This window comes from Styela clava, chromosome 1 (assembly GCF_964204865.1).
Source record: "Styela clava chromosome 1, kaStyClav1.hap1.2, whole genome shotgun sequence".
Lineage (NCBI taxonomy): Eukaryota > Metazoa > Chordata > Ascidiacea > Stolidobranchia > Styelidae > Styela > Styela clava.
In genome coordinates this window covers 22,181,290-22,307,647 of record NC_135250.1, presented here as the reverse complement: position 1 = coordinate 22,307,647, position 126,358 = coordinate 22,181,290, and the positions used below count along the sequence as shown (strand labels likewise).

The following is a 126,358-nucleotide window of genomic DNA, read 5'->3' as shown; positions in this document are numbered from 1 at the left end:
TCTGCAATATTTGCAGCAGGAACTTTCATTTTGTGACACCAGAATAGCATGCGGTTTTGTGACCACACGCAATTTGGTTCATACGAATATCCAGAGTCCAGGATGGTCCAAGGTTGTCGGCTTCGGGGGAAACAAAATTATTTTTGCATTGTTCGCGGGCCACAATACAAAACAAACACTTTTATTGTGCAAACACATTGATCAGTAAATGTAAGTGCTTTTGAACATCGATAAGATCTTCAAAGCAAAATCTTAACTTGGAAAATGATCATTGCTCACACGATTCTGAAATGCCGTTATAAATTGTATTTTTTTCATCACCGACACAACTTTGATACATCAAGATATTTGATATATCAAGCAAGCAATGTGGTATTTTCTCTCCGACATCTTGTTAAAAATCTGTTTGAATTCATTACCTTTTTTCAAACTCATGTTTACAAAATAACTGCAGATTGGTTGATTACCGAATGTGAGGTAAAGGAGGGTAATTACTAAATTCTTCGACAAATGTACTGAATTTTTTGTAATACTGTATAGGCTGGTTGCATAAAAACACCCGGCATGAATTATATTGTTAGGCCATAACATTAATATATACTTATTAATCTGGCATTAACAACACTAGTCAATTCAGCGACATTAGTGATGTAACAATATGTCAAAAGATTTTTCTGGTTCATTTTATGAAAAAACAACATCAAAATGAATTATCCAATTACTCTCCGAATGCGACGCGGGCCACAGATTATGAAGCTGCGGGTCGCGTGTGGGTTTAGACCACCCTGATCCAGACTGTCAGAGTGGGGAAAAATTACCACTGACTCCGAGTTTAAAAAGTTTTACCGCCTACTTCGGGTCAAGAAACATTTTGACTGCGACTCTCAACTCCGGATTGTAAAAAAAATCGACTCCGACTTTAGCTACAAACCCGAAAAAAAATATCAAGTTTGGACAACAAAAACTGACGCACACGCCTTCTTTAGACTGTTAAGAACGCTTAGTAAATTCAGTACCTTATGAGATTCTGTAGAAAATTCTGACTTATTTTATCTCTTTGGGTGATGGCACCGTAAGTGCAAAGTACATTGATGTGTATTTCTAAAACTTGGAGCTATCTTACATATATATATGCATAGCGGATAAAGACAATGTCCCACGAAACTACTCAGAAGTGACACAAAATCTACGAAGAATTAGGTTTCAGGTGGTAACTGACGTACCAGACCTACGAGACACTTATTGGTCTTTATCAGATATATATAAGATCGACGAAACCTAGAGATTTTCCGTTCAATGCGATTGGGGAAGCAATCTTTGAGTGGTTGTTAATTCCACATAAAAAGAAGACAATTAGTACTCCCGTAGTATGTGTACCAGGTTAGGGTTAGACCATAATTTTATTTCGATTTTTCTTATTTTAGTTCCATTACGAGTTCGGGGACTGTCTGTGTTAGTCAAGTGAATATACCCCTGCTCATGGGTTTCAGTCGCTTCCAATAGATATTGAAAGCGTAAATATTAGGTTTTAAATATTACATGCTAGTTACATATCAAATGCGCTTTAGGAGTTTCAAAGATTCCAAGAACTACATTCTTCAGAATAAATATGCCTTTATTTATAAAAGTGATAAAATCAGCGTATTTCATATATATCAAACATATTGTTTTTTGAGAACAATTATTGCCTTTTCCTTGTCCAAAGTACCCGCATAACACCGCAGCCATCTTGGATCAGCTGAATATTGTATGTACGTATAGTGATACAACATTCCTACCGCCGTTAGATATTACTATGGTTCCATCACAGGTTCAAATCCCATGCCCACAACCTCACTCAGGGGATAATAAATTGGGTAGGCAACAATAAACCGAAAGATTTCTGTCCTTCCACAACTAAAGTAACTCCTTACACATATCAGTGGTTTGTGAGATGTTCGGGGAAGAAGTCGTATCGATACGTCGTACGTCGTATAAAAAATCTAGTTAATACTAACATTTAGTTAATACTTTTTATTAAGAACACGAGCGATGAATGAAAGATACTATGATATACAGTTTTGAAAGGTAAATCAACATACGAAACGTAATTAGATAATATATATGATACGAGTTGTATTTTGTTCTCATTTTTGTGTTCCAAATAATAAAAGAAAAAAGTTCGAAATTAATATTTCATAGGATTTTTTAAAATACTTGAAATTTTGAGTAAAAAGCAAAATTCTTGATTTTGTAAAGCATGAAATGTTGATATCCATATGATGAAGGACCAATTTTTGCAATTTCAAGTATGTTTATGAATCGCTAGTGCATGCCGTGTAAGTCAGTACAAACAGTATACATCTTGTGAGTGATGTACGTACAGTAAATAGATGAAGTTGACTTAGTGTGAATCCATGCCATAAAAATGTAATTTTTCACATACGAAATTCCACGTAATGAATAAAGATTAGAGTAACGCCACTGGCAACAAAATCTAAAATATCGGTAACAAAGTTTTCATAATTCTACACCATGAAACATCTCAATTGCCTTGTATTCCCATCTTTATGAACATAAAAAATACGTTGTTATTTTGCAAAAACAGTTTATATACTAATTTCCTAGTAAGCCGATGTTATCATCGACAGAGACGTCATTAAATATCTTGGACATGCCTTTGAAACCAATATGTTATGTGAGGCTAGTATGGAAATTGCTACATTCAATATCACAATGCTTCTTGTATTATTACAGTGAAAACAATGAAAAGCCGGTGAGATGATATATTCAGAGTTCATTGTGACGTGAATTCGGTTTCTCCGTTTCAGTATTTTTAGTTTTCTTGGGTTTTCCCGCATTTTTAAATTTCTTCTCTTTTCCAGATTTCTTTTCACAGAAGCCGGGCCTTCCTTCGATAGGGGTAAAACAAAGTCTTTTTTCTAGTCCTTTACCTTTGCTTTTTCTAAAAGTTTCGTAAACTATTTCCTCTCCAACGTCACCGACCAAGATTTGACACATTTGTTTGAATCTGAAACATTTAAAAATGTTAAAAATTGATAAGTGCATCCTATATTATTAGCTTCGTGGCAAAATTGTTTGTCTGGACAAGGACGTCGTGAGCACTTGAAGAGCTCTTTTGGGATTGGTATACTTTCACCAACACTTGAGACTCAACGGCCGGTGTAATATATACTTAAGACGCAGATAAGACAATATTAAATATCTACAATGATCATGATATTGTTCTAAAGTTTTGTGATTAAGACGTGACTGTCGATCAAAATCTGGCCACGTAACAAAAACTGCAGGGGTAATGGTACCGGAGACATTTGAAACATATACTAGAAAGAACATTTCGGTGCAATCATGCATAAACAAAAGTTTAAATTAGATAAATATTATTGATTTTCGTTAGAGTAATTAAGAAATTTATAAGTTTGCCTGCGATGTGCGTTTCTTAATAAATCGTCATGTTGACTCATACCTAAATGGCCATTTCCCGCCTCCTTGCATGATTCCCGGAATGTCCGAAGTTTCGAAACCGGGTCCGGATAATCTATTTACTCCTTCCACTTCTTTAATGCCGTACTGTTCCCAGCTGTCATCACAAACGCCTTCTAATAAATCTAAAACTCTATCTTCAGACAATTCTTTTTTGCCTTTCTTGATTGATGGAAATTTATCAATTTCTTTCTGTGATAAAAAAAAAAGTTTTGATTATCACGTGCATGGGCAATATTCAGAAATATATGAAACAGCATGAATTAGTATTTTTTGAAGGAATCAAATTTGAGGTAAAACGATCTGACACCACGTCGATTTCTGCCCATCCAGTCTATTTAGTTTCATACTGGATGAGATAACGGGTTTAGGTTTGTTATTGTTACCATCGGACGAACCACAACACGCCAACATTTTCGAATGAACACACGCGCCTAAGCCGTTTTAACCTGCATTTGTAATCTTTGTATAAAAGGTTAAAGTTTAAGCGATAAGCAAACCAGTCAATCTTTCAACACAAACAATGTAATAAATCGGCTCAGACGAAATTGTAAAACTGCGGTGTCAAAACCAGTCTTGTTGTTTTTTGTTGCAAAGCTTGCAGTTCATTTTTCATGACTACAACGATCTGATGTGTTTGGATAAGACAAATATTTTTTAGTCTTACCTCGAGGGTATCTGCGAACCGGAAGGCAATAATTCTGCAAGCATCGCACTTTAGGTAATTGGGCATGTGGATAGACATGGAGTCTTCGTCGCTCAAATCCGGTGTTCCCATACTGATAGACCCTGCCATTTGGGGATCATTCTTGTCTTTTTTGTGGGGATTAGGTGGAATTCTGCTAGGATCACCACTCAGTACCGTTTGGCTATTCACGCCAACACAAGTCAATAGAATGGCAAATAGTTGTAAGTAAGTAGCTTGCATAATTCAATTTATTACTGTAAATTAAAAGGACATATGAACACCATAAATAAATTCATGTACAATTTCGCACTTTCGCTTTGAATAAGGCTCTGCACTTGGTCGTAGAAATCTACCGGGATTTTATGGTTTTCCACGGCCAGCAGAAAACAGACATTACTTTTTACTTTGGCCCTGTATGGCCCAATGAAGATCTCGTATTTATTCGCACACATATATATATCTTGTAATTTGAGATTAAACCACTCACTAGCGGATGCTCACACTGGGCTTTGTTCGTAGCGAAATGCGTGTAAAACGCCATATAAAAATAGCCTGGTTATTAGTAAATACGTCAATGGTAGCGATTACATCAAAGTCAGGGATTGGTGAAGCGTACTTGGCTGGATTGACTGACTAGTCAGTCGTCGTAAGATTAGTATTAGATTCATTGAGATTGTTGCTATTTATACCGTAAAGTTTTCATTCTTAAAGGTGAGGTCAAGTTGTAGCAAGACTTGACCTAACTTGGCCCTATTCTCCGACTGAATATCACTTAATTGCTATCACTTCTCCGATCATCGAACAGCAACTCAGTTGAGTTTTCTGATGCCAGTCCTAGCTTACGAATTCTAACTCAAACTAGCAATTTTATGTCACCTTTTGTGTCAGCTAGTACCAATAGTTTTTGTATGAATAACTAACAGGCCCACACGTGCACTTTTGCGACGAATACCAGACACACACGTCATCTTTACTTTACAAAATGCCGCAAAACGAGGAATAGGCATCGCACACCATCCATTGTTTGTATCCCATAATCATTAACCAAGCGTAAACGCCCCCTCGCTCAAGCGTATACTAAAGGTAAACAGGTGATAATCCGGGAGGGTAGGATTTTTTAATGTAAAGTTTTAACATCGCTAGATGCTGGAACGTGGTAAAGTCAAAAAGTTTGAAGAGAATTGAATTACAACATATCATTATTTTTACGATATATATAGTTTGAATCGCCTTGCCAATGAGCGTTTCATTATACGCCATCGTTTTGTGTATGCACATTTTTATACAATTAGTCACTAGGTGTCATCATTGTAGCACTAAGAAATTGGATTTGCGGTACATGCTTGATAATGCCATTGATCTGATCAGGAAATGAAAAGTTCGTTAACTGCTGCCAGTTGTATGTTAAAGCGAGGCATAGATGAATAAGTGGAGGCTTTTTCGCAACATCCGGTTATAGGTAGAGTAGAATGCATCGTTTCAAAGGCTAAATTCCAACACTTCGATATCATCAGTGGTTCTTTTTCACGACAGTAGCAATGTCTTTTAACACTCATTGTACAATCCTCCCTTGTATAATGATTTATTTTTGTACGTGCTATTTTTTGTATTAGCACATTTGGTATGACATGATTTTGCCGACGAATATTCTTTAAAATTAGTTTGTAATTTACTTTGAAAACATGGTGCATCGAACAGTTGATTCAATTTCATGTGTAAATAAAGGGCTGAGTAGTAACTCAATACAGCCTATTTATCTTAACTAGTAAGGTGTAACATACACGTTTTCTCAGCTACCGTAAACTTGGGTTTGGTCTACGGCTTGACTCTCAAGAAATCGAATTTATGGTCTCTAACCTATAATATCATCATCGATAGATAAGTACGCAACAACGATGGTTTTAACATCGTAGGATGTTCCCAGTTGCTGAATTTAATATAAAGTCATTTCTCCGTCAAATCACATCAAGATTTACTAACATTTTCTCACTATTATAACTACCGCATATAAAATATGTTTGTTATATGACGTGACGTGATTCCGGCAATCGTGCTGTACCAGCTTTAGACACTACGCCATTATAGGTTATTATACAATCGATATTCCCTGATTAGTATAACGGATAGGTTCGTAATACATGTCTTAATGAAATAATCACGCTTTTGTCGGGCCTGGTTAAGATCTTTTTGTACTATAGGATTCCATGTCCGGTGTAATTGTTATGCTCTGAACTATGCGATGACACACACATATTGCGTCACACCAAGCACGCCCACGTCGTCAGCGAATCAAAACCGATAAAGGTGTCTGTGCCCATGAATACGACTGATTGTTTGAAGGACGCCTGGCACATTCGAACTACTTATAACCTGTAATTGGAGATTTCTGTTATAATTTTCTATTGAATCGGTTTCTATTGCGAGTCTTCCCAGCTGTTTTTGTTTAAAAGAACGTGTTTCGCAATGTCTTGAAGCGGATGTATGCACAAACACAATTCAGACTCGTGACGAAGCGGTCTGTGTGCCAATTCTACTGCCGATATAACGGTACTAGGGTCGTGTTAAGATATAACCGTTCTTTTGATGTTTAAAAGTAGGTAAACGTTAGTCAATTTATTGAATGGTAGCATAGTTTTATGAAAAAATGATTCAAAAACAAGAGTGATAGTGATAAACAGCAATTTAGTGTGGAAATATGATATGGATGGGATGATATGGATATGGATGATATGGAAATGGATATTTTATTATGTAAGACGACGAATTCCAGATAATTTGATTTAATTGCTGTAATGAAATGCACCTGAAAATGGAAGAGGTTGTACGAGTTCAGTATCGTAACGGTACGCAGATCAGAATTAAATGTCTGGCATTTGAAAGCTTATGGCAACATTACGCTATGCTTGCTAATTGATAAAGGAAAGGTTATTTAATTTACGAGTATACCGTTATGTTTAAGTCGGACTGTGACTTTGGAAGCGTGTTATTAAATGTAATTCCAAGGTGCGGTAATTGATTTAACCTCAGAACAATACTTCAGTTATTCAAGCTGAGCTGAGTTTAGACCACGAGAATTTAATCAGAAACTATAAAATAAACTATTTTCCGGTATGATTAACGAGTATGTCATTGTGTTCTCGCTTATATTCATGTATTATCACAATGCTCAAAAGGTTTAACCGAAAACTATATCGGAATATAGTAATATTATCGCAACTAATTTTGAAAAATAGCTTATTTTATCCCCAAATACCATAAGCACGCTTTCCGGGTTATGAAGCTTTTCTCCTTAAGTCATTTCGGTGTTTTCGATCAATATGAATCCACATTTTTGTAGCATAAATGGGAAAAAACGTGTGTATCTTATTGTCAACAAGGTCTTGGTCGTTTCACCAAACAAATTAAGGAAATGTTTTCACAAATAAGACCCATGTTGATGAGTCATGTTCACTTAGTCATGTTTACGGATTTACAACGATATTATGTTTGTCTAGCAAAGGCTACGCTTTGGGATTTGTTTTTCGGCTCCGGAGTATAAATATTTGTAATACTGTTAAAAACATGTGTACAAAAGAGTACAAAAAAACAATCATTTTTGCGTATAATGCAACGTACGGCATCTTTGCAAAAGTCATACCGCAGATTGACTGTCTAATAAAATTACATCAAAACTAATATGACTCGATGTATGAATCATTCTCGACATATAACGATTCAGATTGTGATAAATTTACTTCTGTTTTAGATTTTAATCTATTTTATTTTGTAAATTGAATTACGAAATTTGACAACATGGTGAGTTAAAATAATATTTATTGCAAATTCTTCAAGCAAAGTAATCAATTCAAACGTTAATCAATTCATACATTTTACTTGACGAATTAATGTCATCACTCTTAGGTCTTCTAACGTGTCACACTTGGGCTGGCTTTTACACGAGTTTCATTGATGATTAATTTTATCTCAATTGGCTACATATTTAACATATTCTAACATTCTGTTTTCAGAGCTACCACACCGATAAAGGCGAAAAAGTGAGTCACAAAATTAGTTACGATTTTTGTTGATGTTCCGGTGCTCAAAAGGTTCTGTGTGTGATATAATCTCAGTGAAACAAATGCACAATACATTGCAGGTCTGAAACAACCCCGAGTATATGGGCCATTTCAATGGCCTTTTCCTTTAAAGGCAAATTGTGCAGCCATATAGACAGCATAGATGCTACTTTGGTATGCGATCTCATTTTAATTATATGATAATGTTGGTATGCGATTGAGATAACGTTAAGCAAGTGAGATCGAGATCGCATACTAAAGTGGAACTTGCAGTATTGCTCTGCCAAAATATCGATAACGTTTTTCTCTAAAACTTATATATGTATATTATATCAATTCATCATTTTAATTACAGCATGAAAATGCAAAATTCAAATGCTTCGACCACCTTCGATTTTGGGTTGGAAATGCAAAACAGGTTTGTACATCAAAAGTGTATTTTTAAGCAAATAATTCCAATTTCTGTCTTTTTCTAACTTTTATATTATTAACGTTATGTTATAGGCTGCTGATTTCTATTGCATGCACATGGGTTTCAAACCGTTTGCCTACAAAGGATTGGAAACAGGAACCAGGGATGTTGTTTCACACGTGGTGAAGTAAGTATAGAACGTTAATAGTTCATTCAACATGATAATGTAGGAAGGCATGTGCTTCTTTCAATCTGCAGAATTTGCAAAATCATTCTATCTATAATATTAATATTTTAATTCAGACAAAATGACATTATCTTTGTATTTGTTTCGCCGCTGAATCCCGGAAACGAGGTCATGGGGTCATATCTTTCAAAACACGGTGACGGAGTGAAGGATATCGCTTTCACCGTAGAAAATTGTGAAATATTAGTTCAGGTTTGTACTGTTTTTACATCGTAATCAGTTGCCTTTTTTTTGAACAGAAATAAAATATTTTGACAACCGAACAATATTAGAGAAATAATATATGAGTATGTTCATTGATACCGGCAGATTATAAGAAAGTTTTAAATTGGGTGAATCTATGTTTTCTGGAATTCGTATTAACGTATTTTAGAAATCAGGTTTGAATGAATGATTTTTTTATAAGTAAATTAATAGTATCTTGTGATTTTTATGTTTATAAATAGAGGAATAATGCGCACTTAAGCTTTCATAAAATGGTCAAAAATTATCATCCAGTGTAACTAACATACACTGCGGTGGTTTAAAATTGCTGCAAAGAACGTTGCAAATATTCACGTACGCAATGTTTAGAAATTCCAAGAAGTCTTTATCTGAGTCGGTTTCAAATTCCAATAATGAGATCGTGTTTCGGGAGTTGATTGTGTTTAAAGTAAGATTGCGAAATTCTATTGAAATGTGGAAATGAAAGCTTGAAATCTCAATCCCAGGGCTATGAAGTCGGAGTTATGCATGTTTTCACCGGAGTGGGTGCTGAAATAGCATTTTCAAATCGACCGGAGTCGGAGTCAAAATTTTGAATTTCCCCGAATCGGAAGTCGAACTATTTGTTGGTTATAAATAAAAAATGCCGAAATTTTCATCAGAAAAAGAAAATCAGTTTATTAATTGCTCTTAACAGTCTATTAAAAAAGGCTTGCATGCGCAATAGTTTCCGTTATCAAAATTTGAGTTTGGAGATGGAGTAGGAGTTAAAATTTTTCTTAATCCGTATACGGGAGTCAAACCCGGAATATTCAAATCTGGGGTCGGGAGTCAATTGTAAATTTTTTCAGACTCCTCAGTCTTTATTTTTAAAGCTTCAATCTGAGCAAGGCTCTGTTCGAGTATCCACTAAAAACAACACTTAGATAATTTCATTTCTAACCGTATTCATATTGAAGTAGTTTGACTAGCTATTTACTCTTTTTAGAAAGCAAAAGAGAGAGGAGCAATAATCGTCAAAGACTTGTGGGAAGAGTCAGATGAAAACGGCACAGTTAAAATGGCAACTGTTCAAACGTACGGCGATACAACACACACTTTTATAGAACGAAGTAACTTCAACGGACTATTTTTACCCGGGTTCAAAGCACCTCTATTCAAACCGGAAATCTACGACAACCTGTGAGTGATTCTGAGATATTTTGTAGCACATCATTGTTCCAAATTAGGCTATAGACAAGTAGGGACGCTGTTGGCAAATTTTTGATTTATTTCATTTGCCACATCCAGACAGTAACCATAGCACTATTTTCATTTTCTTCTCTGAATATTATCTAGAGATATGCAAATTTGTTGCGAATAGTCACAAAAAATATGCGACGATTGCATTATGAGAATTACTCTTGCTATCACAGTATATCCTCTTATATATATATTTTTAAATATATTCAGGCCAGAACCGAATCTTAGATTCATTGATCACGTGGTAGGTAATCAACCAGAGAATGAAATGACTCCAATGGCAGATTGGTAAGTTTGTTTTGCTTGTGAAAACAGATTTTGTTACGTCACAACAGACATTGCAGATGCGTGTTAATAGTCACTGAAGTCCTGTTTTGCGGTTATGAGGACCCCGAAAACTGTAATGTAATTTTTGCTCTTGCATGAAACCAGGCTGTGGGGTCGAGAAAAATTCACAATCGACTCCTGTTTAAAAAAAATTGGACTCTGACTTCACAGAACTAACAAAATCACCGTTCGATAATAAAACTTTTGTGTATGCAAGCTTTTTTTTTTAGGAGACTGTTAAGAACTCCTAATAAACCTTGCTTTTTAGAATTCTGTAAGAAATTTCGACTAATATTATCTACTTTACTATTACCACTGAAAACATGTAATTTCGACTCCAGGCGCCGCGGACTTCAAAACTCCGACTCCGGGTAGTTTGAAACCCTGGCTCTGACTCCAGTAAAAATTGTGCTAAACTTTAATACCACACTTACGCTAAACAGGACAAGCGAAAAAATAATACTAGAAAATTGCAGTAGTCAATTGGTTGCATTTAGAAGTCCATGATATAGTCCATGTACATGATATAGTCATCGTTTTCTTGCATTAAACGCAACCGGATCAAATAGGAAAGATAGAGAGATAGTCTCGGATAACCCTAATTGATAGTAGGGGTGCAAATTTATTGAGAAAAATCCGCTATACTGTTAGTTAAAGTCTGTGCCAACATGAAGCTACTCCTATTTTTTCACCAGGTACGTTAAAAATCTTCTCTTCCATCGATTCTGGTCGATAGACGATTCTATGCTTCACACGCAATACAGTTCCCTGAACTCTGTCGTCGTTACCAACCACGAAGAAACCATCAAAATGCCGTTGAACGAACCATCGTTTGGAAAAAGAAAAAGTCAAATCAAAGAGTATTGCGAATACAACGGGGGAGCTGGAGTCCAACATATAGCAATGAACACGCCGGATGTCATTACTGCGGTGAGAATATACGATTAAGTTAAAAAAAAAAAAACTAACTGAAAATGCCGAATTTGATGTGCCATCAAACTGAGTAAAACAGAAAAATGAAAGTACTGTAAAATGAGTTAACAATGGTGACAGCACATTTGCACCCACGTATATTTGCACCCCTAAACTGCACATTTGCACCTGCATACTTTTGCACTCACCGGCATTTGCACCCGCACGGACATTTCCACCCATAGATTTTAGCACCCGCATGTGTTGCACCCATGTACATTTGCACCTACGAACATTTGCACCCATGTACGTTTGCACCCATGTACATTTGCACCCACGGACATTTACACTCATGAACATTTGCACCTATTCATGTATGGGTGCAATGCAATTGTTCATGGGTGCAAATGTCCGTAGGTGAAAAATGGTGCAGGTGCAATTGTCTTGTGTGCAATTTACGGGTGCAAACATAATGGAGCCGTGAACAACATATAGATGTCCAAATAGGCGATGCGTAAGTAAAGCAAGATCTTTCCTATTGGAAAAGAAAAATTCAAAGTTTGGGTAATCCGTAAATAAACAGGGTATTTCGCACATATTCTAGACCAGGGTGGTCCAAGGTTGATGGCCTCGCGGGCCACACTATTATTTTTGATGTTTTCGCGGGCCACAAGAGTGTCACTTATAAATAACTGCAGATTGATTGAATATCGAATTTTACCAAATTTGAAATACAGGAGGGTAATTACTAAATTTTCTGACAACATTTTTTATAATACCGTTTGGGCTGATTGCGAAAATCCACCCAGCAGAAATTATATTGTTCGGCCATAACATTAATATTTAGTTATCAGGCATAGCCAACCTAAGCTAATAGAATCTGCATTCGATTTTTAGTTATTTATGAAGCCTATTTTGCTAGCATATATTCCCGGCCCAAAAGATAGAAAGCCAGTTAACAATTTAGACTCTAGTCAAGCACATTATTCAACTTTGCTGGTTGCCTCATCTAGCAACAACACTAGTCAATTCAAAGACAATAATTAGTGAAGTAACAATGGGTCAAAATATTTTTCTGGTTATTATTATGACGAAACAACACCAAATTTTGTTTTGTTCGATTTTTTGTTTCCCCTCCCGCAATTGCAACGCGGGCAATAGATAATGAAGCCGCGGGCCACATGGGGCTCGCGGGCCTGGGTTTGGACCACCCTGTTCTAGACTCTAGAGCAGTGTTTCCCAACCTTTTTTAGTCGCGGACTATTTTCTCACCAGGGAAAATCTTTGCGGACTCATTGTGCGTTAATTGTAAACCCGAATTGTGTGTGAAGAAGCAATAAAATCAAAAACGACAGAATTTTACCGGAGTCAGTTTATAATCCACATTTATAAATTTCAATGAGAACCATAGCGAGGGTGCTCTATCATTGAGACATCGAAAACTGCTCGCTCTGGCAAACTCGGAATATATTATGTGATCACTGGCGACGATTCGCCGAGAAAAATTATAGGAAGGAATTTGCAGCTAAAATTTTCAAATAAATTCACTCTGATTATTATCTGTCGTATCTGCCGCGTTAGCTGTTGAATATTTTAACCAGCCCTACTCGCTAATTATTGACTCGATTAATTTTATGTGAATAAACTTGCCTTTTGTGTTTTATGTAAATACCAACGTAAATCGTAACTTGGCTGGTACTTAAGTCTGGTAAAAACGTTTCCGCCCCGCAATGAATTTGGCGACACTAAAAAGTTCAGTGACCTACATGAAATATACTACTACATAACTTTTATGCGCATAAACTTGCTATTTATGTTTTATGTAAATACTAACGTAAACTTGGCTGGTACTTAAGTCTGGTAAAAACGTTTTTGCCTCGCAATGAATTTCGCGACACTGAAAAGGTCAGTTACCTACATTAAATATACTACTACATAACTTCTAAAACGGTGTGGCTCGTTGAGGACTCATTCAAACGCTCTGCGGACTCATTTGGGACCGCGGACTCGGATTGGGAAACACTGCTCTAGAGAGAATATAACTTTTGTTAAAAGATACCTGAATTCTGAAACTTTTGATACAATATGTAAGGCTCAGTTTTTGAGTCACACTGCATAAATGCATGACTGAAAACACAACACACAAACAGTCGCTGCAAAAATCTAAGTTCCTATTGCTTGGTATAAGTCTCCATTATTTTGTAACAATCAAAATGACATTGTATCAGTTTTTATCAGTAGGCCTATGCAATTGAAAAATCCAACAAAAAAATAATAATAATTTATTAATTTAATTCCAGGTTCGAAATATGAAAGCTCGTGGATTAGAATTTTTATCAGTACCGGATACTTACTATAAGCAATTGAGACAAAATTTGAAAAACGCGAAGATCACTGTGGAAGAAGATCTTGATATTATTCAGGTATGCTTGATCATTACAGTTTTTCATATTTATACAAAACTCACCAATACCGCTGATCAGATGGTATTATTAAATATCATATTGAATTTATGTATGTAAAACACGGTATTGACCCCGACTCCGGATCGTAAAATTTCGACTCAGACTCGAGCTTCGAACTTTAAGAAAATCAAATTTTGGTAAGAGAAGCATTGGCCAATGCAAGCCTCTGTTAATAGACTGTTAAGAAGTTTAGTAAACTTGATGCCTTTCGAGTTTCCGAAGAAAATTTTGACTTTTATTATCATCATTAAAAATATCATCAACTCCGAAGAATTCAAAATATTGACTCCCGACTATGAAAATTCCGACTACGGCTCCGACTCAAACATGCCAAACTCCAACTCCACAGCCCTGGGTACACTATGATTCTGATTATATTTGACTTGTGTCCTGATTTCAAAAAAATGCCATTTGAAAAATGTGATGGAGCATTCATTTTCTTCCCTCATTTTATTATTATCATATTGTATCGCAGGAATTACGTATTCTTGTCGACTTTGACGAAAACGGCTACTTGCTGCAACTATTCAGCAAACCAGTTCAGGATCGCCCAACTCTCTTTATGGAAGTTATTCAACGTCACAACCACTCGGTAAGCATTCACTAATACCTTATGTAGCATTGCTTAAAGCAGGTTCTCGATCAAAGAGAAAGAGAGAGATAGAACTAAAAAAATACTTCAATAAAGCAGATTGCCTCAATGGATACGTAAATGTACTGGAGATCGTTTTCTACGTGGACCAACCAATAACTTCAAATAATCAGTAGTTATCAATGCTAATGTCTTATAGAAGATAATAAAATGTAGTTATTTAAGTTTCATTTGTAATCTCTTAGGCTCCTTTGTTAGGTCCCACATTTTACAGGTTTTGGTAAAAAGTCCATGCTTCCGAAAACAAATACCTTGCTAACTAATCCCATACCCGACATGTACTGGTAACCGGACGAGAGGCCGTGGTTCGCCATATGATTAAACCGTCTTATCGGCGTTCCCTCTCCCCGTGATAAATATTAAATCCTATTCTATCAATTGCGTCACCACACGGGTTTTTTATCTTTATTCCTCCGAGCACTACTCAGCGAACGGCACTGAATGCGTACCGGTACTTTGATGTACGACACTCTTGTATTTTTTTTATTTTAACATATTATATATATTCCACTTCAGGGATTCGGCGCTGGAAATTTCAAATCCCTTTTTGAAGCCATTGAACTGGACCAAGAAGCAAGAGGAAATTTAACAGTGGTAGAAAATGCCTGATCCAGCCCGATATTGTCTCACAAAAATAAAGTAATTTCAAACGCTTTAGCAATAAAGATTGGGTAATTAATAAACAACTTCTCTAAAAACAATGTAGATTTTTATGAAGATATTACTTTTTTAATATTTTAAAATTAGGCAAAACGGTATTTAATTGACAATAGACTACGCAACATTCGTTTTATAGCTGGTTCCGTAAAATAGTTACTATTATAAGTCATAATTATGTCTTATTAGACGTAGTTCAAAAGAGTTTGCGTACTCGTTTTTATAATATTATAACGCATTGCCCTGTACGCCGTTTTGCCACATACACAGTTATCTTTAATGTGAGTTGTATGCTTGATTATCTTGTACGTAACGGTGGACTTAAACTAGTTTTGTTAATCTGGTAAACCACTTATAATTAGGTATTCATGCAAATGCTATTACCTTCAAAATATTAAGAGCATTATTGTCGTTTCTCATAACGGAACATTATTTTTAATGGAACTTCATTGTTGTCATCCAGTGTCATGTATGTATGTTGAGTCTTTATTTGTTTTGTGACTTTTTATACCATTCATTTGTACTTCACATACCGATTTTGAGAAGTTTTAAAACTTTGCAACTTGTAAATTATTGTTTTATCTGTAGCATTGTGAAATGAGGGTTTTGTAAATTTAATATTAGCCTTTTGCATAGTAGTTTTTTGCAATAAACTTTGTCAAACTTACTACGTGTCATTTCCAATTTTAAGTTTTCACTGGTTGCGTTTATGCTGAACACCTACACTTTACATTTCCCTTGGCCAATCGCAGGCCAAGTTAAAGATTGGTATAAGCAAATATGATTTATATATGTATTCGAAAACTTAGTTTTGTGTTTCTCGTATGGTCCGCCTTGGCTCTACACTTTAATATTTTTCAATTCTAATTAATGATCTACTTCCTATCGAGGCAGAGCTGAAGTCTTCATTCCACGGAGTTTAGATTTACCGTTGGTATTTGGAGATCTATTATTTCCGTTAGTACGTTTACGCATTAAACACATTAATTAGTATAAAGTAAACTGTACGCCGTATGATCCTTACACAACTGGATTCAAATACCGGTAGTTGATTGCATATACATTCACACAGCGCCGCAAACAATATTTAATACCTAAGTTTCGTTTAGCTTTGGTTAATATAATTTAATTACAAAATGAGTGGGATATTTGTCTTCAGTACTTTAATATGATGTCATAAACGGCTTTTCATCTTTGTCGTCATCAATCTGAATGAATCGTTCTTTCTCAATGAGATAGGAAATCCATCCATCGCTGGATACATCACTACTATCGTTACAACTGCACTCAAATATCTTCAATTTTGAAATATCAGACGCCAGGGTAGCTTGATGTTCAAACTAACGCATTAATTTGTTAATGTTTCAATAAAATTTCATAAATATTACACAAATTATGATATATACTCCGAACCTATACGCCCAACGAAATTTCGGCATAAATTGAATTTGTTGTATTTCATTAGGTCTAACATAAGCAGATTCTAAACGTTTCCTGTCTATTTTAATCGGTGCAGTTGTTCGCATGAAACTTCAGTCGTTGCACTTATCGTATTTCCGTTCGTCCTACATAGACGTTGATTACCGTTGGGAAGAAGATTATTAATGAAGTACAATTTTCCTCGTATGTTCCTTACGTTTATTACATTTCATTCAAATAATATAGACAGTCTCTTCGCCTGAGTTACGGTTTTTAATTTATCAACGTTTGACATAATCAGGCGTGCGTATAAAGGATAAGTGATATAAAGATATATATTACGTCTAGGAACCATGGCATATTATAGGAGCAGACAACCCGCAAGTATGTTTTTTTGCCACAACAATCATTGTTGCAAGAATGTTGGTTTGCGCGAAAGCAATTTCGCGAGAATGCAGTTTTGTCGGTCCCGACCGGAATGTTAGTCGTTGGTCCCGACTTGCGGGTTTCTGTGATAACATTTTCGCGCAAATGACATAAACCCATGTTTGACCTGGTAGGATTACCGGTAGAATAGCAGGTGTAAGAACGACGAGTTATTTTTTGAATTGAGTTTCATTTGTTTATTTCTTTGTTTCTAACAGTATGTAAAAAAAAGTATACTATGAGTGATATCAGTTCCACAAAATCAAGTTATGAGAGCCTGGAAGACGAGAGAGCTCAACTCATTGATTTATCCGATCTGTTACCAGATGGTTTGAGCGTGAAAAAACACAACAAACGATGGGGCATCCTGAGCATAATATGTTTGATAATGTTTATGGAAATTTTCAATGTGGGTATCTTTGGTTACATAAATGATGTGGTATCAGAATACTTTCATAAAGATCCGGGTGTGGTCGATTTACTGTCCGATTTCTATCATATAACAAGAGGGCTTTTTGGTTTTGCTCTTGGTATTGTCGCAGAGCATATTAATTTACGACTGCTGTCAATGATGGGCTTTGTTACTGCATTTACTGGTGCGATAATGGTATCAACAGGCATTTTCTCTCGCTCCAATTTTGCTATGGTAGCCATTGGTCAAATGCTCAACGGGATGGGAGCTGCTATATCAATTCCATCGACGCAAATGATGTCTAATAACTGGTTTCCAGAAAACGAACGAGCTACAGCAACCTCATTCGTCTGGGTTAGTCGTACGTCAGCTCGACTTGTGTCGAACATAGTTGCTACACAAACCTTTCAATATACACAGAGTGATAACTTTAATTCTTCAAAACCGATAACAATTACAGTAGATGAAACATTGATGACAGTTTTTAGAACTACGTTTCTGTGCATCTATTTTACTATTGCTTCCGTGGCGCTCATTTTCTTCGCTTGGACGCAATTTTATGTTACAGACTACCCACCAGGACACGTTGAAAGTACAACCTCGACAAATACATCAAGTTTTGACCCGCTCAAAGACTTTAAGAAAACATGGGAAGTTATTAAGGAACCTACTTTCATGCTGATGTTCGTTGAGTACATTTTATTTCTGGGAGGAGCACCTTTCATCTGTATTCTGTCATCATCAGTCGTTTTGCAATCTTTTCCAGAGAAGACAGACAAATCGCTGTCAATGATGCTCTGTGTTGCTTACAGTGCGGGATGGGTGACTGTCATAATAGCAGGACGAGTTTTGGATAGAATCAAAAGAAAACACAATGTTTTAATAGTGAGTATCATTGTCTCAGTTTTTGGAGACGCCCTTTGTTCGTATGGACTCTACTTTCACAACTATTATTATGTATTCGCCGGATATGTCATAAATTCAAGTTTTAGAGACGTTATGTACCTTTGTGTTGTTCACGCAAACGTTTGCAAAATGGCACGCGATGAACCAGTTGCCAGAATTCGGGTTTTTCTTCTCCTTACATTAACACGGGCAGTGACACCATTGCATGCTCTTTTTGTGAGATTTATACTTAATTACGCTGGAGCGCCTGTTTCAGTACTTTATCCCGTACTACTGGAAATTTCCCTAGGAATTCTGCATGTAAATCGCCAGGAATGAGCAAACGCCATTACAGCTTCATAGTTTTCAGCGCTATAGATTATCAACTTAATGAAAATTGTATAATCTGATCCCAAACAAGTCTATTTTCTTGTTATCAGAAATTTTGTGTCTTTTAATACAAATTATTAAGATCACTGCAGAGGCATCGGACTCCGCTTTTTGAAACATACGAATCAAGATTTCAGGCACAAGATAACGCGAGGAGACACTTTGCTCTAAATCAGACCGCGTTTTATTCGTGACTCGCCAAGGCACGAATAAAATAATAAAAAAATGCTAACATATCAGTGATAAAAAATGATAAAACCGGCCTTAAATTAATTTAACAATACCTAAACTATTATAATATACCGTCAGGGTCGCGAGGGCTCATATTCAAATTGTTAGTTTCGGGCTGGTATGGTAATTTTCCAAACTCCTAATCTTGGACGCATGTCTGCACCGCTGTGAACCATTATTCAGCTATTGGCTCTGACATCGTTTATGACATAACAATGCAACTGATATGTTAATTTGTCGCTACGTCTGGTCTCTTTCGGAAGTTTATCTGCAGACTGTTTTAGGGGTTATGCGAGAACTAGATGCTACTTTGTATTTTATTAGTTTCTCGCCCACAATACCGTTAAGAGAACAAAATCTTTCAGACTTGAAATAAAAGCCTAGAAATCTGAAATAACAATGGGGGAGTGTAAAAGTGCCTTAATGAGGTTGAAAGTTGATTGAAAAATAGAACACTGTCAGGGTGGGATTCCCTCCAAACTCTTTGGAACCGTAAAAAAAATTTACCGCATCATCCTAAACGTTTATGGTAATTCATATGCGTGTTTTTGCACTCTAATTTCATAAAATCGAGAGCCATAAAAAGTCCCTGATAGAAGTGCTTCATAAGTAAAGCCTGAAACTACACCAACAGAAGCCTAAAAGATTTGTTTCAGAAGTTTCTTATAGATACAAACATTGATCATATATCTGTGACCCACTCTCTTCTGTTCCGCGATAAAATCATAATTTTTGACCCATTCATTGAAAAAGGTTCGCCATCCCTGCTCTAGATCAATTATATGCGGAAGGACAGATTTACATTTTTGGAAGAAATTTTGACAATGGGCTCGATGTGGGTTCTGTCATTTGAGATTAATATAAATAAACTATATATACACTATTCGCTTTGCCACTACCAAACGTCTGTCAACAAACAAGATTGTTATTTTTTGCGCAAACATTTGCAAACAGAAGAGCAAAAATAATAATATTGAACAGTGTAAAATCAATATGGTTATTTTTAGCGATACATATTGATATTTTTAATTTCACTCTTTTCTTTTTAATAAACGGGTTTAATAACGTTTTGAGTAAGAAATTGGGTGATTGAGTTGGTTAATTCTTAATATGGCAAAATGTGAAGGATAGAAAGGATTTCTGCTTCGAGACAAGAATTTGAAGACTTGGTTCGAGAGTTTATTAAAATAAAATTGTAAACATTTGATAGTTTAATAGAAAAATGAGGAATTTGAAAATTTCACCATTTGTTGGTAAAAAGTTTGAGGTCGGAACTAGTGCAAATAATGTACGAGCTTTCTTACGAGGGCTGCATCACTGACAGCCTACAAAAAGGGTTTCGTTGCCATGCTTCATATGTTTTATTAATATTAATTCGGGGCATACAAATAAATATTAAGAGTTTGGATAGTGAGGGAGCCCAAGAAACTCTCAGAGGTAAGGTCTCTCTAAAAGTAGCTTAATAAGTTAAGTACAAACAACTAACAACAAAAGGGTTTTAACGGCACTCTCAATAAATTCGTACAGGGGTCAAAAAATACTTGGTTGGTCAAGAATCATCTTCTGTGCTTCGCATCTTGCAAAGATGGCAACTTTGTTCCCCGGGATACTTAACCATGATGGCGCATAGGATAAAAGAAATTGTAAAGCATATTGAAGCTACCAACATCATTATTCTTGAGTTTCCATAATAGGCAATTATGGGCCCACTTATCAATGCATAAGCAATGTTCCCTGCATACATCTGGCAAGCAAGTATCGCACAATCGATCCCGTATCCTCGCCTTGTATTCCCTGGACTTTTTGTCACATACTGTAAGTTGAAATGAAACATTAATGTGAAGTATATACAGTATCTGAATTGCCGAGTAAAAGTTGGTAAATACGTTCAACGTTAGACCCACATATCGTAGATCAAGCAGGTTTTCCTGGCAGTTTCTTTGACTGTGTTAGGCAAGGCATAGTCTAAACTTTAGACTCAAAAGTTTCCTAGTCGGAACCGGGGTGACTTATCCAAATTGGTTTTCGAAGTCACAGGTTCATATTTTCAAAGCGGGAGAAAAAGTCAATTTTTTTAATATTAACCAATAAGACACCAAATTATCTGAAGATATTTAACAGAATCGAATTCACGTCTTAGGCTCTATGATGAAAATATGGGTATCTTGTATTTGGAGTCGGATTTTTTTTTGCCCTGCAATCGGTATACGGAGGAGTACATATTTTTGGCAACTCGGATTCTGAACTACAGTCTCTTTTGGCATTTCCCAGGACTTATTCGCCCTGGTTCATAAATTCCTATATTGTCCTGTTAAACCATTTTATGTTTATGTTAAGGTTTGTTATACCAGTACAAATTATGACGTTTACCCAAGCACGAAAAAGGGCAGCAATTGATTTAAAAATTAAGCGCCCTCTTGTGATGTTATCCGATTTCTCACGCCGAATTTTTATCAGAAATGGCAATTTTGTTCCATTAAAGCTTGTCGAAATCGTACGTTTAATCACCTTTTCATCTCGATGATATTTTCCAACTAAAATGAATGGGAGAGTGTGAGCAGCGCCAACAGTAATTCCAATGGTCCAACTCGAAAGATACATAACGTAGTCATACGGGAATACAAACATTGCAGCCGCGGAAATAGCTGTCACTAATTGAGCTCCGGAATAAACGACACGTTGGGATATCTTGGAGAAGATGTCAAAGTATTCTAAAGTCACTGGAAATAATATAAATATAGATTAGTATCAGGTAGAGACTATAAATCGTCATGAATCAAAAATACACGAGTTTAAAAAAATTAGAAGTTGACCAATCCCCCAAAAACAAAACCCATAAATTTCCTAATTACTTCTACCAGAATGAAAACAATTTATTTAACCCTAGAATTTCTGTTTTGGGGACGCTTTGCACGAAAGTTATGTTCTCTCTAGACTAGAATATGTCCCAAATGACCTGGATTTTGTTTTATGGGGGTTACCCTTTATTTGCTGTACATTATTCGCTTAATACTAAATAATACTTAATAATCTTACTATATAACAAATCTACATTGTAATATAATGTTTTACGGGAATTCACATTTTAGCTTTAATAATATTGAACACAACAACAGGATATATCAAAAACTTGCCAGAAAATAAAAGCATTGACAGAGCATACATTGTCAAACCCCAACATCCTGCATGAACTCCATCGTTGTACAATTTGAACTCCGTGGAATTTACGGGGGCCTGTACCAACAAGATTTACATCATAATAATACAAACTTTAATAAAAAAAATAAATTCAGTCTGCAATCGTACTTGAATTTAGTTCAACGTGGAAAAGTCATACAGAAATCAAGAAAGAAATATGAATCCGATTGTTTTCCATTACTTTCTAGGTTTACTTTACGAGCATAACTAGAGCAGAACGTTCTTAAAAAATGTACCTTCACCAATGTAAAAACGTTTGTACGGCATTATGAGATGGTATTTATCAATATAGAATTTTAGGCCCTGGCTCTTTCAAGGCAACTAATGGCCTTTGTACGGAAAGTACGATTTCTTGTTCACAGTGAATAAATGAACATCTTTTATATTTTCCAAATAACTGAAGACATACCGTAGCATTTCCTCCATAGACCACGTTTCCAAATATATTTGTGTACCAGAGTAGTAAAACTTCGATTCCCGTATAGCTGGATAATAAGGACAAACACAGATAACGTAGTTCAGCAGGCATAGTGAAAATCGAAGACCACAGCTTTCCTATAGAGGCCGATGTTTCTTCATTATCTGCTCAAGTGGAGAAATTATTTGAGATGTCACCAAAGCGAAAATGAAAAGAATCCGGAATTTATGGATTTTCGTACTCTATATTACCTAATTGATCACTGCTTTTTGACCTAATTAAATGATGAAAAGATGTCGTACAGTTCAACTACTGAATATTTAAAAATTATTTAAGAGAAAATCCTGGTTTTCCCCACCGACAGCAAACGATTCTGTCAAAACGATTCACGAGCCCACTTTGTTCCCAATAAGTTGGAGCTGAAATTCGGCAGTTCATAAGACCATTTTCGTCAAATGCTTTTTTCATAATATAGATTCCTATACCAGCAACTATATATATCATACAAGGGCTGTGCTCGTCTAATAGGAATCGTGAATATCACGCACCAATATAGAGGTTATGAGTTATCAAACATATCTACCGCTCTTTGGCTTTTCTCCCAACTTGTGAAGTGGTACATTGTTATCGCGTTCATTTTTCATTTCTGCAACTAGTGAAGTCTTTTCAGTGTCACATCTCGTCAAACTCCGCTCTTTTATGCTGAATAAGGTCATAGCCGCAGAACCAAGATAAATTGTGACTGCAAATATGTACACCACCTTGGTTTGGAATTCAACAGTAAAATATTGGAATACGTCTCTCCACTTGATGCCATCAACTATGAATCCGAGTGATCCCCCAAGTCCTGGAAATATACGAGTAATAAATGATTGTATGGGCGAGTGTTACATCATGCCCTTGGAAATAAAAGACCTGAATAAAAGTCTTTCGTACCACTTTACCAATATTGTGGGAACATTGCATTATTAAGAAATCGACTCCCACTTTAGGTCGGTGGAGTCGAAGTTTGGCATGTCTTAACTGTAGTGCGAGTCTTATTTCCAAACTCCCGGAGTCGAGATTCCGAATTTACCGGAATCGAAGTCAGGATTCCAGATTATTGATGATGTGATAAAACGTAAAGGAGGTCAGAATTTTCCCAAGTAACTAAATAAAGCAATGAATTTACAGAGCGTTCAAGAAAGATTGATTTTTGTGAGTTTGGAGTTGAAGTCGAAACCTGGAATCGGATTCGATGGGAAATTTCCTCTGATATCACACCCGTGCCCCAGTTGCCGGTTTCATCTCAATGGCATGTTCCACAAATAACGATATTCAAATACAAATTTAGATATTCATCCGTATTCAAGATAGGAACTAATCTCACCCATAAAAAAAATTTGAATTGTAAAAGCTCGTTGTTGGTCAAGATCACTACAAACATCAAGTGTGTATGCGTGAAGAATTCCCTCAAGCTGATCAACGCAAAAGTCCATCACTTGTGAACCAATTACCCCGAATACTATTCCTATTATTCGCAGTTCCCTTACGGAATCGGTAAACAACAATGCTGCAAAAATAATTGAACGTGTTTATATTATTGGTGGAGGAACCCAAAAAAGTTTTCTTGGAAGTATTTGAACATGTTCCATGTTATAGGCCGTTTCGGGTAAAAATAAAAGGTAAGTAATGACGAAACACAAACTTGAAATTGCTGTGTAGTTTCTTTGAGTATTGACCAGAGCTCTCGCAACGAGTTGTCAGAGAAGATATATTTAAGTGAACATGATGGTATAATAATAATAATATTTATGAGCACACAACATTTGAGAAACATTATTGGACACGTAGTGGACATAACGATCGTTTCAATATTATGTTGTTGTTGTTGTTCTTTGACACGTTTTTAAAAGTCGCTTTTCTCTTCGAATACTGGACCAATTGCTTTGAAATTTTCAGTGGTTGAAGAAGGCTATTACTTTTTTTTTCGCTATGACGTCATCAAAATTATGTGACTCTACGTGTCCACATATTTGAGCATAGCTCTCTTGTTATACCAATGGTTTACTGGGAAGAGTTTCTTATAATCACAAAAGGTGAATTTTTGATTCCCGTGACGTACTGTTATCAGGTTATAACAAGGATGTGCAAATTACGGCCCGCGGGCCAAATCCGGCCCGTTGGATAATTAAATTTTGCCCGCCCGATGCTCAAATAGCTCAAGAAATTTGTTGAGATTGCGATTAATTTTAGTTTTGGCATGAGGCCTATTGTTTACCATTTTTGCTTTTGCAACACTCTAAGTATTGATCATAAAATGTAACTTTTTGCGTCACATTTCCATGGCCCGCCAGTCTAGATAGGCGAAATTTTTGGCCCGCGGTCCAAAAACCTTGGTTGGCACACGCCTGGGTTATAACAATTTCCTCACACACACGAAACAGCAAGTCACCGCACACGACAATACATGAAATCAAAAAATTGATAAGCATAAGCATAACAATTAGCCTGGCAAAAAATAAAATATCGATTTGAAAGTCTGTATTTGTTTACGCATAGAAATTGTTTTAGTCACGAAAAGATGGGTTGAAAATATAATTGATATTTGACCGAATTGAAATATTTCTACGCGCACACATACTGTGAATGTGAAGGGTCTTGTAGCCTATCACTGAAGTATCCCTCCACTGTCATAACCGTACCGAAATCTATCAAAACATTACGAAAATAATGTGTCTACCTAAGTCTTTGCTGAATATCAGTAACGTCAGTGCCACAATGGTTATTATAACAAAAAAGACAACAAAAGGCCTCCGTCTGCCCCATCTCGATTTACATCTATCGCTTAAACTTCCGAAAACGGGTCCAAGAAGAAGACCTGCTGTGGGACTACAAAGCCAAATATAGCTGTATAAGTGCTCCGGAACACCTGGAAATTTAAAGAATAGAATTTAGTCAGAAATTATCAACAATTTTCTGTTTCATCATGCTCAAAATGTTGTTCCCGTGAATATAAATGGCTTACCAAGTTGTAACAGCACTGGGGTGACTAGCACTACTTCTACGGCATAAAGAAAGTCCCGCCCGCTCATGATGGCTGCGTGCAGCCATAGTTGACCCCATGGCCGCCGAATGGGAATACTTTCAACTGTAGTACATGATTTGCTGCTGTCGCCTGCAAAGAATTGTTTTCATGTTAGAACGAAATCGTATTTGTTCTGTAGTAAATTACCTTTTTTTGGAGTACAGAATGCAATAGACAGGTTTCATTTAATAGGATATAAACAAATAAGTAGACTCGATGTAGACTACCGGTAACGGTACCGCCTGGTCGTTCGTTTTCAGTTGGTAACCACTTGCCAGAATCCATGTAGCAATTTCAGACTCGACAGCTATAATAACTTTACTAGCTATATGCTTTTCAGAAAGTATACTCGAAGCTTCAGGCGCAAGTCGCCTATCAAGTTTCTCATTACGTGGCCTTGATAATATCAAACGTGATTATCTATTGAGCACTGGTCTCAGCTGCTTCTGAATATGGTATCACACCAAGGTGTTGTATAGCGGATGACGCAGCAATCCAAAGTTACAAATAAATTATCTGAATCTGAACCCGATAATGGTATCATGAAAACGGGTAAAGAATACTGTTCTGCTAATTTGCACAAGATTCTTATGCAGAACAGTCATACCAAAAACGCTCAAACAAAAAAAGAAAATTCAACTAGCTCATACCTGTACTCATACTTTATTGTAAACTTATTGGAGTAATCTTCTCTTGCAGTGAATATTTTGATCTGATTGCAATAACACTCCTTGCGACTGATAACCGTGTCTTATATAAATATGCTCTGTGCTAAAGAAAAAGTAAATACAATGAAGACAGCGTAGGGTTTTGGTTTTTATTAATTCTGAAAAAACGTCTTGTTTTAAAACAAGTACTTGTTTTAAATCATTTTTTTTCAGTATTTTTTATTGAAATACCCCTCGCAACGCCGTGGAACTACGCCAAAACGTTGGTTCTGTGAGATACACGCGCTTCTGGAATAATAATTCCCAAACGTAAGTAAAAACTCTTGCTTTTTGACTTTCACTTCTGTCGGGTACATTTATCGCCAAATTTGTACCTACACCAAAGTCATAAGATTTTAAAATGGCTGTATTATTTGATCTTTGGGTATCAAATAGATTAAAGAAAAATTCGAAACCATTCGAAACGCCACAAATATCGATGACTTGCCCATACACGCCTCAAGCTGTAGACAATGCGTCCGCAAACGTGGTTGGCGCAAGAATGCGCAACCGATGAGCCATTACGACGATTACGTGAACCACTTTGTGACGAAACCATCTTGCAAAATACAGCCAAATAAACGAGTTTGTATACCATTGAAATACTCTATCCCTTTAACCTCAAAAACAAATGATACTACTTTAAATTAACCGAACGTAATATTGCCTTTGAGGCTATGAAATGAGGTTTCATAATTCTGTTTGTAAACTAAATTTTCCCTAGCATTTATTATGAGCAATATGAAAATCTGACTTTATATAGTAGGTATGCCTTCTATTTTTATCTGCCTGTTTTGGCTTGCCCTGACCAATTTTTTTTCCTGCAAAATGTGGCAGAGCATGTCTTTGCCCCCGTAAAGCAACGACCAACGCTTGGCTGAATTATTTGTGTTCGTTGCTGTAATTACTTAAGAAATAAAATAAAAACACGGTAGGCCAGTGTTCGAGGATGAGTGATCACGAAGTACGTTTTTGAAGTCGAACTACGATATTGAAATATTTTATAAGTAATAGGATGACATTATTCAGCTGTGAGATCGTGCAGCGTGTCAAAACGTCGACTTTAAATGTTGTTGTTTTTTCGAGAACAAAAATAAAAGTTTTCTTTTTACAGTGGTTCGGGCTCCGTAAATGCATTTATACCTACGCAATCACGTTTCTAGCTTGTAAAATCCCAAAAGATTTAGTGAAGAAAACGTTTGCCCCTGGTAGGGTTATCCTTAACGTTTTCATTTAGCGTTGTATGCGAATAGTTTTTTCCAATTCCGATGAATCGTAATTTAAAAAGTGCGCAAAACTTGCGACGGGTTCATAGTTTTACCACCACACACGCTAGTCTCTGCTCACGTCACTGGGGATAATATGCGCTGGACTATGTATGGCATTTCGAGCTTTCTGTTTCCTCCAGGTGCGACAGCCGGAGACAAGACCCTCAACTAGGTCTCCAACTTGATATTGGCTCGTTAAAGCGCTCCTGTCGTATCTGTCTTCCTTTCAATCCCTATGGCAATTCCGCGAGGCAGATCAACATCTAAGTAGGGTTGGGCATTTCGAATCGAATTATAAACTATTCGAATCGGTTCAGAGCAAAATTTCGAATCGTCGCCATCTTTGGTCGTTTTTTATTGTGTGTGAACGCTCAGCAATCCGTCTGAGTGATGTATCTTACGTTTTCAGTAATTCATTTGTTGACACTACCAATTACAATAAAAAAGGCGCGTATAATTACATTTTCTCATTTACTCCGAAGTTTTCGAGATTCGACTCGAAAAAAATATTCGATTCGGTTCTGAAATCATCAGGTATTCGAAAATGCCCAGCCCTACATATAAGCCCTCGAAACTCGATCGTCGTGAATCTGGCATTGTACGATGCTACAACACCCGGAAGCTCAATATCCCAAGTTGCGGGGTTGTTGTAAACGTAGTTTTGCAACATTCTTGTGCGATCTTCCAACGCCGCCATTTCCCATCAGATGATAGGCGGTAGAGCGAGTTTTCTTAAATCCCATCATTCAACTTAAGTCGGCAAAGATTCCGCTTTCGAAATTTTCTTCTTGGTCCGAATGTACCACTTCTGAAGCGCCATGAACTCTTGTATTGAAGTTTCGACGTTTCTTCTGCAGTCTTACTTTCCTTTGGCCAAGCCTGTAAGTATTTTGAAAATGTGTCAGTCACTACTAATAAATAACGGTTGTCGGTGCTCGTCTACGCCACAAGCACAGACTACGTCAATCGCAATTCTTTGCAGCACGACTCGTTAGATGGAATTAAAGAAGCTCTTGGATTTGTAGACGAACTTTTTCTAAATCCCCAATCGAGAAGGTCTCGCAACAATTCTTAACATCTGTTTGCCATTTCCACCAATATAAACTTTCAGCGACTATATCACAAGTAATTGTAAATTAAATGAAGCCAAATCTTCAGAATCATTCACTTTTCTATACATTACGCCATTTTTAACAACTATTTTATCAAACTGATCCCACAAATGTCTTAAAGCTGGAATCGTATGCTTAACTCTTTTAAAAGAAGGTCGTTTATCTGCAGCAGTCTAATAAAATACATCTGTCAAATTCGGATCAGTTTTCTGCGTTGCACTCAGACTGTCATCTGCCTACCCCAACTCTCGACGGAAATCTATGGAGTTCACCGTACACGCGCGTATGTCACCTTCTATCTTCCACGAAAAGTTCAAATGAGCGTCTTATTTCGGAAGATGTCCTCGAACTGGCCTTCGATTGATTGCGTTTGTATTTCCATGCTTCACACCTGGACGACGAAGAAAAGTAAAATAATAGGTTGCTAAATGTTCATACCATCTTACACACTGGTCATACGTCTCTTGCTGGGAGCATAATCATCGGAGTGGGGCATGATTATCTGTACGTATCTGACACGAACGGCCCATCAGAAGCAGCTTCTTAGTAGCATGAACAACGACTAGACGTTCTTTGCGCGTCGTGGAATATTTTTTCTGGGCTCAGTTAGGCTCGATCACCATATACCACAACGCTCTCACTATTTTTCCGTGTCCTCTTAGACATTTCTTGGAACTGGCCTAGATTCGACAAGTTTTACTCTATCAGGATCGGGCTTCATACCATGTCCGAGAAAACTCACTTCTTTTTTAAAAGAAAACACGTGGTCGGTTTCAGCTGCAAGTTTGCATCGACTAGCCTATGCAGCACTTTATCCAGCCTCTGCAAATACTAGTCAAAAGTACTAGAATATACAATTATGGCAATATACGCCAAAGCCCATGCCATTCTATAGGCACACCATGCAACACTGTGCATTAGTTTTGAAAACGAAGCAGTTGCATTAGATAAACCGAAAGGCATAACAGTACATTTATACAGCCCAAGATGGCAGCAAACCGCAGTCGTCTCTAGCGATGTCTTGTACATCGGCATTCACAAATAGTCAGACCGCAAATAAAGATTTTAACCGCAATTGGCGCCTGTAAATGATCAAGTCGGCGGTACAGGTCGTTCACGGCTCGAGCTCGTGTTCGATTCTTTCCCATAAATGGCACCGAATTTTAAAGTAGGCTACACTAGCTCCAGTATCAACCAGGACACAGACGTATACTATTTGGCACATTTGACGAGGCTTTTTGAGGCGGGGACACTTCTAACGGCGACCCGCCCCTCTTCCTCCCCCTACACATCGAAATCTGCGGTTTTGCGCCGTGGAAAATTGTTGCCATCGCGATCTGAATTATATTCGCGGTTACGCCTCTAATTTCATGGAAACACTGGCAGTCTCTTTAAAAATGTCCAATCTTATTACATAAAAACATCTCGTTCGATTGATCGGCCGTTGAATATTAAATTGTTGGGTCCTCGTGGCGCTCTCGAGATCTCTTACTCGAATCTTAACGAACCTCCGAACGCATCTGCATAATTTCTTTCATGATAGAATCTCTTTCCTCATTCAAACCGCAACTAGACTTCCCTGTTTTTAACGCATTAACGATCGCAATCTCACCATTCGGCTCAACATTTGCTGTTTCCATAGATAATAACTTCCTAGCGGCTTCATGAAAATCTATCCGCCTTCTTTTGCTGTTGTCTTTTTGTATTATGCGAACTGATGTCCTATTAGAAAATCTCCTCATTAAAGTATGGTACAAAATCCAGTTTTTGATATCACGATCTGATGGATCGGGGTAAGTCATATCGCCGAGTTCGGTTAAATTTAGAACATACTTTTGGCTACTTTCATGCTCCTCTTAATTATATTGAAGAGTTCCTGCCTCAACTTAGGCAAAAGCGATGGCCCAGATACGCTTGGCCGTATTCGCTCGATTATTTCGTCAGCTTCTAAGTCGTAAACATTTCCGTGACCATAGTTGATATCCCATTTTGTTTGACTATATAAACAAGTATCAACTTCAGCTTTCTCAACTCTGGTGGCACATCTAAACTGGCGCAATAAGAATCGAATCCCCTCATAAATTCGTCATGTTCATTAGAGAATCGCGAAGGTGCCATTAAAATGTTCATATTCGTTTAGTTACTTATAATTCGCGCGAATTATTGATTTTGTCGTGCTCGCCAATTTTGTCGCAGCTTTTTTCCCTATCTTTCAAAAACACCCACTACGCTAAAATCAGGAGTTTCGAGGTTCGACTGCGGCTTTAATTCTCATTAAATATCAAAAATACAACTCAAAGTAAACAATTATAACTAGAAAAGAATCTTCCCATACGCAACACAAAAACGACTCTGCTTGTCATAGACAAAACGCAACAGACGATGCCTTCCTGCCTTCACGTTCGGCAGCAATCATCATCAAACGAAGCAATTCAAATCACAAAAACAAACAAAAGGGCAAACAACACAAGGAAATATCATATCACACTTTTCAGTTATGCCAGATGCTTTTGCTTCTTCAAGTGTGGAGTTGCCGTATTTAATAGATGACTAATCCGGAATCTTGCATCTTCTGATTTATTGAACACAGTAAACAAAACCTGTCTCATCAAAGGCCGTTTCCGAACTGCGGTCGATTTTCGTTGCAGCGGATTTTAAAAATTCGTGTGCAGAAAACTAAGTCGATTTTACGTAAATAGTAATCAAATTAAATATATAGAATCAAATTCACCAAAAACGGTCCGTAATAAACCACTTTTAAGATTATTGACAGAAGAGTTGTGCTGGTTTTGATTCTCTGTAAGATCCCTACTTTTAACAATCTGCAATTGATTTATTCTGACGCGATGTATATATTTGTGACGAGTTTCATACTGTGTAAATTGCCTTCGGGATTAGACTCTGCCCTCCTAAGAATAAACATTCAAGACTAATTGTCTTACTGTTTATGCATTACGTGTAAAATAGAAATCCTCGATCACAAAGTAAAACGGCGTGGCTTTTCTCTATAATTATAAAACTATATCTTACTACTGCGGCAGACAATTTCAGTATGATATTGAAATCGAAGTTTGTCACAAAAGTTAGACTTTAACCAAAAATATTTTTAATTTACCGGAGTAGCTTGCATCTCATTTGTAAAATAAAACAAGAGATCGATGCTCAAATATATGGGCACGAAGTAGTACCGGTATCCAGTATTTCATTCTGCCACGTTTGTCGGTCGATTTGTTCAGAGAACTCGGGGCTCGGCTTCCCCATTTAGCATTCCAATTTGCATGCACATGTCATGTTCGTCAGCCCCATTTGTTGAACAAATGCAATAAACAGCATACACATTGGGAAACTCTAATATGACAACGAAAAATTAAAACGGCAACCCCTTAGCCATTTCGCCGACGAGTCGAATCGCTTGGCATGTTTAATTTCATTTTTGGAAAATTGGATATAATATATTTGGTTCAGTCACATTGGTAGTAAGTTTGATTGCAGACAACCATGCTTGTAAAATTCCAATGTCGATTTGGGCTTAAGATAAGAGCGCGCACTGTTATATAAACCAACTTTGGACGTAATTATATAATCAGGTGCAGTTAAATATTTGAATACTGACAAAGGATGAGTAGTTGCGAATATGAAAGTAGTAACGAGGAAGAGATGTACAATATAGATGTTGTGGAATGAATAATGACTGAACCTAAATATAACGCTGGCGTCTTGCAGCGCTAGAGATCAGTGGTATTGTGATAAGATTTTTCCGTATGCTGTTTATCTTTTTCTTGTTGTATTTGTGATTCGAATTGCTCTGTTTGATGATGAATGCCGACGAACCTGAAGGCAGGAAGGCGTCGTCTGTTTGGTTGTGACAAGCAGAGTCGTGTTTCGTGTGGGAAGGTTCTGTTCGAGTTATTTATATTCATTTTAAGTTATATTTCTGTATTTGTTGAAGATTAAAGCCGCAGTCGAACCTCGGAGCTTTTGATTTTAGCCTAGTGAATAATTTTGAAATATAGAAAAAAAAGTTGCGACAAAATTGGGGAGCACGCCACGATTAATAACCAGGGAGATGATGTTAACAAATTTATGAGGGATTCGATTTCGGTGTGGATGCGGAGGAACTCTTCAATATAATCCAGAGGGAGCATGAATGTGGCACAAGTATATTTTTAATTTAACAGAACTCGGCGATATGGCTTACCCCAATCCGTCAGATCGTGATATTAAAAACGAGATTTGTACCATACTTTATTGAGGGAATTTTCTAATAGGGTATCCGTTCGCATAATACAAAAAGGCCACAGCGACAGAAGGCGCATAGATTTGCATGAAACCGCTAGAAAGTAACTATCTATGGAAACGGGAGACAGTGAGCCGAATGGTGGGATTGCGATGTGCGTCACAAACAGGGACGTCTAGTTGCGGTTTGAATGAGGAAAGAGATTCTATCATGAACGAAGTTATGCAGATGCGTCAAGTGATGAGAACGAGGTTTGATAAGTTAGAACAGTGGTTCTTAAACTGGGGAGAGGGGGTGGGGGCGCGAGAGGTCACAATATGGAATCGGAAATTTCTATTAAACGGCTTCTGGAACGGTCTTCACGTTCGTTAAAAATGCCGGCTTTTCCACAGCGTAATAAATTTTTCTGTCTGGTAATATTCAACTCAATAATTCAAAATGTTTCTCTATTTTCAATTCATTTGTGTTCAAGGCAGGGGAACTCGCAGTTGCGGCGACTCACGACAAAATGAACTCATTACCAATCTAAAATACCACGCTAATCCGCGGACATAATAATGTGAGATCAACTACCCGATTATATTTAATTTTGAATGATATATATATAACATTCAATCCATGACTAATATGCCTATTCAATAAAATGGTTTATTTATTTATTTATTTGTGATAAATTAAATCTGCGATTGCCTCGATAAACTAAAAGCACCACAACTTCAAAATACCACGGCAATCCCTGCCCGATTACATTCTGTTTTGATCCTTATTCTTGCAAATGAGACCAATATCACCAGTCCCTGCAATTCTTACTCCGCTTCATCGGAATATTGCCACTCGATTATTTATCACCATTAGAAAAATTCCTAAGTCTGCGATAAAATCCCACGGAGTAAACTTTATTTCAGGTCGGTAGTCCTAGAACACTACAGGTGTGCCGCAGACACAAGGAATTCTACGATTTGCAATGTAGAATTGTCGAAATATTTACTTAACAGTCTCTGTTACGGAGTATGTGGAAGTAAAACCCAAATTACGCCCGAAATAACATAACTTGGCATTATATGAAATATTGCAGTAACTTTACGATGAAAAATAAATGTGATTTGTGTAAACAACCCACCGGAAAAATGACTTGAAACTGGACTTAAATACGATTTTCAGATTTAAACTTTACGTGACGCTTAATCGAGTTACAAGGAAATTTCACTGTATATTACGTGTACGTTAATTCGTAAGTATTTTACATCACATGACACCCTCTATTGAACTTGACGTAATATTGAGATATTTCGTAAGGTTTCTGAACATAGTATTGATCTTTTCAAGCAGCACCTGTTGTGTACATTACTGTGGCTTCGACGACCTCAGCGCGTGTTCGATGTTCACAAAAGGATTGTAACCGTTAATAATTACGAAATTGCTTGCTAATGGCTTTCTGAATATTTGTGGGTTTTGCTCACACATTCGCTTTGAACATGGCCTTGGACAAACAGACAGAAGGTTTTTTGGTTTGGCAGTTTACAAAGCCCTGGGTAAAAAACATCGTAAATAATGGTCAAATAAAACATCGCATGATTCCAAAATTTTATATTCAAGAATCGTGACCAACCACGGCCAATGTATATCCCTAACTTATATGACAATATGAAACAACCACGCGAACTAGCCCGTATAATTTATACACAACTGGGAAAATATTTTGCGTATTTTTGTTAAATAATGAGTCTGTTATGGCATTATGCAACTAACATGTGACATGCGGAGATTTAGAACATCAGTTTTCATAAAATAAAATTCAAACGTACAAATATGGATATTTAGACGGTTACAGTGGACATCAATCAAATTCAATTGCAGGAATAAATTATTGAATGTAAAATTGCACAATTTATTCCACGAGCTGTTGCCAGATTTTATTTCATTATCAAAAATATCTCCATCTAGCTATCTTTGATAAAATACAATTATATACATATGTGTCCCCTAGAACTGACGATAGACACACTCAAACAGGAGGCAAATTGAACGTCCAGTATCATCCTTACGGCTCGGTTAACAAATAAACGAAATGGGACAGCCAATTTGAAATACCTCCGTCATATCTTTCACTAATAATATTATATACTATTTATGACTCAGTGCCAAAATATTCGCCGGTGTATATGCTCGCTTATTCATTATATATGTTTGAGAGACCTTGAATAAGATTAGCAAGTAAATAAATGATTGAAAGATTTGTATCTAACTGAATAAACAAAATGATTATTGTTGGTGTTTGGATTCATAAATATTAAATTAAAAAAATAATATTTGGGAAAAATAAAAGTAATATCTTTTTGGTGAATTTTGAGTACAGTACTTTGAAAATTGATTGGGTCATTAGATGCGAAAAATCAACGACGGAGATATTTCGTGTCCAATAAGATTAAACGGTTCCATTACATTTGAACCCACGTACATTTGAACCCATGACAATTGCACCAGCATACTATTGCACCTATGGAAATTTTTTTGTTGTACGGATAGTTGAACCCATACTAACCCTAACCCATGGGTTTCAGCACCCGCATATTGATTGAACCCGCGGATATAGACATGGGTTCAAATGTACGTGGGTTCAAATGTACGGTCACCAGATTAAACATCCGAGACTAATTACCCTACTGTTCATGAAATACGTGCAAAATAGGTATAACAGCACTTAGGACTTGATCTGGAGATTCCTTGATCAAAAAGTAAAACGGCGTGTCTTTTTCAAGTCTATAATTATAAAACTACTGCGACAGACAATTACAGTATGATATTGAAATCAGAGTTTGTCACATAAGTTAGACTTTTAGCAAAAATACTTTTAATTTTCCAAAGTAGCTTGCATCTCATTTGTAAAATAAAACAAGAGAGCGATGCTCAAATATATGGACACGAAGACCAAAATGAAGTAGTACGAGTATGCAATCTGTCACAGTAAGGGCTGGGAATTCCAGGGGAAACACTTCAACGGTTAGCCGGGTAAAATTAACCGGTTTACCGTTTTGACGTAATGAGATATAATTTTAGCTTGTTACGTCCCAATGGTTCCAAAGCAATTTCGCGTCATCTTATCCTGGTATCCTGGTAAGTTAATATTAAATGTCAATTATGTGACAAAACTTTCCGTGCAAGATCTGCAACTTCTACCTCGACATATATATCATGAAGAAAAGCAGCATCAACTGCGATCAAGAGCTACTAGCTTCATCAGTTTCGTACGATGTAATACGAATGTACCATCAAAAAGTGTATTCAACACGACCGGAAAGATTATTATTTCAAGGCGTTCGTCACTACCTCCCGAAAATGTCGATATGCCTCCAGCCCAAGCAACAATACACTACCGGTACCGCAATCCTCGCGACTAACGCGAACCTGGAACCTGCAAGGTGCGCAATTTTTGATCCCATCCTGGCACACCGAAAACGAACCCGTAGAGAACACAGCAATTTTTAAAATGAATAAATGTAGAGGAAAATACAATCTTTACCCGGTGAAAAATTAGAAGCAATTGGTCGGATAAATAAAGAGAGCGGCGATTTTTTTTAAAACGCTGAGAAGAGAAATACCAACAAGAACAACATAATAACAAAACGATTCATATGTACACTTCATGTCCAATAAAAACCACGTGAAAGGGCTAGACATGCTCAATGCGTGAATAATTTCAAGCGACGACAAGGTGAATGCTTTGGAATGGTAACGTGCAACAAGTCTAATTTTCTTTCGTCATACGTAAACTATGCTCCGCTGTTGTCTTTTTTGCTGTTACCTAATATACTACATATTTAACTAAGAATCCAAACACCAACGATAATCAATTCGTTTATTTAGTTAGAAATGCATACAAATCTTTCGATCGTTTATTTACTTTCTAATCTTTTTCAAGGTCTCTCAAACATATATAATGAATTAGGGAGCAAATACACCGGTGGATATTTTGGTACTGAGTCACAAATAGAAATACTTTTAGTGGAAGATATTAGTGGAGATATTTCACAATGGCTGTCCCATTGCCAAGAATGATACTGAACGTTTAATTTGCCTCCTGGTTGAGTGTGTCTATTGAGATCTAGGGAAATAGAATCTATAATTTTATTTTATCGAAGATAGCTAGATGGAGCAGCGTTGAAGATATTTTTGATATTGAGATAAAATCTGGCAACTGATTGTAGAATGAGTCGTGCAATTTTACATTTACTGTTTCATTTCTGCAGTTGAATTTAATTGTTGCCTACTGAAACCGTGTAAATATCTATATTTGCATGTTATATCTATTTGTGATATTGTCCGATTTCTTGCACAATGATGCACTTGGATAACTACGTAGATTATATTTTTTTTTATCAAAACGCACGTTGTGAACCTCTGCATGCCACGTTAGTTGCACAACGGTCTAACAGAATTTTTTTTTTTTACCAAAAATACGTACACGCCATGTTCAAAGCGAAGGTGTAAGCGAAACCCACAATTATTTAGTAAGCCATTAGCAAGCAATTTCGTAATTGATAACTGTTACAAACATTTTGTGTACATCGCACCCGCGCTGAGTTCGTCAAAGCCACAATAATGTACATAACACGATAGGTACCTAAAAGATCAATACGATATCTAGGAAACTTAGGAAATATCTCAAGATTACGTCATGGTCAATAGAGGATGTCATGTGATGTAAGAATTTCACGTATTAACGTAAACGTAATATACACTGAGATTTCCCTGTAATTCATGCAAAGTTTAAATCTGGAAATCGTATTCATGTCCAGTTATTTTGCTGGTCGGTTGTTTACGGCAAATCAAATTTATTTTGCAGCGTTCAGTTGGAGCAATTTTTAATATAATGCAAAGTTATGTTATTTCGGCGTCATTCGAGTTTCAGTCCACAGACTCCGTAACAGAGACTGTAAAGTAAATATTTCGACGATTATGCGTATGAACACACGTGAAGGATATTTCATAATACTTGTATTGATCATTTGTCATGGTCAATTCAATTTATTTTTCTGTATATTCATATATATATATATATATATATCAACCCTGGCTGCGTAGAAATATGCAAAAAATATTAGCGCTTTACTTTCAGAATAAGACAGGTTAATGGTAGATGTATGGCAAGATTATCATGTAGTCAGTGCTTTCTAGACATAGATGCTTTTCGTCTCTGAATCAGTCTTATTGCTTACCTTATTGCGTTGATAACAGACTCGTTGTAGGAATGTTTCGATATTTAGAAAAAGTTTACCTTGATTGAAATTTGTTTGGGCAATGTATATTTCCTCTGCTGTTGTGTCCCACTTGTTCTTCGTGTGTTCCACACCTTCCATTTTGTAGCAAACGCCACTTAGGCGACACCTGTCTCCCACTTTCTACAATATCTTGGGAGTGGATATTTTAGGTAACCATTATGGTATTCATGCTATTTTTTTGGTTGGGATAGATAGGTGTAATACAAACAATTACAACCAAAAGTAAATAAAACAACTTTTACGAACATTTTCCGTTTTTTTAACTGTTATATATAACCGATATATATCGGCCGTTTACTGTCGATATCCTATATCGGCAAACACGTGATATCGGGCCGATATATCGGTTGAGCTTTAATCCTGAGGTAATGTGACAATGAAGATTCATGCGTCCAGTCTCAACGTGAATCGTAATACCAAAGGATACAAGTCACAACTGTAGTTTGAAATTTTACCGGTAACTAGTAGTCTACCTCAGGGTGGTTGAAGGACCGCAAAAAATTTTGAAGAGATCTCGCGGGCCGCAAGTCGGAGAAAGCCCAAAATTGATCGAAATATCGCGAGGTACTTACTTCAAATTTAATAAACAACGAGAGTTTACCGTTCTAATCAGACTATTATTAGTTTGCATGGGTGCCGTTTTTTGAAGAATATATAAAGCCTTCAGTTTTTTTTAAATAATTCCTGAGAATTGAGAATTGTATTTTTCGCATCTCGCGTTTAATGTCGCTTTAAATTATATTCTTCCGTGACAGATATTACTTGAAATCAAACCAGACACTGTGTAATGGGCAAGGAAATACGTTTCCGTCGTGTTTTTCTTTCTGGTCACCTTTCTTGTGACACTCATTTTTATTACGAATTGTTATATTTTATATAATTTGAAAACTTGCAGCGTGAGCAAGCTTAGTGTCATCGTCAAATAACAACCAAGTCCGTCTAAGTTGGTATTTCGGGACCTAGCTAAAAAAAATCTGGATTTTGCGGCGTTAAGTCGGCTCTGCGTTTCGTCACTATTGTCACATGGCCCACGCTTGAAACCAGAAGAGTGTTTTTTCAGAAATAAAGGCACAAAACGTTAGAAAAAACGTTTTTAATAAAGAAGATTAATTATTACGTATTATTTTAATAAACACCGATAAACTTTTAATGATATTATACGTTGGAGCGGTATCGCTGAAAAATCTAATACATTCATTTTTGTTTTTCAGTCCAAGTACATAACATTCGAATGCTTTTTTGATTTTAATACAGTGCCAAATTATATTAATATCACCACAAAATGCCTGCAATACATGTTAACAAAAAGTTGTCCTTAGCTGATGAGGCTATACATATAGTTATCGACGGTGAGTATGAATAATTTCATCAGTAATATTAAAAATCTAAGCGCATGAATTTCAGCGAATTATACGAAAACACGGACTCTCCTCATAATGCCGGACTATTATTGCAAATGAATTTTATGTATAGCTACATTTGGCCTATTTGACGTTAAACAAGTTAGTTGCCAGTAACGTTATTTATTTCACATCGCTTGATCCATGTCAATTTTTTATTATAAATAAGTTAAAAGTTTCAGATGAAAGGATAAATATATATCTTCGTATTATATTGGGAGCATCCATCCCAACAAACCAAACTACATCTTTGTTGTTGAAACAATCTTTTTCATATATGGTATATATATGTATATCGGTGATTTATGTAACGGGAAGACATTTTATTTGCAGGGCTAAAACCGTTTCAGAACGTATCGCTCCATTCTTCGATTACACTCAGCGATGATATTATGTTTGAGAGCCTGGCTCAGTATACATCAGATGGCAGAGGTAATCCATGTCCATTTTAGTTTATGTGAAAAACTATTTGTTATATATAAATATATCAATATATGGTTGCTATCACCATACAAAAATCAACAGGACGGCATCTTACTTCAATTTGTTTTCATATTTCGCAGCCTGAAGATGTTTGATTAATCCACGATATTTTCCGAAGAGTGACCATCTAATTTGTGAAGTGTTCCAATCTGAGTGCTATCGCGCCGCCGTCTGTTTTCACTACAGTGAATAATAGCCTTGGAGAGTTTTAGGATCACCGTCTAGCGATATGCACTATCGTTTTTAGCGCTTGTCACAATAGTGTTTGCGTGAGGTACTGTTTTCATGGAAAGCTCATGGCCTTGCTTTAAAAAGTTATATTTATAAAAGCACCTCGACTCTGTCTCATACAACTAAATATTAGACATTTTGTTCCCGCGACCACAGTGTTATCACATTGAATATTTGAAACAATATTAAATATATCGCTATTCATTGGCATGCTTGTTTTTTGGACCAATTTATAATTACCTTCATATTGATACACTTCAAAATTTTAGTTGATTTTGTATTTTTTTTTAAATTAAAAGTATTCGAAGTACGCGTTCATAAGCAAACAATAGAACACTTACGGGAAATAGGGAAGAACCCCAATAGACAAATATATATACTTGTTACATAATGTTTATAAATTTGAGATATAGCGGTTGAAGTACACAAATTTGCAGCAATGGGGCAGCTGAGTTCTCGGTCTGATTAAATATTATATAATATTGAATATTACATAATACATCTAAAACTATTTGTACGCAACGACCGATCATGTGAGTATGTCAAGTTGAATTATATAAAGAAAAACAGAACATACAGGGTGTTGACAAAGTCCTGTTAAAAATGCCGAATTTTTTAATAACCAACTTCATTAAAAATTGAAAGTTTATGACTTTACCTTTTTTATCATGTATATTGCAGGTTTCATTGACGTGAGAACCAGTGAATCACACGGGGGATCGTACAGAGGAGTGTGGTCTATGGGTCCCTTGAGTTCAATGGTTGCGTCGCATTTGAACAAGGTAAACCTGACAAACTTTTATTAAAACAAAGAGTCTCACCTCGTTTATATAAATCGTATAGTAAACCACGTTTTTAATTTTTTTAGTCGGGTGTCATAAAAGTTTTTATTATTCACCATCTTTCAGCGATCCTATGAACGATTTGTCGTGAAAGATCCGATGCAACCGTTTGAGGTGTATTTTCGTTTATTTGATAGTTTTGTGCCAAATTTAGAAGAAATACACGATACTTCACGAACCAATAACAAACTGTTAACAAAGCACAAAATTACAAGAACCTATGCTGCACCGGGTGTTCAGGAACAAGAAGTTTGGACAGGAAGATTAAGAGGAACACTGTACATTCCTCCTGGCAATACTAGATTTCCAGGTATAGTCTATCCGCTTTATCGCTTGCATCTGGACATGGAAACCAAGTTTTGATAGACATGTCCAGAACGTTACTAGAAGGCTCATAAACCAATATATTTTAATGGTGCTAGCTATAAAAACGAAGCTATGTATACATGGTTATAGTTTCGCGATGTTTATATTTTACCTTTCAACAGGTGTCTTGAGTATCAGCGGTGCACATCCCGGGGCGTTCAAACATAAAGCAGCCATACTTGCCTCTCGTGGATTTGTAGCGTTAGCTGTTAGATACTTTGGAACAGATGACCTACCAAAATACGACCATGGTCTTGACTTGGAATACTTCGAAGAAGCCGCCATCTTTCTCAAAAATCATACCAGCGTAGACGCAAGAAATGGGGTAGGTATAGTATCAAATTGTGTTGGAGCCAGCGCGTCTCTGGGTATAGCAAGCTGCGCCCCCGAAGGCTTATTTGGCTGTGTGGTGGCCATTAGCGGCTGGTATGTAAGCTACAACACATTCACGTATCGAGATAAAACCTGGAGTGTGCCAGAAACATTCACTTTAAATGCAGAATCTCTTCCAGACGGCACAATGGTGATTACTAGCTCTCATCCGGATGCCGAAAATGAGACTTGGGAAAATATTGAGGACGATTTGGTTCCCTTTCAAAAGCGCCATCGTACGGCTTACATGTTTGTGTATGGCGGTAAAGATACTATACACGAAACGATAATACAAAAAATGGGAAAACACGCCAGAGAAATGTTAGAAGAACAGCATCATCCAAGATACGAGCTTCTCTTTTATCCCGATGCCGGTCACCTAATAGAGCATGCGTATGCTCCACACCAAAATGTTGTGTGGACTTATCGACAGCTTCAGCATAATGGAGGCAATCAGCCAGATCACAGCAAAGCCCAAGAAGATTCGTGGCCGAAGATTTTGAACTTTTTAAGACAATCGTTGACGAGTACGCCAGCAAAGCTGTGATTTAAAATATGGCAAATTCCTGTGTATTTTTTCGAATCAAATATTTCGCTATGCAACATATATATAATTGTATTTGACGAGGGGACTGCATAAAATGGAAGTACCCAAATACGGCTGTACAAGTGACATAGCCAATGTGTAGCTAGCCATTTTACAATTATGTATACGACATTTTTAAACAGCACACCTAATCATCCGCGAGTTTTGTTTGATCATCATAGTGTGTTTTTGAGCATTATCTTACTATTATAGGTCTAATCAATTGTATTTATCAGAATGCATTTAATGCTATGTGCTCGCTATACTTTTAAAAGCTGACTGATAAAAGCCTTTATGATTTATGTAAATCCATAAATGATATCTTACACAAATTTTTAATAATATAAAATATGGTCATAAAAAATGCATCAAATTCTAAATAAATGCGGTTAAAAAAATAATTTGCAAAGAGAAATGATTTTTACTGCTTTTGTTCTTACTTGCTAACAGGTAATTGTGCTTATTTATTCTATTTTTTTCAAAAATTTATGTGTGACCCATTGTTATTCTATGCAAAGGATAAATTTATCATCAACGATCAGGAAATATACAAACTATATAAAAAAAGGGTATTTCGTGGAAAGAGATTATGTTATTTTCATTTATATATAATCAAGTGGTAATTTTGAACTCATTTAGGAATAATATGAACAGAACTATTGCAGGCATGAAACGTCTTCGATTTGATTTGAACTGGCTATTTAATCGTTTTGTATATATATATATATATATACACGCTAGAAATCTTACGCAACACCATTGTCGAAAATGACCGCTAGTTTTCACGCATGTACGTACGCACGTTAGGTCACAAGATTTAGAGTGTACGGGAATATAATACACATTCCAGACTTAGTTCAATGTACATCTACTTTGAGACGCCGCGCTTTGGATTCCGGATTTTTCCTAATACACAATGTTGAAGGCTGTTTCATACGACGCAATCAGTTTTCAAAAATCAAATTTCAAGTATTTAGTGTTGTTATTAAAGTAGAAAATAATAAAGCCAATTAAGAACAAGAATAAATAAACTCTGCATCAAACTAAAAATATGAAAACATTTTTAGAATCAATATCGTAAATTAGATCGAAAAACTTTGACCGGGAAATCCACATGGTACCTGGTGCAATCCCTCACAAAGCACGAGATGTAAAAGCTACATAAATGAGTGTCGTGCTAAAGAAAGAACCTCAAAAACAAGGACAGTTATAACCTCAGTTTTTGGCGTTATAATTTTCCTTGAAATTTTTCAGAGTTGCGTTAGCTACAGCTACTAGCTTTCTGTACAAACGGACATCTTTCTCGTCAGCTTCACGCACGCACACAGCGTGAAATATGCCACGTCTTACGTTGAAATCTCCGACACATCTGTACATTTTTCCTCGGCACGTACGGCACAATTGACGATCCTAAGTAAATATAAAGTATTGAGTATTTCACTGAAAAGAAACAGGCTTGTATTCTCTTGCCGCTTCCGGCGGGGTTGCAGGCTCGAATCGCATGAGGAATAATTATGTTCGAGGGGATTGCTGGACTGGTTGTAGGATATTTAACGTTACCGCTGATCGGTAACGACTTCTCCATCACCAAGTCCATGCATCAATATAAAAACGAAACACAAAGACTGGACAATTATTCCCATACCCAACCTGAACTGATAACCAGACGAAAGGTCATGGTTCGTCATATGGTTAAGAACCCCGGAATAAGTATGAAAATCCTATCACCGAATAGTACAATTGCATTATGCCAAGGCTATTTTCGGGTGTTCCGTACATTAGCTCTGAAGAAGGCTACTACTAACAACCTAAATGCCTTCTGGGACATATTTTAGTTTCGCAAAAGTGAAAAACTTAACAATTTTTGTGGAAGTTTTCTATCTTTCGGAATGAGTACCTCAAATTTACGGTTGCCTTGAGATCAATGAGTTTAATTGGTATAATATTCAGTAGCCTCTTCCACAGGGATGTGGAATAAACTCATGGAAATTTTGTATAAAGTGCGTATTGCTTGTTACAAATTAAATTGACATTCCAAACATACAACAATGCAGCTTCGAGTCAGCAACAGCAATATGATTCGGTCGCCTGATTGTTGCGTAATACTAATAACACGTCATCGCAATTGTACAATACACAAAAATGACTTTATCTGAGCAGCAGCACCATCGCTTGCTTACTCGGAAAAAGTTGCTGGTTTTACTATAAACAGCTGGTTGAAGATCGGCAGAAAAACTTTCGGTAGGCCTCGCAAATACGTGTGTTGGACATAGCTTATTAAATGTATCGCATCGCTGTGGTTAGCAGCAGGGGATTTGAATCCATAGTGATTATTACATCACAATAACATAGTTATGTCAAGTGAAAACCATGTGAAAACAAAACAAAAAGGTCTTATCCCGGCACGGAAACAGAGATAAAAGCGACAGCTACCAGTACATCAATACCGTAATCAATAATTTTACCGTTTCATAAAATTCACAGTTGATCACGTGGCCTTGTCCATCTTTGATTAGAAATGATTTGCAATATTTCACTCCTTCCGACGTAACTTGAGAGTTAAGAATGCCTGGATGTGCAAAAATATTTGATGAAACAAGAATAAAAGATCAGCTCATTGTTTGTTCGAGTTCAAAATGGACGTAGGTTACAAGGGCATATTTACTAGGTTACAAAACATAGCATCGAAAAAAATGTGATGAAATTCAAATCAAAATAATTTGATTAATCGAATATTAAAATACTAGATAACAAAAACAACTTTTGCAAAGAAATTTGTAACTTTATGAGCAAATTTTGGCAAATATAACAAATTCTGCACAATACATAGAAACACTAAAAAATTCCGTAGAAGATAATTAAACACTCAAAAATTCCGTAGAAGATTATTTAAAATATGCTATTCAATTCTGGCGTTTCAGTACAACATATATATCTATTTTAATTAAAGACGCGTGACTAGAAGTAAACACAAATTTACCAATTATTTCAAAAACGACCATTGTATCCTGTTTAACTTCGGACCATGCTTGCAGACCCCGAGCATTAGTCGATACAAATATCTTTTTTGGTTTGTATTTTTCGGCTTTGTCTTTCGTCGGAGTGGCGTCAGCCTAAAAAATTCATTTGATCACGTCGGACGAGTATAAATCAGACTAGCATTAATTGTATTGTAGCGAATGTGGCATGACACTATATACTGTTATTTAACCCCTTTGTATTATTACATGTTGAATTCAATGAAGATAGGCTATCGGGCCGGCATCAGAATTCAGAATTTTAATGATGATTGAAAAATTTAAATACAAACTCAAAATATACTAAAAGTTTACTCTTAGAAGGGTTGCGTTAGCCAAAGTTTTTTATATATATCAAAATTTTATTCCGTCAGAAATTTTTACAACCCAGAGTAAAAATAAACAAGTACAAGTATTGATAAATTAGAATAAAATCACAAATTGCACAAATGCACACCTTTTTGGTCGCGGATGTACCTGGACGTTCGTTACTAATATGAGCCTCGCCTCCTTGTAATTCCGGGTTTTGTTGCTGGCTCGCGTGATACTGAGGTTTTGGTATAGGTTGAATCTTGTTCTGTATGGAAAATGATAAAAGTGTAGGCCTACATCCTAAAAATTGTTGAAACCATGGATTTGGTATTATTACTAGGGTATGCAGGCAGGATATATCCTCTAGTCTAGTGGTCGACAAACTTTATGTACTCACTAGTCACCACCCAGCTAAATATGCGGTAGCGTGTGGGCCATAATAATTTCCGACTACAAACAATTGGCACATTAAACTTCAAACTATGACGCACGGGCAACTCCTATTTGTGTGTTAGTTACAAGTAACGGTAGACACGTTCGGAAAGTAAATGACATAAAACTGACGTGTGCTTTTGATTACGCTAATAATTACTACAAAACAAACATTGTTACGATTGCGACATACCTTCCGTGCGCAGATAATAATAAATCAATGACAATTTTTTGGTTTCATGCATTAAAAGTGAGGTCAGGTCGTACGAGAGAAATTTTCTCGCGGGCCTCATTTCACCAACGGGCCACAGTTTGCCGACCACTGCCCTACTCGATAAAAATGCGCACGATATACGATAGTACGCGTCTGATGTTATATTCAATATATTGAATGGAAATGAAAAATATTTTATATTTGACCTTGATACAGGATGGTCGGGGCTGGGATGGTTGATTGTACCCATACATTGGTGCTTGTGATATTGTGGAGTATTGGTTGGCTCCGTATTGTTGTGGCGGCGGATAATTCTGGAACATATTCGGGGGCTCACTGTAACCTGTTGTACAAAAAATGAAGTTTGCATGAGAATGAATGTGAAATATAATGATAGTGCAGTGCAGTCAATAAGAATTTGCAAAAATAAAAAATATTTTGAAATAGCTAGCAATTGGCTAACTACCAAAAAGCAACAAGCAGCCAATAACAAAAAAAATTGCTGATTATTTTAATTGATTGTTCTAAAATCAAATATTTAAATACCGTACGTACACTTTAAGTTTAAATTTATAGTTTCTGCGACTAGATCATTTGATAAAACAATCTTGGTATTGAAATCGTATGTTACACTCAGATATTAAATTATCCCTACCGTATGTATCCGGAGGCATTTGAAAATGAGGAGGGAACGTTGTGTTTTCACCGTGTGTCTGTGGCCACCAATAGCTTGGATTGAAGATAGTGGGACATGGGTGTCGCATACCGGGGTGTGGATACATATTAACATTTGATGGGTGATTGGGAGGTTGGAAAGAGATTGATCCCGAAGATCCCATCTGCAATAATGAAATTCAAAATAAGGATTATATAGGCCTATATATATATACTATCGTACATAAATATCATAAACATTTTTTTTTTAATTAAATTCTTCAAAGCTATATTTTGAGGATTTCAATACTAAAAATTGAATGTTGAAAAATTACAAAGAAAGGCTGATTTTGAGCTGGTTTCTAATCTAAATTTGAGGCCATATTCACCGGAAATTTTGATAAAAGGATGCCAAGTCGAAAATGTATTTTTTCATGTTCTCAACACTTTTTTTTTCAAGTTTATGATTTTCAGTTCAAAAATTTCTAAAAATTCATTGCTTTCCGGATTTTTTCATCCAAAAATTATAGTGTCTGTCGTTAGGCAATTTGATACTTTGATCTCTGCTTAGTGGAGTTTGATAGCCTAATCGAAAAACAGAATTTTCGTAAGTATTTCGTATTTTCATTGGCAAAGTACAACCAGTGTCAATCAATCATGCGCCATACGAAAACCAAATTATAGAAAAATAGCTTCAACGTACACTAAGACTTGGAAATATCTAACAATTCATACTTACGTTGTCTTGTAATTCATTTTTTGGGGGTTCAGCATAGTGATTGACTGCGGCTGTAATCGATGAAAGTAAAATAATTTGAAGATTAGTATTTTTATTAGAATAAAATACACAAATAACAAATCATACTAGTCTAAATTCTGAAATATTTCGATCTTTATATCTAAGTTTACGCAAAAACTACTGGTAAATACACTAAAGAATTATGACGGGCTATCGGTACATAAATTTATGAATAACTTCAAAATAAACTATCTATCTATTTATCGCGTTGTACAGTTGAACTTGTTAGACTGTAAGTAACGTTATCCTAATGAAGGATACCGGTAGCGTTGAAGTTAGGCAGAAGGGTCAGGAGATGTTTCACTTTACTCACGTGCTTTCTTGATGCCTTTCCTGGGAGATTTTGTGTTCATCGTAAAAGGAACCTTATTAGGATCACCACCTGGCCACATTTCGTAAATTTTTCTCTGTTTCGATGGAAGAGTGCCGGCGAATGACGGTCTATCGGGATTGTTTGATTGCCCATAGAAGGCATTGGAGTTGAAATTTTCATTCTGTGGTTCTTTAGCAAAATTTACTCGTCTCATTCTCCGCAATTATCCGTCAGACTGTCAGATTATAAGTTGGTGATATACGAATTTTTGTCGGCGAACAGCAGTGAAAAACGGTACCGGCAACGTAAGAACGTACTGACGCAGACGACGGAAACAATGATACAAGGGTTAAAGGTCACGGGTAATGAAATGCGCTGTAGCGGGTCCTGTTAAAATTTGAACTTCAATAAAGTTCACCAATAAAACGGGCATTTTTCTAATTTTCATAGTATCTTACAAATAGATAAATATTGAAGACAGATTTTCTCAAGTGATATAATTATAGACCAAAGAAACGTATCGAACCTGTGCAAAATGAGCTCTCGGAGGCTCACGGTCCAAGAGCATGATCTTGGTTGGGAATACACGATCCGATCTTGTATACGTTAGAGCAGCGTTTCCCAAACTTTTTCGGCCACGGAACACTTAGACTTTTTATCTCGCCTCACGGAACACCAAAAAATGGAAAGCTGAAATTGATAAAGAAAAACGGTGTAATGTAGCGGTTCCCAATGGGTTCGCCGTGACGAGTTGCCAAATGCGCCGTGAAAACTAACAGAATTGTGTTAAACCGTAAATATATACTACTACGGTCAAACATACCTGAAATATGATTGAATATTTTACATATTGCATTTATTATAAATTTTTTATTGTTTCCTAATTTAAATGCTGTGTAGCCTATATGAATCAATAAATTCACCACTTCACAATTTTTTACCTCTCTATGTCGTTTACTTTCCATCCCGTAGTGTTTGCCTCCAATGTTACCTCTAATGGAGATAAAAGTACTTGCTGCAATTTCACGAGCTGCAGTTTATTTATCTGCTGAATTGAATTTAGCGAACATGAGTAATTTTTCAGCATTTCATAGTAAAACCAGGCAGAGACGGAGGAAGAAGAGTTGACCTTTTGCCTTTATTCTTTAGAGTTTAGACCTACTTGTTTGCTTATAACAAAACCAAAAGGATTGCTGTAAACTTGGGGTTACCATATTTTTGTGACCTCAAAGCGGGACGCCTCCAAAGGCCATAGCTGTGTTTTTTTCAACTTCAAATTGACCGATTTTACATTAGGCACACATTTGAAACCATCCCGGCTGTCTTCATTGACTATATTGTCATCGAGAGTGCATGCGGTGTCTGTCTAAAAATCGGTTTCAATTCAATAAATAGAAAGGACTTTACGTTAGGCGTCCTTTTGGCGTCTGGGGCTCACAGTCACACGTAACAAATTGTAGCAATTAACCGCTAATAATGTTAGCGGCGAAAAACAACGAAACAAACAAAACCCCGCATCCACCTTCAGTAAGTATGCTACCACCGGTACGCCACACAGCAACAACAGTATCGAGAACAAGCTAATTGGTAATGCTCATGTATCATGCTGACTGGGTGAACGCCAAAGCGGGACTATTGGCTGACCGGTCGGGACGCCGGGACAAAACGTTAAAAAGTGGGACTGTCCCGCCTAAAACGGGACGTTTGGTAAGTCTATGTAAACTTAACAGTCAAAAAGACACACCGACGGTCACGAAAATGCCACTACTCCACCTCAGTTAGTCCGCTTCAGGCCGACGATAACGCGATATTGAACGGTCAGTTTGGCGACAACTTCACGATCCCTAGATCGCAATGGCGATATTTTTGATTCCTTCTCCACAGAACACTCGAAAGACGCTCGCGAAACACTAGTGTTCCGCGGAACACAGTTTGGGAAACGCTGCGTTAGAGATACTTCACCATGACATTATTTGAATGTGTACATTGTTATCGAATGGCTATTGTAGTTCCACCATTGATACCTTTAACAATCGATAACTCCATGCAACGGGCAAGAATTTTGCGAGATTAAGCTAGGAGCGAGTAAGAATCATTCAATACAGTTCCACGCCGAAAAAGTGTCATAATTATGTGGAGACGTGTAAAAAAAATCTACGTTACAATACTATTTGCGAGCTATGCGAAGTCAGAAAAACTTGAAAAATCCATATAAAAATCAGAGGGCATTCTAGAATGTGAGGCCTCATCACACATTATCTCGAGATGAAACTGTGCACGCCCTTTCATCAGCATCTGTGAGACTATGCTTAATAAATTTCCGGGTTCCATTAAACCGTAAATATGATTAAACATACTTCAAAATACGCCCAAACAAGTGATTTCAGAACAAGAACCGCCAACCATGAACAATCACCCACATTACTTCTGACCTAATAACCTGATCGCACAGGCTCGATATATTTCTTTGGTCTATAAATATATACCTTGAGGAAACCTGTTTCCAAGATTTATCTATTTGTAATATACTATGCAGATTAGAAAAATGCCCGTTTTTATTGGTGAACCTCATTGAAGTTCAAATTTTGGAAGTCTTGCCCGTCCTCTTCCGTATTTGCTCGTTTATTAGCCCGGGCGCCTATTTTTTCAAACATACTCACTAACCGGGCCCTTATTCAAACCGGCCCTTATTCAAGCAGGGGCGCTTGTTATTTTTAAAGTAAAATTACACACAAAAATACCGGTAGATAAGATCGATCGTTACAATAATTAATACCGTATATTGTCATTTCCTGTTCTCAAGTATGATTTAAACGAGAATAATGAAAATTTTGACTTTTTCTACGCACCGCAGGTACAAATCCGCAAAAAAAAAAAAAAACTTTTACACCGGGCGGGTATTCAAGCACCGGCCCTTATTTATTTTTATGTCCTGTTCACACGGGCGGCTATTCAAACGGGCCCTTAATCAAGACCGGGCGTTAAAACGAGCATTTACGGTATTTTTTATGCCTATTTTGTTTGCTCATGCTTACTGTATTATGTACTTATATCGGAAACAAATCATTATCTATCTATCTGATAGACACCAAATGAACTTATTAAAAAGTTCTACCATCATAGCAAAGATCCCACAAATACAAAATCTAACATTTATTTCATATTTTTGGCACAAATGACCAGTCTTTGGTAAATTACAGTGAGGAAAAAAGGCAAGGTAAAAAAAAATTTGAGCCACAGGTTACTCACCCATTGCATAGTACATCTAGTTAAAAACTTCATGCATGTTTAGGGTTTTGTAAATAGTTTTATCTTTTGTGCAAATTTAAATAGAATATAATACAATCTCCTAGATTGTAAATCAAGGTCTAGTTAAGTGAAATTGAATTTGCGCCGAGCTTACAAAACTGATGAAAAGCGCTCGAATACAAGCATACCTACCATATTTCAATTGAAATACACACAAGTCTTGAAGGTTAGCCACCAACAATCAAATAAATAAAAGTGGGAAATAATGGTAAAACATTGTTCTATGGAACATGTGCACCAAATGCAGACAGGAAAAATCTGTTCAGCTTAGAAATACAGAAGCATGTGATCTATCAGTGGATAAAGCAATTGCAAACATATAAATTATAAAAAAAATCTTTGAAGTGAGAACAACTAATAGCTAACTCTTGTGCACAGCTTTCTGGGGAAACACACAACCACTAACTGAAACTTATTCAAAAATATTATGTTGGTGTTTCGAAAAGAACTTCATAATGTTCCTTCATATATTTCTCTTTGTCCCACATTTCAGTTACTGACTCCTTAATCATTTCGATGAAAATTGAGGGCCAAAGTTTTCCTAATGCAGCATGTTTTCTTTCAATAATTACTGCTTCGTCACATATTTCTTTCACCAAATCTTGAGCCAATTGTTTCCTGGGATATGCTTTCTAAATTGAATATTAATTACAACTGTTACTATAGATAACACCAGAGTACCTACAACCATTTGTTTAAGTTTTTAAATGCAATACATTTATTTACTGCTTTAGTTTTATTTTTCATTTGTTTCTTCAACTTTTCAATATTATTCCTGGCCAATAAAATGGTGGAAACCAGGTAAAAGGAAAACTAAGTGTTTTTATGGAAGAACAGGATGCCACAAGTGCAAAGAGTTTTTGAAAAAGGGCCTTGGACGAAAGCCTTAGAATAGCTGATCTACTTGCATCAGGGCATCATGTGTGCCAAGAACCATGAGTAAAATTTTGATTTGGAAAACAAACACTTTTTTGTGATAAAATTTAAATAATAACTACGTAGCACCTTTCTTATGGCTTGAATTTGTTTTGTTGAATAACATTGCAATCCAACTTTCCCAATGGATTCCGCAGCAACCTGTCGTTCTGATGTTTTGTCTTCTTCTGAGATTCATAAGAGATTAATCAGTTGTTAATTCGAAAAACTTCAAAGGGAAGAATATATAGTAAAAGGTTGTAGGAGCCAATGGTTCAGTAGGGACTGCTAAAGTCATAGTCTAGAAAAGGGCTGTAAAGTCTCGAGTCTTGAGATTTTTCATTGATATTGGAGTCAGAGGTGGACTCAAATTTTCGAACTCCTTTAGCCAACATAAAAATTTCAGACTTTTATTGGTGGTAAACGAAGTCAAAAATATCTGGTTAAAACTGAAAAGCATCAAGTTGAGTAAGTGTTCTCAGACACTTAACGAGAATTCATTCTGAAATTCCACCAACCTTTAAATCCGGTATCAGAGTCAGAGTTAAAGTTTTAATTTTGGAGCCAGAGCCAAAAGGCATCAGGTTTGGTGCCAATTGGGATCAATTATCAATGGCGTAACTTCGTTTGATGATAAAACGAGCAAATGTCTTGGGTGTATAGTCAGTGTGAGGTTCGTTTTATAATTACCAGCACTCACGCCGGGTATTACAAGATTTTGAAAATATCACCTTACCTATTTTATTTTTAGGTTTCGGATTTGATACTGTCGTGGCAACAACCTTCTGGCGCATTTCTCCGAGTATTGATAAAAGACGATATTGTGATAGCTCCGCTGTTGTCACGTCCGACAATGTGCCGAACAGCTTTTCCGCATTTAGTGCTTCAACAGATGTAACCTATAGGATTTGAACAATTGGATAGTAGAAAATGAAAACAAAAACTGTGGCCTAATGGTTAAAAGGTTAGACTTAACTATGCTGGTCGTGGGCTAAACTCTTGGGTTCAAATCCCATGCCCACCACCTCACCCAGAGTGTGATAAATTGGGTGGGCAATGTTGAACCTTCCAAACTATAGTAATCTTCGGAACGAAAAGCACATAAATATGTTGTATAAAAAATAATGAATAAATAAGCCAAGGGCCTCAACTTGTTGACGCCATATTCGAGGGTCGAAGGTCGCAAATCAGGAAATTCCCTATTCCCTATTTCTATAATTTTAAATACCTTTTCATTATTAATTCTTTGAAGCTCGAAATGAGAAAGTCTAAAAAGCAGGTACGATCTCCACAAAGAATATTGTGTTACGGGGTTCCCTGGTCCACACTCGATCGATATAGACTCGAGTCTTCGTAACTGCGCAAGAGCATTGAGTTGTGGCAAACTATGAAGATTGACCTCTCTCAAAATCAAGTTCTAAAAACATGAATTTATTATTAGTTATTAGTTTTTCAGTTTCGAGTCCATCTTGAAACTATGATATCAGATTGTCGACAAAAAAAAAGATGACAAAGATACGAAAACAAAACAAAAAATTATCTAGTTGTTTATGGACAATATCACAACAGGGGTTTAATATTATCAATAAATATAAATACAAGCATTACTGGCTAATCAAAGTTTAAAAAAATACCCTTCAAGTTTAAAAATGTAAAACAGTTCCATTACACTTACCACAGCATTAGGAAATCTGTTTCTGATCTTCGGTATGTATGTGCAAAAATCGTCAAAATTTATAAATTGTATTATTATCGTCGTCACAGAACCTGAAGTTTGAACTCCTGCAAAATTCATTGAACAAATTTGAGTCAGGAATAGCTTTTGAAAAATGGTATATTGATGATCAAAAAAGTTACTTAGAAAAATACCTACTAATGAATCTCTTTTGAAGTTGTCAAAAGAAACAATACTTCTATATAATCAATATTTAATGATACTGAAAGCATATATTAATTTTACAAATTAATTTCACACGTAACATTTAAGAGTATAAGACATTATCATTTTCTCAACAAAAACCCACCGAGAATGATCAACAAAAAAAAGTAATCCAACCCACCCCAGTTTTTATCCAATGAATCCAGAGCACCAGGCCCGAACAATTGTAAACAGTCACCGTCTATTTCGGCTAAGTACGAATCAGACATGTCCAGTGATGTAGCATGTGGTTGGGTGTTACTGTAAACGATAAAATAGAGCCTTTCAGGACACAAATGCACATTTATTTAATTCTAAAGAAGATAATCCCTGGTATACATTTTACCAGCCAGGTGGAAGTCCCTAAACCACGACTCACAAATCAAGTATCGTATATGGGAAAAGGTAAATCAAGTTCAACTCTGGTCGAGTCCACTCAAGTCGAGCCTTTTTGGGACTAATTTTTATTTACAACCATTGAACTAAAATTCCTTAGATGAAAAAAAAGAATCGAGTTACTTGATTCATACCTAAATTTTAGAAACACATCTAAAAACTGACAAATAGCTGAGAAAACTACGAAAACTAGCCAATATTTATAATTACAACCTTGCTTAAAAACTATTTGTTAAATCATCGTTAACTTATTGTTGATTGGTCAGTCTTACAGAAATAAAAATGGATGCCAAAGGTTGGCGAAACATGTTCTGAAGGTAGCAAAGGCATAGATTTAAAGGCTGCTGTAAAGAAACTTCCGATCCGCGATATAAAAATATTCAAATCCGCATTTTCAACGGCCAGGTGCCCCTAATTCCAAATCCAAATTTTGCCATCACTAAAAATATTACCAGTAAGTGAAAATATTTTCTTAACCCTATAAAACTGAAAGGTTTCATGTATGTTTTCAATTCTAAGCGTTATTATCGGACTTTAGGATATAAGGGGGAAACACACAAAAAAACTTACTTCTGCTTATTTCCATTGTTGTATTGAGATTGTTGCGTCGTATAACCACGATGACTATCTGAATACGTCAACCAGGCTGATTTATCAGAATTTCCACCGCTTTCTTTTCCGCTGCTATACCCCGATCTGTAGCTCGGAAGTCTAAAAACAAAATTAATTCAATATTGCCAGATGTTTCTATCTGGTGGTTGGCGCAACATGCTAAGAAGTGTTCTGGAACACGCTTACGATAACAACTCTGAATACCCTGTGCAGATCCGCAGGTTCAAATCCTGTAGGGGAATATTTATTGCCTGCCCAATTTATTACGGTCTGAGTGGAGTGGTGGGCATGGGATTTTAACCTACGAGGCCCATCGTCCCACTTCTGCCAATCCGTATTAATCTTACGAATTAAATAAATGTGAATATCACCTGCTGGAGTCACTAGTATCTTCGTGAGATAAAACATCGGCAGTCGATCCAAATTCTGCTTCCCATTGTCTCGCTGCATTGTTTATAGCAAGCCTTTTCTTTTCTTTTGCAATCGCCTGAAAAGAAAAAATGAGAACTTGATTAAACAACAAGCAGCATCTTCCCTGTCTTGAAATAAGTCAATAGACCTCAGGTAATTAAAACCCATCCTATGCGGGAAAATAAAAGTAGCATGAAGACAAAAATTTTAACATTAGCTCTTGTGGATAATGTGAGACCAGAGCAGAAATTTGCATTTTTTTCAATTTGCAATCTGCGTAGTTCCAGACCTCACCAAGGGTGTAATAAATTGGGTAAGCATCGTTACATATCAGCAATTGCCTACATAGAGCCTTGTTTAAAGCAATAAACATGCATAAGCATATCATATCCAATAAAGGAAGCCGTAAAAACGTCTGTAACGGTAATACTAGATAGGTGGGTTCTGTTCTATACCTTTACATTTTTCTTTGCCTTAAATTGCCGCTTTTTCATAATGTTGTATGGCACAAAATTGAGTTCCGTTACATAATGATCACAAGACATTTTACTAAATATTTCTAACCATATGATGAGGGATATTTATGAATAGTCTTGCATGAGAAGTCCATAATTACCTTAATAACCATCTAGCCTAACTATTATGGACAGGCTTATTCTGAACTGGGTCAGGCCATAACGGAGTTACTCGACTATTTCTACTGAAGAATACCAAACTTGAAAATTTGTGGTGTCTGATCTTTCCAGAATATATATATCACACTACGACTAAATATACACGAGTGACACCAACATTGAGGTCAGTGTGTTGACAAGAAAATGACTCGTTAGAAACTCAGTAACCGCAAAAAATCTGCACTACTAGTACGATCGCATATTGTGGTTCTCTGGACAGTGCTCATTCGCATTGTTATCAATATGGCTTTACAGTTCTTTTCCTATATATATATAATATTCCTATATTTCGAATCAAATACTCAAAAGATTCAGACTTTTCGTCAGTTAAGTTGTTAGCTCTGCCCTATAGTAGTAGTATGGTGAAAGTATAGCTCATTTACTGAAAGCTAAATATAAACTACTTTCCACTACTGAATCTATTTATAACTGTGATGTAATTCCATAATTTCCTAACAACTTATCTAAAAATGTATTTGAACAGATTTAAAATTTCAACACCTATTAAACTACCAAATTCAATACTAAAATGAAAGTTGTACTTTTTATACAGCAAACTAACTCAACAATAAGGTATACCACAAAACAGACATATTCATTCCTTGTAATAGTCCTAATAAAAATGTGATTGACAAACAATACACCTTGTTTACTGATAACATGTAATACAAAAGCTTGATAAGACAGGGGCGGGATTATTCAATCGTAAATTTGTAGGCTGTATTATGTGAACAGGATATTTGAACAGCTTACAAAATTTTTGCTAGGACCATGTACGTACAAGGGTTAGAACATGCTGTCATGGTAGTTTATTGTTATAGTAAGCTCGACTATTGTTTAGCTTCAGATTTAGAACAATTGGTTATGTATGTTTGATATAGTGTTAAATGCAGTATTACCTATAAAAAAAAGTAATCTCGTCAGACAAAAATTTATACTATCCGTTATGTCACACTAGTAAAGCGCAGTGTTGGGTACGAGTCCCTAAACCTGGGCCGAGTCACGAGTCATCCAAGTCGAGTCATTCACGGAGTTAAGTGTCTTCACAATCTTCTCAGACAGAAGGTCATTCTTGCTGCAATGCCAAACAATAGTTTCTTCTTTATTCAAACGAAAGTAACAAACACCTAAACTTACTTGTTTATGAACTTCTCTTTTTCTCTCTTCTTCTTTTCGAACCATAACAGCAGCAACTCTTCTCTCATCATCCTGAAAACAATCATAATAGAGAGGATTATTGTTGGAGTTATGAATTACTAAGAGCTCTTAACAGTTGTTTAAAGGAGGCTTGTATATGCCGAAGTATTGAAAATTTTTTTATTATCTCAGAGTTTCGGAGCTGGAGTCAAAGTCGGTCGGAGTCAGAATAGGAGCCAAAGTCAAAGTAAGAGCCATAAGTCGGATTAGGAGCCAAAAGGCAGAGTATGAGCCAAAAGTCGAAGTAGGAGCCAAAAATCAGAGTAGGAGCCAAAAGTCGAAGTAGGAGCCAAAAGTATGAGTAGAAGCCAAAAGTCGAATTAGGAGCCAACATGTTTTACGACTCAGATTTAGGAGTCAATGGTAAAACTCCACGGCCTTACTGCTGCGTAAAACATCAATATGATCTGTTACTAGGGATGCGACAAGATTCGGACTCGTGCTCGGATTCGTGGCCGAATCTCTCGTAATTTGATACTCGGATTCGGCCCGAGTCTTTGATGATTTTACCCGAGTCCGGGATATCATACGTCACTCGATAGTCAAGCGCAGACTGGTGGCGGATTCGACGAGAAATTCAACTTTTTCGTTCTGTTTTGCCACGAGACTGTCCAGTCTATTTTCTCTACGGTGAAATTAAAACTAGGCGCCAAAACTACAAATTCACGACGCCGTAAGAACAAAAAAATGTCAGCGAAAGTCAGCTGAATAAATTCCAGTGTTGCGCGTGTACTTGCCTTCCAGTGCCAGACGTCGTTTAGTGAATGTTTACCACGTCCTATTTCAAGCATATACTTGCTAATCCTCTAACAGTGATTAATCCGTAATCAGCGGTAACCATGTCGCGCTGTTCGCCTTTTATCGTTCCATAAATGATCTAGCTATTTCCGGAGAGAAACAAATGTTAGAAATAAAACGATAAAATAGTGAAAATTACGGTTCTTTTAAGAGAAAAGTACAACTCCGCAGATGTCAGTGGCGTTACAATCGTATATATGTACAAAAACAATCTCGCAAGTCGCATCGATTAAATGTGCATAAATTTGGAAGCTATTACGCGTGGTAATTGGATGTTAATCGGGCCGACTTTTTATTTTTATTCAATAATTATTTACATACACCGCGAGTAGTGACGGGCAAAATCGAATTTTTCCTGATAGAATAATTCGATAACAACGCGGCGTCTTTACTTCTTATCCGTAATTTTATCACAATCGTGAATTGTTTTTTTTTGTCACCGCGATCGTTTCGGCGACCGACATCCTAATTATGGTTGGTAAACTATATTTTTAAAGCACCCTTTTTCACTATCAGTTCTCACGCAACGCCGGACATCGAAGTTTCGTTTTTATATTTCAGGCAGAAGTGTGAGTACAAATCGGTGAAGATATTAAAGACATCTATTAATTAGTGAATTCATAAATATATTAATTTTATTCTGGCCTCATCTTCTGGATTTGATCTTCCATATCACAGTTTGTAAATTACGGTCCCTATTTTAAGCGAACAATACCTATCGTGGCTGTGTTATTTTAATATTAGATAATAAATAAAAACTCCGGAAATTTACCATTGCGTGCTGTTTCGAGTTATGGCATTTCTACCTAGTCGAAACAATATTTCCATATAATACATAATTTACCTGCCTCACTTAATCTGGTTTGACCTTTCTATATGTGAAAAGGTGTTGGCGCGCTTTATGCAAAATTGAGAATTGTTAAGATAACGATAGGCGCAGAAAGAAAACCATAATAATTCTCACATTTATCGTTTCTGTCTGTTAGCGAGAGTCGTATGTGAATTCTTACTCGTAACTCTCACTTCTAAATTAATGTTAATAAATTTGATTTTGCTTTTCAAAGCGCCGTTATTTGTATTAATGAAAATGATTGTGTCATACAGCCGTAACCTAGCATATAACACATTTCGCCTTTTGAGTCTCTTTCATTGAATCAAAATCAACAATTACACATTCTTATTTTCCACGGATTCGACAATAGCTATTGATGGTTTTCAAACGAAGAATAGCTAGCTATTTTGTTACGATATATTTATAAGATACATTTATTCGATGCTTCCACAGTTGGCAATTCTTTATTAACATCTCAATTATCACGGAGTGGGCGTCTGTATCAGCGCCGACTAAAAAAGATAACATATGAGTAAAAATTTCCCATAAAAAATTTGTTCCAAACGTGTGGGTTATGGCCCGTATTTATCGTGACAGGACACGAGCGCGGCGTCTTCAGCAGTCGACGCGGCGGTCGATCAGAGTTACGTAACAAAGTATTCCTTCGACGGGGAATATGACCTATTTATTCTTATTTAAACTAGTCGCTCAGAGAATGATTGTCTCGAAAGCAATAGTGTTTGAGTGCAACGTTTTTAAATTACATAGTCTTTCCATACAGAATGTTTAATTTACGGCCAATATACGAGAACAACAGCATCACTTTAGGTATTTGTTTCGTAGCTATGTAAAAGTATTGGACTCGGGACTCGGACACGAGTCCAGCACAAATACTCGGGATTCGGCCGAGCCGAACCTTTTTGGATTCGTCGCATCCCTATCTGTTACCTCGCATCACTTGCAAAAAATCTTCAATAAAATCTCACCGTAACACGTTTCGAGTCCAGTTGTTTTAGCTGCAGCATATTTTTCAGAACAACTTGTTTATACCATGACTCGCTAGTAATTGGATTACCATCAAGTGATATTTCTGACAAAGATGATGACTCAGCAAGACATGATATATCCTCCCATCTATGAAAAAAAAATTAAATTTGGGAAAATGCATAAAAGCTGTAAAAAACGCTGTGGATACATTTATACCATCTGTGCCAGACTCAAAATCCATGGCCCTTTTCGTACGATTCTCAACACTTGTGGCCTCCTGCTTCGGTATAAAAATAATTAGATCTAGTTTCAAATGGTTTCCACCAGATATTTTGTTTGTCAAATTAAGCCAACAAACGAAAGTTAAAAGAATAAATGCACCACAGACAGTCAAAGAATTATTTCAAATCAGAGTTAATTTACTTTAAATTACGGTAGCCATCATAAATAGTATCTAGTGAAAGCATTTGCTTGTGACCGCTATGGAACTGCGACGTGGTCCCAGCGCCCAGGGGGGCCTGAGGCTTAAGTTTTAAAAACCCTGATCTATACTCGAGCAGTGCCATAGTTAAAACAGGAAAAACAAAGTATGATTGTGCAATCCATAGAAATAAGTTTGAATAGGTCCAACGGTCGAGTAAAGAATACAATACCTTGAAATGCAATTGTAGCTTAAGAACAGCCTTTGCAGTGATGGTAATGATTCAATTTCCAATATAATTCGTATTTTATTTCGTCGTAGATTGAGTTCAGTCAATGTATCCATGCCAGCCAAGTTATCTACTTTCTAAATATAAAAAAGAAGAAAACTGACATTCATGTTTGTCAATATTAACAGTTGCTTGTTTGCAGTTTTGTTCGAAGCTGAGAAGTGACGCACATAAAAACGATAAACCAACAAATACCTCTATTTGATTTCCAGCCAGATTCAAGACTCTCAATTCCGTTAAATGTTTTAAATTAGATATTCCTTCAATTTGATTTCCGTGTAAATCCAGGACGTCGAGTTTCGTGAGGTTTTCCAAACTACTTATGTTGCGAATTCTAAAACAATAAAAACAATAGAATGATGCTTAAATAAAAGAAGGTCACATCAGTATCGGTTGCCCGCTTCGCTGAAAAGATCAACGGACAAGAGTGATAGAAGTGGTCAAGCGCGAAGGAATGAAAAGTATTTCCCTTCAATTAAAATAGCTAAGTTTTCGAGAAATATCGGGTGCTATGGGACTCGGAGGGTATCTGAAAACTACCAAAAGTAATAGTGTTTTAGTGACTTCTTCCATATGTAAGATTTGAAAATTTGAAACTAATTGATGAATCAGAAAGCAATTATTCCAAACAACAACAAGAATTTGCCAAAACGGCTCCTCGGTCCATGTTGTGTCCTAATAATATATGATGCGTCTGCACCGTGCTTATTGCAACTGCAACGCTAATCGCTCTAAATATTTCTATCAATGTAAGCCAATTGCCAACTCATTATTGTCAAAAAACTTCATTTTACCCATTTTAGGAATAATATTTAAATAAACACGCAATTAAAAACAAATACGATACCTGTTTTTTCCAAGCATTAAAACTCTCAGAGACTTCAGAGCAGATAGTCCAGTCATATCAGTAATTTGATTATCATATAAATCCAGAAATATAAGACGACGTAGATTAGATAAATGCTGAATTCTTGATATTTGGTTGTGTTGATAATTCAATAGTCTCAAATGTTCTTCCCCCTCTAGTATTGGACAAACAGCAAGCTTCCTCCTGAATGTAGAGTAAGAATTTAATTCAAATCTACATACGGGCTATAATCGCCCGTAGTCGGTGTTTAGCATGTTTACATTGAATTCTAGGCCGTCATTTAAAAAATATATTTTGTTATTAATTGCACATGCAAGTTTTTATAATCAAAATTTGATCAATTCGGAGATGGAAACCGGAGCTCGATCAAACTTATTCACAACCCAGCGTCAGGAGCTAATATAAAAATGTAGCTAATGGACTTGTCGAATAGCTACATACAAGCTAATACATAATAGTGTGTAAAAATTCTAATAATATAGAAGCAAACCTATCAAGATTTAGTCGATCTGGATTAGAAGCTCTTTCTTCTGCAGTTCTGTAAACAATTGGAATTCCGGGAGCAGAAGGACTTTCCGCAAATATTACACGATCTCCTGGAGAACATAAAAAAAATCATCTTAGAAGAAAGAGCATGGATGTTTCTATGTCAAACATTTGACCCCAGAAGAATTGGACCTATATGAGGGATTCTCAAAATGGGCCCTCAGCTCTCCCAAAGAGCCACAAAGCAGGTCTCTATGGGCCACGAGAAAAGTCTTCACCGTGGTAGTAGGTACCATTCGAGATGAATACATTAATTTAAAATAAATTTGATGGTACCGTATAACCTCACATATAAGTCAAGTTTAAAAGTCTAAAAAAAAAATTGCCAAACTAACGGGTAGGCTTATATACGCATAATTCTGATCGTACTGAAAAATTCAGCTTTTGTGCACATATTTCTGATCGCACTCGAATGAAATGACACTTAATGCTTAATGCTGACAATGATGACCTAATTTCAACAGATACAACTCGAACCATTCTAAGTTCTCATGATAAGAGCGTACAATTTTAGGAGGTCAGCTTTTGGCTTATTTGCGAGATCAGCTTATATACGAGGATAATTTGTTCAATTCTTCAACTTTCATAGATTAATTCTTTGAAATTTCATTTGTTGACTTTTCATTATTGAACATGGTGAATAAAATAACTAATGTAAACACAGTAAAAACAAAACTTGATATTTTATTATGGAATAGCAGAGGACCACAAGTGTTGATAATCTTTGGAAGATAGCAACTGATCATGGAAGTTTGAGAACCACCTACTATACTTAATCATCACAAATTGAATAACATATTAAAAAGTACCCGTTTGAATCAAAATATTCACCTACATTTAACTACATTTATCAAGGGTAGCTAATTTTAGACTGGTCTATCCCAGATTTTTCAGAATAGTTTTTTTCTCTTCTTTTTTTGGTCAAAAAATAAAATCAGAGACAGAATCACCTCTTCAAGCCAAAATTTTAGACAAATCGAAGTTAAAACTATGAAAACATACTATGATAGATAGACACATCAGAAATAAAATGTCCAAAACTTACATCCCTAAGAATTTGTTCAGTGCCACTTTGGCCTAAGTCACCTTGTTTTACCTTGCATCCCATACAAAATATTTCAGAAGTTGCTGAAAACAGAATAAGCCAAAGTCCAATATGGGGGTAAAAAAACAGAAAGGAAGTGCCAAGAAATATTGATTACAAAGAAATTCTTACACACATTTAAATAGCCAGAGCTCAGGGGTTTACTAAGTGTGAAATTCAAAATTGTTTTCTGCGATTTTTTCAAAACTCAAAATTGTGAATTAGGCCTGTTCTGTTCTCCTCCGACCATATATTCTTCAGTTTCATGCCATTTTCTGGTACAAGAACATGTTTTATCCTTGAAAGACCAATAAAATATAATCTGGCATACCTGGAAGGCATGGAGTAGGTTTCTCTTGTTGATTATCGTGGTTATGTTGGTGATGATGAGGTAAAACTGATTTATTACCTTGCATTGGATGTCTGAAACTGGGATAAGAGAAAAGAATAGTTTGAGAAACCCTGATATAGGACAATTGAGAAAAGTAAAATACGCGTTGTTGCAATATTCGGTACTCCCGTAGTGTGCATACCAAGTTAGGGTTAGACCATAATTTTATTTCGATTTTCTTTATTTTAGTTTTATTACGAGTTCGGGGACTAGCCAAGTGACTCCCATAGTATTTGCACCTGAAATTATGGCCCAACCCTAACCTGATAGGCTGATACACATACCATGTTACGGTGTCCGCCATCTTGGTTCACATACTTCGGTAGTACCCAAACCAGAACCAGTACCGGTTGCGATATATGTAGCCCAGTGCACTATATCTTAAAACACCAGATGCACTCTTATACAAAACTATTTGTATATATTTTTTTCTTTTAAATCACAATAATTCTGTTTACTAACCTAGATGATCCACTCGAGTGTTGGTGCTGTAGATGAGTATGGTGATATGACGTTGAAACAGAATCAATATCAGACACAGGAAAATCTCGAACACTTGTACTTCCAATACTTCGCCTATGAGTGTCTCCAGATGAAAACTGAAATATATAAATATCAAGTATTTTTATATAATACTGATTGAAAAAAAAGAGGATTAGTCAGTCGTTTTTTGACTCCGACTCCAATTTCAAATCAATTCACAAATTCTACTCCAGTTCTTGACTCTGAGGAGTGTTGGTATCTCAGGTTTCACAAATCGAGATCTAATCCCATGCAAAACCCCTCACCCAGTGTTCAATAAATTTGGTAGGCAATGTTAAAGCAGGGAGATTCCAGTACTTCAGCAAATAGTACCAGCTTGTAGATCACTCGATAACAGTGACTGCTGAAATAGGGCCATATTTGGAGAAAAAGACGTGAATAAAAGTCGCATAAAAAAGATTGAGAATATAACATCAGCCCTGCTTAAATATAACTGAAACATGTCACTCTATGACTCTGGAGAAACTCATTCTCATCAACTTACCTGTGAAAATTCTGTGGCAGAAGCTTTTGATGGTGAAACAAGTTGTCGACTTTGAGTTCGATTGTTTGAATTATTCAGCAATCTTGTGTCGCTGATTGTATGTAGAAGCATAGGTGGACCTCCTATGGCTGATTAAGCCGAAAGAATAACACTAAAAGTTATTCGAATTTTTTTTAAGAGAATTTCTTAAAATACGACCACACATTCTCGCACAGAAAAGGAATTTCAGATATCAGTGGTCACTTGCAGAACCCTTGGGTTGTACTGGCACAAATCGATTGGCAGTGCGTACCAGTAAATGACAATAGACTTCAGGCAGTATCTCAATAATAAAGTTCCACAGTTCAGATTTAGGTTAGATATCTATTGTGGGGCAAATGGTCAGCATATGTGCAAGTGTGATTCATACTATGTTTTGAGTTAAAATAAATATAATACCTCGACAGAAGGTTCAGATCAGAGTATTCATATGAAGTGAGATTTATGCAATTGGGATAAATGGGACAAGACATTTTCGAGAAATCCATTCAACGTTAAGAAAAATTTGGGTAAATCATGGTGAAAATGAGATGAAAGAAACATTTAATATCTTCGAAATATATAAATTCTAAAACCTACTTTGGCTAAAAGAATGTTTTCAAAACTTGAAATTATTAAATAATGGTAAAATAAGAACAAACCCTGAAGACACCTACCTGTGGTACGAATAGGTGCCGACACTACACTGTGAGAAGAGCCAAGATCACTGTGAGCAGACAACCTGGAAAATTGATAAAGTTGTCATCAATTGTTGAATTGTGATTAGACCTTAGTCATTCCATATCTATCATGCTGTAAGAGTTGGGACAAACCTTCTAGAAATTGGGCCATGTCCTATTGGTAGGTCTGATGGTCTGAAAGTTGCTGCTTGGTCTCTTGTTTGTCTGTCTGGTGTTTGTCGAGGTGGTCTTTCACTTACTGGTGTAGCAGTAGCATGAAGGGTTAAATGTACAGGATGAATTCCATGCTGAAATATAGAAAATATTTTATACACCAGACATACAGACAGACAAATATAATATCTCTAACTAAATTTATAAGCAGGTTTCGATGATTTGTATGAAAATGAAAGAAATCTTATTCAAACATTGAAGGTATGTAGCCGGTATTCTCACTTTTACTACAGCAAAATAAATAAACAAAGAAGCTTACGATCAGCCTGGTACAAAGTAACAAGGAAGTTGTTGGGCGTGTATTGAATAAGCGACCTAAAATTCTCCTGTAATTTTTCATCGACATACTTTACATACTAAGATTATATACCACAGACATGATGTTGACATTTCATAACAAGAAGTTAAAAAAGATACCTAAATTCATATATTGTGCTAAATTTGATTTGACCAGAGACGTGTAAACTGTGATGTCTGCTAGGATTACCACACAAAAGGGCGAATACTATAATTTAGAAAAAAAAAACATTTGAAAATAATACAAGAAAAAAGATGCTCTTTGGGCCGGTATCTAATCATAGTTGGAAGCATATTTTTAAAAAAAGCTACGGAAGTTTAAAATTATTATTTTTAAACTTTTGCTTTTTTGGACTGAAGTCCTCATAATAACATTATAAAATAATTCTTACGGAGTCTCTTTGTGATCCTCTAGCCCTGAATTTTCCAGGGTGATACATGGGCTTCATCAAGAGTTAGTTTTGATATCACCTGAAATGAAATTAATTGGGTTTATTTTTACTATTCATAAGATGTAAGACATGAATACTATGGCATTTTGTTAGTACATTCTAACAAATGAACACCCAAAATTGAAATGATCTTTTTTACAGTGATACACAGCCTATCCCAAGGAAGAATTTTATTGTTTTTTTGGTAAATTCTATTTTGAATTCTGTGTTGTATTACTAATACTCATTACTTATTTAGTATTATTGTGAAATATATTTTCTACTACTTTTCAAACTGTACAGAAGTCAGAGTTCGAGTTGCGTGAACTATCCATTAAAGAATGAACAACAAAATAAGTTCTATACATTGAGAGAGAAGAATAGAGAGCAGCAAAATAGGCAAAAAGGGTTGGGTATCATTGGTCTGCCAAATGTATCACATTATAACAGCAAGGATAGGGTATACTATTGAAGTATTGTTATAAAAATAGCAATGCTGACAAACGTATGATAAAACTATGAGCCTTTACCCCAACTAAAAGATCATGTTTTTACTTTCATTTCAAAATGACAATGAAAAAAAAGTATACCTAGACTCCAAATTTAATAAAATCCTCAAATTGCATCTCCTCATATCTAGGCATTCATACAAATAGTATTTTTTTGCGTTATTAGGCTAAATTTACACTGAGTTTTAAGTATTGAACTGTAGGAAGTTGAGGCATAACCAATAAACATTGATTCAATATCATAAAATCAATAAAACAGCTTCTTCTGATCATTAAGATCAATATTGCTACTCTGATATGATAACACAAGCAAACAGCAACTGGGTGTCCAAAACCAATGAAATATTTGAATAGAAAATTCTTGATTTTAGGAAATTAGAAGAGTTTTATTTAAAAAACATTTACCTTGAGAACACTGCTTTTCTTTTAATTTTAGTAATTTTCAACAAAATTGTAATTCACAATTTTCACGGTTTCATATTTATGTGAATAGATCCTGTCAGAATACTTGAAGGGGAAATTGACTAAATTTTCAAATACCAATTTATTTAGATGAGAAAACCATAAATATTTTAGAAAATCAGTCAAAATATAGTGTGAATTTCACTGAAAATGCATTATTATGTCATTTCCAGCCATATTTTTTTATTCATGTATTCTAATTTTTAAATTTTGTTTCAATCTATTTTTACATGAACATTTACAATGAAACAACAAAACAATGTTATTCAAATGGTTTTTCACTTATAATAAAGAAATAATAGCATACTTACAATAAGGTTCGGGTAAAATTCTTAAAAGTTGGCAGAATATCCAAGTTCAGAATTACATTATGAGATGCCGCATAACCATGCTATTTTAATAGAATCTAAATACTCTTTTATTATACAGCTATAATAAAGGAAATACATTTTATAATATTATAATGTGAGAATCACAATTTAAGGTTGATATACATAGTTATACAATTGAGGGGAAACTAGAATGAAAACTATGAATAAATGGAGGACTGAAACCAACTTGAAATACACCCTAAATAAGTATGGTTAGAGAAAATACTAGGTTTTATCAACGGTCACTACTTGATCAAGGATGAAAAACTTGACTTCAATTTCACTTTTTTTGAAATCCTAGCAATTTCAAATGTTTTTGTTCATATGATGCAAATTTTAATAACCAATTTTTTCAAATTTCCAAATGTCAAATTTACAATTCTATAATCATTTTTTGTGACATATTTTAAATTTTGACCTTATAAAATATATATGTTCGTTCAACCATTCAAATTGCACAAAATTGGTTATTGGAAATTACATGAAATGAAAAAGTCAACATTGTATATACATACATCAGTGTTTTGGGGACTCGAGTCTTTGATTCACCTCGGAACAGAGTCAGCTATTTCAAAGACTCAAGTCATTCCAGCGAAATGACCAGACTAAAAAGACAATTTGGGGAATGTCGCTGTAATGCAACTAATTGAAAAACTACTATCAAATTTTATACATTTATAGAATCTGTGACTCGGAATTGCCTTGTGACTCGATAGAGCAGCTTTTTGACTTGACTTGAAAATCAGGGCCGCAAGTGACTCACTCGACTTAGAATCTCACGAGTGAAAGTAACTGGACCTTTGGAATTTTGCTGAACTCGGACTTGAGAGTGAATGGCCCGGGACCCAACTTGACTCGAGTTTAAAGCCCCAACACTGATATATTATAATATTTTGAACCAGAAATCATATATTATGGATAGATGATACAGTATTAAAATTTTATAACAGAAGCACACAAGCACGGAAAAGGCAATTTTCAAACAATGGAATGAATGTTGGATCAAACGGCTTTTCACTTCAATGATACATAAATAGATATTCCATACGCAAACAATTTCAATACACCAAATATTATTTAATCAGGTAAAAATTGTATTAGAAACATGGGACACAATTTCACATATTTCCCATACCTTAACCAATTTGTAGTTATTAAGAAACTACTACTTACTAATTTACTAATAAAGCAACAAATTTACTGAAATATTTTATTAGTGTGTAACAGATTAGATATATCTAGCAAAAAGGGGAAAAATTGTCAACAACGACTATTGCTAAGGAGAACACAAAGCCTTACATAGCACAACAAAATAATATGTTACCAAGCATGATCCATCTTATGATTCCTGACATTAAAAAAAAACAATCATTGAACTCTTAATAATATCAAATCTTGCATGAATTGACAATGAACCACGGATAAATGTATAATGAATCCTTATTAAATTGCTTATTAATGAAACAATAAAAAGCATATGGTAAAATGTTACGTAATTTTACGGTATATAGAAAAAACTTCAAACAATTTATTTGGTCCGAATCATGCTATCTGAATAGGTTGAAAATTAGGCATCACAAATGAAAAAAAAAGCAGAATACAGTTTTACATATAACTTTTATTTCAATCGGAGTTATATGTGATTCAACAATATGCGCGTAGTTAAATTGACTACAAAATGATACATACACTAACTAATTCATGATTGTCAATTTTATGAATGGCAGAAAGCTATAGCAAGCACCATGGATAGAAATGCCTTTTCGAATAAATCTGATTGCTGTTTATTGTTGTATAGCAAAATTTCAAATTAGAATCAAAAAATTTATAGTTTTTAATATAGTTTGATTTTTTAAAAAAAATTTTTTTTGTAAATTTATGACACTGTATCCATGGCGATAACAGTTATGTTACTCATCCTAAATCGGGAGCATGTAGCCTAGTGATAGCCTTACTTGGACTACTAAAAAGTTAACAAAGATCTTTCAATTTCTCAAAATGTCGGAGAAAGCTTGGTACACAAGTGGAGCGACTTCAGGGGCTCTCGTCTTGAAAGCAAGAGAGTAAGTAGGGTCACCAGGCTGCGATCTCATTTCCGCCAGAAGCCATATTTCATTGGTCAATTTGAGTGATAAATAGATCATGTCTTTGCCATCGACGTTCCGTTTTGCAATGGTGAAAACGTTATTTGCATTCAACTTGTTATTGGCACTTTCCGAGGACATACCGGGTATGTTTCCAATATCATTGAGCGGGAATTGACGCTCATTAGAAGCAGGGATGTCCTTCCATGTATCAAGAAATACTTTTCTTTCCATTGCGCCTTCCTCAGTGAAAAGAACATATAATGGAATCGTGGTAGCGAAATAGAACACTCCAATATTATTTTTCACAGCTACTTGTAGGCTGTTAAGTGGTTCCATTTTTTGTACAAGACCACTCGTGGACAGAGGAATAGAGACCTCTGCACTTTGATTAGGGTTGATCAATTGGATATTCAATGGTTGAGCTGGGGAAAGACCAAAGCTGTTCTTGTTGAACTGTATAGCAAATCCTGACATTGCCTGCATTGCCTTATTTGTGAATGTCAAATCCATCATGATTTGATTTTTACGTCTCTGAAAGGTTCCGTGAATTTCCATTCCCTTTGATTTTGTGGACTCCAAAAACATTTGTTTCGGAGCAACATACGATCCTGGTTGCATAGACATGCTGAAAATATCTCCCAAGCCCCCTAAATCTGATTGGTTTGAGGTGGCCCCTGCCATGGGAGGTGGGGCAGCGGGACCTCCAAGTAGAGAGTCCAAGCCCCCAAATTGGTCCATAATAGGAACAATGGGTACTGGCGCAGTTGTAGGCATCGGTGGTTGATAAGTTGGAGCGATGTCCAAACCTAGAAGATCAGTAACGAGAGCATCGTGAGCTGGAATAATTTGAGTTGCTGGTGCCTGAGGACTTGTCTCAGTATCTGATGTTTGTGGCTTCTCTTCTGCATCTGTTTTTCCATGCAAAGTTTTCCTAATAACAGCCGCGCCTTTTGTCCCTTCAATAAAAGCACTTGGAGGCTTATGATACACAGATGCGAGAGATGCAATATGACATATCAGCTCGTCAAGCAAAGTAGGCTCCAATAAATCAGTTTCCTCTGAAATCAAAGGTTTTTCCGCTAGCACGACATCTTTTGCTGCAGCAGGATCAGTCGACAACAAACGCCAATATATGTAACCACGATCACGTAAATCTGGGTTGTCACTATCTTGAGTTGCAAGACTCAAAACAGCCTGCACCAATTCTTGAGTTTCAGTTGGTTTTTTGAGGAAAAGCTTCACAATCGCAGTGAGCAGTTGAAGTTGGACTTGAGTGCTTTCATCATGAAATCCCTCTAAAAATGACTCAAGCAATTCATCAGCATTGTCAATTCTCTCAGCGTATTCACCAATGATCCAAATCATACTCGCTCTCGCTTCAGGTTCGTCCAAAGTATCTAAATTTTCACACAGATTGGCAATGATGCTTTCGTATTTATTAGGGTATTTTCTGAATATATCCTTAATAACAACAACTGCTTCTTGCACAACGTAATTCACTTTAGTACGAATTAAGTCGAGGAGCGTGCTCACACATCTCTCGGCAGATTGCTCAACTTTGATTGCACAACGTCCGATCGCACGGACAGATTTTCTCACAAAATCGACATCCACTTCTTGAGCGTATTCTTTCAATTCCGCAAGAACTTGAGCAATATTTGCCTGAGCAGCTAATCGGATCATAATATCAAGCTTTTCCAACTTCACATAAATTGGGTCGTTGTATTTAACAAAAAATACTTTCATTTCGTGCTTCAAAATTTCGGGGCGTTTTTGAACAATCAGATTTATGTTACGAAGAGCAACATATTGAATTTCTGGCTCAGACGATAGAAGGGTTACAAGTGGTGGTGCCAGTTTTTTCAGGAGCACAGATTGATAATCTTTATCTTCATTCAACAAATCCATAAGACGCATAAGCACTTTGACAGCAGAAAGCACAACGGCAGCATTGGCATGTTGTAAACGAGGTGTCACTCGTTCTGCAATACCTTGCGCTTCTTTTGAATCGGTTGGCATGTAATTTGCCAGAGCGTCAAGAATGAAAATTTGGCCCCATTCAGTGCACTCATTCAGGGCAGTAAGAAGCTTATTTGTCGTGGGTGGGGTCATAAAATCAATTTGGCCAGCACGAGGAGATGTTTCGCTGATTTCTGACAGAGCCGCAACAGCATTTGCAACGACCATCGGATTCGAGTCGGAAAGTAGATCTTTTAATGCATCAAGAAATCCTTGATCGTCCACCATTGTGGCGTTGATGTCATACAATTTTGCGACACACACAGCGGCAGTTTTACGGACATACGGATCTTCATCTTTCAGACACTTTCTCAGCGGTTCGCACAAATACTCAGTAATTTTATCAACACGAATACAGCCCATAGTACGAACAGCCAATGCACGAATTAGAGGATTTGTATCATCACAATCTTTTACGAAAGTATTGACAGCCATGATAGCCATATCAGGCTGGCTTTTGGCATAATTCATCAAATACAAATACACAAGCTTTTTCAATTCCAAATTATCCGTTTGCATACAATTAATAACATCAGGAAACAAAGCACTAACGTCTTTTCCCACTGTCATGCTGGCGATCACTTTCTTTACAGCTTCTTTTCGTTTTTCCTTCCTTTCGCTGTTCAAATCCGCCTTCAGTTCAAACATCTCTCCTTTTTTAGTAGTGGTAAAATATCTTGCATCGCTCATCTTGATATTCTTCAATCAAAAGGGATTATGAACTAGAAATTACTCTTTGGACAAATATAACCAACTTCGAGAAACAAAACTTACAGGTGAAATGTAACGGCCGGGCACCACAGTAACCACGAAAGAATCCTTGATTGGTTATTTCCGAATGTCATATGATCAAACGTAATTGGACATAAAATCGATAAATTATAGTAGGAAATATATGTCAGTTGGTGAAGAATAGTAAAATAAAAAGTGTGAATATGTAGAAATAAAACAAATTCATATTACAAACCAGCGCAGCACAACAGATAAAAAAACATGTTAATATTTATTTAAGGCGTAACAGATAAAGAATAAAATACCCGGTGTTGCTTGGATCGTTCGTTATATTATAAATCGGCCTAATCGGATTTTTCCCAGACAGAGAAACAATGTTTAAAAAAAAGACAATATTGCAGATTTGTATTGAAATATAGCGCAGTGAATAACCTAAATATAGAATTGTGTAGATCAGTATGCGAGAGGCTCCAGACCATTTTGTTCACACTGTGATCAAACTTTCATGAATAATTGTGAAAATATAAAAGTAAGAAAAATAAAAGGACAGAAAATATGTCGACAAAGAACATATTCTTACGTAATTTTGGATACACACATATTAATATAAAATGGAAAGCGATCAAAACATATATATAAATTGATAAAAATATGTCACGCGCCCGATAAATAACATACCGATAGTAATAATGAAATTCGGTTACTCAACATTTGGTGGTTGGCCCATCAGCGGAAGCGAATTTGTTACAAATGGGACGGTGCCGCGGGAGCTCATCCCGGGACTGTGGGTTCATTATCTGACTCGCAGTTTGAGCTGTCAATTCATATCATAAGGTGAGATAGCCCACTCAGTACGGTAATTCCATGTCAGTACTTGTTTAATAAAACCAACCTCATCTGAAGTCTTGGCAACTTTTCCGAATTTCCGTTCTGCGTGTCGCCCTTTTTCCCACATGGCGGATAAAATATCTATCTTCGCCGGGTTTACGACCACGACTTCACCGATTTCTCGAACCTGTCACATCTCGCATCTGAGACTAGAGTTTAAGAAGATAGTTTTGTGGTAAGGTCTTGGTCGTATTTTTGAGAAGAAGAAATTTAAATCATATCATGTCAAATACATTCGAATCATGAAAAAAACGTCAACAGTTGTGCGTCACGTCACAGGTTCACAGCGTGTGAAGGTAAAACAAACGCCGGTTTCTTTTGGAGAAAATGAACGAAATCCCCTCAGTTTGAGAAATAGCAATGACTTCAAAGTAAAATAGCAATCTCGTTCCAAATATTGGGAGCAAGCCTGGAGAAATAAAAAAAAAACACGAAAAAGAATATCAAAATTATAATATATTTGTTAACCACTGAAAAACAATATACGCAAGTGAAATTCAACTACGATATGACATTGATCAAAGCAAATAAAGAGATTAGCAGGGTATATTCGATATATACCAAAGTATATGAGTCTACCTGACCATCCTTGTCGATTCTAACATAGCATCAATTTCAATATGCACCATATTTAGATATGAAAAACTACGCCAACAGCAATTTTTACACTTGCATATATCTAATTAAATCAATTTAATTAATAATTACGATAAATAATGAATTAATAAATAACAGTGCTCATAATTATATTGGTGAAATTAATTATGGGTGCAGAGAACTAACATAATTGTGCTATAAGTTAAAATAAGGTAGTAAAATGTAGGAAGACCAAACATAACACAATACTACTAATACAAATTCCTAATTAAATTGTTTTAAAACTTATTCGAAATTAGAAAAATGTAAGTAGATTAAATTATTTAAATGGACATCTGAAAAGATTGCATCACAAAAATATCTTGTTCTCATAAATACATTTGAACCAGAAATGTGTAATCTGTGATGCAATTAAGTCTAACACTTCAATTAAGCGCCAGGCCCTAAAATTCCTAATTTTCCATTTTTGCTCAACATTTAAGCTTAATGAAAAATAACGAAGTTAAAATGAACCTAACCAAACTAACAAACCTATAATATAAAACTGAAAAATTATCACAATTAAAAAAAATATAAAAATCTCAATATCTAGCAGCAGGTGATTAAAATAAGGGAAGAACATTTTGATATACATGCTTATTAGGAAGTAAGTACTATGGTATATAACTAACGAGAATTCCATCAAATTTAAGTTGATGAGAAGCAAATATAATACAAAATATCTTTAATAAACAAAACTAGATAATATACTTGTGTTTTCATAACATGATATTAAAGATTTGTTATGCCCTATAAAAGATGGACCATATTTATATAATCGTGAAATGATATAAACTATATTATTCTTATGGACGGAGTCTATTCCAATGTCTTGTTGGTCCTTTATCGGCTATCCAAGAAAGAAACCCTGGTTGGACTACCAGACCGTGACCTGGGTCGTCCAGGTGAAGTTGACCCTGACATTCCAAATAGTCCTGGTGATGGTAATCCATGCCGACGCAACTCTTGCACAGCTCTTTCCCTGAGAATAAAGAATGTTTCCAGATTATATACTCTAGCAACTACAGAATGCTTGTTACTGTTGATTTCAATATTACAAACAGTTAGTACTAGTAGCACGTCTCGCGTGTAATGTGTGCAACGAAGTCGTCACCCGATTCAGTTTTCATATGACTATTCTCATTCAACATTTTATGCCAAAATGCAAAAAGAACTTTGATAACATATTCCATCCACTCAAAGGTTGTGTTCTTAGCATCATTGTTATAATTTTTTATTTATTCCATATACTTGTATTGGGAAATAAGGTCATGCATGAGGTCGATTATGCTATATCTTTCAACAGACTGCCAAAAATGCTTAGTTAACTCTTGTTTTGAGTTTTAAAAGTATGCATTCAACTCCAATGAAAACGAGCCAAACTCAGAATCTCGACTGCCGTTATTAAAAATGCACCCACAAACCTCTCATATCTTTCATTTGTTGAATGCCTTCTTGTTGCTTCAAGTTCAGATTCCAGCTGAGAAGATTTTGTTCGTAATGATGACACTTCTCTGGATAGACTTTGCCTATATAAAATGCAGTAATATCAATAATAATAAAAAGACTAAATTCTCGGCTGAGGATCATGCTGGGCAATGAATATTGAGTTATTCAGATAATTGTTAAATTTAAGAATCGCCGGTCGGCACATATTAACAAAGTCCGCGTACTTAACTAGTGTGATGCACAAGTCGCCACTGACTACCGAATTTATTACACTCAGGGTGAGGTGGTGGTCATGGGATTCAAACCGGAGAGAAGTGATATGCAATGCCAAAGCCGTTTAATTCTAATGATTTAACCACTAGACTAGGCCACTGTGGCCTTAACTTACAGCTTGCTTTCATTGAGTGACAATTTATCGCGAAGCATCTGTCCCTCTGATTTTATTTCTTGCGAGTCCAATTGAGCTTGAAATTCTTTTTCTCTTGAGTTAGCGATTGCGTCCTCGAGTTTTTTTGAATTCATTCTCTCGTCATCGAGATGTTTGTGAACAATGTTGAGTTCACGTGTAAGATCATCAAAGTTTGATTTCAGCTGTGATAAAAAGAGAAAATTGTAATTACTCAGGGCATTAGTGTAGAGCTGAGTACACTCCTGTGCACTTTTCCCCTACCCTAATCTCCCTGCTGCCTTCGACTAAGTGGAATTTTCAAACTGATGAAGTTGAAATTTCGAATTTCGATTCAAATTACGCTTACGGTAGACAACAACCCACAAAAAAAATTTGACCTGCCGGTACTTCACTGAATTTTGTTACATTCAATCTAAATTTAATCCAGTATTATAATACAACTATGGTGGCCCATCGTTGTCACGCGTAAAATTGAAAATAAAAATAAAAAATAAAATAAAAAACCGAAAATAAAAAAATTGTTGTAAAAAAACATAAAAATAATTAAAAAAAAATTAAAATTAAAAAAAAATAAATAAATAAAAACGAAAAAAAAAATTAAGGATTAAGCCTGACAACGTTGGTCCCAAGCAGCATCAAATTTTCCAAAAATAAAAACGCGTGACAACGATGGGCCACGAGGCGGACCATCGTTGTCAACCTTTTTATTTTCTTTTTATCCAATTTTTTTTTTTTTTTTTTTTTTTAAATTTTTTTTTTTAATTTTAATTGTTTTTTTTTTGTTTTATTTTTCAATTTTTTTTTTAATTTCAATTTTTTTTTTATTTCTTTTTTTTCAATTATTTTTATGTTTTTTCACAACTATTTTTTTATTTTCGCTTTTTCATTTTATATTTTCATTTTTTTTTTCAATTTTACACGTGACAACGATGGGCCACCATATACAACCAAATACCATTGCTAAATTGAATTAATTGATTTAAGATGAGAACCAGAACGATTTTCATTACTTTTTCATTTTAATACAACCGAATACCATACCTCCTCATACTCAGCAGTTCGAGAAGCATATTGTCTCATGCATTGCTCTTTACTGATGTCTAATTTGGAGTTTAGATCTCGAACTGAGTTCACATCTGAGATGAGGACTTTTCTCTCATCTTCTATATGGTGTAAATCACTCTCCATCCTATGCATTGTATTACGTAGATCTTTGACTTGGGCCTCATAAGACTGCTGAGTCTGAGGAAAACAATTTTAGAAGTTGAGTTTAATTTTGTTGGAGGTTATTACTTGGTCAAAATATTGGAAAAAAGGGAAAATAAAAATGAGTTGTGGCCGCGTTTGACTAGCGGTCAAATGGTTAAACTCGGCATCGCAGGTTGCCTATTTTGGGTTCAATTCCCATGCCCATTATCTCACGACAAACAGGCCTTGCTATCTAAACTGGCTGGAATGAACCAGCTTGGAACACATGGCATTTTCTTAAATGTTCAATATCGTTGACTGTAGGCCTTATTACTTATCGATTTTGATCGTTACTTATCGATTTTAATTGGTAAGTATGTTGATAGGTATTTGTCTGTCTGTCTGTTTGTTTGTCTGTTAGATGCACGCGATATCTCACGAAAGCGAGATTGAATCTGCTCCAGATTTTGCATGTGCATTCATCATATGTCGTACCAAAAGCCTATTCATTTTGGATGAATTATGTCGTATAATTAGCGAGTTATTAATTAATTAGTGATGGGACACAAGGTGTCACTATGGAGTAAGAGCGCTGTTTTGGGGGATCCCCTAACTTTCGATGGATAAGTCTTCGGTCTTTGACCGATATTCTCGTTTTTTAATTGTCAAGATTACAGCAAACTTTTTAATTTTACCTTAGGATAAATATTTTGGATACCACCCTTCTTAACGAATTGTTAACTTAACACTGTAATAGGCCGGGTGTACGAGTTGCACAAAGTGAATCAATTACACAATTTTACCTACTTCTTTCTTGGTGTTTTTTGAGGTGCGATAAAGAGTGTAGGTGTTCCGGGCGGGACAAAAGCGCTGGTGTGGAATTATGCTTGAGTAAATACCGATTGACGCAGTACGATGAGGAAAACAGCTAAGAGGTAGTGAACTCCACGTAACCGAAGTTCTTAGAAAAAACTTTCGTGTGTGGTTGGATATGGATTCCAACCTGCAAACACGCACAGGGTGACCCACTTGGAACTTACTTGCATATACTGCATTATTTCTCTGTCAAGTTCCTGAGTTTTTTCTGCAAGTCTTTTCTTCTCGCTTTCCAGAGACATAACTTCAAGTTTTAATTCTTGCGCTTCGTCATTGCTTATTCGATGCTTGCTCTCGGCAGAATCACGCTCCGCAGAAACTTTACGATATTGGTCCAAAACGTCTTGCAACTCTCTTTCCTAAACAACGTAAATGAGAATAACAGATATTTTGATGTTAACTCAATGCCATATCTACTAATACCTCTTGAAAGATGATTAAAAACATTCAAAATGAATACCAAAATCATTTTGATAGACCGAATCATAAATTTTGAATCAAAATTCCCCGGATTTGGATTGGCAGGAGTCAAAATTTTTCAAGAAAACCCAGGAAAGCAATACTGTTAGTAACAGTTTTTGAAAGTCATTCGAAGAAGGCTTGCATGTGCCAATGTTTTTGTTACCAAATGCTATTTTCTTGGAAGCAAATTTTTTTACGACCCAGATTCGAAGTGAAAATTGTTTTAAACTCTTAGTCTCTGTTTAAAACTGAATTTCTTAGTTAAAGTGGGACTCAATTCTCGCTCGGAATTTTACGCAATACGGTATATTACTTTAGAAGCGAGTCCATTCTCTAAATGTGAGATTCTGTTGAGTAGGTCTTGTCCTCGGTTTCTCTCATCATCTCTCTCCCTCATGACGTCATCAATTTCTTGATTGAGATCCTGATTTTCACGAGTGAGTTGCGAGTTGTCGTCCTGTAACCTGTTAATAACAAATATTGGGTTACATTGGTGATTCTCTGAGTTCACCGAGTGAGGGAGGGATTTTGTCCCCAGAGAAACGCTCCATGCCCCCTGAGGGCCCAGTTTGAGAAGAGATTTGAAATTGTTTGAGTATGTTGCCCAGTAACGTACCTTCGTGATTCTCTTGTCAAAACATCTTTAGCTCGAGCTGTTTCACTCAAATCAGTTTGCGAGTTTTCCAGTTGTCGTCGCAACGTTCTACATTCTCTTTCGTTATTTGCTAGTTCCTCATTCACTGCTTCGAGTTTCGTCTGAAGGAATATTATCCGTAAATATTTATACCTCGATTATTTATTTTTTATGACGCTTTTTCACATCTTTCACTCCAAACAAGGCACCATATGAGCTACTACATAATGAGCCATATGTAGATTAACGATGTTTCAACTTAGAATAGAGTAAGATTTATTACGAAAGAGAGGACAGTCTAATCATGTGGCGAACCACACACTCTCGTTCAGCAATCCTCGTGCACATAAATATCCCTCCATGATTCGAACCTGCGAAATTAATCAGGGTACTCAGAGACAGAGGTACGATAGATAGCGAGTGTTTATAATGCTCGACACAATGCGCCAATCGTTGGCACAGAATACTACTTGATCGAATACATTTTGTATCAGTACATTCTAAAAAACAAGTAAAATAAACTATACCTCCAAGTTATTAATGGACATTTTCTGTTCCACAATATCATGCTCTCGTTTAGCGAGTAAATCTTCGAGAGTATTAACTCTGTCAGTTTTCTCGTCAAGTGCCGCTTGAAGACTGTCTTTATCAAGATCGAGTGAGCTTATTGTCGCACGAAGTTTTGAGATGTCTTCCCCTTGTTTCGTAGAAGCATCTAGTAAGTCTGCTATTCTCGTCTAAAAAATAGTAACATTCACTAAAAATCAAAAGTAATTAGCTCGTTGACAAAAATAGTTAATGAAACTGGATGGTACCTCTAATATCTTAGTCCTGTCATCTGCTGCATCTAAGTCTGCTGCTTTTCTGTTCAAATGCCTTTGTGTTGTTTCGAGGTTTGCTTCTGTTTGTGCCTTCTCAATTCTAAATAGAATAACTATAATTGAGAAATGCGCGTTGGCCCATTGTTTGAAGCATTGGACCCATGTTAACCAACCTCTCGAGGAAGGAATTTTGTTGTTCCTAGAGAGGAATCTTGCTTAGTATTTGCTGTACTATTACTAGTATTCTTTAGTTATTTATTATTACTATAATACTGATTTAGGCAAATATTATATTTATAAACTACTTAAAATGTACATAAGCAGGAGTGAGAAAAGCGCAAAATCCTAGATTAAGAATTCATTAAAGATTGAATGAATATGGTTTGCATAGTGTGGGAGAAATATAAAGCTCCAAAATAGATGATGGGAGGTATTTAATGAAAAAGGTTGGGAACCACTGGATCATCTCACCTGGGGTAAAATATTTGGGTAGGTAATACCGAACCAAAAAGCTTCTGGACCTTCCAACCAATAGTTTTCCTTACCTAGCAGTGGTGGCTTATGCAGAGACTTGTTCAGAGCAAAATGTGTATATAAAGGTGTCTTATAAATAAATGCGCATGAAGTGTTGAGTTCGGAAAAATTTTCACCCATTCCCCACTTCGAGCCGTTCTAAAAATAACTTTTGAGTACGAATTCAAACTCCCAAGAAAAACAATACCATACCTCATATCCTCAAGATGAGCTCGCATACTCTGTCTGTCCGCATCTGCATCTTGTAATTTCAATCTGAGTAGCTTCACCTCCTCTTCTTGATTAGCACACACTCCTTTGAGTGCATCCAGTCGAGTCTTAATAAAAATTTACACAAGTTTAACAAAGAAGATGCAAATTTTCTATGCGATGCTTATTTCGTGCACGTAGCTCAGAATTACAAAATGATGAGAAATATGGACTGTACAGCTTGAGCACATATTTCTTCGCAATATTTTCAAATAACATTTTTTCCAGAAACTTCCCTTTTGTCTTGAGACCCTAACTGTTAGGTAATGTACTTTTGGCCCACATTCTACATATTTACCTGAAGTTCCACTCTATCCTGATTTAACGAGTGTAATTTATCTTCCGTTATATCAAGCTTTTGTTCCAATCTTGTTCTCTCATTAACTGCTTGTTCTTGTTGAATCTTAAACAAAAAGAGATAGAAATATTTCACACGGACCCACTCTCGAGCATTTTAACTTTAAAAGAATTCTTTTGCATGTTTTCAGCAAAGACTTTTTTCCAAATATGTTTTGTCATATTTCAGTCATTGGACACAAAATGGACGAATAAATCGTTTCGCTAAATTTTGTTGTTATTAGGAAAAAATTTGCTTTTCTATGAGACTAATGGACAAATGGATTTCAAATTTTCAGTACTTTAAGATGGACCTAATATTTCACCAAAAGATGTCCATTTTATTTTATTGGACAACATTTAATTCTGTCGTGTACACTTATCTTATCTTGCACGCTTCCATCTTGCCATCCGGCCTCGGTCATGCATTAATTAGTATTAAATGTTTTTGGCAAAAAGTTCTAACTCAGAGGATGACACACACTCGCTTAAACTTACCTTGAGTCTTTCTCTCAAGCTGTCTCGTTCTGTAGTCATTCTCCGCAAATCAGTGATCGCAGTATCTCTCTCATTCTCTACTCTATGCAAGATAGCTTGCGCTGTTAGAGAAGCTTTTGGTGATTTTGGAGAAGTTATCGCCATTCTTCTGAGCCTTTGCAGTTCTTCGTGAGCCTAGAACACAATTAAAAAATTATATGATGCTTATTAATGCCTTGTGCTCTGAACAAGGCTCCGTTAAGCAGCTACTCATATCTGCTGATATGAAAATAGCTGCTACATTATGGAAGGACTCGGCATTGCAAACTCAATATTGAATTTCTCAAATACTGGAACATTGAGTCATACTCCATATCTGAAGTCTGAGAGGATCAGAATTTTGACAACAAAAACTTTGGCGTATGCCAAATTTCTTCAATTGCCCATTTTGAGGGCTTAGTCAACTTTATTATCTTTTGAGTTCCAAAAATTACAACTTTGCTTATCACAATTGATTCTAACCCCAATTCTGTAGAATTCTAAATTTCAACTCAGTGAATTTGAAAATACAGCTCTGCAAAGTTTATTAAGTACCTGTTCATAAAGCATGTTACTCTTGTCTCTTTCTTGCGACAAAACACGAACATTCGCTTGAATTTCTGCCGTGTGATTTTCAAATTTGTCCAACATTTTTTGGAGTTCATCCCTTTCTCGGACAATTTTTTGAAATGTCGCCTTACTGACAAGATCTTGGCTGCCGCTAGTTTTCTGTAATTAATAGATTAAAACATTTCAGTATTCTGTTAAAACTTATTTAATGAGATAGACATTTTTGGCTTAAATTTTACTCTGATTGAAGAAAAGCCAACAAAATACTACAATGACACAACAAACCAATGCATGTGTTACAGGACTTTGGGAATTCGGAAAACTTTACAATCAAGTTGAATTGAAAAAAAAATTCACTAAAAATTCAGAGTCTAAATAAATTTTGGCTGCAACTCTAAAATGGATTTTGACTCTGACTAATGACTGATATATTTCGGCTCAAGTCAAAATAAATTGACCTTGACTCTGGATTGATAAAAATATTTAGCCCCAGACGAAAACAAATTCAGATTAAAATTGAAACCCTGTTTTAATAAACTGCTAGGGAAGCATGATTAACTTTCTTTTTATTTTTTAGGCTCTTGTAGAAAATTTAGAATTCACCTATCACAACGGAAATCACTTACTGGCTGTTGAGATTTCTTTAGTCCAGGACTCCTCGATCTTCCTCGAGCTCTGGTTACACTCGTTGCTTTTCCACTGCGATTCTAAATTGAAAAATATTAATTTTCATATTGCAGATATTCTTGCTAGATATCAAAACAATGAGACCAATCGCGCAAGTGACATTGTAAGTCTATGGTAAAACTATTATGGTAAAACTATCTGCAAATATGTCTTGGACAGAACTGTATCTCTTCATATTAGCATTTAACAAGTGATAATTTAGGAATTTCGACTCTGGTTTCGGGCGGTCAAATAACAGTGACATTACAACACCAGCTCAGCCGGTGGGCAGAAAATCCAGCTTACAATCAGGGATGTCAATATTGAAGCAGCAAATATATTCGAATAACATTTTTAGTGTTTATACTACCCATGGCATCGTTTGTCGAGAATACACAAGCAATCGGCTATGTTGACAAGCACACAATATTGAAATACAATCAGAATTTTTATTAATTATGATGTCACAGCCCCAATTCAATTCCATGACGAATTACTCAAATTACCATAATCCACCTTTAATTAAACCAACTTGTCCCATCGCTAATAATAACAACACTTTAGCAACAGAGGACGTTGCATCCCGACATGTTGCAAGCTGCTACATAATCAATGGCCACATTTGTATACACATGTGTGTTCTTAGTGGAAAAATTTTTTTGGGTAAAATTTACCCGTTTGGAGCAACCCAATCTAACCTGTAACATAGTGTTGAGTACGTCACACTCATCCTTATAGTAGTCCCGTTCTTTTTCGAGGGTTCTGATGAAAGAATCGAGTTTGCTTGGACTTTTGTCTCGTCTGTGTGCTTTTTTCGGACTGATACGATATCTTTCCAATTCAGTGGCAAGTTTTTTCTCTAAAAATATGAAAAGAAAATCAAGATAAAAAATGGTTGAAATTAATTATCAATAAAACCAACATAGCCCAAAGCAATATAGCATGCAAAGTGTCTATGAAAAATATTGGCACAATCATAAGTCGTGAACATTAAAAGGAATTAGCAATGCCAAAATAATTAATAGTGAGTGCAGTGTCTCAGTGGTTATTAAAGCGTTAGTTAGACTTAACCATGATTGCGTTAAAATCTTGGGTTACAATTCCGCGCCCACCACCTTACCCCGAGTGTAATAAATTGGAAAGGCACACTCACAAAATTAAACACAATTTCAATGTGCAATTTAAATAACAAGCAATGTCTTTAATAGAGTATTTGGAAGGTGCGCACAAATTTCAGGCAAACATTTTAGAAGGCCAAATGCTTTCAGCATTGCCTACCTAATTTATTACACCCTGAGAAAGGTCGAGGGCATGGGATTTGAACCCAAGTTGATTTTATCAAAATATAATGCTTCAACCATGAGGCCATAGCATCTACAAATATACTAGAAAAAGTAGTCTATTTAATAGTAAAATTACTTACCTTTTGAGGTTAAGCTCTGTACATGATCACTGAGTAATTTTTTGTCGGATTGTATTTTATCAATAAGATCATTCAGATTTCTGACTTCACTCTTTGAAACAGCTAATTTGTTTTGAAGGTTATCATTTTCTCCCATAAGTTTTTTCTGGTACTGTAAAGTAAGAAGCGTAAAGAGTTTAAAGTTAAAGTAGGCTTGCATAAGCAAAAATAATAGTCATCAAAATTTGATTTTTGTGGAATAGTGAGCTCCAGTCAGTATCGAGAGTTAAAAAACTAAGAGTTCGAGTCGTTGATGAATTTTCCCAGGATTGTAAATGCTTATAAACGTTAAATGTTGCGGAACTCCTATTTTATTTTTTTCAAAATCTATATTGTGAATTTCTATTATGTAAAAGTATTAATTAGAAAATTTGCCATTTAAATATACAAGCAGCCAATATATGAAATGTTGAACATAGATAACAGTTTTTTTATGAAATATTCAAATGTCTTTTGCTCGAAACAAGACTCAGACAAGCAGCTCCTCCTAGGTAAGAGGCTACTATAGTTTTTAAAGACCTAAATACTTATCTTTCGGTATCATGTACCCAATTGGGGTGATGGGTTTTACACCCGATATTTCAAAGTGCAATGCCATCATAATTTGGGTAACACCTTGACCCGTAGGCCACTGGCATTTTTCAATTACTTCCGCTTCATTTAAGATTGAGAAGACATGAAATTATTAAATTACCTCTTCTGCTTCCAATAGCTTTGTTTCGAGCAAAGTTTCTTGTCGTTTTGAATTCCTTAATTCTATTTGTGCATCTTGGATCTCCCGGTCAGCCATTTCAATTGCATTCTATACAAGATGAATGAATTTAATTCTATGATATTCAGGGCTGGGAATTTTCGAATACCTGATGATTTCAGAATCGAACCGAATATTTTTTTCGATTCGAATCTCGAATACTTAGGAGATATATAATTGTATGTAACTTTCTTATCGTATTGGATCCTACAGTTAAATAAATTACTGAAAACATAGAATACATCACCCAGACAGATTGCCGAGTGTTCAGACATAATAAAAAACACGTTTTCGTCAGTTAATACGTCCAACCCTTAACTGCCAGGTCATTGCACCCACAATAAATAACTTCATTCAAATGATTTATATCATAGGATAGGATTTACATAATTATCATGGGTGGAGAGAAAAGGTGATAATACGGCTTAACCATATAACAAACCACGGCCTCTCGTCTGGTTACCATTCCATGTCTGCTATGGGATTAGTTGGTTATTGGTTTTCGGAAGCATGGACTTGACGGTGGAGGAAGACGTAACCGGTGAACCACCCTACGGCGGCGAGGAGTCCAGCAATCCTCTAGCACATAACCATCCCCGCATGGGATTCGAACCTGAGTAATCAGAGATGCGGCGGACAGGTATATTCCTAAAACGCTCAGCAACATGAGCCACAACGCCACGATCATAACAAACCTTTTTTTCATCTTCCATTTGCTGAGCAAGATTATCAATATTTCGTAATTCAGCATGTAACTTATCAACATCTCCTTCCAATCTATGATTTGCTCGAATCGTCATTGACTTTGAATCCTCGAGTTCATTTATTCTGTCTTCCAATTCTTGATTTGTTTTTTGCAGGTATTCAACCTAGTGATGGGAATAGAATATTGTGCTATAATATAGAACAGCGTTTCAAAAACTGGGCCATGAAGCGGTTCTCTGAGGGCCATGGGCAAATGCCTTTGCTAGGTACCATTCCTGATTCTGACCTCATTTATTTACAGAAAAGTGACTGTGAACGGCACAACACTTTGGCTGTAATGCCTTTATTTTTTTTTCTTCCATTATCCTAATGAAACATGTGATTGAAAAAGAGTAAAATATACTAAAGGTGTGACTGGGGAGATAGTTTCATAGTTTGCATATTATTCACTATTATTCAAGTTTATCCAATCATAATTTATATTAAAAGGAAGTTGTTTCTCAATAAAAGAGGAATTCCTTTCTGTGAAAGAATTTTATTATTTTGGGTGGAACAGAATTCTACATTTTACTGTATTTATGTATAGCATTATTATTAATATATTACTGACTCATAATTATTGTAATACATATATATACACACATTAAAAACTATTCAAACTGTACAAAAGCCAGGGTGTCAGCTGCGTGTGTCACGAGCTAAAGATCCAAAGAATATTTGTGGCGATGAGGCTTACTGCCTTTCGTCCCCCCCCCCCCAGGGTAATCCTATTCTTACATGGGAGATTTACAGTAAAGAAGCTATCTTGATAACAAACTAGGAATTTAACAAGAATATGCCCAAGCACTTACAGACTTATGTATATAGGCCTACCTGTATATTTAAATGAGAAATTAGTCTATCATTGCTTTTATTTTTTGCTTCAAGAGAAGCAATTTCTAATGATGAACTTCCATCCAATGAATGATTGAGATTTCTTCCTCGGCTACTATCTCTGCTACCAGCTTCCACCTGACAAAACAGAGAAAATTATATAATTGAAATTATAGTAAAATATCATACAGCAAAGTAGAATGCTAAACAAAAATAACTATTTACTACTGTACTATAACAGTACTGTACTAATACTATTTTGAATGTTAAAATTTAAAAAGATTGTAACTCAGGACAGTGGAATGAAAATTCAGCAGATATATGGATACCATACAACTGTTTGACTGTACATTCTGGCGCGGCGGTGTGGCTCAACGGGCTAAGCGTTAGGAATACGCTCGCCACCGTACCTCTAATTACTCTGCGTGGGTTCGCAGGTTCGAATCCCATGTAGGGATGGTTATGTGCGAGAGGATTGCTGGATTCCTCGCAGTCGTTGGGTGGTTCACGTAACCGCTGGTCGGTTACGGCTTCCTCCACCACCAAGTCCATGCTTCCGAAAACAAACAATATAACTAATCCCATACCCGACTTGGAATGGTAACCGGACGAGAGGCCGTGGTTCGCCATATGGATAAGCCATCTTATCGTCTTTCCTGTCCCCCGGGATAAATATGTATTCTATCCTATCCTGACAAGCTTACAAAATAACACAGCCACAACAGAATATGGACAACCTAAACTTGTTAGTTTACTAAAAATAAAAATATAGTAGATATGTTTTCCAAGCGGACGTACATAAAGTGTTTATTAAATGTATTTGATGAGTAGTATTTTAGTAATTGTAGAATGAAAATACAATACCGGTACCTTGGGACTGCCAGTTTGATTCCTTCTTGCTCGATACGACATTTTTTTTATCCCCTCAGTTGTATTCAATGTATCCAGAGATTTTCTCTATTTCATTAATTAAAATCTGCAATACATGTAACAGTAATGTAACATAATGAACTTAACCCAGCTTAGTCGCCATCATTTTGATGTATAAATCAAATCTCGCGGGTCCGTTTACCACGTGACCCACTGTAAATAAGCTCTCTGCTTTACGACTGCAAATATTACGCTCGTCCAATGCCTTTGAATACATTTATTAATGTAGAAGCATAATAAAACAGCAGGGAATATTGGCTATTTTAATTAAAACACATTCTACTCTCTCCTCTGACCACAACATGTGCTATTTTTCAAACACGTTGCTATAGTAAACCGGTATTTCTACGCCTGGGTGGCTTGCGAGTAAACAATACAGGCGCTGAGGACTTTAACAAAGGATTTATAGTAGTGCTAGGCAAACAAAACGCTCGCATCTCTTATAACGGACATTGTGTATTTCTCATTGTATTTTTATGGCACTTAAATGCCTCTTTTTCTTATCTTTCACGTCCCAGTGTTGACAGTTATGTTTGAAACTCCCACAAAAGATGATACTTTTGACGATGTGCGAATCCCACGCCCAGACACGCTCCCCGCTCATTATGCCTCCTCAGTGTCCGATTCTCGCTCTTTTTGACGACCCAATGTGGTGTCACTACTGTATGCGTTAGTTTCAAAATAAATTGATAATCAAATAATGGACAAATAGACCGTTGTTGTCCAGCTATCCACATCGTGCAACATATTCGGTCAGCTCGCGATTGGCTTTGTTCACAAACACGTACATAGTTGAGAAATTTCTCTAATAATGAACTAAATTTGAAACATTACAACATGACCTAGTAAATTGTATCAAACTACAAAAATAACTTAATATCCCAAGCTCTCTTTTGTTCATCTTAAGCACGAATTTATAGAAATTCCGTGTAAATCTACCGAGTTGGATGTGCATGTATATCACGTTACCAACCCCACTCGACCAATCGGCGAAGCGGCTGATGAACATACGAACATGACGACCCACGGACGCAGGCTACATCGCCCCTACCGGGGATGTGTATTAGGAAGTTCACTGCGTCTTCATTAAAGTTACATTTCCCCAAATCGCGAGTCCGAATTGAAAATTAATGAAGAGATGTCCTAAATTTTCTACAGTAACTCAAAAAGCATTAGAAATAACAGTTTAACGAAGACTTGCCATACGCCTTAATTTTTGTAATCGCGAATTTGGGAGTTAAAATTTTGAATCTCTAACAACCCACAGAGTTGAAGTTTTCCCTACAAACGCCGTCAAAAATCGATGGTAACTTCTCCAACCTCACACCGTGAGCACCGACTTGAAGGGTCGCAGGATGACTATTCATCGTAGTAAAATTATCTGTCCCCTGGCCGTTCGCTTGCAAGGTGATAACCCAGCCTCTACATAATATGAAATGATACCTTTGTATGCAATCCAGCAAAAATACAAGTTTATATTTATGATATGTATTTTTGTATTGAATGAAAATAACAACATATAATAAAGCAAATCGCAGGTGAAAATTAAAGCATCGGACAGGAGGAAAAGATGAACAAAAAGGCTTGATCGAAGAAATTATAGGAAATAAAATGGAGAAGCCATTACTAGTCATTCGCCAAAAAGATAAAGTCAGGATAGGTTATTTATGAGGGACAGATCCTAAATTTTCTGTTGGAAATAACTGACCTATTGATCATTTGTATAACACAGAAAGCAGTACAGAGTCGCTAAGGGGAAAGTGGGTTGGTTGGAAACTTAACTTGTAGTATGCTTTTCTCCAAAATGATGGATTTCAATTTAAATCAACTCAGAAAGAACATTTAAAACTTGGAAAAATCCAAATATTGCTAATTGAAAACTGAATGAACTTGGCCTATGGATCGTATTGCTAAATTATTGTATCTGTCGTTAAAAATCGCTTTTCTCCGAAACTGATGGGCCAATCGATTTCATATTTCCAGAAATAGAACATTACAAGAGTCGCTGGAATTTGAGAGTTCTACTCTGTGGATACTTCACCTATTGTTATGATCCATGGGAACACTTTAATATGGCATTTGGGAGCACTTTATGTCCATACATTTGAGCATTTCTTATTTACACATAACAAGAAACAGGTCCTGCATAAAACTTCCCATAATGGAAAAGATTCATGCAATGCCCACACTTGATAAAATAATTTCAAACTATAGGGTTTGAGTGTCATTTTTACTATAACTACAACAGAAGCATAAAATTACCCTAATATACAAGTTGAAAACACTACAATGATTTCATAGTAAAAAAATGTAAATGGATGTTGCTTCTGAACTTCTCCTATATTGTAACTAATGGAAGCATTTTGGCATATTGAACACTGTTTTTCGATTGTGATATTTTTAACAATTGATCATATATATATATATAGTATACAAACAAACGTCAGCATTAGAAGTGTAATTAATCAAATCCTATACTTATTGGTCATTTTGGTAAAGACGACATAACTCTTCAATTTTGCATGAAACAAAATACACTGAATTTTAAACATTGAACACTGAAAATTTTTTTTTAAACCTCTGTAGATTTGGAATATGTGAGTGCAGTGCCAAGGGCTGCGAAGTTGAGTACATATTCCGAACTCTCATGAATTGGATAACTAGAGTCCGTGCTTGATAACAGGGTCACATTTTTGATGATTAGTGATGTTTTCAAAGCGAAAGGTTACAAAGTGGGAATTTAGCTGGATTACTGGGGCGCCCGAGTCATTACCTCAACTTGAGTTAGAATTGAAGTCATTTATCAAAAACTCGAAGTAACTTGAGTGATCTAAATGAAAATGACTCAAAAAACGCAACTCAGTTCGAGACTTGGATAACCTGTGATTCAACTTGACTCTGGGTTTAAAGACCCAACACTGGGTTTCTGCCCAAAACCTGTCTCAGTCAATTTCATGTCAAATCATGGTTGGAGCTGGACAGTATAATGAGACATTGAAACACCTCACTGACACATGTGAAAAACATTCACATAAATGAATTCTGTATGTGCATTGTGATATCACATTTATAATTCTTTCACATACATTTTAAAATGAAGGTATTGATTTTAATGTGAAAGTAACTGCTGGTAAATTATATGTGTAATTATTGGAAGCATGTGTTTAGTTCGATTCAGTATGTACTGATTTCACACTTTGGTATGGCACATCCAAAAAAATATTCACATATATTCACTATTGTACTGCATAAGAATATGAAGAATAGCTGGAATTCGAGCTTTCGATGGAGATAAAATAAGTCAGAATTTTCCAAAGAAACTCAAAGTTTTAAGTTCATTCAATGTTCTTAACAGTTTATTAAAGTAATTTGATTTGGTGTTCGAAGATGGAGTAGAAAGTTTTTGGTCTAGGCCGAATCAAAATATAATATATCAATATATTACATAAATATCTTCGGCCTATAATCGGCAGTGGATAAACAAACTATACTGAATCAGACTTTATTGGTAATATCCTCGAAACAATTCTGATATAAGTTTGATTGACCATAACAAAATAATCTGTATTTACAATAAGGGATATGAACCTCAATTGTCACACTCCATGAATGGCCACCATTGAATCATGCATAAAAATGATAAAAAAGCAAGCCTAGTATGTACGAATCATAAATGGTCAGAACTTAACGGTTATTTCATTAGTTGTGCACGAAGGGAAAAATTGGATTCAAAATTTTGAGAAGATTTACCGGCATATTTTTTCCGTAGCAGAAAAATTGAAAGAAAAATCCGTTATCTAATCAGGTTCAAAACTCGAAAAGATTTTTAATGAAACACAGTTCCAATTGACGACAAAAAAATTTGCATCACAAAAGCAGCAGAATCAGTATCGTATACCGGAAACGAGAAAAAAACAAGCAAGGAACAAAACAAGGAAAAAAGTGATAATCAGAATATTTACACAATGTAAAAAAATCACAGTATTTTCCCTAAAATTGAAATCAGGACAAAAAATGATAACCAAATGCTGTCAACAAAAATCAGCAGTTAACTGTTTTTATGTAATTTGCTTTCTTGTTTTATTTCATAGGTAGTTTGATGCCTTACTGACTTGATTCATGCTTCTCTTTAACATAGGTATAGTATAGTACAATAAAATTTTCGTATGGCCATGCCAAATCAAGAATAAATCTGCTGAAAAATAAAGAAAAAAATAAGGAAAAACTTGCATGATACATGTATCATTCAAATAAGTGCTTAGTATAATGGGATAGTGAAGTATGAAAATTTACAAGCAAATACATAACTGGATGTTACAAAGGTCCGACAGTCCCAAAGTAAAAAGCTCTCAAGTAGTGCGATATAATTCCACTTGAAATTTTATGATAAATAAATTCATTTGCCTTGTTTGGGTAGTTTTCGTCATGCATGGTTCATTTTTACATAATTAAAGGGGAGACAATTGTTTCAAAATTTAGACGTCGTTGAAGATTGTAAGGAAAACAATGATTAATGCCAAGATTATATAGCCTGATTGCCCAATCATAACCATTTTCGTTCACACACAAGCGAGAATAGATAACACAACTGATATATATATATACATATTATTTTAATAGTCCAAACCATGAAAGTTCGATCTGTGGAAAAAAATATCTACCTATAGATTTTTTTATAAAATTATTTATTCACAATTTTCGCTTCGAACAAGGCATTGTTCGAGTATTCAATGATATCTAAGGATTTTGAAAGAATTTGAATCTTTCTGGTTCGGTACTGGCTACTCAATTTATTACACCTTAGGTGAGGGCAGTGGGCACAACATCTAAAAATCCGAACTCTTCTGTGTCGAGAGTTCAAATTCCAAACTGAAGTGTGATAATCAAATTCAAAATTTTTGAAAGAGACACAAGAAGCATGAAATTGACTAAGCATTTTCAATGAACAATCAAAGAAAGATAAGCCAAAGCTGTTGTTCGTTATCTATTGAGTTGGGAACCAGAGTCAAAATTTTTATCTATCAAGAGTCTGCAACCACAGATGGAGTCATTTGGATAGGTCTGATTATTACAACAAATTTTAGCATAGATCGCATGTATTAGTTATTGTACCGCATTCATATTCGATTGTCCTCAATCATATCAAAAGATTTGTCATAATGAAATCACAAGCATACTTGAGATGAAAAAATTGCAGTTTTATATAAAACTTAACAGCATAAGATACTCGTACAACAAGTGTGACATGAATGACTAGAACAAATGCTTTTCTCTATTTATTCTGCATAAGACAATATATTTTGCAGAAATGTAGACGAGCTTTTTTTCAAACCAATGTTTGATTTGACCCCTTTAACTGAGTTTATGTGAATATTATCTAGTTATTGGTGTAATGTCAGGTACGACTGTACAATAAAAACTTTGTTCCCAAGCAATTCCAGTTGATATGGGCATCAAACAATAATAATATACAAATTATTCACACATTTTTAATTAGAATTTATTAATTAAAAGATGTACTCCTGGTTGCAAGTCTTTAATCTTTATCGAATGACATCTGTGGATCACAGCAAGGTATATATGTCCGATCATTGCACAAAATGTAACAAACGCCGACAAGTGTTCTGCTTGTTCTGCGATAGATTTAAACTCGTCAATAACACAATTTTTTCAGTCTCTGCACATCGGTAGATTGACGACGAAGAAAACATTAAACTCGATGAGTAGTGAAAGGGTTAAGAACACACAGTACATGATCATGATAAGAATTCCGAGCTTTCTCGTAAGCTTCCATCCGTTGAGATGAATGGAAATTATCTGAAATAAAAAAAAATGAATAACAAAATGAGCATACTATGTGAAACGTTTTAAAATGGCAAAACACGGTTTTGTTATTTTTGTAGAACGATGTCGAGGTTTTAGTTCCATTAGCAATACATGACAGTCATTTTCCACTCATAAAAGCCAAGGTTGTGGATTTGGGAATTTGAGCCTGAGTTGATAAAAAACTTACAAGTGAACTCCCAAGAGAATTTTAGTAACAAAAATTTTGGGGTATGCATGCCGTCTTTAAATTGACATTTGACCTAAGACTTCGGGTGTAAAAACCATTACGACTTTATAATTTATAGCATTCTGAATTGACACTCTTATAATAACATGCATTCAAATTCAAACAATAAAAATTGTATCAACCAAATTTGCAGTCTTTTTATTCATATCTTATGTTGTAGTCCAGGATGTGCAACCTTTAATACTGGAGGGCCAGATACAAATAACTGGGTGAAAGCGGGCTGTACTTTTATTTAACATAGGCTTCCTGATTGTTGCAAGCACAAAAATTGGCGCTCCCGAGGTGCACATACTTCTGGAGGGCCCAAAAATTTTGGTTGATCTTATCACATGCGTTGTTCGTTTCGTACAAGTTAGCTGTTAGGGCATTGAGAGTCATATTCATAGATAATAAATGGGACTCAGGTATGGGCTTTGCAATGCAAAGAGGTTGGAATTGCTCGCAAGTACTGGATTAAATTAAATTAAAAACTCGTTTCGCACGCCACACACCATTAAAAATTGGCACTGTTCAAATTGAAACGATGGAAATTGTATCGCGCAAATTTTGGGCGCAATCATACACAAGCAGAAGATCAAGTGTTACATAAATTGTCTTCATATTCACAGAAGTGATTAGGAAATAGGATAGAAATAAAGAAACTTGAATTAACTTACCACAAGGAAAAGTGAAGCTAGAAGCAAGAAAACTGACCACAATAAACCTCTGCTGTTTATTTGAACCTGCAATAAAATTAGATGCATTAATGAAAGAATTTCTGTCAGTCTGTTCAATATATCAGAATGGTTTGGGATTTTTTTTGCACTCAAAATAAATTTCAAATTCCAATAATCCAAATAAATCTATTTTGCAACAAATTCCTACACGGCATAAAAAAAGTGTTCCCAGGAGTTAAAATATAACAGCAAGATTTTAGATGAAATATAGGGGAAGGGAATTTAAAAAAAGCAAAATCAAATTTATCCAGGGGAGAGGAAAGTTGATAAAACGGCACTCCCGTAGTATGTGTACCAGGTTAGGGTTAGGCCATAATTTGATTCCGATTTTCCTTATTTTAGTTCTATTATGAGTTCGGGGACTGTCTGTGTTAGCCAAGTGAATATACCCCCTGCCCATAGGCTTCTGTCCCTTTACACAACTATATGTAAAATAGGCAAACAGAATTAGTTACCTACATATTGGTACAAATATGTCTGGAGCGCCGATAAGACGGCTTAATCCTATGGCGCACTACAGCCTTTCGCCTGGTTACCATTCTATGTCGGGTATGGTTGACCAAGGTATTAGTTTCAAATGCATGGACTTTGTGTCTAACAAATGCAAGAAACCTACCAGCTCTCCAGGTGAAACAACAGCAGTCTTCAAAAACCAAGGCATGGCTAATCCGAGTAATATATCGAAGACGTTACTTCCTATCGAATTTGAGACTGCCATGTCACCAAGACCTTGTCTTGCGACAATGACTGAGGCAATGGTATCGGGTACTGACGTCCCAGCGGCAAGAAAAGTGATTCCCATAATTGAATCGGGTATATTGAGGGTATATCCACAAATTGTACCCTGAAAAAAGAACACACCAGTGAACATATTTCAATCTTATATGATTCATTGATTTTATTCAACAACAAAAACATCAATTTAGCAAAACGAACCATTTGTGTCCAATAAATAAACCAACTTACCATCCAGACCATAATATATGAGCAGACCATGATCCATCCAGTTGAAACAAGAAAACTGACCATAAACCATTTCTCCCAACGTTTTTTACTGCAGTTTGGAATAGTAATGAAAAAAAGAAAGCTAATCGGCCAGCAGATCATCCACTTTAAAAACTTGACAGCACTGTCTGGAAATAGAAATTTTTTTGATTAAAAATTGAGAACACAGTTGCAAGTCGAGTCGACTTGACAGTCAGCGGACAGTGAGGGTGCAAAATGATTGCTGGACTTCATTTTGTTCACATAACCACTGGTGATTTAGGGCTTCGTCCGTCATCAAGCCAATGCAATATTCAAAACTTAGGTAACCGTTTTGCATCAGAAAGATAACAATGATCTCCAAGCGGAACTCCGAGTGTTGTAAAAAATGTTGACGCTCCAGCTTTCTTATTTATCTCCGAGAAAATCAAATTTTGATAACGAAAACTTCTCGCGATGGCAATAGTTACATCTAACGCTTCAATGGGCCACAGTGCCAAAAACTACGGTCATAGTTTCATTAGGATGTCATTAATATACTAAAACACTCACTCACGCATATAAGAGGGTCAAGCACTGAGTAAGTTAACCAATTGAAATTGAGAAACCTCATATTTTAAAAAAGAATGAAAAAATACCTCTGGGTACAATGAATGGATGAGTATAACTGCTCAATTCACCGTCCGAGTCTGGATCGGTGATACTTTTGACCTCTTCCGCTGTGTCTGATGTTGCCCTACAAAATTGAAGTTGTTTTAGTACAAACGGTGGATGCCAGAAACAAATTGAATATCCAATTAATAATTAGTTATATTTAATATAGTTCGTAATTTAGTAAACATAAATAACAAATTTGAAAATAATTTCAAATATTTTAATCTTAAAATTCATCATTTCAAGCATTTAAAATTTGATGGAAAGAAATAAAATCTACTTTTGGCAGTGATGAAATACGCAATCGATAAAAAAAAATATTTATATCTCAATCTCAAGTATTCCGCTTTAATAAATTTAATTTTAATCAATTTTAAAATTATTTCTTCGAATTTCTCTGTTGAAAGTGACTAAGTTCTGGGTTATATTTAATATTTCCTACTTCAAATTTTATTTGGGAATGCAGGAAAGTAACAGATAAACAGTGATTCGATTATTTTTTCATTTTTTTAGTTTTAATAGATCAAAATTATTTTTTCAAAACTTGAATTGCCCAAAATGGTAAATATTCAAATAAAATTATTCTAAACTATTCATAAATAAAACAATTCAAAAATGTTGTACGTTAAGATTTGAATCAATTAAAATATTCATTTCGTTTCATATCATTTTCTTATAGAAAAGGTCACTAATATAATACGATACAATGCTCTAATGTATTATTTTGTATTACCTCTCACTTATAGCTGGCGTACTGCTTATCCCATCCAGTGATAAATCTGTTTTACGTCTGACTAAAACTCTTTTTGGTGCTCCGTCTGACGTACTTTTTTCAACAACTAAATTTTGCCTCTGTGATAGAAAAGGAAAATTGTAAGATAAATAAATTTAATATTATTAGAACGAAAAATCAACAGTTGACTCGATCATTCACTCGACTTGAGTAAACTTGAGTCACCATTTATTAAAGACTCGAAGTAACTCGAGTCAACAAAATAAAATGACTCAGACATGTACTCGACTAACCGTCAGTGATTGACTCAAATTTGGACTGGCGACTTGGGGTTTAGAGACGTTCACCCAACACTATATTACGCTGGGCAAGAGGAACACATTCGCCAAATTATGTGCGGTGGATCGCTGGACTCCTCTCTGTATCATGATGAATCTAAATTTTCTACAGTAACTCAAAAATTGGTAAAGAAAAATTATTTTAGAATCATTTAAATTTAAAAACCAAAAATCCTTGTTAACAAGTTTTTGTTATTAAAATTTGATATTTTTCGAGTTCGGACGCTAAATTCAAATTTTTCTACAACTCCGAGTCACTAGAGTCAATGTCAAAATTGTTAGCACGGAGTCGGGAATAGGAGTCGAAGAAACGATTTCTTCAATGCCGAGTCTAGTATATATGTTCTCAGATTCCACAGTCCTATAGTAGTAAATTACTCTTACCTCGTTGATAATCATCTTGCATGCCATTCGTAATCTCGTTTTAGGTGCGAACGTATTCGACATCATCAATCTCAGTCCAGCGTCTTCAAACCTCAATGGACGATTACCACCAGAAATAACCTCGTCTATCGGAACCAACGATGGAGACATCGGCGTAAGTTGTGCGACGACTGAAGTACCGTTCTGTGTTGCACATACATTCATTGGTTTCTTGTCTGATGGAGATAACGGTTCACCACTTCCCAATTTGGATGAATTTCCATTTGAAGCTAAAAATACGCGAGGATAAATTTAATGTTTCCCTAATGTCGGTAAAACATGAGAACAATTCTCAAATATATAATAACAAGGGGGGAATGCAGCGTTTTTGAAACTGAGTGGTCGGATACCTTAACGATTGCATGCTTCACTAGGTAATATTTGTGCAATTTCAAAGTAAATCAACTGTGATTTTTTGAATGAACTGTGATGCATTCGACTTAAAAACAATTTGAAATTTTAACACTGGAACTTGAGAGCTGGGAAATCCAACTCAGCTCCCACTGGGAATGAAAGAGTACAATAAACATACTTTTAGTTAAAAAGGCGGATTCCTCACTATCTCCTGCATTTCCATTTATTTTCTGTGAAGCTTCAGCATCCAGATAATCAGACGAGCTCTTCTTAATTAGTTTCGCCTCGCAGTCCTTTTTATCAAGACTATCCATGGGACTCGCATCCTAAAAGTAAATATCGATGTGAATAACCATGGTAAAATGATAAAATACCTTCTAAAATAATGTTCTTAAATATAGAATATTTCATAAACAGGGTCATATTCAATAAAATACCAGGCTTGGGGGTTGGCTAAGCGTTAGAAACACATTTTCTGTAACATCGTGATTACCCTTGACGAGATCATAGTTACGAACCCTGTGGGGGATTGCAGTACTCGTCCCCGTTGTAGGGTGGTTAACATAACTGCTAGCCCCACATGCATTGGCACTGGAAGAGAGGCCGTGGTTGGACATGTGATCAAGCTTATCAGCTTTTTTCCCCTCGACAAATATGGAAATCCTATCCTAAGAACACATGGAAGTATCATAAGGTGAATAAAATACCTTTCTATTATTGTCTATATCTTTTGATTTCCGGTGCTTTTTCCCTCGTAATTTCTTCACGGTTTTATCTCTCGCCGCTTTAATTAAACGTTCTAAAGAAGTATTGAACCTAAAAATGAAGAAAAAGCTATAAGATGACTGAAGTTCTGCAACTTCTGAAAAAATGAGTCTATGGAATAAAATACAAACAGTGAAACTTACTTCATAATAAGGATATATCCGACATAGAGAATTAACATGACGAGTGATTCGTACCATGATACATAGCTGTCATGAATGACCTAAAAAACAAAAAGTAAATATGTTGTAAGCCTTCGTTAAAAAAATAGTACAACTTCTTCAGACGAAACAAAATATAACTGTAGAGACATTACTAGAATAAAAATGATGTATTGTAGTACCATTCTAAATTACTTACTGCAATTAAAACAGCGATCGCGATTCCGTAGTAAGACGAATCTCGCATCAATGGCCACCAATGTAATGGAACTGCCTAAAATACAATAAATAATATAGATAAAGATAAGCAGTTACAAAAATTTTTTTTGCTCATACATTATTATCACATGACGCTCACAAGGCTCTGTAAAGCAGCCAACTATATTGACGCATGAAATCCAAATTGGGCTGAATCCATTTTTCTAGTTTTGAGAAAAACGCAAAAAACGTTTTTTTTTTTTGTTTCTTTTTTTTATTTCTCTAATACCTTACATCGAGGATGTCTAGTTTTTATGGTCCACCAAAGTTACAATGAAGGCCATATTTAGATGGTATAAAAAAATTTGTGCTCCGCCCCAATTTTTTTTGGGGGGGTTGGCTTAACCCTTTTTGGCTCTCAATTTTCTGGACCAGAAACAATTTTATTGGACTTAGGGCCCCTTTATTATGTTATTATAGAGGCTGGTAAGGACTTAGCGCTTTGTATTATATTTTTTGAGAGGAGCTATGTCCAAAAAACGGACTTAGCCCCAACTTACAATGCAGTTATCCAGAGCTAAGTCCACTATAGTAGACACAGCTCTGTTTAGTTCTCAAATGCCCTAAAAAAAGCAGGGTTATGTCCATAGCTGTCTTGAGATCTAGAGCACCTAGAGATAAGGCAAATAGACCAAAATGTAGAGCTAAGTCCAGGAAAATCAGCAATTGAAAAATGTCATTTTTCGGAAAAGTGGACTTAGCACTGTTTGGTTTTGAGGTGTCGATATGTAAGAAACCACTATTTTTAAAGATCCAAATTTTTCAAGTTTACCAACATCCACTTGAGTGAGGTGCTTAGAAAAGGTTTTGAGCCTGTGATTTTTAACCTGTGATGCTAATTCATAGTTCAACTCTTTAAATACTAGATCACGGTTTCTAAAGCCGCAAGGGGGCCACAAGAAAAGGCCCTCTCAAGATACCATTCACGATGGCTACATTAAATTAAAGTAAATTTACAACGATTTGCTTTATTCTTAGACTTTAATGGACTTATTTATCTACTTTTTTACTAATATAACTGATGGAGACATATTGGAAGGAAAAAAACGTATTTTTATCGGAGAGCGGGATGCCATGGATCATTAAGAGTCTTCGGGGCCAAAGGTCATGAGAGTTTTAGAACCACTTAACATTAGATAATCTATTATTTGACTCGCATTAGATATTCGAATATTCATTCAAAATAAAATTTCCCAAGTTTGACCTCAATTTTCCAAATGCCCTAAGCAAGATTGTAATTATTGTCACAAATTGACGTTCGTATCATTCAATGAGAAAATAATTTGGCCTCAATGTGATACCACATTACCGACATATGTTTGCATAATTGCATGTTTAAAACATTATCTTAATTGAAGTATGTCTTGGCAGTCATTCTGGACAAGAACGCACAAATAAATTTGACAAAATTGTATTACGCAACTTCATGTATTGATGCATGAATTTTTGATGAACGCGATTTCTTAAATGTGTGTAAAATGAGACGCATCATCAAAGTTCTGAACGTAGGGAACGTAAGAAAACTAAATAATGCAAAGTGGGATCAATATGTCAGGAATATTTCGACATTCTTTTGCATATAAGAGCGAAAACGGAATGAATGACCAATGAATGAATTTGTGACTCAGATAGCATTAATTCATTAGAGCCCTTAGAAACTTTAACCCTAAAAATTGCAAGTGTTTTTATATGATGTATTTCACTTTAAACAAGGCTATGAACAAGCAGCTACTGTCAGGTTTGAAGCTGCTATAGTCGGAATACATAAATAATAAATATATAAAAGATATCCTACCTCACTACAGAACAGAGCACACAGTCCAATGATGACCAATATATTGAAAACAGCAGAACCGACAATAGTTCCAACTCCGACATCTCCCCGAGCGACAAAAACACCTGTGGAAAAAAAATTGGTGTCAATCTGAGAATATTTTTCACATATATGGTTCTAGTACAGGGGTTCTGAGTGTTAATTCTCTCATTTGCCTCGTTGGAAATTTCAAAAGTGAAATTTACAGTGAAGACTGTATATTCCAGTCTATGACTCTGAAAAAAGGGCAAAAGGGACGTTCCAGAGTCTTTTAACACTTGTGGCCCCCTGCCTTCCTGTACTTCCCTAGTATTTTTTGCACCCCATTCAGTAATAATCGAGTCGACAAATGGGAGAGAAAGCATTACAGTCAAAGAATTAAATAAATTACTGTCAATTTACTTCAAATTATAAATTAATGTAGTCATCATAAATGATTTCTAGTTAAAGGCTTTGCTCATGGCCCATGAGAACCGCTTCGTGGCCCCTCGAGGGATCTTGAGGGCCCATCGATAATTTACAATCTTCATACAAGAAACACTCATTTCAATTTTAAATGCTCATGTGTGACTTGTCCAGAGCCATATTGAAAGAAAATGTCTGAAATATTTCTTATAAGAAAAAGATTTTTACCCCAACTGGAAGATATTAAGATCAAAAATATTTGATGGAGACCTCGTGACATTCTATGTATTTGATTTTAAACTCAAAGGTCAGGTCAAAGAAAAAAGAATTTTATTAATAAGATTGACATTAATTCCAAGGAGTTTTGATTGACGACATTCAAGTTAAGACAGTTATACGATTATCATTAAGTTTAAGCTTAACTCGAGGATAATCTTATTGATTTTATCAGTTGTTAAAGTGACTGTATTCAATATATTTATGTATGGCCATTTATGGAACACTGGAATAGCATGTTGCCATAGATTCAGTGTATAAACTATTCACGACTGTTACGAAAACAACATAATGTTAAGCGACAACTCGCGAATCTCCTGGGAAAAAACGCCCCGAGAAGAATGTTCGAAAGGAACCATCAAGTTCAATTTTAGTTACTAAGAAACAGCTGAATACCCTTATAGCAACAAACATAAGAACACTAATTACCTACTTGAATTGATATGTGAATTATGTCACCCCGTCAAAATAAAATAAAGCGAATAAGCTGTCATCAGGAATAGAAATTAAATATGTTACTAATGACGATAGACATAATTAGAAAAAATTAATATTTATTTTGAATTGGAAACCATGGAAAATATGGAACACATTATTGAATTCTCAAAAAAGATTTATGAAATAGAAACGACCTGATGGGTTACATACCTAAGTGGTTTCTGTTATATAAAATTTACTAGTTATAATTGGTTATAAAACGATGCTATAAATCAGGGTTTCAAAAACTGGGGCCTCGGACATCCAGGGGTCATGAACTCTAGGGTCTATCGTCTATGAGCAAAGGTCTTCACTCGGTACCATCTGCGAAGATTACTTGAATTTATATTAGACTGTGATTTTTTTAATTCTTTATTTACTGCATTTATTCTTTTACTTTTGTTTGTTGGCTTCTTATCTTAAAAATTGGCAAATTTCTGATCCAAATAACAGGTAGTACAGGTCTCATTTTACCTCATTCAAAACACCAAAATTTCAGAGTAATATTGGGCATTAGCTATCATGCTTGGAAGTTTGGACGTCAATTATGGCAACAGTTATTGAATGAGTTGTATCATACACAAGATATTAACGACTTTGATGATCTATGACCCAGTCCAAAGACTCTCAAAACCTGTGGAAGATTATAGATTATAGATGAAAAAAAAACTAGATTTGTTTTTAATTCATTTTCATCAGTTATTTTATGAACATCGTTTAAAAATTAAAAAGTCGACAAATGAAATGAAAATTATAAATGCATCTTGGCCCAGTTTTGAGAAATAATACCTACCAATTATAGATATGAAAAGTTCTGGCGCTGAACTTCCGGCAGCCATGAAAGTTGCCCCGGCAACATCTTCTGTAAGTTTCAATTTCTGAAAAAAAGATGAATATATGAAGGTGACTATAAGTAGGTGAGTTCATTTCAACAATAATGATTGATAAAAAAAAGATACAAGCATGATTAAGAATGTCAGGAAAACATACAAAACCTATAAGTTTGAAAACATGAAAGCAAAATTTTTTGCCAATTAAATTATGAAATGGGAAGGGCACGAGTTTGCTCACCCTAACCAAAAAATAAAATAAACACATTCGCTCTATCGCGCACCCAATCGCAAGCCTGAAGGTCCTGCGGATGGCCTAGAGCAGGAGTTTCCAAACCAGGGGTCGCGACCCCAAATAGGGTCGGAGTGATAAGTAGATAGGGTCGCAAACAGGTCTTGGGGTCGCTGAGGTATGGTAGAAGATGGTATGGTACAAAACATATAAGATTTGACAAACCATGTTCAATTAAGCAGTTTGTACCATTGCTTACAGTAAAACAGGCCTATAGGCATCGCTCTATGCTTATGCTATAGAAAATGTAGGTGAATATTGTGACATCGCTGTTTGGATTTAGCTTATTTTACTTAATACTACCACCACATGCCCAAACTCAAAAGTTTAGTGAAAGAAGCTCTAAAGTTCCACGAAAAATATATATATTGACCTGGGGTCGCACCGGACACCTGAAAGTTGTCTTTTGGGTCGTCCTGAAAAAAGCTTGGGAACCCCTGGCCTAGAGGTTATAGTGTTACACTCAAATAAGATTGCAAGCCCACGACATTACTCGAGATGTACGGTAAAATATATTTGGTAATAGAGAACTGGAATGAATCCTTTCGTTCCAAACAACAGTCATTATATCTAGCAGTGTCTGCTTGTTCCAAGCCTTGCTCAGAGCAAAAGCACCAAATGAAAATATGAAAAAGATATTCAATTGTACATAGGTATCGGATGATAAAGTGTGTACCCTGTCTAAAGATTGCTTTCATAGATCTAAAGGGATAAGAAAGGGACATGCATTTTGCATTTCAACCTGACAACCGAAACATGTTCACGAGCATTTTTGAGTCTCTAACTTTCAATTCAAATCGATTTTCAGGCCTTCGATATTTGGTTTTTAGGCATTTAGGCACTCTTCACTCAAGTTTAGTAGCAAATTTCAAATTGGAAAAATTTCAATCTTATACATATTTCCTAGTACATGGTCTTTGGAGAAAGATATTTGAAAAAGTGTCATATAAAGAAAATTAACAATTTATCATAATAATATAAGGAATGAATAAAAAGTACATACCTCTGAAATCTGATCGAGAGATGGTACGAAATAATCGTCACATACGATAGCAAGCGCAATGAACATATAAAAACACTGAAATAGAAGAATGCTTTTGTTAGAATTCTGGTGACATAAAAAACAAATTCGCTAAAAAATTAAGATAATTTTTCAACAGCATTTCCCAACCTTGCCGGGAGGAATTTCGAAATAATATAGAAATATAACTTTGCTTTTAGTGTAGTTTTAAAAGTATTGTTTAATTATTTAGTATTATTGTTATTCATATTTATGGACACATTATGAGTTATTCAAACTTTGCAAAAGCGAGTTTAAAAAGAGTGCAAAGTGTCCCATATCAGCGTCAAAATTTATTAATTTAATTAATAATCTAAAAATTCGATACTTACAACAAAAAAATGAATAACTATGGCTCCTTGAAGCCTTTGCTCTTCCGTAAATAAATCTTTCGGAAATTCATGGATTGCTAAAAACAAAATGCGATCTCGCTAAAATCAGTCATAATTAATTAAGCAATAAACTAACATGCGCACCGCCACAATGACCAGGTACTCGCAATTACTATTGTATTCAATTAAATGTACTGCTTTTTTCTGACCAGGCATGAAATTTACATCTCAGCTGTTTAAATAAGTATTCAAAATACCTGAATACATTGAAAAATACACAAATAAGATATAGGCTTAGTACAATACAATATCAAAGTCTATACACAGATTTCGATTTAGTTCATGGGTCGTATAAATAGTAGAACAACAATATTAGGAAACAGACAATATTATTAGATGAAACACTATATTTAATTACCTAACCCACAAGAAAAATATTTTATTTTAGGAGACTTCAAACAATATTGAAATCAGTCCAAACCTTTTTAAATGTGATTTTAGTAAATGCTAATAGATTTTGATCTGACATATACAAAAGTCGGTTTTACGTTTGATGTATTTTACGACGTGACGTGCGTCGATCTAAATCCGTAACGTCAAAGAAAAACCGCGGTGTGCGTCGTGCGTAATCCCGACAAATAACAATGAATGTGATCTGAGATATTGTCATTAAACGACTTAATCGCGGATTTCGAAAGGTGAAATCTATTTCTGGATTCTCTAACAAAATAATTTTCAGTGGTTAAATCGGTTGGCCGTGAATTCGTAACCGTTTTTAACAGTCTACTAAAGAAGTCTTGCATGCGCTAAAGTTTTTATTATCAAAATTTGATATCCATCAATCTGGAGCCGGAAGCCGATGTCGGAGTCAAAATTTTTAAATCGGAGCCGGTCATAAATTTTTCTAGACTTCATATACCTCGCGGGAGTTAGGTCAAAATTTTCCGCAGTGGTGATTCGGTTATAAATTTACTGCTTTTGTAACTCAGAGTCGGAGTCAATTTTTTTAATCCGGTTTCGGGTATATATATTCCTAGACGTTTTTTAATATATAACTCTGGTTGGTAATCAAACGTCAATTTTTTTTCATCCGTATTCGGTTATAAATATTCCCATGCTTCGGTTTTGCCCGCCCTCATATCTATTATGGACTAATTTTATGCGGGAGTGCCTAATGATCTTAAGATGTGGCTTTATTGATCACAAAAAATGTTCAAAAAGGATTATCCGTTTCTAAATATAGGCATTGTCACAAATTCTTGCATATCGCGATTCAGTTACATTTTTAATTTATTCGCAATTATCTACGGCCGAGTTGGGTGTATGTACAATTACAACATTCCACGCTTGATCGGTGTGTTAATAGTAGTATAATTTAATTAGATTTGAACATTATACGACTACGCAAGGCGTGCGTCGGAGCAACGACCCACAATGCCCCCTGTCGATACACGAAATTAAGTTTGCATGAGAATATGCGCTGTGTTACCACAATGTGCATATATCACGTATTAGTTGTCAACAAGGATATTTGGTTTCGCCGCGGCCAAATTCTTAAAAAAGAAGGTCGTTTCCAGGGTTGTAGAGTCGGGCTAAATTTGCAATCGGAGTCGATTTTGAATCCGGGTTGTAAAGAATTTTGACTCCTCTAACTCCCAGAAAATCCGATTTTAATAACAAAAAAATTGGCGTATGCCAGATTTCTTTAAGTTTAATAGACTGTTAAGAATGTGCAGTAAAATTAACACTTTCTGAGTTTCTGTAGGAATTTTTCATTTTTTTCTATCATCATTAAAAGTTTAAAATTCCAACTGCGATTCCATGAATTTCGACTCCAATTCCGGATTTCGGGGAGTTTGAATATGCGACCCCGCTTTCAATTTAATTACTACAGCGGGTAGGAAATATGCTACAACAAGTCTCCTATTTCGTATCTCAATATTCTCATGCACCTACTTATCTTCAAGTGAATTCAAACTCGTAAATCTTCTTGGGGGTAATTATCCCGGGTGGTGCAATACCCAGCGTTTTCCTAGAACTGAGCAAAATTACTTTACCACATAATAATAAAAAAGGGAAAATATCAACTTGAATATGCCCATCACGCTCAAATCAATTATTTTAGCAATCTTTTAATTTGTCCTATCCATTTGTTAGCTAGTTAGGGAAGAATAAAATATTATACATAACTATTCAGATGAGGTCACGCCTCCCAAAACAGTTTCTCTGGGAATATTTTCAAAAAATAAAAATAAACGAGGTAATGATTTTTCATATTATTTTACAAATACCATATTCTAAAAATGTTAAACGCCCCGCGAATTTCATTTTTTTCCTTTCGGCAGCGTGTTACTGCCATGTTACTGAATTGTTGATAGTGCAATAAATGAGAACTGATCGTTAGATAGTGAGTGATAGACGCACTCTCGCTTTCATACAGTTTGAGAAGTTTAAACTGAGCGCACAAATATACATTATAAGAAGGAACACTAAAAAGGGAGGACATTTTATAATGTAAAAAGCCAATATGAAAACTCTTGGATGTATATAAAATAAGTTCAAATTTTTCATTTGAAGACAAGTCCACCATGAAATTTTCGGGATACAATACTGATAGAGAGTAGCCGATAATTCAAGAATGGCCATGGCCACGTGTATACCAAACATAAATCTTTGCGCCAAAAGTACACTTAAGGGCAACCTTGATGAGCATATACAGATACCAATATCATGCACGACCACGCTCGGACATCCAATAACAACTTACACTTTTGAATGAATGAGCTGAACAGTCGGATCTTTATTAGAGGACGTATCACGCCACATACCTCACCAATTAATTTTGGATTTGGGAAAACAACGCGTGTGGCCTATTCGCAAATAAATTTGAAAATGAATTCCAACATTGCGGTAGGCTACACTCAAAGTATTCCAATTCCAGTTAATTTATCAAAAATGAAAAGGAGAGACAAAGTAAATGTTTACCACTTGACTAGGAAAGACCATTTTCATTATTTAAACTGATACACAGTTAATATTTTACCTTTTCTATTTTCTAAAACAAGGCATATGCTTTCCATACACCGCGCCAGCCCTTCTACGAGATAATAAGAATAAATCATGCAAATTAAGTTTATGTCAAAATCGACAGAAAATGACAAATTTTTGTGGGCGTGGCCATAGATGTCAATTTTTTGTGGGCGTGGTCATTTCAATATCCTTATATAACGAGGGCATTGTTTCGTAACATAACACACAAAAATCTGTGTTTTTCGATTATTTCGCAGACTATTTTTAACTCTAGCAAATAAACCTTCTGCGTGAGCAATTTTACCTGACGCACTTTAACTTTGTTTCAAGTTTACCAAGCATGATCCGTGGTTAAATTGCACGGGACATAAATGGGACATGCTTGGCCGTGAGTGTAGTTTTTGAAATGGGTTTTTAATGTTTTACTTCGATAACGATGCGACCTGACGCACGTCATCGTAAACATTAGTGAAATTTGAGTCAACAATGCAAATCAAAGATCTTTTGCCAACAAGAAGTGTTACTGATATCTGTGCAAACTTTGCACCTTCGGTTGGTCTTTGAAATGATGACTTTTTAAAATTTAATTTATTCTGAACTGATTGCCATATACGCAAACGAAATTTTTATTGCGCGCAAAGTTTTTTTTAAAAGATGTGGTATATAGGAGTTATCCTGGTATCTACGGTAATAATATTTTACTTTATAATTGGACAAAAAATGACGGCGGCATTTCCAGATGCCATAATGAAATTACCCTTGCTAGCAAAGTCTTTACACAAAAGCAAGCTAACTGTGGCATTATAAAGAAGATATTATGATCATACAGAATATTTTGCTTTAAATTGGATATAAAACGGCGATATTTTCATGGAACTATGGCTATATCAAGAATCGAGATGTATCTTAATTCTTAATACAACCAAACAACAGCGTCTGATGACTTCTATTTTCATGATCATGCAAGTTCATTCTGATTTATTCAATGCTATTACGAAATGACAAGATAAAAACTTATCTAATAAATCAGGCCAAAACCAGTAAGCACCGGAATTGTTTCTTGTTGATTGCTTTTGATTGTAAACAGCAGTGTGGTATGTAAACTCAACTTGAGTTTGTAATGCAAACAAGCCGACTATTCTGTCTAAATTCACCAAAGCGAACCCATATTGATATTACCTATAATTTAGTTTGTATGTTTCGGTATACTTACATGGTGGTGTACAATTTTCGTGGTGATTCGACGGCTTTTCCGTCCCATTGGTTGAGAATTGTTCACTTTCGTTACCTGTAAGAAAATAAGAAAACGCTAAATAAATCAACTTAAATATAAAAGTCAGCTTTTCTTATGTCGTCTCAAAATTTTCGTTTCCCCTTGTCCCACTAAGCCCACACTTGTACCACTTTGCCGTTGTGCGTACCACTGTTCTGGGTTAGGATATATACAAAAATTTGGGGAAATAGTTAACCACGATATTTTCTGAGTTGGTGTAGATATACCAGTGTCTAAGAAATGTTGTCGCCACACTTGTACCACTTTTCCGTTGTGCGTACCACTAGCACCACTGTTCTGGGTTAGGATATTTATAAATAAAAATTGAGGAAAACATGTCGTTTTTTGTTTATTCTACTGACGCCACACTTGTACCACTTTTCCCTGTTGTACGTATCACTTGTGTATCTCTGTTCTTGGGTAGGATATTTATAAATCAAATTTGGGGAAAATATTTAAACACGCTATGCTCAGGGGATAAGATATAGGTATGTCGGTGTCTCTGAAATGTCGTTATCCATTTTTCCCACTTGCCTAACGCCACACTTGTACAACTTTTACCACTCTTCTGGGTTAGGTTTTTTATGTATAACCTAAGTATATGAAATGGGAATCACGCTTTAGGATAGATATAATACTTCCGGAAAATGGTGAGAGTAACCATATGAAGCGATATTCATACAATTGAGATGTAGAACGAGTGGGAAATGAACAAAAATTTCATTCGTCCTCGATAAATACACGAAAATCGCTAAAAATAATGTAATTTCATTCCCCTATATATTTTTTAGTGTCAGAAGTTTTTAATTTCAAAATGAATTTTTCCACGTAATTTGAAATTACTACAAAATTCAAGAATTTACTATATCGAATATAACGAATTTTGATTCGTTATGGCTTATAGGTATCCCAGCACAACGTCTGAGAAATTCGAAGATTTAAATCGAATACCAACCAGAAAAAGCGTTATTGCTGCTATCTTCCAATAATCGCCGTAGGAATACAGGTTTTTCTTGTGAAAATTGACTAAATGATTTTCCATTAGTTGAACTTCTTGAATAATTAGATTGATCTGTAAAAAAGATGAAAATAAAATTTATCGAACATAATTATAATTTTCAATTTAGCGTGTCCCAGGTATGTGTCCAAATTCGGATAATTTCGAATATATTTTAAATTAAAATTTTCGAATATCGAACTTTTCGAATATATTCAAACTAAGGCCATGTTTGACAAAGAACACATAAAAGTCCATGTATACGAATTTAAGTTTAGTAATTCATGGGAGGTAACGATAAACAGTGATTTCGTTGTTTATTGCAGGGTGACACTCCCCCCCCCCCCCCAAAAAAAAAAAAACCTCAACAAAAAAACAGACCCAAAATCCTGTTTTGTAATCCTGGGTAACCTCCAGTAACTCCTTATTTATCAGCGAGGCTTACTCATTCAAACGAAATATGGAAAGTCTATACAAGGCTAGAAATCTTTTACGGTATAATTAAAAAGTTGCATTTTATAAAAATCCATATTTCGTTCACCCACAATTAAAAACATCCGTTCTAAGTACAAGCGCCTTATCTGATCGATCAAAATCCAGTTACGGCTGAAATAACGGAACATTAGAATATTTAAATTAAATTAAAATATTTATTAAAATTCAAATATCGCATCCTAAACCGCTTATCGACGTTTCAAAAATAGAACCGCGACTGTTAGATATGATGAAGTGTCACAATCTTGAAGACATGAGATTAAAAAAAAAGTCTTTTTGAAAAATGAATACCCAAAGATCAAGATGCTTTAATAAAAATAAGACAAATTTACAAAATTGCACAGTAATTCAACTTGGACCAAGTCGCCCTAATAATAACTGTAGTATATACGGGTGACGCAAAATAGCAGCCCCCGTAAAACGTCCATTTAGTAACGGTTTTATCTCCGAGTCATGTTTGATCTAGAATACTTTATTTTAATCTATAAATTTCAATCTACTTGCATAATCGATAACGCATTAAAGAGATATTGAGATACATATGGAAAATTAAATTGTTTAAATGAATATAATTATTTATTTTGATTATGTCCAGTCAAGATATGACATAACATTAATTTCCTTCGCAATAAGGAATTCTAAAAATAATATTGTCCGACATTATGTACTAGAAATTCGTCACAGTTTTAGTGGGGATATGGACTCGATAAGAAATTCACTTTCGACTCCGGATAGAGCAAAATGTGACTCCATCTCTCGAGTTAGGGAACAGTTTGATTCCGATTCCGGGTTGTAAAAAATTTCGACTCCGACTCCAGCTCCAAAAAAATCAAATATAAAAAATGAAAACTATTGCGTATGCCAGCTTTTTTCTGTAGAAGATTTTTAAACTTTCATTATCACCATGAACGTATAAAATTCCGACTCCGGTGGATTCCAAATTTTGAATCCGAGTATTTAAAAATTTGACTCCAGCTCGGGCTCCAGTCAAAAATGCCAACTCCGACTCCCACAGCTCCGGTTTTAAGGGAGCTCTAGTCAATCCAAGATTTTCACATTGTCTTAAATGTAGTTTCTACAATCGTACATATCACCTGTTTCAGTTTTGTGTTTTGGTATGTAAATTTCTTAAAAAAAAACAGGTGGTATGACATTCCATTGCTTAGAAAGCAATAAAAGTATATATTAATAGAATATATCGTCGAAATCCCAGAACAAACGATTATCATAACAGGTCAACGGCCTATATAAATAATATTATATTATTATGAATCGTTCAACGCATAAGAGGGTGTGGTATTAGAATTCGATGATGAAAGTATATAAGGGCGTTTGTATTCGAGAAATATTTCCCATGGTATATTAATACCCATCGTTCCATCAGCAATTAATTATAGATTAATAGATACGTTAAACGGCATGCTTGTCCTCAGCCTAGCTCAAGAAAGCAAAGCTGTGGGTTGGGTGAAATCTACATTCGACACTGACTCGACGGTTGAAATTTTTTTGTAATTTTACGCCACAGATGTGTGCGCGGTGGCCCAGTCAAGTGGTTAAAAGCGTTTAGGGAATGTTTTCGGATCGGCGGGCCATTTCGTTCACTTGTCTCGATTAGAGTGAAAAGCGATATTCTATACAGCGGAATTCCCGGGATCTGTACGAAATATCAATTTTTGCCTTCGGCACTTCTAATTACAGAGCTTTGCCACACAAGTACCACAGAGTAAAATAAATTCGTTCTAACTTTCATGTCTTGCGTACTAAACATTCCATAGCTAACTAACTCCCGTTAATTAAAACGAGACAATCCAATCAACTAAAAAAAATTGTGCAAAATCACCGGAATTTTCGCGTGATTTCACAACGAGAAATTACCTCACCAGCGCCCAAATGTGAAATACAAAAAAACTGCAATAAAGATTCAGCAGTCATAGCAAGCCGATGCTCGATCTAATATAATGAAAAAAAACGGAAAAATACAAGATTCTCGTGAAATAATACATCGTCGCTTCTTGGAAATGTTGATTTCGTGTTTTCGCCACGAAATTAAATTCACTAATAATTTAATGCCAAAAATACCTACAAATGACCAAATATAAATTTCATTCTTAATGTTAATATGAATGCGTATTCAATGCATGCTAATTCATTTGGCAAAAAAATAAAATAACTAAATTCAACTTTTTTGGTATTTGCCAAAATTTGTGATGTTTTGTTACGACTCGTGCTTTGGCGTTCTTGCCAGCAGACGACTCAATGTTGCCACAAAAAATACCACGTAACAAAATGTTAGCCAATCAGAGCGATCGTTGAAACGCCACTACCAACTGTAAGAAAAGTATATACGGTAGATAAAACATCTAAAAAAACATCAAACTTTGTAATCCAACAGGATATCAAAATAAAACCACGAGGGAATCGAATCAATTATTTCAGCATATTAAATATCAGAAAACAATACTTGAAGAGGACATGTGATATTTTGAATTTCGATCTAGGCAAACATGACGATGACATCATATTGTTCAATGAAAGGACACTATTCAAGAATTAGTGATTTCATTTCAAACAGTTCGATGAGGTAACTGTATTACTTAATAATGAGGGCGGCCCACCAATGGGAATGGGGTAGGCAATGGTGGATAGAAAAGAATCCGGTCTGCCCAAGAATAGTATATGGGTTAGCTATCGTTAGATATGCCGAGTAAAAATGATGGCAAGGAAAAATGGTAACTTGGAGAAAAAACACAATACAAATAGAATGTCATCTTACCATACATGTTACATTGGCTAAAATACCATCACTAAAAATACTTTCTTACAATAGAAGTGAAAATATATTGACATCTTGACTTCTTTGACAAGGAAATGCCGAAAATATAAAACATTTCATGGTCAAACATTTTCCCCATCACGTGGTATTTTAGTAACTTTAACATTAAGTAAGACAAAGTAAAACTGGCGACTAATGAAAGACAAAAATCGGCATGTGACTACCGCGATGGAACAAAAATACCAGAGATGAGCTGTGAATGGAAAATCCGAAATAAGAAGTACATATTGTATTGAAATGGTACATTTCTATACAAATTTCAATTTTATTTAATGAATCAGCCCTTCCTATAGCCCGACTGGTAGTGTTCATCCAAACGAGCGAATGACATCCAAAATTAAAGTCAGTTTTGAAACACCAAAATAGTATATTACCTCACAACTGATTATAACATACTTAGATTAAACGGGTGATATTACATTATCGATCATTGGTCAAACCCGATCAAGCATGGGCATACAAAGAGTACGCTCAAATATGAGCAATGCAACTTCGGCCGATCATCGACCAAAAAAAGTAGACTGTGACGTAATCGAATTATAGCCGGCACTTAATAGTCAATAATGAAAAATTGAAAATGAAAACGTAGGGCGTATGATTAAGTTTTAACTACTAGGAAAAATTCGTAAAATTGAGCTTGAATTTTAAAGTATCATATTGGTTTTGTTCGCACGTCATTTCGATAGCTAGAAATTTAAATAATTTCGTAGTATTTAGTCTAACATTATTTATATTCCCACAACCGTGTTCACACATTTGTGAACATATAATATTTAAATAACGTGGGGATGGTTTTTATTTGCTGTTATGGGTGTGTACGAGTGACATCACGACGACGAATAATATATCTAGTAAAATATGCAGTTGGAATTACCAATTACGACAAGTCGTAAATCATAGAACAACGGCATATTGTGTGGTCGTAAGGCGTAATAAGAAGACAAAAAACTCGAATACTTTGAGTTACGTTATACTACAATATACAGGCAAGTGTCTGAATCGATATATTCTATTAAATTGATGACATTGTGAAACACAATCTAATTTGAGTATTACTGCACAACAAGATTCTTTCATCACGTAGTCTAGTCATCTTATTCCTGTTACAGCATCCTACATTTATACACATACGGACCAACTACCGCAAAACTGATACTTGTGGAATTTTTTCGTATTTTTCGAATTTGACCGCCTTTAAAGCTGACCATAACTATTGACGTAACAAGTTGCGAATCTTTTATAGAAAGTCCAGGCCACTAAGGCAAAATGTGACATTTTGGAAACCCCGCCACGTTTTTTATTTTGAGCAGTGGCGGGGACAAAAGATCTCAAATTGGATAGAGTATGCCAGGCTATTTTAAATTTTTGACCGTCAGGTGACTCCTTCAGAGACATGTCGAAATTGCTCCATAATAGAAATCTTTGTGTCACGTGGCATTTCTTCCCGCAATTGACGTCACCGAGTCACATCAAGTTAATATCAAACGGAATGAAATTTAGTCTTCCAAATGATCGCCACAAAACTGCCAAGTTTCCCAATCAATAAGGTTCAGCGATGAAAAATGCCATCTCTTTAATAACGAAATCGATCATTGGTTTTCAATAATACCCTGAGAGTGACATTTTATGGATAATTGACGACGCCTTCGCTCGGAACAAGACTCTTTAAAGGCAACTACTGCTAAGTAAGGAATTCCTATAGTTTGGAAGGACTGGGGTCTTTCCGGTTAGACACTATCGGTGAGGTGGTCGGCATGGAATTTGGGATCCGAGATTTTATTCTGCGATGCAATCATAGTTAAGACCATCTCTTCAACCACTAAGCCAGTTCGTAAATCTGAAGAAAAACTTTTTTTTAAAAACAAATCATCCCCAATTTATCAGTTATCGACCGCAACCAGACTTTCAACGCTAATTGCAATGCACCGGAAAAACGATTTACCATAATTACTGTAATATACCGAATGCACATTAATTAAATTAACAATACCGCACCGTGGAAATTGCATATCGCAACACGTTTCGAATGATCTGATAAAGAAGGCATATTTACATGGTCGGTATACACTCAACCGCCAAGTCGTTAGCGCAATTTCGATCAAAAAAGCTCCCTGCCGACTTCGCAATTTCGTTTGCGTTGCTATTAGCAACGCTGACGTAAATGAGCACTCTGTTCAATGTTCTGATGCCTCATTTATAATAGCTTTGTTTATTATTGGCTTGCCGTGTCAGCGAATCAAAATATGGTACCCGTAACCTGGTTCGATAACCATTGTTCGCGCTCCGCTAGTCTAAAAATAGTACCAAAATTTGATTATGGTGATAGAAATTGCAAAAATGTTGCAGCAATTCTGAATGGGCTATTAAAATAATTCAGTCAAACGTGAAATGTTTCATGCGATTGAGTTTTCATACTAACCAAAAATGTCTTCCTAACCAGATTATACCCAGCTATGTGAGAGGTGGAAATTCTCGATACAAAATGGACAATATGCTTTGCGTAGGCGATGGTATGATTTATATTACGATACACTGCACTGTGGTATATATAAATCCTTGTATGTATAACAATGCCAAAAGATACATTAAGGTGCTAAAAATACTTTTGCATACGTGGTTACGAATAACTAAAAGGACTTATCGCAAGAGTTTAATAACCTGAAAACGACAGGGTGGTGACCATTTGTTTATATTCTCAGAAATCTCAAACACTTTCCCAGCCTAATTTGATCGTTTTAAAAAAAAAATTTGCATACACAAGAATGGGAACGGCGGTCCGGGAATACATATTTCATAAATACCGGTATATGCAAATTGCAAATAAAAATATCTTTTTCAGTTCATGATATGAGACAAACGCTTCCGATAATGAATTTCCGTTTTGTCACTCAGAGAGACGCAAAGATTTTTTAAAGGTAATTTATTCAAAGCTAACCCACGCGCACTCACTCAAAAATTAAGGATATCGATTTCTGAGCGAACGGGCGACCACTCTTTCAGAGTACAGATTTATAAAGTGCATTTTTATGAAAACTGCTCAAGGCAAGGTCACGAGCACTCACTCAGAAATGAAGGAGGTTGATCTCGAGCGAAGTTACGGTAGATGACTTACTCGGAGTACAGATTTATCAAGTGCTTTTTCAAATAAAATTGCTCGAAGCAACGTCACGCGCACTCACTCAGAAATAAAAGAGATTGCTCTCTGGAGGAAGTTATGGGCGATCACTACTGAAGTGCCAAAAGCCACTGAGACTATAGAGTTATATGGTGTGTAAATGAGCATTAGTAAATACTGATTGACGCAAGTTTATCCCACATAACTGAAAACTTTAGGTAAATTTTTTTTTGTCTGATACTAACTAGGTATACTAACACTTACACAATAAATAGATAAAAATTATAAAAGCGATATCGGCGATGTCCGTTATTATGCCAATATGACAGGAAAAGGGATAAATGTAAAAGTCATTATAAAGGTAAATCAAAGGAATAATCGAGAATTATAGGAACCATATAAAATAGAAAACCCCTCGGAAAATATTCCTTTTATTTCACAAAAAAATTTTCATGAACTAAAAAAGAAAGTCTTATAAGAAAATTACCACAATCAATTCGATTACAAACGATTTAACGAAACAGAAGATTTGAGCCAATCGATTTTAGGAACGGTAAAACAAGGATTTTTGTGGTGCATAACATACCGCAAGTATTTCGAAAGCTAATAATCGAAGGTTTCAAAAAGGGAGAAAAAGACGTACTCGTCCTGAAACTCATATGACCTATTTGTCATTCCCGCTAAGAGTAGCCTTCCACCTGACATTGTGATTTCAACTTCGGACGGAAGACAAATTTTTTGAAGAGGGTTTTTCAAGTGACCAAATGCACAACTTGAAATCTTGGTGGATGCGGTGGCCTAGTGGTAAAAACGTTAGACCTAACTATTACTTAGCAGTGGCTTCTTATGTAGAGCCTTGTTCGGAGCCAAGGACGTATAAATACGTCGTTTATGAAAATTGAAGAAAAAAAAAAGAAAAAAATGTGCAAAAAACAACATTGAATAATAATAAGTATACGAAGTTTTCAGCCTCCGGTTGACTATATATATTACATTTATTAAGAAATTAAAGAAATGTCAAGCTAATGTTGAGACAATGTCATTAATCGTGATGATTAAATGTATTTTTACATTGCATTAAATATTGATTATAGCATAAACGAAGCGGTTTTGCAGTATACGGGCCCAGCAAGATATTTCTTCAATCTATCTGTGAAACTTATAAAGAAATACATTTACAGGGACACTGTATCGGTCTGATGTACAAATGCCTGGAATTAGACGTTACAGGCAGCAAATTGAGTTTTCATGCATGTCAGAAATTGGAAGTTAAAACACCGCTATCCAATTTTTAGAAGATATATAATTTTGCTTCACCTACATTGTAGCGAGGCAAAAGCAATTTATTGTACGAACATTATTTTATACTTCAATAAGGAGACTGATGATATATTTCACAATCGAGTCCGACTCCGGGTCGTAACAAATTTTGACTCCGAACTCCGGGTAACATACAAATTCCTGTCAAGACTGCTTTATAGTCAAATTAATGTTTTTAGTATGAATTAGGGTTTAGTAGGAAGTTTGGACTTATTTTATCACCCTTGAAAATATGTAATTCTGACTCCGACAAATTCAGTATTTCGACTCCGAATCCGGGGAGTTTTAAAAATACAACTCCGGATCCCGACTCCGATAAAAATATGCTAAAATCCGACTCCGCAGCACTGGACCGTACAGCGGGACACAATTTATCCATAATAAGTCCCGATCTATCTATAAAAGATTTGAAAAATAGCAATTTCAAAAGATAGATTCCGGCTTTTGGAGATTAATTTATCTATTTCGATAAATCTTGTTTTTAATAATGGCAGATCTTAATTTAAAAATTCGCTCAATTGGGTTCAGAAGTTGGCTTTAATGTTTGATTAATGTCAGAGTAAAATATCGGAATTGTGCGATTTTCGGAAAAAAAGCTTAAGAAGTAAACTATAGTAAAATATATACACGAAAATTTGACACGATAAATTTGTAGAAAATATGCAAAATGGATTTCTGCAAAGTGTGTACAGTATATGTCACAACTTTTTTGCCGAATTGGTGTGTAGTCAACGATTTTTACCAAAAAGCGATATTTCGTTATTGGATAATCACAATCGAATACATGTTTTGTCGTGCTTGTTCCTATAGAGTTTCGATGGTTTTTAAAATATGACATCATAATAGGGTTCATAAATTTAGTGAATGTGTTTCTGTCTCAACGACACCTAGGTGCACCACTGCTCCTAGTAATTCCATTATGATCATGAAAGTTTAAATTTGGTTTTGTTTTGAGAATACAAATTTATGAAACATAGTGCAATGTTTGATTTTAAAATAAAATTTGGCATATATCACAAAAATTTGAAAGTATAATTGAATAACAACGAGAATCATATTCCAAGTGACTTAGAATTTATTTGCTATTATCGTTTACAATTTTTTTGAGGGGAAGAAATAGCGCCAATATTTTTTTTAGAGGTGGTACATAAGGTTTAAAATCTGTATTCACGTCTGTCTGTATCCAGGTCGATATAAAAATTTGCGCATCACAAAATCTCTATTAATCCAATATTTTAAAAATGCATGGATTTTGCTTCCCTCTCTCTAAAACCTATAATTACGCACATTTATCTGTCCTGATAAAAGGATCAGCGCAATCGTATAATGAGGCAATCGAGTTCACATTCACACAGATAAAAATTCCACAAGAACAATTTACCAAGAGATGGAAGTAGAAATTTGATGCCAAAAATACCAACGGTGTCGAGAAAAATACGCAGGCAGCGGCATCGATATGCCTGTGACGGCTGTGAGCAACGAGTTCGCTGAAGGATCGACGGTCAAAAGTAGCAAAGGAGGCCAAGCACGATTCTTCCATCTTAAGTATTAAAAATTTAAAATTGCTGGTCTGTTAGTTTCGGAGAACGGCGATTTTTTCCCAAACAACAATTAATCAAAAACGACAAAGATAACATAAAAAATTACATACGTCCACTTCCTGTCCAATAAACATAAATTAGATTAACAAGGTTTTAGCAATGGTCTGCGTGGCAATCTATACGTGAAGAACACTGAATCTTGATTTTGAACACCCCCTCGGAAGTACGACATAAAACAAGGATAGTCAGGACATAGGACGGCTTCAAATTTTCAAACCTTATCTAGAAGAGATTTGATAACGGGAAATTCATTTTGTGCATTCGATTTGTTCATTTTATCGCGCAGTACCATAGCGCTCAACTGTGATTCAATTGGGATAATCAATATCCCATAAAGTCAGCACGTGAACTTAGTAAAATCCGCCCCTAAGTCACTGGCTAAGCCTACTTAAAAATTTAATTTGTGGATTTAAAAATGGATTGGATGGACACGAAAGTATGTAATCTACGGTGTTTCTTAGAGACATCGACGTTTTTGAAAGAAACTTCGAAGATAGCGCTTTAGGGAGAATAGCAGACTAGTTTTGAAGTTCAAAAATGAAGTTGTTCAATAATGATGATGTTGCGATTGACTCTTGCTAATGATTGAGACATTGTAATGATTATGAAACATTACAACAGCACATAATTTTTTGAAAATAATGCACCCGAAAAATGGATCTTTGTCTTTCGCATGAGTAATATGAAAATTTCGTATAATATATGGCAAAAATGGATTATTACTAATGCCTGGTGACGTGCTCTGGATTTCTCACCCAGTTTAAGGAACTCCGACAGACCATATTTATCCCTAATTGACCCCATTACTAAGTACCATTTGGACTCGCATTCTAAACAATATCCGAATGCTTATATGACAGTTACAAAAAGATATTGAATTTGGATTTAAGTTGGCAACTACAGAACACAGACAGGCCCTAATTTGGTAGAAGAAAAATGTCTGATCCAAAAATACAATAATCTGTTAAAATGGATTGCCCAATTCTTTGTCATTCAAACGAGAAAGCTATCGCCACGTATAGCTATAAAAGTACTAAATTTATTTTACGACCATGGCAAGGTGCGTACGGTCAAATTGCTTCTCATAAAACGTTTGAAAATTATATAAAAAGCGATTCATTGTGATGCGATGTGTCATTAAGGCGTGAAAAATTAGAAATATTAAAACGGGAGGGCACGAGAACGACAAAAAATGAAGAATAAAAAAAATTCACCTAAAAATGGGTTTGTCGAATAAGTTATACAAAAACGTTCATGGAACGCTTCGGCAAGTCTTACAACATAAGTGCGTCACAAGAATGCCAAGAATAATTTCAGTTCCCCTAACCCCTGGATGGACACGTTTTCTGGCGGGCTGAACTATCTTGCTTCCGCAATATCAAAACAAAGGACTACATAAATATTAACCTCCGTGAGTTCGTTAACGGGGATAAAATTTCATAACTTACGTCAGAGGTAAAGATGACTATGCGTCGTCTGCGCCAGTGGAGACAATGCGCAGATATCAAATAGCCCTATTTTTAGAGATTTAAGATTGTGAATGACAAAACACAGGAGTCTAGGCGATGATAACCGTGCGAGAGAGTAAAGTTACGGGCTAATTATAATGTAGTTACAAAGAAAGCACGTGGAAAACGCCGCCTGAATAGGATATACTTGCGAAACCTAAATACCGGTATCCTGATTCCTTAGCTGAGACCCGAGTTTTCTGAAATGATCATGGGATAAACGTGACCGAATAAAGTGTTTCCATACATCATAAAAAGTGTTCCTAATTTTTGAAATGAGACGATAAAATTTGGGTGAAACATCTGGTTCCATAAGACTTTCCATTGGGAATTTGAAAAAGAATGAAAGTTCTTGCCTACTTTCTACATTGGTAAGTCAATCTGTAAATCTGTAATCCATTACAGGCAAATTATCACAGCAAGAAGAACAATAATTTAACAAAATATGTCCAAATAAACAAATATACAATTATTCAATGGAAGCATGCCCTCAGAAAGAGAATGTATGCCAATGAAGTTTGCCACTGAGATGCAAATTATTCATCAATTCATAAAGGCTTGACCTCGGCAATTATTACTTTCTCAAAAAACATACAGTCGCATTGAAGCAATGAATCAATTACAATACTTTTAAATTTTGTGTCTTTAACACAAGTTTATACTCCATAGTAAATCAAATTGCTGTCACCATGAGCATACATACCCACATGTGAGTTTTAGATAAGTGAAGATGTACGACTTCCTTTGGCAACCATATTTAATTTAAATTTTGTACACTTAAAACCTTAATTAACGTTTTGTTTGCTCTCCTGATTCTGTAATCAGTTTTTATTATTTATTGATTATTTCATTTCTGTTACTCTGATTATGGAATCAAAATAAACTTATACGTGGATATCAAAGTTCTGTCAACATGAGTAAGTACGGTAGGCTACCTCTTTTCCTAGCTATATTCGATTAAATTTTTTTACTTTAATGTGCGCAAAAGCGAGCGTCTGCAATCCTGTTTCTAAAATGATAAATAAAGAAATCGAATTTCTCTTATTTGAATACAATGTACATGAAAGGTATAGGAAAATTATTAAATAAATAATTTCAAAGTTCTACTTACCATGATTTTTTAGCTGACAGAAAACGAACGCCGTCCCAAGTATTGTAGCAATGAAAATGATTCTTATCAATAGAGTTTGTTTTCTTCTTCGTTGAACTTTAAAATTTGTTATATTCATGTTGGATTTTACACAATTCTTAATACATCTGACTGGAGATGTACTATTCAAACAAGAGCGATAAGTTTCCCAAGTTTCTTGTCTGTCTCTATGCAGTCTTAGGTTGTTGACATCCTCGTGATCCATCTTGGAAAATGTCGATTCGTTCTTTTTGCTCTTGCGCAATTTGTTACATGAAGTTAGAACGTGTTAACTTGACTGATGCAACTTACAAAGACTTCCAACAATCTATGTCATCGCTATTTTTTCTTCTAACACTGGAAAATGAATTAACAATTTCAAATAAACCATGGGAATAGAAGTAATAAAGTTTGTGTGAGAGAGAAAGAGAGGATCAATCAATTTTTTATATCAATTACCAATAAACGAAAGCACTTTGGTAATCGCTACTGTAACTTGAATTGAAATCTGCAATCAATTACAAAACCATGACTAAATTACTTTTAAAATTACTTAATTGAGCTCAACCAAGGTTACGAATTCTAAGTAATGCTTTCTTTCTATCTCGGTAATGTACCGTACATCAAGTTAACAAATTTGGTCATGTATGAATGAATTGTTTCGCCATAATTATTAATCAAAAATTGACTCTACGGGAGACTACATGTATAACCTTGGCAGCACAATAAGAAACTTATTGAAACAGATGTAATGTCGTTTCTATGAATTTCTGATAATTCATCAAACATTAAAATCATTTTTCAATAAAATGGTTCCTGAAGTCCAGGTTAGGGTTAGGCCCTAATTTTATTCCGATTTTCCTTATTTTAGTTCAATTACAAGTTCAGAGATGTCTGTGTTAGCCGAGTGAATATAACCCCTGCCCATAGGTTTCAGTCCCTTTATGCACTTGATGTAAAATAGACAAACAAAATTAGTTACCTCCATATTGGTACAGTACACATACTTCTGAAGCGCCCAAACTAGACCCTATATCAGATAAGATCTAGCTTTCTCTCTATCCCGACATACAAAATTGTGACTCTAAAATTAATCCACATTTCCATCCCTTATGGGAATTAGAATAACATCTGTTTACACAGACTAAGTGTGCAACACAAGGTCAAATCACAAATGAGCAATTAGCAAAACAAATTTGATTTGAAGAAGAAATCAATATGGATAAAATAGGTGTATGAATTTCCTTGGGAACTAAATTCTTTGTGGTGCAGAAGCAATTGATCAATCAACCGTTATTAATCGTTTACACAATTAACAAGTAGCCCGAAAAAAAGTGACACAAAATGGGATTCTGGGCAAATTTAGCAAACACATTCTCAAGATGTATTCTGTAATCCAGTTTCATTCATCTACAAAAAGTAATTGATAAATTGTACTTATTTAAAAAAAATTGCGAGCTATACAGGATGAATACAAAAAAAGGACGCTCAAATCTACTAAAACTGAATACCTTACAAATAGTCAACTTTACCCTTGATAGCTAATAGCTACCGGTAGTTATAATATAACTCATACTAAAAGTGAAGTCAAATTATACAATAAACGTAATTATCATAAATTCAAAGACTAATAATTAAGAAGGAATAAACATTTCGAAAAATCTAATTTGCAAGGAATTCAGCAATATAAAAAAAAAAACATACATTTCTTTTTCAAATAAAAAAATTGAAGAAATGTGAAATTACGGAAAGTAACAATTATAACAAAGTGTCTCAAAAGATTATTTTCATGAGGTAACTACAAAAAACCAAAACTTGCTTACAGTTCTCTTTAAAAAACACCCTCAGGCAACAAACTAAATTTAAACTTTTTCACATGTAGCAAATTTTCACATTCAATTAGATTTTAAAAATAAGGATTTTTATATTTGTCATTTAATATTAGTTTAATAACAATCGCCAGGTGCAAACTGAATTGAACTTCTCCCGTCCAGTGCACCTTGTTTCTAGTGCAGCCATGTTGCACAAATTTTACACGGTGACTTGATCATTACAATTTATGTACGAAGTATAGTGGCAACTGTTTAAAATGCCCATAATGACTGCATACCAAATTTTGTTTACACTCACAATCAATATGTCTAATTGTTGGATTACGCTTTAAATGAAAAATTCAAGAATATGATATGACTTGCTTTCTTGAATCAAAAAAATCAAGTCATTCTGTTAATCTATTTTCAAACTATTTTATGTTGACTTGCACTTTTTATCTTATCAACAACACCTTGAGGCTTTTTTTATTTACCGGTGTTAGGTAATATCTTCAAAATAGAAAATTACATTTCTTAATTGTGATATCATAGGAGAAAAAAATAAACTACTTTGACAAACCTACTTTGACAATTAACGAACAAAAACAACTGATTTTTCATTTTGAATCATCACCATGAAAGACGGGATCGGTCAACTTATCTTTTTTATCTTTTTTTTTGCTCCCCATTCAATTCCAAGGTAGTAGACGCAGACTTACAGACCAAATTCTTATGAAGACCTATGATTTGAGTATATTCAAAAAAATACATATGTCGTAAAGTAACTTTTGCAGTTTATTAGCATTATTTCTGCTTTCATCCTATGCTTTCACTGCTTACCAAGACCTGTTTGCATCATTCTTAGGTAGTAAATGTCAATCTGTAATGTGTACTATTTATATCCATACATTTGTTTTTCATCATATTCTTCTTGGAAATTATGAATAATTAATAAATCAGTTGAAACAAAGATATGATGTACGATTATTTAACAAGGATGGCAATGGTTCTCAATACCTGTCTCCTCATGGGAATTCATGGTTACTTATAAACTAAGTATATTTTGTCTTTCCTGTTCCTAACCGTATTCAGTTGAAATCGTCAAATTAAGGTCGACATCAAGCCAGTGATGATAAAGGATTGAAAATGTCCAGAAAATTTTATTTATTTTCCGAAAAAAGTGATTGGAAACTTCAGCTTTCAGAAACAACAATAAACATTTCACAAAAAAGCGGATTTGCATGCTCATAAATTTCGCAAAAAACTAAAATGACAAAGGTTTTACCAATGCATTATCAATCTCTTTGTGCTGCATGGTTTAACTTTAATCCCTTCACTTGTAAAATGCAAAAAAATACCACGTCAAAAACATATCATGAAAAAAATGTATGTATGTAAATCACTCTGATAATGAATTATAATACAAGCAATATTTAAATTTAAAATGGGCCCTAAAATCAATGCTGAGATGAGATTTCAGAATCATGTTGAGGGATAAAAAAATCTGATAAAATGGGGGAATAATATAATAGATAGATCATCTGAGTTAATAAACAGTATCAGGTAATCAGTTCAACACTCAAGATGCATAGACAGGGTCAAAATTGGGAAAAGAAGAAACCTTAGAAGTAATATGTTTATCCAATTCAAGACATGTAAATAAAATGAACGAAAACAAGTGTACATGTTCAACCTCTGAGTTTGAGATGAATTTTATTACTAAGATTCTGCATCCATTGTACCAAAGTTTTGGCTGTTTAGGTCAGACGTAAGATATTATAGTTTTGCAGTATTTTATTATTTTATTGTGCATTATGAGGACACAATGGAATATGGTTGGTACCCCTCAAATAAGCAGTCTTTGAACATTATCACTTACTTCCCATATTCAAATAATAAAAACTTATTTTCGGGTCTTACTAGTTACTGAATACAGCGCGAAACAGAAGGAAACAGCACAAAACAGGAGACGCGGTTATTACCACCTCCTGCCACGAAAGAACCACGACGCCTTTCGCCATGATTTTATGGTGCTATGTCCGGTATATTTACAAGGTTATGTACGGATTCTAGGTCATCATGCAAAATTTTAGCTACTTTTTTTTTTATCTAACCCTAAAGCCAAATCAATCAAAACTGTATCCATATGGAAAATGTTCTAAATTATGGTATGAGGTACCGAAGTAACATTTATACAAATAACGGCAATATTCCGATATTGCAATCAAATATTATTTAAGGGTGGTCCGGCAAGTCATGTCTCATTTGTTACAGTACTACCTCCAACCAACTGCTAAAGCAATAAAGTAACAATAAATAGGCCATTTCCAAATTAAATTTAAAATTATTATAGGCTTCATTTGCTTCTCTAAACTGATGTATGGATGTCGAAAGTTGCTAACCATACTCATTCAGAGG

The 126,358-nt window shown here is 35.5% G+C and overlaps 9 protein-coding genes across 9 annotated transcripts; 2 read left to right on the top strand and 7 right to left on the bottom strand.

The window, feature by feature from the left end:
- Positions 1-1,603: 1,603 nt before the first annotated feature.
- LOC120344916 (marginal zone B- and B1-cell-specific protein-like) lies at positions 1,604-4,427 on the bottom strand. The gene is made up of 3 exons (XM_039414247.2): positions 4,151-4,427; positions 3,467-3,675; positions 1,604-3,010 (listed from the first exon to the last, which is right to left on the bottom strand). The coding sequence occupies exons 1-3, from the start codon at positions 4,409-4,411 to the stop codon at positions 2,770-2,772; spliced, it is 711 nt and encodes a 236-aa protein (XP_039270181.2). The 5' UTR covers positions 4,412-4,427; the 3' UTR covers positions 1,604-2,769.
- Positions 4,428-7,284: 2,857 nt separating this feature from the next.
- On the top strand, positions 7,285-16,011 carry LOC120347528 (4-hydroxyphenylpyruvate dioxygenase-like). The gene is made up of 11 exons (XM_039417549.2): positions 7,285-7,966; positions 8,179-8,205; positions 8,582-8,644; positions 8,731-8,825; positions 8,942-9,077; positions 10,078-10,271; positions 10,542-10,619; positions 11,354-11,588; positions 13,871-13,993; positions 14,511-14,627; positions 15,204-16,011. The coding sequence occupies exons 1-11, from the start codon at positions 7,964-7,966 to the stop codon at positions 15,294-15,296; spliced, it is 1,164 nt and encodes a 387-aa protein (XP_039273483.2). The 5' UTR covers positions 7,285-7,963; the 3' UTR covers positions 15,297-16,011.
- Positions 16,012-20,282: 4,271 nt separating this feature from the next.
- Positions 20,283-26,580, bottom strand: LOC120348356 (membrane-associated transporter protein-like). Its single transcript, XM_039418475.2, has 9 exons — positions 26,441-26,580; positions 25,731-25,880; positions 25,446-25,634; positions 24,093-24,275; positions 23,307-23,570; positions 22,715-22,887; positions 22,242-22,341; positions 21,616-21,827; positions 20,283-20,920 (listed from the first exon to the last, which is right to left on the bottom strand). The coding sequence occupies exons 1-9, from the start codon at positions 26,448-26,450 to the stop codon at positions 20,657-20,659; spliced, it is 1,545 nt and encodes a 514-aa protein (XP_039274409.2). The 5' UTR covers positions 26,451-26,580; the 3' UTR covers positions 20,283-20,656.
- A 13,025-nt stretch (positions 26,581-39,605) lies between these two features.
- LOC120348310 (bile acid-CoA:amino acid N-acyltransferase-like) lies at positions 39,606-43,802 on the top strand. The gene is made up of 5 exons (XM_039418429.2): positions 39,606-39,742; positions 40,127-40,225; positions 41,189-41,289; positions 41,416-41,659; positions 41,838-43,802. The coding sequence occupies exons 1-5, from the start codon at positions 39,676-39,678 to the stop codon at positions 42,632-42,634; spliced, it is 1,308 nt and encodes a 435-aa protein (XP_039274363.2). The 5' UTR covers positions 39,606-39,675; the 3' UTR covers positions 42,635-43,802.
- Positions 43,803-43,831: 29 nt separating this feature from the next.
- Positions 43,832-48,750, bottom strand: LOC120346930 (uncharacterized). The gene is made up of 8 exons (XM_039416726.2): positions 48,415-48,750; positions 48,042-48,091; positions 47,304-47,487; positions 46,855-46,991; positions 46,148-46,267; positions 45,654-45,786; positions 45,139-45,242; positions 43,832-44,083 (listed from the first exon to the last, which is right to left on the bottom strand). The coding sequence occupies exons 1-8, from the start codon at positions 48,626-48,628 to the stop codon at positions 43,889-43,891; spliced, it is 1,137 nt and encodes a 378-aa protein (XP_039272660.2). The 5' UTR covers positions 48,629-48,750; the 3' UTR covers positions 43,832-43,888.
- A 2,802-nt stretch (positions 48,751-51,552) lies between these two features.
- Positions 51,553-68,151, bottom strand: LOC120325534 (leucine-rich repeat-containing protein 49-like). The gene is made up of 21 exons (XM_039391654.2): positions 68,032-68,151; positions 66,711-66,789; positions 65,941-66,095; positions 65,785-65,849; positions 65,090-65,217; positions 64,525-64,661; positions 64,003-64,100; positions 62,532-62,637; positions 62,021-62,224; positions 61,369-61,507; positions 61,117-61,250; positions 60,463-60,610; positions 57,787-57,858; positions 55,936-56,051; positions 55,523-55,663; positions 54,699-54,817; positions 54,314-54,420; positions 53,867-54,055; positions 53,375-53,537; positions 52,729-52,826; positions 51,553-52,355 (listed from the first exon to the last, which is right to left on the bottom strand). The coding sequence occupies exons 2-21, from the start codon at positions 66,765-66,767 to the stop codon at positions 52,149-52,151; spliced, it is 2,583 nt and encodes an 860-aa protein (XP_039247588.2). The 5' UTR covers positions 66,768-66,789; positions 68,032-68,151; the 3' UTR covers positions 51,553-52,148.
- LOC120325533 (AP-1 complex subunit beta-1-like) lies at positions 68,150-73,099 on the bottom strand. Its single transcript, XM_039391653.2, has one exon. The coding sequence runs from the start codon at positions 72,885-72,887 to the stop codon at positions 70,077-70,079; it is 2,811 nt and encodes a 936-aa protein (XP_039247587.2). The 5' UTR covers positions 72,888-73,099; the 3' UTR covers positions 68,150-70,076.
- Positions 73,100-74,255: 1,156 nt separating this feature from the next.
- LOC120348565 (centrosomal protein of 135 kDa-like) lies at positions 74,256-87,981 on the bottom strand. The gene is made up of 20 exons (XM_078111856.1): positions 87,825-87,981; positions 86,955-87,092; positions 86,072-86,245; positions 85,320-85,427; positions 84,587-84,737; positions 83,862-84,022; positions 83,124-83,204; positions 82,483-82,656; positions 81,910-82,083; positions 81,374-81,478; positions 81,019-81,143; positions 80,287-80,392; positions 79,999-80,208; positions 79,454-79,593; positions 79,151-79,301; positions 78,540-78,734; positions 77,353-77,553; positions 76,291-76,493; positions 75,878-75,982; positions 74,256-75,435 (listed from the first exon to the last, which is right to left on the bottom strand). The coding sequence occupies exons 1-20, from the start codon at positions 87,864-87,866 to the stop codon at positions 75,297-75,299; spliced, it is 2,883 nt and encodes a 960-aa protein (XP_077967982.1). The 5' UTR covers positions 87,867-87,981; the 3' UTR covers positions 74,256-75,296.
- Positions 87,982-89,328: 1,347 nt separating this feature from the next.
- LOC120348684 (sodium/potassium/calcium exchanger 4-like) lies at positions 89,329-122,500 on the bottom strand. The gene is made up of 18 exons (XM_039418887.2): positions 122,112-122,500; positions 110,087-110,203; positions 109,072-109,146; positions 104,829-104,905; positions 104,440-104,514; positions 103,108-103,192; positions 101,139-101,242; positions 99,285-99,359; positions 99,068-99,147; positions 98,867-98,975; positions 98,338-98,485; positions 97,767-98,035; positions 97,045-97,163; positions 96,296-96,393; positions 95,640-95,806; positions 95,290-95,517; positions 94,614-94,679; positions 89,329-93,701 (listed from the first exon to the last, which is right to left on the bottom strand). Exons 1-18 carry the CDS (start codon positions 122,353-122,355, stop codon positions 93,555-93,557), a joined length of 2,283 nt encoding a protein of 760 aa, XP_039274821.2. The 5' UTR covers positions 122,356-122,500; the 3' UTR covers positions 89,329-93,554.
- Positions 122,501-126,358: the final 3,858 nt, after the last annotated feature.

Bases quoted from the DNA above. Each gene is read 5' to 3' on its own strand.
- LOC120344916 (XM_039414247.2), bottom strand. From the start codon at position 4,411: ATGCAAGCTACTTACTTACAACTATTTGCCATTCTATTGACTTGTGTT. The intron at 3,676-4,150 runs GTAAGACTAAAA...TTTTTATCACAG, and splicing joins GGTTCGCAGATACCCTCGAG to AAAGAAATTGATAAATTTCC. The intron at 3,011-3,466 runs GTATGAGTCAAC...TAAATGTTTCAG, and splicing joins GGCGGGAAATGGCCATTTAG to ATTCAAACAAATGTGTCAAA.
- LOC120347528 (XM_039417549.2), top strand. The intron at 8,826-8,941 runs GTAAGTATAGAA...ATTTTAATTCAG, and splicing joins GTTGTTTCACACGTGGTGAA to ACAAAATGACATTATCTTTG. The intron at 14,628-15,203 runs GTAAGCATTCAC...ATTCCACTTCAG, and splicing joins TTCAACGTCACAACCACTCG to GGATTCGGCGCTGGAAATTT.
- LOC120348356 (XM_039418475.2), bottom strand. The intron at 25,635-25,730 runs GTAAGCCATTTA...TTAAATTTCCAG, and splicing joins CCCAGTGCTGTTACAACTTG to GTGTTCCGGAGCACTTATAC. The intron at 23,571-24,092 runs GTGAGATTAGTT...GTATATTTCCAG, and splicing joins AATTCAAATTTTTTTTATGG to GACTTGGGGGATCACTCGGA.
- LOC120348310 (XM_039418429.2), top strand. From the start codon at position 39,676: ATGCCTGCAATACATGTTAACAAAAAGTTGTCCTTAGCTGATGAGGCT. The intron at 39,743-40,126 runs GTGAGTATGAAT...TTTTATTTGCAG, and splicing joins TATACATATAGTTATCGACG to GGCTAAAACCGTTTCAGAAC. The intron at 41,660-41,837 runs GTATAGTCTATC...ACCTTTCAACAG, and splicing joins TGGCAATACTAGATTTCCAG to GTGTCTTGAGTATCAGCGGT.
- LOC120346930 (XM_039416726.2), bottom strand. From the start codon at position 48,628: ATGAGACGAGTAAATTTTGCTAAAGAACCACAGAATGAAAATTTCAAC. The intron at 48,092-48,414 runs GTGAGTAAAGTG...CATCGATTACAG, and splicing joins GAAAGGCATCAAGAAAGCAC to CCGCAGTCAATCACTATGCT. The intron at 44,084-45,138 runs GTAAAATTATTG...ATATTTACTTAG, and splicing joins ACTGTGAATTTTATGAAACG to GATCGTCAATTGTGCCGTAC.
- LOC120325534 (XM_039391654.2), bottom strand. From the start codon at position 66,767: ATGAAGCCCATGTATCACCCTGGAAAATTCAGGGCTAGAGGATCACAA. The intron at 64,662-65,089 runs GTAAGTTGATGA...TATATATTTCAG, and splicing joins CTGCCACAGAATTTTCACAG to TTTTCATCTGGAGACACTCA. The intron at 54,056-54,313 runs GTAAGTGTAATG...TCATGTTTTTAG, and splicing joins ACAGATTTCCTAATGCTGTG to AACTTGATTTTGAGAGAGGT.
- LOC120325533 (XM_039391653.2), bottom strand. From the start codon at position 72,887: ATGAGCGATGCAAGATATTTTACCACTACTAAAAAAGGAGAGATGTTT.
- LOC120348565 (XM_078111856.1), bottom strand. From the start codon at position 87,866: ATGTCGTATCGAGCAAGAAGGAATCAAACTGGCAGTCCCAAG. The intron at 84,023-84,586 runs GTAAGTAATTTT...TCATATTTTTAG, and splicing joins ACAGAGCTTAACCTCAAAAG to AGAAAAAACTTGCCACTGAA. The intron at 80,209-80,286 runs GTACCATCCAGT...ACTATTTTTTAG, and splicing joins ACAGGACTAAGATATTAGAG to ACGAGAATAGCAGACTTACT.
- LOC120348684 (XM_039418887.2), bottom strand. From the start codon at position 122,355: ATGGATCACGAGGATGTCAACAACCTAAGACTGCATAGAGACAGACAA. The intron at 98,976-99,067 runs GTAAGTTTCACT...CTTCATTTTTAG, and splicing joins GGATATATCCTTATTATGAA to GTTCAATACTTCTTTAGAAC. The intron at 98,486-98,866 runs GTATTTTATTCA...ATTTACTTTTAG, and splicing joins ATATAGACAATAATAGAAAG to GATGCGAGTCCCATGGATAG.